Raw genomic sequence first — 121,896 nt, 5'->3', positions numbered from 1 at the left:
TGTCAGAACCACAGCTCATCCCAGTTTAAGTTGGCCTATGTAGAATTTGGACCACCAAACTGCTCAGTCATGATAGAAATGATGAGGTCATACTTTGTGAAGAGCACACTCGACACCACAGTGCCCCCACTGTTCTCCAGCTCTGACACTGATTTATGAGAGGATTCAAGATAAAAAAAAAAGAGAAAAGCCTTTGAATTTGCTCCCAGAAAACCAGAGTTGTTTTAATTTTTATAGACGTTTAGAATTAAAAGAATTAAACACACGTGAGAATATGTGAATACACGCATTCTTTCAGCTGCCACCTGATTAAAGTAAAACAGCAAACAAACGCAAGAATATAAATCTGTATTATTAATCTAAAATCCTCTGGTGGGCATAAATTAAGGTTCAAAGTGCTTTGGGCAGCCTGTGCCATGTCTGGGTTTGTTTAATCAAGTGAAAGTACACAGTGAGACTGAGTCCCTTTGTACGTGATTGATTTATTAGAAGTGGAGATGAGGAGCAGAAGGGAGGTTACAGACTTTCAGGTTGTGAGGAGGAAGTCGTCTGAGGTGTCTGCTCATGGTTATACAACCTTTTTCCTGTGGCTGTAGTAGTAGTAGTAGTAGTGGTAGTAGTAGCAGTAGTAGTAGTAGTGGTGGTGGTAGTAGTAGGAGGAGTGGTGGTAGTAGTAGTGGTAGTAGTAGCAGCAGTAGTAGGAGGAGGAGTGGTACTAGTAGTAGCAGTAGTAGTAGTAGTAATAGCAGCAGTAGTAGTAGTAGTAGTAGTAGGAGGAGGAGGAGTGGTAGTAGTAGTAGTAGCAGCAGTATTGGTAGTAGTAGTAGCAGTAGTAGTGGTGGTGGTGGTGGTGGTAGTAGTAGTAGTAGTAGTAGTAGTAGTAGTAGCAGCAGCAGCAGTAGTGGTAGTAGTAGGAGTGGTAGTAGTAGTAGCAGTATCAGTAGTAGCAGCAGCAGTAGTAGTAGGAGTGGTAGTAGTAGTAGCAGCAGCAGCAGTAGTGGTAGTAGCAGTAGTAGTAGAAGCAGCAGTAGTAGTAGTAGTAGTACCATTAGTAGTAGCAGTAGTAGTAGTAGTAGCAGTAGTAGTATAGTAGTAGCAGTAGTAGTATAGTAGTAGCAGTAGTATAGTAGTAGTAGTAGTAGTAGCAGTAGTATAGTAGTAGTAGCAGTAGTAGTGGCAGTAGTAGTAGTAGCAGCAGCAGTAGTAGTAGTAGCAGCAGTAGTAGTAATAGTAGCAGCAGTAGTAGTGGCAGTAGTAGTAGTAGCAGCAGCAGTAGTAGTAGTAGCAGCAGTAGTAGTAATAGTAGCAGCAGTAGTAGTAGCAGTAGTAGTAGTAGTAGTAGTAGTAGTCGACCAGGTGTCTTTGAGCAGTAGAATCTTCTGAATCTTTTCACGGGCACTTCTTTGTGTTTTCAGTCCAACTCCAACCTGTTTTCCCTTGTCTCGCTTTACTAGTGCACTGCAGCTGTTAGCTCCGTCTGTCTTGATATAAAACTTCCTGAGTGTCAATGTGTAAAACAAGATCTATACCACTACACTGAGAAACACACACACACACACACACACACTGTTTATATTTTAAAGTTGGGCACTAAAGTTTTTACAGAGATCAGTTCACACAAATAATCGGGATAAAAACACTTCATGTAAACACCACAATCTGAATACTCTGGTCTAATAATGGCCCACTCTCAAAGAAATGTTATTTATGTGGATTAAGTCAAATCTGTCCGATTTAAACGTGACATATTTCCGACTTGAAATGTAAAGAAACCAGGCAGGAGCAGGGGTAAATAACTGGTGTGAGACTGAGTCATTTAAATGGGCTTGGAATGATGAAAATGTCCCGCTGCTCTCATATAAAAGGCCTGGAAGCTTCATTACAGAAGAAACTCAAATATTGTATGAAGACCATGGAGTGGGTCCATTTTTGAAAAGACAAAACAAAACAAAAAACAGAAATGAAGGTCACTGACTCCAGAATAGAAGGAAATATATTCAGTGGTGCACAGCACGGAGAGAAAGATCTGAGGGTGAGAAGCAACGGTGGCATTTGTTTGTTTACAATTCTGCTGGAAATCAAGACTCCCTTTGTTGTTATTGTAAAAGCTAATGTGACATTAGTGTTTATTCACATTTGATAACATAAAAAAAAAAGAAGTAATCTCCGACCACGTGTGTGATCTGTGACCTGTGAAGGGTCAGTTACACAACATGCCATGTAATAGCCTACAGCATGCAACACCACAGATGATGTTAAGCACTAAAAGCTTTAGTGTTGCCCCTGGCAGTGGCATCAGAGGTGGGGTGGAAGCTGTTAACCCGCGGATCAGATGGCAAAGACACATCTCTGCGCACATTCTTCACACTCCACTAATTGATAATGGGCGAAGGCTGCTCCACCAAGTGGAAGTATTGGCGCCTTCACAGGCGTGCTGTTTATTTTACCCAGCGAGCCCAAACACAGCTCGTGAATATTCATGATAGTGTCTGTGAACGTCAGGACGCAGCGGCGGCTCTTCCTCCCTCTCACACAGGAGGAGGAGGAGGAGGAGGAGGAGAGAGAGAGAGCGCGTGCCAGAACCCGGTCACATCTTCTCTGTCGACACCGAGCATCGTTTGACAACATCTGAGGGAGAATCTGCTCCCAACAACTCGTCCCGCTCTGCACCACCGAGGAGGCGAGAAACAATGGACTGACAGACCTTGACAGAGCGAGAGAGACGGAGGGAGAGAGACACAGAGAGCGAACGAGAGAGAGGGAGAGAGAGAGGTAGAAAAAGAAAAACACCGCCTTGTTTTTGAAGCGTTTTAGTGAATGCATAAGCTCTTTAGACAGGATCGTATTTGTAGAACGGGACGGATGGAGTGACCACAGACGCCTGTGAGCAAAGCGATGCCCCAGCACAGTAGTGATAGCAGCAGCGGGAGGAGGAGGATGATGCTCCTCTACAGTCGGTTATTGCAGTGCATCCCCTGTGAGATGGACGAGGCTTATCGGGGTTAATAGGAAACTGGTGGCTCATCACGGTGCGGATTGGAGATGCTTTGCCATATGCTGTCGAAGAGGACGAAAGCTTCTCGTGCAGGCGCCGCTTCTCCACCGTAATATGTAGCTGGAATGAGCGCGGAGCGTGTGCAGCCGCCTCAGCCACAGACGAACATCGGTTGTACAGACTGGAGCCGAGCGCACTGGCCGTCAGCAACCTTTTCTCCACCTTGAACTTTGCTCATAAAGCGAGAAATCCCGGCGCGGCGCGAGAGCGCGGCCACCGGAGCTGTCCGCGGTGCTGAAGGTGATCGATCAAGGGGAATCAAGGCTCCTGCAACGCGCAGCAAGGTGACCAAGCAGGCCACCACGCATGGACAGCAGCTGGGCTTGACTGAGTCAGCCAGACAACATCGCCTTTCATGGCCGTGGCACGCAAAATCAAAACTTTGCTGACCGTCAACATCCTTGTGTTCGTGGGGATTATCCTGTTCTCGGTGTACTGCAGGATCCAGGACCGGTCTGAGGAGCTCATCCAGCTGGGGCGTATCTCTGACCAGAGGCTGCGAGCCAGGAATGGCAAAGTTTCCAACTTGGTGGACAGACAGTCTGTTCTGCAGCGACTGGAGAGGCTGGAGGACGTGGTCTACAACCAGTTAAATGGTGAGATACAGTCTGTGTAGATTCTTGTCACTGACACTTGAAAATGAAGCTGGACCAAATGGTCAAAAGTGTTATCATGTGAAAACATTTTCAAATCAGTCAATGTTGATAAATGTCAGCTGACTAACGACAAATGTTTGGTCTTGAGGGAAAGTTGAAGAAACTGCTAAACTGTGGTTGTAATAATGACGTTTGTGTCGACAGAAAACAACAGTCAAACAGAGTCAAACATTCAGAGTGATTGCATTTGTTACACCACAAAAGTGTATTTTTAGTGCTTAAACATTCTAACTTTGTTGTACCATGAAAAATATAGCTCAGCCTTAACCCCACTGCGTATACTCCGTGATGGCGTGATTACAAATGGTGTTTTAGAGAATGAGATTCAGTCACGTGAGTTTTCCTCTCGATGAGTAGTGCACATTTTCCCTGTCACCTTGTAGCCTCATTTGGTTTTTTTTTGTCTTTGGAAACACCAACTTCATTTTATGCATGAAGCAAAGTCAGACGTGCCGTTGAATACCTGCTGCCTCTTAAGCACCAACCTGCCTTTTAAGAAGCTAATGAAGCAGGGTGATGTATCGCTGTGCAATAGTTGCCACATGTGCCTCGATACCTTTTGTATGGACTGACTTTACAGGGCCGTTACTTTAACAGCCTCTCGGGCTGCAACACCGTTAACCCATAATTGACTTGGTGTAAACTTCACATAAAGTTATGCTTTAGGTATTGGTGTGTGTGTGTGTGGGCGCTCTGTCGAATCCCTGTCTCCATCTCTGCAGCAGCAGCTCCTGTCCTTTCGCCGACGGGACGACTGGCGAAACATCTCAGATTTAACAAGCTGTCTGAGTTTTGAAGGAGAGGCCTAATGTAACGGCTCCATCGCAGAATGACAGACTTGTATTTCATTACATGGCCATTAGTCTGTGAGGCAGATTTCTTCCTCGGCAGAGCAGCGATCTTTGAAATCAAGTTACATTCAGTATGACTCTGTGTTTTTTCATTTGCATAAATCCCCACAACTACAACTCCGGCCACAGATACAATAGAATATTTTATCAGCTGTAGAAGTAATTAAAAAAACAAACAAAAAAAACCCACTCCAGTGATGTAAACAAACCTTTTATGTCCCCAGAAATCATTAAAATTAGACTCCAACATTGTTATTGTCCCAGAAAGATATCAATCACCAATGGAAATAAGTATATTATTTAATATTACATTGTTTAAATCCTACAATCTGTGGGCTAGCAACAGTTCTACACTCTGTTCTGGAATAATCACATTAACAATTACTTGTTAAAAGTGCATTATTTACCTCCTTATAGCTCAAGTAATTGATTAATTTAGTTTCAACTCTGTATGAAGTCATTAAATAGCTCTTCGCCAAGATGTAGCACGTACAGTTTCTTTTAGATTTCTGCCTCTTACTGTGGGAGATGTAAAGGTTGAATAACATTGTCTTTCTCCTGTACGATCAAATTCTCAAAGAATTAATTTGAGTGTGAATATCTGAATCTAAGGTAATGGTTCCTGACAGAGAGAAAAATGGGCCGGCTCTCACTGACTCTCACCTGCGACGGGTCAATGCATTTATTTAAATGACAACATCACGAGGCTAAGTGGCATCACGGGTATCATTTTTTCCCCCACATCGCCGTTGATTGACTGCTTTGGTGACAAAAAGCGTTCTCCTCTCCTCGGTTCTCGTCAAGCTGAGTAATGAGAACTAACCAGCGCTGTTTCATTCACGCGTCACTGTAAAAACGTCACCTCTGAGCAAAGCGTTTGCTGACTGGTTTTTAATCTATCATGTGATGTCAGCTATTTACCCGCTTACTGTTCTCTCCTGGGAACTTTGTGACTTTGTCATTCCCGTAAATTGCAGGCGTCTGTAGCTCGGGATGAAGGCTGACTGTGAGCGATTGTGCTGTGCGGGAGGAGGTCATTGCTGCTGCTGCTGCTGCCGTTGTATTTCTTTGCTATAGAGGTCTTGACACTCCTTTGAGCGCAGCTTAAACAGATATGGAAAATAAATTCCAGACGTGAGGAGGATTATGCGCGACTGTATTGTTAGGAAGACCCCAATCCATTTGATATATATATATATCTAAAAAAGCAAAAATAGATCTATGACAACAAAAAACGAGTTTTTTCCCCTTGCATACTTTAGCCTGAGCACCAGCGGCTATTTGAGGGTCACTTTTAGCTATGCTCGGCATCTGGTATCCAGCCAGCGAGGCCTTTTTCCTCTCAAAAACGTACAATGCATCCTTTCAGCCTTTTAGCATTTATATAGAAACAATACAGTTGAGTCAGTCGGCCCCACGCAGTGTTACATGCTTTGGTACAGAAACACACTGTGTGTAAAAGTCGTGACAGACAAGGGAAAGGGTTATTCTCCTGCACATTTATGAGCTTCTACCAGCTGGACTTTTCAAGCTGGAACTGTATTTATGAAAAGAAAATGTTGCATTGAAGAAAAGCACATTTTTGTTTGGATAAACTCTCAATTATAGAAAATGATAATGGGCTAAAATTGGTATTGGCATCTCTCAATATCAATGAATGTTTAATTTTATCACCAAAAAGGGCTGAATGTTTTTTTTTTTTTGTGTGTGAACAAACTATCAAATATCCGATTTCCAGACTGTGCTGAGCCACTGAGGCCAAGTGGCCAGGACACAGTGTCCTGATTTGAGTCTCCACAAAGTTAATATAAAGTGGGAGCACTTTCCCGGTCTTCCAGTTACATCAGGGTACGAGAGAACAGAAGCTCACAGAAGAACATATTTTAAAGGGAAGATGTCAGACGGTGTTAGTGGCAGGTCATTTATAATCCAAAACAAAACGGGTGCCAAATTAAAGATATAATACGCAACATTTCCCCATTAAAATATCTAAAGTAGTGTTTTTATTTCATGTTCTCCATGACACGTGATCAAAAGTAGACCTATTTGTATTGTTTTGTTATTAAGACATGCCGTGTGCATACATTGGAAACATAAAAAGGGATTATTTGCAGTTACATAATGGCTCTTATCCCTGGGATTGAGTACCCAGACGTCCACATAGGCGAGGCCATACTTGCTGGCTGTCATCATCTCATGATGATTTGTCTTGAGCTTTTTAATGGGACATTTATTCACATCCTCACATCCCAGGTTACTGCCCCCTTTTCTAAGCCGTGCACAGACCACAAATTGTGTTCTATGGCCACTGGGAATCGCTCTGGTGAGGAGAGGACTCAGTGTGCCAATAACTATTACCATGTCCGGCAGTGATATGAAGTAATTGCCCATTTCTTCTGTTGTTTATTGCCTAGCAATGGTCTGCTATGGGACCTAAAGCAAGGTCCAATTAGATCGGAAGGACATAAACAGTTTGGGGAATTCGACTTTTACGGTCGACTGATGCACGGTCGCTGGACTCTCAGCGAGAGAACAACATTGAAGCTTTATTAGCATCTCGTTCAGTGCAGCAATGAGGAACGTGATGATGATGATCACATGAGGAGTTTGAAGCTTGTTTCCAAGATTATGTAGCAGTGTTCTGACCTCAGGTACTGCATTGGAACCAGAAAATACCCTGTCACCTTTGTTTAGGTTTGTTTACACCGCAAATCGGATTTTTAAGCATACCCAGATTATCTATCTTGATTTTTTTCGGCAGTTTGGACAGCTGAAATACCCATACCACATCAGGAGGTGGTTTCGAATGTGATCTTGACTGTATTTTTGCAGATCCACTTCAATCAAGTCACTCAGAACAACACTGACGTGCATCCGGAGACACGGATCTAGAAGTTAATTGGAGATGCGTTAGGCAATCTCTCACACATAACCCACATAGGCCCAGATTTAGTAGTTTACTCTTTAGTTACCTCTGCTTTGTCATTTCATTTTTAAATAGTCAACTGACCTCATTGTTTGGGCACATACTGGTGCTGAACCAACTGCAACAAACACTGCCCCTACAGGCGGTACTGTGTAAACACAGTTAAAGAAAACTCCTGATGTCCCTGGTTGTTGGCGGATGTCATTATTCCGTTCATTAAAAGGATTTGTGGGGCCTGATTTCTCACAGGTAGACGAGAGCTGTCTTTTTTATTTGTATACCCAGAAATGGCGACTGATGCTTTCATCTGAAAACAGATCCTGCTTCTTGCAAGCAAAAAGTGCGACTATTCAAGTTGCCGCTTGTCATTAGCCATGCACGTCACTCCTGCTCCTCCCCTGGTACATAGGTGCTGATGCGATGGCAGCCTCGCAGGCCCAGCTGCCGCACCAGATACGCTTCTTATCGCAAATGTCCAATTGTGGCAAAAGAAACCAATGCTGTTTATATGCTAAGCCTGCCGGGGCAAGAGCCTGATGAGAAACGAGAAATGTCACACTCTCTCTTTTGCACACATACTTGACGCTTTGACTGTATCTCAGTGATGGACGTCTCCGCGAGCCTCCGTACTGTGTCCCCCGCAGACGGCCCAATCACGGGAGATATTATTCTAATAATGAAATGCAGATTAGGCCGATGTGGTCGACGGAGCATTTTCAGAATTGGATCAAAATCAATGCAGCTCAGCCTTTCGGAATGATGATAATGAATTCAGCGGCTCACCTGACAATCAGCAGTCAGCCACAGATGAAGCCGGCCCTCTAATTCACATTGTTGGTCAAGAGTCATGCAGCGACTATATTATCATGACTTAATGATGACGCAGGGAGGAAAGGTCAGTTTTATCAAGCTGGACAATTTAAGATGCATTTTCATCTTCTCTCTGCCTCTGATTTATATTGATGTGTTAATTCTGACTGAATCAAGAGTTTTTGTTTTTTTTATATTTGCAAACCACTGAGAAATTAACAGATGGTTTTTGAAATGGTTACTTGTCTTTAGAAATGAAACAAAAGAGTGATTATTGTAGGTAAATTTAAGGATTTACATTTATGTGTAATAAAAATAGTGGTGGGGAAACAACAGTTGCAGTTAGGGGCCGTCTAAAAATGGCTGGTAAGCGGTAAAGGCAGCTTCAGGCAGCTTCAGGCACCGTTATCATCATTGTCACTTGTAAGTAGTTTCTTTAAAGCTAAGCCTCATGTTCAATAATTATGACAATGAATGAATGGATGATCAAGTGAAGAGCAGGAGTACAGTGAGGCAGAAAATAATCCTCAACACCTTTGTGAAAATAAGATCTAATGATGAAGTCTAATGAAAATAAAATTTCATTTTCATCAACTATTATAAGCACCCCTGAGCAAAAAGTACTCAAAATGTTCAAAATCGGTCTCAAAAAAAAGTCTCAATATGTGATCTATAAACACACGCCCCCAGGATGTCCATATACGGAGTTGGGTATTATTCCCATGGCAAATTACCACGGGTGCACCTGCGGCCCAGGAGTTAGTGCTTGTTTGTTGTCTTGACAACTATAAAATAATATAGATTTTTTTTATCCATGAATCTGCTTAACAGTGTGCGGTGTTTGTTTCATGACTCAACGATAATTTTAATAATGTAGATTGAAGATATAATGAGTATTGTGTGATAACTCTATTTGTTGACAATGACCTAAATGTTTGAAAAGGACAAATATTTAATTGTTTAGAGATCATTTCCAGGTTTCTTCTCCTCCTGACATGGCCGCTGCCGTTATGAGTGGCAGTGCTTGAATGAATGCAGCGCTCACTGTTTCACAGATTTGTTTTTGACCTTTGAAGGCTTTAAACCTCTCAAGCACGAGTTATTTTTCCTCCTCTTGAAGAGATTTCTCAATCCCCGATTCTCCCCTCACATCAATATTTAGAGCTCTGCTGTACCACTTTGGACACACATAAATCCACTCTGGCTCTTAAATCATTCATTAGTAAAGAGGGGGTCACCTTTGAATTTAGAACGCCGTGTTGTAAAGACTGGATTACACACATTGTGCAGGTTTACTGTATAATATACTGTATGGAACGCGTCATGTCCAGGGGATGTGGACAAATGAGTTGTGAGAAAGGAGCACGGAGAAAGACGTGGCCGACACGGACACAATGAGATTTGAATTGCTGCCTGACGTTGCAAGAATCCACTTCTGGCTGCGTCTGTGGATTAGAATGCAGCACGGCCCGAGTGGATGAAGCAGATGTTGTGCTGTAATTGCTTTGCAGTGCGATAAAGGTGTTTGGAGTGTGAACTTGCATCTCGAAACAGTACGCTGAAGAATAACACTGTCCCTAGATATGACTTTTTATAAAGTAGTAGATGATGAAATACTGCATTTTGTCTTTATATTGAGCGGCCTTTTGTTCATTGTCATCCTTTTTTAAACGGAATATAAAAGCTAACTCACTGAATGCTTTTATACAAAGTGCCTCACATTAGGTTCATGTCTACATACATTTTTAACTCACGCTGTCTGTATAGAAATAGAGCTTTTTTACCCATGTAGTATGAGTGCTATGTTTGTATCTACATAAGAACAGTGCATTTTTGATATTTCAGTGTGATGGAAGCATTTCTCATTTCTGCATGTGCACGCTCTTTAATGCTTTTTAACCCTTAGTGCTCACGTGGCACACATCTGTGCCACAGGTGCACCCATGGGAATAATACACAACTCCTTATATGGACATCCTGGGGGTGTGTGTTTATAGGTCAAATATTCAGGCTTTAAAAAATGCATTTTTTTCCATCTTCTTATGTTGTTGAGTCAAAGTGATGATTCATTTTATATATTATATATTATTATTTATTTGATCATGTTGGTTCATAAAAACAAACCAAGTTAACTTTAAATTGTGATGTAATTCCACATTTCACATATTCAATCCGATTTTTAACATTTTTAGTACTTTTTGCTCAGGTGAAATTATTATTATTTTTTATATCTGATTGTCTACAAGACACTCTATATTGCACATTCTTATACCCTCTGTTTATACTGTACACTTAAACATAGCAATGGAAAAAGGCAGCCGAAATGCTCTGTGTTCTAAGGGTTAACAAACAAATGGAGAAAACATAAAAGATGAAACCACGCCACAGAGACACAGTAATGAAACTCCTCAAATTGCCTTACAGATATAATCAAAATGTTTTATTTTTCAGCAGCATCATAATAGAACCTTGCAAAACAGCCCCCACGACCTGAGTTTGGAAAGAGCAGAAATGTGCTGCTGCACTGTTTTAATTTGCGAAATTAAATAATACGCACTCTTTATCATGAAACTCCTTGATTAGGATCTTTAAATTCATGTTGCGAAACAGCAGCGGCTCAGACCCTCAGGCCTTTTTCTCTGAGCATCCCACAATGGAATTTCAATCAGGTTGCAGGCAGAACTGAAGCAAAATAACACAGTGACCAGAACACAAAACCTGGCTGACTCATGCACAGACAGAGCGGCCCTCCAGATTTGAGTCGACGTGCCAGATGGAGAGTCCATGACGTGAACCCCACCCATATTTGTCAAAATGCCACAACAGTGGCTCCGCGTGGCGCTCGTCAAATCCCTCTCACGTGAGAGAGGCCAGTCTGGTATCGTTCAGCTCCAATTACAAATCTTCTGTGGCACTGAGAAGATTTGAGGCCATCCAAATATGGAGATTACGCCGCGGCTCCTGGAGGGGTTGAGGCTGAGAACGGAGCTGCTCATTGGTGGACGCGGTTTCCTCGCCGTCTCCGTGTCCATCTGCTGTTGTGGAAAAATGGCACAGTGGAAGTCGAACTCCGACATCACCCCATGGTCTCATGGTCATGTTCATCGTCAAACAACGGTGAAGGCTGGCAGAGACAAAACCTTTACAATGCTACGCTGTACAAATTCAAAATTTAGAGGACTGTGAAGAATACTCAGGTTTGAAAGTGTTATTTTTTCTCTATTTGCTGAAGAGTCTTTGAATGTAAAATATGAACAACAGCAACCTTCCCAATTCAAAACCTTGTAGAGTGTGGTTGTCAAAGACATGTCTGAGACATGGAAACACAGAGCTGCCATTAAACCTTGCTCACATACACTGTCACGGACCTCCTGGACTCTAGTTTCTGTGAAACCTTTTTGTTGACCATCTAGCTAAGGCTCTGTGAAAGGTTATGGTTGGACATCCTTTAGTCTCCTTTACCTCTTCAGTTTGGCTCTACACTGCATTGTCTGTAAGTTGTTTGTTGCAGTACTTTATTGACTATATATATATATATATATATGTATATATATATATATACATATACATATATATATAGATAGATATATTAAATATATTGAAATATGTATTATTTCCGCAGCATTTTAAAAATAGTAAGTATTTTGTTTGCTTGCTAGCATACTAGATATAGTAACCTAATTACGTTGTTAGCTTATCCAGCCATGTGTCAGAATGCTAGTCATGGTGTTAACTTACTTTTTTGGTGGTTATTACGCTAATTTCACTCAGGAAGGCGTCTTCATCACGTCTTTATCAATGCCTGTACATAGTTTCTCCTATTTTTGTCCTGTTTTTGGACATTGAGACAAAAACTCAAACAAATGTCATTTTAAATAAGTTTTATGCTGTTCAAATTTCAAATTTAACACGCAAAATCGGGTGTTCGTGTAAAACTGTGGTGTTTTTTCCTCAATAAAACTTTTTAGATTGTTAATATGCTATTTTAACTGACAGATATTGAAATTTCATCTGGAAAAATGGACAAAAGCACTTATTTTCTGGGTTAATTACTGATTTTGGTGATGGCTGTTGTCATCTATGGATATTTCCCATGTTTTTCACTTTAGCAGTATAGTTACCTTGTCCGTTCTTTATATCACCACTGCATTCAAAAGGAAACATTGTAATTATTAATTTAGTATAAACTGGAATGAGAGTAATGAAATCACACATTTGTGTTTAGCACCACTGTTCTAGCTCAAGCTCGTTCTCTGATTAAAAAATCTATTTACACATAAGACTGAAATTAGTGGCAATTGATGGTGTTAAATGTTTTATTTTAGTTAATATTAATAATCCCTGGAATGGACTCTCTTTTTTTGACAGTGCCCAGTTAATTTTCTTCTTGAAGGTTGTCTCTGACAAAGTCAGTGATGGACTGTTAATCACAACCATAAATCCATTTTTTTATCCGACCCATGTGTTTAATTTATGTTACATTAGACCACAGAGGACCGGTATGACCGGGCAGACCAAGGACCGGCTTTCATTCACCGCTAAGCACACAGTTTTTTCTTTGAGGGATAAAACAAACCCACAGACACTGTTTGAATGCAGTCGTCTCTCTGCTTCTATAATTAGACATACAGAGCCTTTAGGAGCTTAGAGTAACATCTGGTGGCTTCTTGTTGGACTAAATGTCTCTGTAAACATCAGTGACTTTAAAATCCGCTAAATAAAACCGACGTAGAACAACAGGCTTCTGAAGATCAAAACTGGTTAGATGTAGATCACATTTCAAGTGTTTATTCAGTTTCATGGCGATTCAAGGTTAGAAAATAACCGTGCGAGTGAGTGAAAGTATTTTGTGTGACAGAAATACGAGATTTCCAGATGATAAATAAATAAATAGTATGGACCAGAATGCATACATGTTAATGGAATCGCTGCAAGTGCTATTTAGAGTGAAAAATGTCACCTTACTAAAATCTGTTTTTATATGAAACTAGTTTTTATTGAGTTTTCGCTGGAACATAAAAGTACCGCACTTAAAAACTGCAGTATTTATCTTTTGCTTTTACTTGCTGCTGATATTATTCTGTCTCCTGGTCCTCCTGAAGATTAATGACCTATACTTCGTCCTTTTTTCTAAAAAAAAAATTGGCTCTGTTCAGCAATAGTATCAGACCTGGCCTTCATGGATTGTGCAGTGCACAAACTTGGTGTCTTCAGAGCCTTGCACCACTGGGTCACTAACACACCCACAACAAAGGAGAAACACATCAGGGAAGCAAATCTGAGTCTGAATCAGGGAAGAAAATGACAACGTTTTTGAAGAGAGAACCTTGTACACTTCAAAACCCTGCAGCATTTAACGAGAGAAACAGGACAATGTGGTTTATGCAGTGAAATGTAATGAGGGTAGAGTGTCCACAACCACTGCATGACCACATCTGGACAGGACTCAGCTGTCCACCTGCATCTGCAGGACATAGGACACTCTTGAGGATGAGAAAGTTCACATTCTGGCCGGGGGAAGATGGATTCGTTTGAAAGAAGAGTGCATGAAGCCGTCTATGTTAACCTGGAGAAACGCAATGTCTTCTCTGTCCCTTCCACGACCAGAGGTAGATGAATTAGAACAGTCTGATGGCCACAGGGAGTAAGGACCTTCCTCTGGCGTTCTGTGTTACACCGGGGGGGGAGAATGAGTCTGTTGCTGAAGGTGCTTCTGTGCACACATCATTCTCCTCTCAGACACTCAGAGTCTAGTTGGACCTCCAGGACGGAGCCAGCCTTCCTGAGGATCTTGCTGATCTTGTTGGTGCCCGCTGCCCTCAGCCTGCTGCCCCAGCACACAACACCAATACATGTGTATATAAATATATATATATATGTTTTACTTTTTATATTTTTGCACTTTGTATATACACTATAACATCATTATGTACAATATTATTTCTGTTTCCTTCCTTAACACCATTTTTGTTGCGTTACACCTCTCTTTAAATGTAGCCCTCCGTTGCTGTTTGAAGCCCAAAGCCAGCAAAAAAAAATACATTCTCAAAAAAACAGATTTAACCATAATTCTTCTCACCATGGATTTCCTTTCAGGCCTGATTACCCCTCTGACTGTTTCAGACCTGTGCTTGTGTATGTGACTCCCTGCTCTCTCTATTGTTGGCGCCTGTACCACTGCGTCTCCCAGCTCCTGTTCTGCTCTGCTTATCTGTGTGACGTCTGTGTCCGTGTGGGTGTTTTCACTGACAGACAGTGTAATGATGCCCCCTGGATGAGCCCTGCTGACTCTCTGAGCTGCCATACACCAGTCTCCTCACAATTCTACAGAATGTCAATCAGCCTTGCCTCTGCATGACTTCACTCTCCTCACCTGTCTCCGTCCATTTTCTGTGTGAGTGTGTTTGCCTCTATGTGAGGCCATGTACATCTGTTTGACCGTGTCTTTTTTTTGTGGCAGGTTTGGCGAAGCCCATGGGGCTGGTGGAGGGACCTGGAGGACTTGGCCAGGGGGGAGCTGCTGCCACTCTGGGAGAGGACAGCCGTGATGCCGAGGGGAAGTACGAGGAGTACGGCTACAACGCTCAGCTCAGTGACCGCATCTCCTTGGACAGGAGTATCCCCGACTACAGACCCAAAAAGTATGTCTGCATGTCTGCCTCAAGTTTATTCTCATTTTTTTCCCCCCCTGCGCTTCCAATTACACCCACTCTCTTCGATGTGTAACCGTACAATTTGGCAGTTTAGTCCCCGCAGCAGTTGATGCACTCAATTTCCATAAAGACACACAGTGTACAGCACGACATTTAGATGGGAAATTGGCATTTTCTTTTTGTTTTTTCACCCTCTTTATCTTCTTCTTCCAGTTTGTATTGATATTTTTGCGGGTCTTAGTTGCATTGCATGTTCATGTGTGCGTTATTCCCTCCAAACATCCATCTTCTACCGCTTTATCCTCCACACGAGGGTCGCGCTGGGTGCTATGCCAATCTCAGCTGACGTAGGGCGACAGATCACACCCTGGACAGGTTGCCAGTCCATCGCAGGGCCACATAGAGAGACAAACAACCATTCACTCTCACACCTACGGAGTAAGCCCCATATTGCATGATTTTGGACTGAGGGAGGAAGCCAGAGAACCCGGAGAAACCCACGCACACACGGGGAGAACATGCAAACACCAAGTAGAAAGAGTGCTAACCACTACACCGACCACGTGGCCCTTCCTCCAAACAGATTAGCACTTTTCTTGGGTTTTAATTGCCTTTAGGACAAATGTGTTGTAAATGGCTGTGATTCAGAAACAGCTGTTAGTGTGTTGTGCAGATGTCAGCGACAGGCTGGGTGGATGCGTCTCCGGATGCCAAAGCAGCGCTGTGACCAAACACGCTTTTATTTTAATTATTATTATATGTTTTTAATTTTTATGCATGTGCACTGTGGATTCTCACATAGACGGAAAGCTATGGTTCCTATATTGTAAATGTAATGGCTGCCAGTTGGGCACGTTCCTGTACACCTTGTGCTTTAAGACATTAATATTGTAATGGTCGCCCTCAGTTTCCCAGTGACACATGGCGTGGTAGTAAAGCTGCTCGAGAGAGCCGTCAGCCGTGAATGGCTTTACGCGGTGTGGGACACATTTGAAACGAGCCCATTCCACAGCGTGTTTAATGTGAATAACGTCAGAGTTTCCAGCCATTGGCTGGTGACTGAGGATAAACTGTTTGTGACCCGTCTGTGTTAAGTAGAGCGGCATTTGTTTGCCACCATTTCCATTCAAATGTGAAATATGCAAAGTTGTCATTTTATTTTTCTCCCTATTTTTCACACTCTGCTCCACTTATAAGTAGTCATGGGTGTTCCATTGGATATATATATATATATATATATATATATATATATATATATATATATATATATATGCTGGATCTGTTATGTTTTCAGTCAGGCTTCCAAAACGGTAGTTGCCCCGCAGGTGACGGTCCCTATAGTCCCTCTTTTTACAGTCACGTCCTCACTTCCTGCTTGATGCTTTACATTCTCTTCATCCGTAACTCCACGTAATCTCCCGTCAGCAGCCACGGGAGGTTTCTGAGGGCTTTACCAGGGACAACAAGTCATTTCATCCAATCTGCTTTGTTCTTGGGCTTTTTTTTTTGTCAGAATCATAAAAAATAGAAGGAAGTGTGGAGGAGGAGGAGGAGGAGGAGGAGGAGGGCAAGTAAAAAAAAGGAGCTTGCTAATTAATAAAGTCTGTGTAGAGAGTTTTTGGCTTTGAAGGGTTTTAGGAAATTCCTTTTTCTAATCAACATAATCAACACAAATGTGACCCTAGACAAAAGGAAAGTGACTGCAGGGTTTTTGTTGAAGTGATTATTGTTTGTGGTTTTTATTGGCACTTAGCGACATGGGCTGTTTGTCTTGTGCAGACGGGAAGGATTACTCCTTTGTCTTGATCTGTGTCTCTGGGTCTGGCTGTAAATCTATCACCTCACTTTTCCCAGAAACTGAATATTTCTTTTGTAACCACATAAAGTAGTACAAAGACGTCTTGTCAAACAAGGTAAGGCACGACTTTATGATGGATATCCAGTGTTTGCGCTGTCTGATTAAAAACTCAGAACACTTTGTCGTGATGCTCAGTGGAAATCAATACAACACAGCGCAAAATATTTTCCTTTGTATTTTTTTTTCTGTTTACGCCTCTGAAGCAGCGTTTTTTTTTTAAAAAAGACGGGAGAAACATCAAAGTACTGCTCTTCGCAAAGGACAGCATTGTCCACCGAGAGAAAATAGATATGTTTACAGGAGGCACAGCACAATCTCTTGGGAGCGTATATGTTATATCAGCAGGAATTTAATCAATTGTTTGGTTGCTATGGTGACACATCAAGAAGGTTTTTTGGCAGTTCCTCGTTAAACTGAACCAAAGAGAAATGATGGCAACAATCCCCCCCCCTCACATCACCTAAAGATATGTTATTAATATACTTTTTTAAGACACAAATTTACAATTATTTCCTGAGGTCTTTGCAATGTCCGAGAACATAAATGGAGTGAAGCATCTGTTCATGACTCATATCTGTGAGATAAACTCTAGTATAAGTATAGAAGTAAATAGGGATTGTAACATTTAAATAACGTAACTTACACGTTACAAAAAGGGAACATTAGCATATTCAAAATGATTCATGGACTACACGTGTGTGTGTTTGATATTAATTTATAAGATAATGAGAATGAGAAACACTATTTATGCGCGTGTACAGTTTAAGTTTGTGTAGAGGAGAAGAGAACAAGACAATCTTAATTTAAATTTAAAAAAAATACATACATCATTTGTCACATCATCACTGTGTTGATAGCTAATGGGAAAGCTTACTCACTCCATTGCCCACATGCTTTTTTTAAAAGTGTTTTAGTCTTTGACACACTTTCTTTTTTTCCTTTTTTAATGGAACCTGCGCACAAATGGAGTGGAACAGGTGGTTAATTGGCACTTTCAGGGGAACCGTCTGCGCACATGATGAAATCTCATAAACGTGCTCCTGCTCACAGCCTGAAATGAGGCGTTTGCATGAATTCAATATGATTTGTATTGCGCCGATTCACAACATACATTATCTTATAAGGCACTTTCCAGTCAAGACTTTACAGTTATGAGAACAGTCGGACACAACCAGACTCACAGAGTTTATGAACGTCTGCCTCCACCGGTTGGGGTGGAAGAGACGAGAGAGAGGAAGGGAAAGGGAAAAAGGGGTGGGCCAAAAGAAGAATGGAAAGGAGAGAAGAAGATAGAGGAGAGAATGACACCATGAGCATTAACAGAGAATAAAGAGGAAAGAAGGGGACGGAGGGAGAGAAAATGAAAGTTTCAAGCCTCACAGAGAAGTGCAAATAGTTTAAGATAAGCGACTCCTTATAATCTAATTTTATTTGTACAGCAAAAGGAAAGGAGAGATCATACGTACTGTATTATAGAAGGACGGAGGGGTTATTCATCAGGGGTTATTCGGGGGGAGAAAAAGAACAATGTTAGTGTCGTGTCATCATGTGATATGCTTAAAAAGACAGAGAGAGAGAGCAAGAGAGACGGAATGATTGGATCACCCTCCCTGAGACGAAAGCTTTGAGTCTGACTTTAAATACAGAGTGGGAGTCTGGATCCACTGGAGAGGAGCCTGGTAAGCGAGGGCTCTGCTGGGAGCACGATGTGGCCTGATCATCAAGATCGAGTGTTTTGCACTTGAGGAGGAGGATTTTAAATTAAATTAAACTCTGAACTGTACAGGAAGCCAGTGGAGAGAAGCTAATACCAGAGTGATATGGTCTTTGGTTCTCGTTCCTGCCAGAACTGGACTGAAAGGAAGAGTTGTAGTAGTCAAATCAATTTTTTTTTTTTTGCATCCTTTAGGGACAGAATGCTTTCTAATTTTTCACGTTTTTGCATGTTTTAGAAGACGACTTTTCTGGATATTTGTTTTCTATCCAAGTCAAATGACATGAAATGATCAAAAATAAACAAAAGACATGAAAAGGCCGTCCAAAAGTAGCAATAATATGGTCACATCATTGTTCTCTGAGATGTTTAAAGCCAAATACAATAACCCCAGGAGTTCCCCGGAGTTTTCCAATAACATCACATAACATTTCTTCAATTTCAACGGCCTAAATACAAGAACCAGACACCTTTTTTTTCCACCGGGTTCTTAATTGACCGGGACTCACTGAGCAGAGAAAAATTTGACTACATTTTTGCCACGAGTGAGTGAGTGATCTGCACATTCTACAGAAACCCTCACCTGCAGCAAACCAATTCTTAATGATCACCGCTGAAATTGTCCCCTGCACAAAAACCTATAATCCTCACTCACCGCCAGTCTGCGTTTTCTTTTCCCTGCTCTTTCACCTCCGAAAGTAGATTTCCTAACGGAGACACCGAGGGTCGTAGAACCTCATCGCGCTAGAGGGACAGAAACCATAGATACGGCGGAAAAGCTGGTGAGAATACAGATGCTCACAAGGTAAAAGGGAAATATTTTAAAACACAATTCAAGGCATCAAACCGACCTTTCACCCTCCAGCTCCCGCTCCTGTAAGAGGATTCTTATTCACTTACTCCTAATCTGACCTCCATCTCCAATGTTACCTTTGCGAAAGGTTTGATTTATATTTTGTCAAAAATTGTTGTTAAACCCGAAGACTACTGAATGCACTGTTTCCCCGAGAACCCTCGGTTGTGTGTTTGTCTGTGTGTGTGTGTGTGTGTGTGTGAGAGAGGGTGATTACCGGAAGAACCCGGCTTACCTCATCTCCTGAGAGTCTGATCCTGTAGAATGGGATCATAAAGTCTGAGGAGCTCTGGTTGCTCTTTCCCGTGCCGCAGAGTTTATCTGCTGAAGGGTCGGAGAAACGACGGGGCAAACAATTATCTCTGTGACAGGGCCGTGTGCTTGTGGACTGGAAATTTGCTTTGCTGTTGCCTGGCCCTCTGTGGATTACGGCAGGTTAATGTGAAATTTCACAGAAAATAAGAGTGGCAAGTGGAGGTGTGTGTGTGTGGGGGGGGAGTCAGCAGGAGCAGCTATAGGGCAGGAGGAGGAGAAAGAGGGAGGAGTGGTCGAAATACATCTTAATCCAGCACTCTGTTTCTGTCAATGCTTGTTCCAGGTCAAATTATGAGCACTGGCCAGTGAGCTGAGTCCCATTACAAACAGATGAGTCGATCGCTCATCCTGTTACGCTTTCACAAGGCCGCTCCCCGCTACCACAGACAGGTGCAAATTTAAGGGTGAGCGATGCCCTAAATTGGATCCGGTAACTAGAGCGATGGAACTACAATTTCACTTTACGATCCTGACACTGAAATACCGCCCTCCCGCCACATCTCAACGAGAAGTCATGAGGCCACCGTGTCCCCCCCCCCCCTGACATTTTCAAGATATTACTCGGGTTAGTATTCATTAGCCTCTCCGAGTGAAATCTATGCTGCCTTGTTTTGCGCGCAGCAGTGCCAAAATAAATAAATAAATAAATAAATAAAAATCTTCCCCTTAAACTCACTGCCAGATTCGTCATTGTATTTATAGACCTGGCAGCGCTGATTGAGAGAGGCAATAGAGAAAGCTGTGAGAGGGAACAAAGGAGTTGCTGAGGGAGAGCATAAATGCACCAGGAAGGCCTGGAATGATACAGGAGGGGTTATCAATCAACACACTTGTGCATTTACTCTTAAGAAAAGGGTACAAGATGTATGCAGCGCTCTCTCTCTCTCTCACTCTCGCTCTCATTGGTTTAGTTTTCCTTTCGTTACCTCGGCTGTCAAATGCATGTGGGCTGTGGTAATGGAAGAGACTGATTACAGTGCATGGAATTACGCACTCCCAGTCCAGAATAGCAATGCTGCACGGAGAGAGAGAGAGAGAGAGAGAGAGCAACGTCAGGCAGCAGACTGTCATTTTCATGCAGGAATAGTTGCCATTAAATAACTCTAGTGCTGACGTACCCGGGTCGCTCCTCACCGCGTAACCTGTAAGCCTGCACCTGGTGCCTGGAGCTCAACTCTAGGAAACTCTTGTGAAGCCAATGAATGACAAACAGCAAGAAATGCTAATTTAATTATTTTTGAGCCGGTGATGGTGAAAGCTTAAGAGTTATCTCTACATTGATTATGAATCACAGGATGATATAGCTTCACTTACTTGTTTCCCCTCAGAGCTCGTGTAAGCTCCCTTCAGGTCGTTGTTCCGGTCTCCTGGTTTTTACCTTTTCTGTTTTTCTTTTCACTCTAATAGACGGAGATAATGGAGACTGTGACTGCAGCAGGCGGCTGTTTACACCTTTGCAGCATTTAGCTGCTAAATGAGCCAGATCTGTGTGTGACCTTTATTTCAACATCACTTCAATCACTCCAACAGTCTTTGATAAGAATTAAATAAGAATAGCTTACTGTAGATGTGTATATATGAGTACTACTTTTTTTTACTGTATAGAAAATAAGCTGGTGCTTGGTCCTTATTGTCAAAGTCTGTTTGAAGACCACAACTACAGGCCTGTATTTAATTTATGTTATATTATCCTTTAATTGGCTTGGAAAAAAAGTCAAATTCAGATTCTCTGTATATTTTTAATGACGGTAACAGGGTTGGAAAACCTAGCTTTAAACAAAAAAGCTTGTCGCATTTTTTGTTGTTGTTTGCCCATAACTTGAGCACTTCTGTAGAATAGATATATTTATTTTTTTAATATTTTTTTAATATTTATATATTTTTAATATGAAATTTTAACCCTTTACCCTTTTAACGACACGTTTTGCGTTACCATAGTTACGTGACAGTTTGTGTTATCGCAAAAATTCCTTCGGTTTCTGAAAGCTGAGTTGAATTTTACTCGCGCTGTTGCAGGAAGCTGGCGATTCAGGGTCTTTGTCGCCAGAGAGGAGTGAGTTGGAAAGAACACCTGTACATAGTACATACATCGAGAGACTACGAAACATTGAAAGAAATGTTTTATACTTTTGAAATTTCAAATTTAACAAAAAAAATCAGTTTTTCTAAATAAATCTTTTTTTTTTCTTCATTTTAAATTGTTAAACGTGCAATACATTGGAAATAACTGTCAGATATTGGAAGTGATTTTGGAAAAATGGGCAAAAGCACTTAGTTACAGGACGTTCTCTTATAAAAAAAAACCTGGTACATACAGTGGTGGCTTCTTCTTCTTTGGATGGTGTGGGAGCATTTGTGGTCAAAGTTCAACAACCACATGAAGCGAACACAATTAATCTGTGTTAGTTTTGCTATATTAGATTAGCACATAACTTTAGACTAACTATTAATTATTTACAAGAAAACTGCTCACATTGTGAGGGATTCATTTACAGTTGATGTGACTCGTGGTATTTTGTTACGAGATGTGCGATGTAAAAAAAAAAAGTGAGGTAAAGCCTAACACGGGGAGTAGATTATGAATGTCTTATATTCACCGTGTTATTGATGCAAAGTATTAAGTATAAGTCAATACATTTCAATCTGTCGCGTCTCCAACAAAAGGCTCGCTCTCTCTCTTGCCAGTTCTCATTGTTGAAAGGTGAGAACCTGCGAACACATGCCCACCAGACACACACACACACACACACTCACACACACACTCACACCAGTAGCTGTGGCGTATGAAGAGGGTTTCCAGTGCGTGAAGAGAGGAGGATGTAACTTTAGCGCCACGCTGGGCTCCATCTGCTGCGCGGCCGTTCTCCCGCGGCCTGACCTCGTAGACGCTGATCGCTGATGCTGGCATCCCGGTTCACCGGAGTATCAGAGTACCAGCAGAGTTCAGATGGCTCACAGCGAGGGTGGAAAGAGTGCCTAACGTGCTGTGTTTGAACAAAACATGGTCACGTCGGTATTCCCCTTTCCGACATTTGAACATTTCATGACATCAGATTTATTTGGTAATCCCTCCTTGTGCGTTATAATCTGCGATTACTAATTCCTGTAGCAGCTCGAATGTGTGATTCAGGTTAATGAGGCTTTCAAATAATTTCATCTTCGTCGCCGTCATGTGGCATTAATACATAATGACAAATCAATATTATTCTCTCATTAAAGCATTAATGACATGAACTTGACAAATGTGCCATTTCAGTGTCGTTAACTTTGCTCCATACCTTTTTATTTTTTCCCGACTTGAGGAGGATTCGCTGATGAGACACAACTTATAGATTTGTTTACTCTACAGATGATTTATGTGGATTTGGGGTGCTCATACAGGCCACTATTACAAGTGTTTCATCACAGTCAAAATCTGTGGTAAATAATTCAACCACAACGGTTATCCTAAGCACCTCATTATCCCCGTTGCATTCCGACTCAGCACTGATGAATAAGATATGCGAAGACACGGGGAAACAAAGGCACAAGGAAAATGTGTTTGTCAACCGCTGCATTCACATCCTAATTGCAGCAGTGTGTCACAGTTGCCATAGGAATTGGCCAAGTTCCCCCTGCTCAGTCAACAGTTATTTCCGACTTCAAAGCCACAGTGCGTCTGTGGAAAAATACTGCATTTCACTGGAAGTGACAACTTCAACAGACGTGAAATTATCAGCTGCAGCGTCGCGCGATTCGGGAAACTGTGTAATTGTTTTTAACATTCAAATCACACACACACACTCACAGAACAGGTTACCATGGAGTCCGTGTTGGATGAGAGTGAGAGATGGAGGCAGACAGAAACAGGTGGTGGCGAGTGCAGTGTCTGAAGGAAGAGATGGAGACATCCTTGGTTGTGAGCCGTGAGACGAGGAGCAGGGATCGTATTCACATCCCCGTATATCATTCTAATATTATCATGGCTTCTATGTCGGCAAAGGCGTGTATGGATTGGGTTTCTCCCACCTACTGCCATCTGTAATTTTATGCACAGACAGGTTTCAGATACAGGCCAAACGATTCGTCGTTATGGTTGACTTATCGGCTCCAATAGGGCATTTTACAACTTATCAGTATCTGCAGACTCTGGCTGTGATGGCGCCGGATGGGTGCCCTGCCCCCCTCCACTTGTCATGTGGACACACAGAGTAAATTACAAGTCACTGGCTATTATTTGCTATCATTGAAAGGCAACTTATGCTGAAAAGGCATGCATGTGTTGTTTTTTTTGTCCTGATGATTAAATAACAAAACGACTATTAAAACACATGCATGAGAGATACAGGGTCTGTAGCATCCGAATAGTCCCTCGTTTGTGTGTGTCTCGTGTAAAACAAAGTCACGGCAGTTTCATGCAGCCGTGCAGCGATGACTCCGCCCACGTTGAGTCGGTACTATTTTCTAGTGGAAAACCAACCTAAACCACGCCGTGCCGAGGCGAGGCGAGGCGAGGCGAGCTGGGACCATAGGTGGAAAAGGGGCTTTGAATGTCACTTAGCGATGATTTATAGACTGTTTCCTTTTCATTGGAGCCTGAATTGGAACTGTTATTTTAACGTAAGCTGACGACGCATGCTGTGCACACAGCAGACAAAGATCACAGACCTGGATAAAGTGTTCAGAGACCACACAGAATCCAGATTTCTGTAAGATTACATGAGGCAGATAGCATTTCATTTTCTCACTAGCATGAAAAGATCATATCTACATTTCAGATCCCAAGGAATGCAGGACTGTTGACAAATAAGAGAAGATATTCTAATGTATACCCTTGATACAAAGGTTTTTTTTAAAGTTAATTTCCTCCCGTTCCCTGTTATTAGGTTTGTGTTATTTCTTTAAGTGCTGATAATAAAATGAGTGCTACTATAGGTCCATATGACTTGGTCTTTAACCCTTTGGAGGAATGTACTATTTGCCCTCTATGGTACAATGTCTGAATCTATATTCATTCCTGTAGAACAGGCAGGTCTGACAGCTGCAGCTCCACAATTAAACAGAATCAGGGCCATCAAAAGGAAACTTATCAGAAGAAAACTATGCTGAACCTTTCTAGGATGAATAATCAGACCTTCAGAAGCTCAGTGATCATGTCTCCATCGTTTTTGTTGCAGGCAGTTCTCAGACAGAGCTGTCGTCATGAATGGAGGGCAACACAGACATCCTCAAGGATATATACAATTTCTGGCTCCATTAAGGGATTCCATGGTTAAAGGGGTTTCATTAAACAACTTCAGGCCGTTCTTAAGGGGAACAAAGTGGAACGCATCTGCCCGTCGCTATTTGTCATACTGTTTGTGCTGTTACACTCTGTACGTTTGCTTGACCTCACTTTTGTCACTTTCATTCCTAACCTGTGTTTGGCTGCTGCTTGTAATACTGAAATCAATACAAGCAGTATTTTTGTAAAGGGGGTTTGGCTCTACATCTTGGAGGGTGGTGGTGGTGGTGTGGGGGGGGGGATTATTTGCTCCTTGCAGAGAGTTATATAAGAGGATCAATAACATTTTCTCCTTTCTGCAGGATAAATAAGAAGGTACAACCAGGGGAAGGAGAGGGAGGCGAGCCAGTTTCTATTGTTTTTCCATTGTATATATGTATATATATATACAGTATATACAGTATATATATATATATATATATATATATATGTATGTGTAATCTGTTCTGTACATACAGAAACTGCTCAAATGTATCACAGCATTTTCCTAACCGGGTGATGTACTGTTACCGCGGCGTAATAATCGGACGTGTCGTGTACGTTGACAGGTGTAAGCTGCTGACATACACCGAGGACCTCCCTCAGATCTCCGTGGTCTTCATCTTCGTGAACGAAGCCCTCTCGGTGATCCTGCGCTCCGTCCACAGCGTCGTCAACCACACACCGGCGCACCTGCTCAAAGAGATCATCCTGGTGGACGACAACAGCGACAGCGGTGAGACGCACTCACACTGAAGTCTAATATAATAATAAGACTCAGACCCACGGTGTTAATAAGTGCTACCTTCTTCTACCACATTCATCAGTTTCTCTGACTCATCCTCTCTAAATCATAAAAACCTGTAGCGCCTGCAGGTTCTCATTGTCTAATCCTGTAGGTTTGCTTATGCAGTTGAGACAGTTCCCCTATTTATCATATTTCATCATTGTCTTCCCTGGCAGAAGGTGAACTAAAGATTCATGCGAAGATGATTTAGTGTGATGTTTTTGGACTCCTGCCAAAGTAGTCCATCTTACTAAGTTATCTTGTGTGTGTGTGTGTGTTAGGCTTATAAAAGGATTATGGACCTCGGAGGCCTGGACTCTTGAAGATCGGGCTTTATATTAGATTAAGAAAACAGAGAAGAGAAGGGAGGTGTTTTTTTTTTGTTGTTTCATTTGAATTGCTGTGTGTACTACAGTCTCCATGGTGATGTGGGCACAGGCTTAATATGCCTCCACACTAAGACACCCACGGCAGCTGATGATGCTCTCCGCATCCCAAAAGCTTCCCCGTTTGCAGGAGGAGGGACAGTGAACTAGATTCCAGACGACACTTGGCCCTCCTTTACTTGGCACGGAATAATAGGCCTGCCTCCCTCAGGCTGGCAGAGGCACCGGGTGCATAAATAACATACTGAAAAAAGGCCGGGAAGGAGTCACCACTGGCACACGTTCCCTGCTGAGACTCTAACTGCATACTACGAAACAGGGACCTGTTACAAACCAGCGAACAGACAAAAGGGGAAGACGCCTCCTCCTCCTCATCATGTCATTATGTCACACATGTTTACTAGTGTTGTCCTGAAATAGATTTCTCAAGTACAGCTGTATTGTCACTACATACGCTACAATAGAGCTCCGGATGTCACGACTGACGCCGGCGTAAGCAAACACGACTCACTTTGCTTCCAGGAAAAAAATTCTGAGAAATGGCTGTAAAGGTGATTTCAAGCCTTAAGAGTTCACTGTGAACTTTAGATCCAGATTCCAGAGAAACCAGGCAAACTGGATATTTCTGATCATACAACATCGTCAACTCTCTGATAGACTTTCCCTCCTTTTACTCTAGAGGATGCTTCCACTTCACACAAAAAGCTATTTTATTTCATCAGATATTGTATCAATGCAAACAATGGGGAAATTAAACTTTAAATTAAAACGACCGGGCTCCTAATTTTGTCAAATAGAAGAAAGGTTTTGTAATGCTTTCACACAAGTTACATACTTTACTTTAGTTCTAAGTTATGTTTCCCTTAAGTTTCCCTTTAACTGCCAACTAGGAAGCCGCAAATCTAGAGCGTCGTGTCTTCAGCGCGGCGATTCAGCACCTGAAATGAAGCGATCGCTCTACAGACGGAATTGCGATGCCTGTGTGTTCCCATCACTCGCTCGCTTTGAGCGTGTTTTATAGCGGTGATCTGTGATCCACCTCTGCTGTCTTATAAAACACCCGCCTGCCCCCCCAGGATCCTGGCCCACAACAGCTATTCACATCTTCACTTTTTATGAAAACAGCCAGTGAAGAGACCAGTTGCCTGACATATTTCCCGGTTATACTGTATATGCTGCTGGTTATAAATGTCATTTCCTGTCAAAATGGCATTGTTTGGGCCCATAAAATGTTGTTGTGAGAGTTTACAACCTCTAAAACACGGAACTCTCATGTGGAGCAACTTCAGGTAGGTGCAACAATAAATATAGTACATTAACAAATAAATGCAATAAATGCACACAAAGTAACCCATCTGGCTCAGCACAATATGGTAACATTAATTAGTTCGTTTTTTCCAGTGCAGTTTTCTATTGGCCCACAGTTTAATATATTTTCCTTCACTCTTGTACTTTTTCATCAGAGTTTTTTCCCCGCAGACAAGGTCAGCGACCACAGTTGGTAAAAACAGAGCCGGGAATTTAGCAGAAACCAAAGCACGAGTGAAAGAGGAATAAATATTACACTTAAATTTGATTGCCGCTCTGAAAACACTGTAAGCTAATGATGAGAGTCTGAACAGGCAGATTTATTTTATCTAAGTTGCTAAAAAGCAAACAAAAGGCAAAATCCAGCATTTATTAAATAATAATATTAATGATAAATGAATTAATTACAAGCCTGACCGAAAGAAAATCTGACAACACATTTTCATTTGTATGCACCTCTTGAGCGAGTGAGTGAGTGAGTGATGAGAAACCATCTCAATCAACAGACATCATGAATATCTGAAATCCTGACATTTAAATCACAAAGTTGCCAGCCTGTTAATGAAACCCAGGAGAGTCACCCAATTTGCCACAAAGCGTCGGGGGGGGGAGGTGAATGAAAAAAAAAAAGTGACACACTGAAAGTGATGTAGAGGACGTTTTTTTCTAAGCTAAATATAAACGTGAATTCCCGTCACTGCTGCTGTAGCGTCTGTCGTAACCTTTCATGTGAAGACAGTCGGCGTCAGTGTGCCGCGCGCACTCCACTGACATCACCGTACATGACGGCGGCGCGTTGCTGTTATCCGTGTCCGCTCGCATCGCCGCTCTTTAATGAAAAGGTCAGTTTCAGGTCACGATCCGCAAACCGACGCGCCTGTCGGCGAGTCTCTCTCTGCGTTTAACGGGAACGTGATGATAATTTGCGCCTATGTGTGAGCTCTTCCTCAGGAGTCGCTCGGCTTCCGACATCAGACAATTAACATGCGCGCCGGGCTGTGTGACCTTTTCCGGATGGCACTGTCTGTCCCGCCTCGCTGGTGCGGCCGCGCTCACTCCTGGCATAATGAATAACCCACAGAAAGCATGTTTGCCTCGCTGCCGCAACACATTTCCTTCGCTGATACAGCCACCGACATCATTCGGTGACAGGGAGGTTTATTCACAGCCACTGGTTCCAGCAGTCTGAGCAAAAATCACATTCCCGTTGATGAGCTTTAGGCTGTGCGACGACTCCGGCTCACAGTTGTTTGCCGTGTTGGTGGCAACGAAGGAATTAATGAGCCCTAAAGGATTGAATTCCAGCAAAAACCACCACCAAATTGATCACTTAATGATTCATGTAATGAAAACAGGATATAAACTAAGGACCAGCTCAGTGGAACTTGTAATATTAATTTTTGGCAGCGCTGAATCACTTTAAACATTGCATATATCAAATCAGATTAAATCAGACACGTTACACTTTCTCTGGATTTTCTTTTCATCGACTGTGTTAGTTTTTTTTTTTGTATAATGTAAAAAAGATGTGGAAACTCTCTCACTCTCAACATAACAGAATCCAGTTTGGGTAGAGTAAAATGTATGTAAACCTTTTCAAGTCGTGACCTTCATTTAAAAATGTAAACCTTACTATGTGCCTAATATCTGCTTTAATTTCTGTTTTAAATATGCTCAAAAAGTGAAATATGACTGAAAACACAAAGAAGTTTCAGAGGTGAAAACCTGGTCATTCAGTAGTTTGAGGGTTTAAACACTTACTTACTTTCACAGCATACAAATAATGCTACATCTTTTATGTTCACGGAGACCAAACAGAGGCAGAATGACAGCATCGACAACAAGAAAAATAGTTACACAATACAGCTTTATGTTACATTAAATGAGAGACTGACTCTTCAGTTAAAGGCCTGATCTACACAGAAATGGGACGCTCCATAACAGCAATCTTTTATTTGTCATTTTTAAAAGGTTTTCTGTAAACACAGCATTGTTTTCAATATGAATGTCTTCATCCACACACAAATGCCCTCAATGCCATGCCTGTGCAGATAGACCAAAACAATCTCCAAACATGACTATGACATCATTTTGATTTGGTCATAAACATGAAAACGCCATGGAGGCATTTTGAGATTGTCCCACTCTGGGATTCCAAAAAGTAGTGTTTCAGTGCTCTTTAAACACCTTTTCCATGTGGATAGTAAGCTGAAATAACCCAAAAAAAGTCCAGTTTCCAGTTGAGACGGTCACTTTATCATCTTGTCAAACTTAACACACGACATTGAATGCATTAAAAACAACCTAAATGTTCCACGGGAAGGCGGAGAGCAGAGAAAAATGGGGTCCAATTTAGGTTGGTGAGTTTATCTCTTTAATTGTGTTGGTAATTTATCAGGCAGCGTGTGTTGCCAGGGCATTTAACTGTGTTAAGAGTTGAGGGTTAAAGGTCGAGGAGCTAATTTACCATTGTGCCATTTCCAATAAATGCGTGAGAAGTGGGTAGCCTCCATATTGCTGACCTGCCACTGTACAGATTACATCCGTGATGATTATTTTCTACTGACAAACCCTTTTTTCCACTTACAGCTAATGGCTTGCTATTCGGTACATGGCATATCAATTTACTGTAGGTGGGTCTTCTTCCTTTTTTTCTTAAATATAAACATTACTTGCGTCGAGCCACTTTACCAGTTAGATTACTTCTCTAGTCTGCTTGTGATTGATCAAAGCAACCAATTCAGACCTGCTCCTGTGGCGTCTGACTGACTCAGGTCTATAAATCCACCACAAGAAAACACAGCTGATCGATTGGAACAGGTGAACCGTTAATAAGTCTATTAATAACAACGTAGACTTAATAGGGATGGGCTTTTTAAGGAAAAGTACTCTTCCAATATTCAACAAGATTATGTGTTAAATATTCATTAGTGTTCAAATAAGCTTTGCTCCAGCCACAGAGGCCATTCTAGAGTCTCTTGGGGCCCTAGGCAAAAATTCACAGGGGGCCCCTCCAACCAGTGTTCACCCTTATATGATAGATAATCTAACACTCACACAAAATGTGAAATGAAAACATTTTTTGATTTTAAAGGTGCACATTAGTATCTTCTCGAAAAATAAGAATGTAAACATTTATAATGTGCAATTGAAAAATAGAATTCTAAAGAGCAATACAAACAATAAATTGTGTTGCTTTCTTCCTCTTTTTTCTTCTTTCTTTATCCGGACATTATTTGCAAACTCTCCACATTGTCAATGCTGTAGGGATTCAAAGTTGGTCAGCACTCAGGGGCCCCCTTCTGGCCTGGGGCCCCAAGCATTTGCCTGCAAGCAGCGATCTCTGTTCAGCCACACCTATGAAACCCTTTAAACTGCGTTAGGTAATTTTGTCAACTACCAATGCAAGCACATGAGAGCTAGTGAAAGTAATGTGGGGTTAACAGTATGTTGAGTGTAGAGGAGTGGCTATGAGATGCATTCAAGGAACTTTTCATCACATCTGCAAACACATGTAGTTGACTAACTAAACTTGCTGCTGCTGCCAACATGTGGAAATAGATGCAATCGTTGATTTAAAAAAATATATATAATAAGTTTTCTAAATGGTCACATAAACTATTCCATTTTTTATAGTCAAACCCATACTCAAAGATTCATGCCCATTCCTCAGATTTAATAAGCACAAAGGATGCTTTATGTGCTAGAGCGTCATTCAAGCTTTGCAGCATGTAAATGAATTCCCAGGCTTTACTGGAGTTTAATTAAAAGCAGGTTCAATCACTCTTCTACCATCTCACTCCACCACAACAGCTCCCGTAATCTCCCATGTCACCAGAGGATTTCATGGTGCTCCTTGTGTAGTCTATTACTTATTCATGGTAGTTGTTTATCTTGCGTTGCACCGCCAGTCCCTCGAAAATGTAACCCCTCCTCCTTCATTCTCCTTCCATGGATTTAGTCCAACAGTTTACTTGTTCGAATTAGAGAGGCCCATAACTTTTCTACCTCCTAGGAAAGCCTTGTAATTATTACACTCTTAATAGCTTTCATCATATTGTCGCTGCAGGGAGGGCTGATGATGGAATCCCTTTTGCTCTAGTTTTATAAGTGCAAATAGAGCAAGGCTCCACAGGTCTTTATCCCTCATAGTGGCAGAATGCAGTCTTCAACAGTCTGATCCACATTGAAATTCAATAAAAAGCTTAGCTCATGATTTCTTAAATCAGTTTGCATGACACTAGCGCTAAATGTTAACAGCTTGCTCATTTTGTACCCACAATTCTGAGACACTTAAACCAAAAGGACCAAAAAGGGAATATTTCACTTAACCCCATCTCTCTGTGTGCAGAGTTAAGCGCTTGGCCCTGCGATCGACTGACAGTTGGATATGGCATTTTGTAATAGTGTCGAACAGAAATAGAAAAAGAACACATCCACAGACCGAAAAAGACAAATAACCAAGTTCCCATGACTCAGTGGCTTCTTTTATTTGATGTCAAAGGCTAACGTCAGTGTACATAGAGGGTCACTGCTTCCCAAACTCATCCACTTTCCCGGCTGCAGTCACCGCTCAATATTGAGACCTGAAGCATGAAAACCCTGACAAAGACAGTATATTCTTTCAGTCGCTTGATTTATGTTGTGCGCCAATATCAGATGCCGGGTGAAGCTGGTGTTCACTGTGCCACTAGCATATTTATTATGTCTCCTTCAGAAAGTTGAACTATCAGCAGGAGACGCTCAGAGAGCATCCTGTTGGAAATGAAATAAACTTTGTCTCCAGTTCTTGTCACTTGTGTTGGGCACAGACGAGTGTGATAATAACAATGCATACATCTTTTCCGTTGGCTGGGGAATTTGATGTCAGCTTCGTCGACGTGGTGTGAGCTCATGTGACCACAGGCCCAACAGGACTGTACTATACCACATTCAGATGTTATTTAAACTATAGTGTGTAGTGAATAGAACAGAACTTTCCTGTTCCAAGCAAAACAACACATAAATCATATTATGGGTCTCCTGTCCCCGTCTCCGAAGAGGCAGTGTGCTGTGTATGGAACACAAATAGTGTTCCATACACCTACAAAAATGACCGCTTTAATGTCTCATACGGGATTTGTTATATACCCAAGACTGGCTCAAAACTTAAAACTGTGCGTAATATTTAAATATAAATAAAAGACCTTTACATTCAAACAGCTTTTCAGTTCATCAGCTTCACACGGCTCTCTGTATATCTTAGTGTGGCGGTGTTTAGATCTTGTGTTTCCTCGCTACACACAGGAAGTGAAGCATGACTGGAAACACAAAGAAGTGGCCACAAATAAACAAACACATTTCATAAGTTAAATCTTTTATGGAAATATTTGTTCATACAATGGTTTCAGTCAGCTTAATTATCAAGGACAGTGTTCTAATTTCCCAAGGATAACTTTTACATTCGTGTTTCAAGATGTCTAAATTCAGAAACCTCAAATTCATGTTTGTTTTCAGAAGTCCCTGACCCGGAGCTGCCACCGTGCACTTGCTCCCTCTGTCGGGTCTGATGGTTCTGCTTGAGAGAGCCTGTTTTTCGGGTTACAGGAAGCAGCATCCAAATAATGTGACATCATTTCTGTTCATGAAGATCAAACTGAGGTAGAATAATAACATCACCAAATGTTCTGCACTGCTGCTCTAAGTGTGCACTTCTTAAAAAAATAAAACTAATTTTTATCACAGTCCTGCAAAAACCAAAGCCATCCAACATTAGTCCTGGGTTATCTTGGAAACACTTCCTTACTACATTTGCCTGGTTACAGGATCTCCAGCAGACATTTGGACGTTATTGACGGAAGGATTGTCTCTAATCTGCCCTCTTTCAGTGGAGTTGAAATTCAACTTGGACCAGTATGTGAACAAACGCTACCCAGGCCTGGTGAAGATCGTGAGGAACAGCAAGCGGGAGGGACTGATCCGAGCCAGAATACACGGCTGGAACGCGGCCACGGCTCCCGCCGTCGGATTCTTTGATGCCCACGTCGAGTTCAACAATGGCTGGTAAGAGAAGGTCATGTTTAACACGAGGAGGTCTCAGCTGTCTCTCTCTCTCTGTCTTTCTTCTCTCACCTTTGCCTTTGTGCTTTGCTTTACATGTTTTCAGTACAAAGGCACGTCATGTAATATTACCATCAGTGACACTTGTATTTTAGTCCGCCCTAAGCATTTTGATTTTCTGCCAGGCCCGCTCTACCTGAAATAGCACTTTTCAGCAATAGGACGCTCATTATTTTTTAGGATTAGTTTGTTTTATTTTTTTCCCCCCACGTTTTCTCTCCTTAGTAATGTTTTTGTTTGAGCCAAATAAAAAGAAACCCTAATTAAATGACACTGCTTGCCTGGCCCGTACACGCTCGTGACAAAAGACGAGAGAGTGTAATTAAAAGAGGTCGCTCAGATGTCGAGTATTTGAACGTCATTTACTCGCAGGGTTATTGTTTGATACGAAATGACTTCTCTGCCTTCCTGATGCTCAAGTTCACCAATAAACAAGACATTGAAATGCAAGTAATTGGCAGCTAATTTGAGCCCGGCGTACCGTCATTGTTTTGAAGATGAGGTGTAGCTCCGGTTCCCTGGGAAACTGCCAGAAGGAGAACAAAGAGGGATGGGTGGAGTAGAGAGGGGATGGGGGAGGAGATAAGAGGGAATCATTGGTTATAAAATGTGAAATGCAATTCAGCCTTTGTGGCCAACTATAGACTTGAGTTGTAAACATCTATACGACAGTGTAGCGCTACTATAAACAATAACACTAGATATGTGGGGTGTAAATGGATATCAATACACCTGGCTAACACAATTTGCCACAACACATCTCTCTGGGTTATATTCTATAAGAACTTCCTGTCCATATTGTTGTCCCTTTTTACTTCATTTACATACATGATGCAGATACAGTCCTTACCAGTTATTCTCTGACTATGACACTTGTACTTGTTACTAATCTCTTAATGCACATATAAGGAGTAAAAATGACTCCTCTCACACCTCCCTGTAAAGGCCTGAATATAAATACAATACCAACACAATTAATGTGTGCAATAAACAGGTATACTGACGTTTAGCACGTTATAAGAAGATGACTATGTCTTTTCTTGGTTTATCAGAACTCTAGTGCATACTGTACTGTTACTCTGTTAGTGTCGCCGTGTTTAGATCTGCACCCAGGAAGTGCCTTGTTTTATGTCTAGACAGACGCAAGCAACGGCAACAGCAAACAGATTAGAGTACGAATGAAAAAACAATGAAAAGTGTTTCTGAAAAGCTTCAGAAGTTAATTACGCTTTTTAAAAAAAATGCTCTGTCCCTCTGTCATGTAATGGTACATACAAAACAGAAAAACACAGTGAAAACAAAGAAAATACAGGCGATGAAAATAGAGTTCCGGGGGGGGGGGGGGGGGGGGCAGCGTGGCTGAAAGCCCTGGACTCCATGGTGACGAGACGGGCAGAGGGTGTAGTGAGTTGGAGGGCAGCTGAAGATCTGAGGGAACGAGAGGTGTGGGGATGGAGGAGGTCAGAAAGCTAGGCGGGGGACAGATTGTGGAGAGGAGGATCTTATATTGGATTCGGTCTCTATTATGAACTGCAGCTTCTGATAATATGACATAAATTGACAAAAAGTCATTGTGTGTGTTCGACCTAGTGACATGATTTCATGTATCTTGCACCAACAAGGGTCACTGCCCAGATGCATTAATGACGAGCGCTGATTCCCTGTGTGATTTTCCTCCCGTTTCCCCACTTATTTTAAAACACAAAGTTGCCTTTCAAGCCCCCACATAACCCATATGCATCTCGGCACTTCCTCATTCCATATGCCCCTCACCCAGCTCTGCCATTGAACGCGCGGCAGCTGTGCCAGCGAATATTCTTTGAGTTAGATCTCCCGCTGCTGTTGTACAACCTGTCTTTTCTCTTCCCACACAAGTCCCCGCTTCCATCACCCTTTGATAACCTGCTCCCTTCGTAGATATGCTCTTGTACAAGGTTTTATTTACAGGAGTGGATAAAAAAGGTAGAGCCTGTGATTTCTCTTCAAGCAGATGCTTGGTTAGGGCACGCAGAGATAGAGAAGATGACAGGCATCTTCAAGACGCGTGCTCATGTTGCTTGGATTTCTTCACGAGTGCGTATGAATTTTTTAGCGACTGCACGTGGAATCATTCCGTGCTGCACCTTTTATTCAGATAGATGCACTCGTGGTATCTACACTATCTGTTTGCTGGCGTGGATGCAGCGCCCTATCTATCATAATATGATTATTCACCGTGCCACATACAGTGATAAGTGAGATGGATGGTTCCTGTTGATGGTGTGGTGGTGAGTCTCCCTCAATGACCTTGCACACTCTTGCCTGTGCATACTGAAGCAGAGACAATGCTGCCAAGCTCTCAGCTGCAGCGGCGCTGCGATTCATTGGCACGGTGTTCCCCACAGGGTTGCCGTGCATGCGCAGCTGAAATGCATTGCTGGCTGGCATTGCCGCTAAAGCATACATAATTGTATCACACTGTATAGTGCACCTGACAGCTGTTCTTCATCCCCCTCGCACCGCGAGGAGTTAAGAGGATCAGTTTCTCACCAGAGGAGTGGTGGAATCTGATTTGCATGGCTGTGCTCTCTGCTTTGATGTGCGGGTGTGACATTGTTGCCTGTCATTAACACACCATTGCATTGGCTTAATCTTTACAATCCACTCCTCTAACTCTTTATATCCATCAATCACAGAGACCGACGATGTCCATTTAGCTCAGACCTGTTTCCTTCTACATGCCCTGTAAATAAACAGGATTAATGGCAGGAAATTGTAATTAGGACTCTGTGTGTATGCCTCACTTGAGCCACCGTGTTGCAGAAGGGAGGCGCAGGAAAATTGATATTTATTTTGTTGTTGAAGGCCCTACACATTCGCAATCTCAGGTTATAATAACGATTAATGAACAGCAGCCCACGGCAGCCTCTCTCTGCTGAGTGTGAGCTGGAGATAAGATTGTCGTGGCGGGGAGGCTGTAATGAAATACATGCCTCAGAAAGCAACACTTTGATTAATGTGGGATGTCATGTGACCTGGCCGGTTTTATCTGAGAACAAGACAATCTGGTGGAATCTATAAAAACACATGAAAACTCAGAAAATCAAGTGTAGCCCTTTGCCATGATGAAATATGGGCTATTTTTCTACATTCATATTTGATGTCATTTCCTCTGTTGATATCACGCAGCTATGTCTGTGTTCATTATACAACACGGGTCAGCGGTATTTGATTAAAAAGTAAAAGTTAATCATTTCTTGTATCACTGTGTTTGGCAGAAGCTGTGGCTGCAGAAACACTGAGTGCACGTCTGTCGCATCTCAACCACATCCTGAGTAATGGATTTAGGAATAGTGGAGAATCTATCGCCGCACCGTAAGAACCATCTCCAGTTCAGGCTCCTGCATTTAATTAGCTTTATTTACATCGGAGTAAAACAAGAGGGAGATTAAGAGGGCTGGGATATGCCGATCGCCGTAGGGATCAGTGTTCGATCCGATCATGTCGTCCTGATCCACGTAAATGATGTGTTTCTGTTTTTGTTACCACTTTATTTCAGTTCCAAAAAGGAATAATGAACTGAAATGAAAGTTACATGAGGAAAATGAGATGGATAGTGGACAGAGAGAATGTAACTAATGTAACAGAGCCACTGTCCTCTGAATCATCCTAATTCCTTATGGGAGGAAGGAGACATAGTCGCTATTAGTTGGTCTTGATTTTCATGTTTGAGCTACGGTTCATTTACCTATTTTATAGGTATTGGAGTACTACTGCATACTTTTGTGGAACTTTATTGTTTTAATCCTTTTATAGGATCACAAGTGATGTCAGACAGCGAGTCTGAAAATGAATATTATCTGGAGGTGGAGATAGATGAGCAGTGTTGGCTCCACATCACTACTCAACGCTAACAGCTCAATGATTCATTTGCATCCCTGGGCACAACAAACTCAAATCTTCACCTGAACTGCAGGCACCATCTTATAACCAGGCATGAGTCAATATAATATTTAGCATTGGTGTTGGTCCAATACTGGCTAAAGTCATTTTTATTATTATCATTATTATTAAATTTTTGGTCTATATAGATATATGTCCACACATAACAGTATGTATTGTGGTCTGTGTCTCAAAATCCTGAGGAGAACGATTGTATTGTAGCCAAATTATATATAGAGCAGCCTCTGACAGGTCTATACCCAACTCCTCCTTCCTAATTATATCCATGGTAACCACATTACAGCCATCAAATAAATGTACAAAGGCAGAGTTGAAATGTCTAGAGTCCTTAGATTTTGGAAGTTAGGGGTTTTTGATCTAACATAGTCGAAAATGAGACGAACCGTAGTTGCTAAATTTTCACGACTAGGTAAATGACTCTATTGGACTGGTATTTGTATCGGTAGAAATTCAAGCACAGAGAAATGGTATTGAACCACTGTGATGCAAGAAACAACTGTGAGGTGTGAGAAAGATATCACTGGTTCTGTCAGTTGAAGTGTTCCCTCTCCTCCTTGCGCTGTCTCTCACAGAGGATGGACCATCCATCAGTATATTTGTATTCTTCCCTACATGCGGCGACGTCACATATTCTACTGCGTTACGTCCAATGCCGAATTCAGGGCCCTGCTGCCTTCAGGGCACAAGTCTGAAAGCAGTTTGAGCCCATTATCTGATAGCTCCCTGCTCCAGATTATTTCTCTATTTTAAATAAAGAATGAAATCTCAAATACAAGAGCTTTGGGGGTTTTCTATCAGCACAGGACAAAGATGAAGACAAATCCACTGATGTAAACTGAGATTTTAGAGTGATTTTTGTGCTTATTAGTGATTCTGCCTGATGTGATCACTGTGCTGGTTGTTACGGAGGACGTTGAGTGAAGCGTAAAGAGTTATTCAATCAAATGAGCACCTGCTTCAGTGTGAAACGCTACAGGAAATGGCTTGGCGAATCCAGCAGCAATGAAGGTTTATTAGCATAATGCTCACAATACTGGATGAGTCATCCAATATTGGTGCTGGGTAGGATTTGCAATGATGTGGATGAATAACTCTCCCACTGTCGGTGGAGACGAAGTGGCAGAAAAAGAAGACGAATGACTCAAGCCTGTTTGTCAAAAAAACAGATGTGCCCTCATTTCTGGGGTGTCTCTACAGTCACCCGACTTATATAGTAGATCCCGACATGCAGGAGCGGCTGACTGCCTCTGTGGAAGTACTGAGATCCTTAGAATGCAGGGAAATGAATAGAATACGGGCAGGGTGGTGGCTGGAGTGGGGGTCACAGGGAAACCTAAAGTTATCTGTGTAGGGGGAGATTTAGGGACGGCACAATGTGAAAAATCCTCTGTAAGGTTAAAGTAAAATCTTATTGCAGCACAGAAACACTGGATATTTTGGATATTTAACTGACTGTGACCTTTCACAAAATAATACCACATCTTTGTGTTTTATTGTGAACTTACCGTAGGTGTAAGAACTACAGAGGTAGTCGTGAAATAACTGTAGTGTGTGATTTTTTGTGTGCAGTTAAATACAGTATTTACACAGGTAAATGCTGCTCAATCACAGTAGTATGTTGTATGGTATTACTCGTGAAATACAGTATTTATACTGGAAAATAATTCACAGTAGCATTAGAAGTTACAGTAAACAGTCATTTTTCTATAAAATGATACATGGACCCACTGTGAAAGCACAGTATCTGGGACACATTCATTATATTATGACACAAATAAATACATGAGGAATAAGAAGGAATGTGAAAATACACAGAACAAGTTACACGTGGAGGGGGGGAAAAAAGGGGGAAATGCTCGTTGTGTTGTGTGAAGTGTGAAAGCAAGTGTGACACTGAATGAATTCATTGATATGTTCAACCTCTCGAATGGTCTTCAACTTCTCACATAATGAGGTCAGTGTTTCCAACAAAGGTCGTTGGAATCTGATCGACAATTTAGGAATCAATCTATCTATCTATCTATCTATCTATCTATCTATCCATCTATCCATCCATCCATCCATCCATCCATACATCTATCTATGTGATGGGCTCAATCTGCAATGTGTGAACTCATTTGAATGAGCCATATGAAGTTGGCTGCTGGTGCTTTGCTGGCTGCAGTCACTCACAATCCTCGGGATGAGAGGACTGCAAAGGAGAAGAGCCACTAAAAAAAAAAAACATCCTGGAGGCAGCAGAAAAGGCCTCGTGGTGGCTGTCCATGTGGAGGGGGCTTCAAGAGGCTTAGGCACAACTATGGGTGGCTGATCACCTCCGGGTGAAAGTGCCTGCTGATGTGTTCAAGCAGCACCTAAAGGTGTGTTCTAGAACAACAGCTTTAAATCAAATCATCTAAAAATGGAGCTTGTTCAAATAAGGATTTGGGGAATAAGTAAAGTTAGCAGTAGGCGTGAGTCAGTATGAGATTCTGATGGTGTGATACCCTGGAGCAAAATATGATGCCATTGAAAACACAAGTTACTGCTCAGAGAGGGAGAAGGGTCATGTTAGTCAACACTGTACACAACCTGACTGATTCCTAAAAACAACTAAAACGTTACAGAACATTTTAACAGTTTGGATTCTGTGACTTTGTACCTTAACGATAGTAAGTGGCCCTTGTCTACTAAACAGCATTTATCTACCAAAACCATAATTGGCATATACCAAATACGATTGTGGAAAAACACAAAACATTGACAACAATGGTAACAATATCGATAGCAGAATGGTTTAATGAGTAATAAAAGCTGCATGATCACTGCATTAACTAATAATAGTAAATAAGAGAAGGACACCAGGGAGGAAAAGCACGAGTTACAGTGAGAGCAAAGACAGAATAGTGAGTCAAGGATTTCTCAATGTATCATCACTAGTAAGCCTGTGTTTTGAGAATGAATTGATCTATTCGGGATGATACTGTATGTGGGCTCCATAAGTCAAACTGGAACTCTGTCATGAGGACAATTATTTTAAGCTCTCGTCCAGGTTTTACAGGAAGCCAATGAAGAGAGGAGAAATGGGATTCTTTTTTTTTTTCAAGTTCCTGTTGCACTTTTGGGTTATTGGGACATCCTGACAATAAAGAATTACTGCGCTCCTGTCAAGCGGCTACAACTGCATGGGCTAGATTTTCAGCGTCCTGTTGAGACGAAGCAGGTGGCCGTCCTGGTGGACGTGTCCTAGTGGACATGTCCCGGTTGTCACTGCCAGTAAATACATGAAGGCTGAAATCACCCTCTATAATTATGTGACCTGAAAGGCATCATTACTCAGTATGGTTTAAAATCACCCTCTATAGTGTTTGCCTTTAATAATTGCCACAGACTAATTATAACATTTCTGACAGTAGAATTTCAGAAATATCCAAACATATCTAATTATCCTTTTATATTTAAAAACCACTTCACAGTAATGCTAATGTTTTTACATCTGGCTTCAGCGCAGAGTTGCGTTGATTGATAGAAATGTTTACATGGACCTCACTGGAGGTTATACCATAGCTTTCATCGCCATATCCATAAATAACACAGGGAAGCTTTCAAAAGTGTTTCTGTAGCCGTTAAGGGGCCTGATTTAAACGATCTTTAGTGCACTGTCTAAAGTGTGTGGCTCAAGTGCATTAGGAAGTGTCCAACCCCAGTTGAGCTGTTTACACGGTGCGTAATCTCGGCGGAAAGTCGGGCGCGCGGTGCAAAGGGGTCGTGTTTAGCGTCTCAGTTATTCATCGTTGTGTTTTGGGCATAACATCAAGTATGCCCATCAGAAATGTTTGCTTCTCATTCCCTTTAAAGTGTGCGTGTGCCTGATGTGAATGCAGGAGTGAGCGATTTCTTGCTGACGAGACAGTGCAGCACCACGGGCAGCAGATATGTGTCCTGTAACCTTGCTGTTGAGATCTGAAAGATGTGCCAGTGTCCATGTTTGCATGGTCCTTGGCCCGTCGGCCTCCAATCCTCTGTCCAATTAACAACTCCATTAGACTGCACTGGGTAAGGAATTGCCCCAAATATTCAACCTGTATAAAAGTGATGAGGAAGGGGAGGAGGAGTGTTGACAACTGCATTGTTACTACGACAGTTCTCTTAGGGCCAGGTTTAAGATAGAGCTGGATAAGGGGACATAGCTTAATGTCCGAAAACAGAGATCAATCATTACCAAATTTCGCATGAACATCTCTAATAATGTCCACTTTCACCTCTCCAAAAATCAAAACGGAAACCCCAATATTATGGATGCCTTTTCCTCTCCATAGGCACTCGTTATGGAGAAAAAGCTTAACGTACCTTAATGTCCGAGTGCGTCTATATCAGTGGCGATTGCTTTAAGACGGCAAGGGAAGCTTAGCTTCCTCTAAAATGTCGTCAAATATGTACTGTGTTGTATTTTCAATACTAAATGTGCACTACAACACAATTAGGTTCGTCTATCACGGATGACGGGTCGTCCTACGGGATTTTCGTATTCCCGTAGCAGCCTCAACATTAAAACCACTTGAAGCTTCAACTCTTCTCTATGGGACGGCAAAGAATAGGTTTTTTTCACCGCGGTGAGCTCGGCGGTGATTGGACGAATGCGGCAAAAACGTCACTTCCAGGGAAGCTCAGCTTCCATGACAGTGGTTTGGGGAACTGCCTGAGTAACAGTAAAAACACTGTTATCACATAATTGTAGTTGTTGTGACCAGCAAACACAACCGTTCTGGAAGAAACAAAAATCCACGGATACTTCACGTAGACAGCATTCATAATATTGGGGTTGTTGGAGAGGTGAACGTGGACATGACTATGAAATGACCTAAGGTGTCCATGAGAAACTTAGTGACTGATTTTCGGACATTAAGCTACGTTTAATCTTTTTCGCGTTAAGCGTTTTAGAATGGCTTCAGAGAAGTACCATCTGTCTGCCTCTCAGAACTGCGACTGCAGCACTTTTACCGTCCCATCCCACGTTATTAATTGATGCTTTTTTTGAAAGTACTGCCTAATTTTTTTTAGTGACATCATCTCATAGTCGTTCAATTTGGATCAGTTTCCTCTGCACATTTGTTGCCCCCACGCACCTTCATGTGATAAGTAGTAGTTTTGCTTTTGGAAGATAAATGGTTTTCCCTTTTTGAAGTGCAGTAGATGAGGAGAGGAAATGAGATTAACAGGAGAGAGAGACATCAATCAGAATGAAGACGGAGAGAGAGAGAGAGTCAGTGGTTTAAAAGATAGAAGGAAAAGCGTGGGAGTATAGAGAGATACGTTCATAATTTCATAATTGCAGCCTCCTCTTTTAAATTTAGAAGTATATCAAATAAGGAATTGGGAGTGTGAAGGTTTGCTTTGAAGATGGGGTGGAGATCATCTCTCAGCATGAGGAAGATTATCCAAATGCAGCCACTGCCAGCAGTGCTGCTGCTTCATCCTCCACTCTGTAGATCTCAACACCATGTTCCCCAGGCTTTAAATAGCACAGGGAGCTTTCTGCGAACGGCATCGCCACAAAACAGACCCGTAGTGACTTGTCTTACCGTCAAAGTCGTCCCTCCTGGCACCTAAACAGAAACCTGCTGGGAGCAGTGGTTACTGTGAGAAATCAAAGCTGTGGTCATAACTTTTAAATATTAATAAAGGTTTGTTCCATTCAAATTGTTGTCAAACTTTGAGTTAAGAGTAGTACTGCCTTTTTTTGGACGTCACGTCTTATGACTGGTTTGGTTTGTGTCAGTGTAGTTATTAATGGAAATTGCAGTCCGGTTACGGTTGTTTTTTTGACTGATATATGACTAATCTGACATTTAAAAAAAAAAAAAAAGGTATACTGTACCACTCTGTTATCTAGACAAATACAAGTATTGGATCTGGACTCGGCAGAATCGGGGCCAAATAAGCTGATCGTGATGTCACCACTTCATAGTTAACAGTGATAGAAACTAAACTTTCTATAAAGGCAAAAAATAGCTGATTTTACATTAATGTATGTTTATGGCTTAAATAATATATAGAACTCACTGGTTATGTGAAAGAAATCAGTGTTGACTATTAAAAGATGACTGGAAATAGACTACATTATCAATGTAATCATCGACCTGTGATGACCCCAATGCCGTCAATACACTGTGCCCTCATGGCTGTCGTGCTGCACACTGTACAGTATGTGTCTTTGAAACAGGACTTTATACAGTTATTTTCATAAGGTTAATACTGAGTCACATCAGTTGAGCTCCACTTGCCACTTTCAGGTGCTGGTGCTAAAAGGTTCCACATCCTCAGGGCCAAAAAAAAATGTTTTACTGAAGTGTGAATGTAGGACAGGCGAGCCCATAATTCTGATGAGGTTCTCCTAAACAGAGCAGGCCTGTTTATAGCCTCTCTTAGCGTTTTACGACGTTTCGTGAAAATGTCTTCTGCTCTCCATTTTGATCTATAAGAATATGTGCAGCCCAACTGAGAAGTAGCCGTGAGATAAAGACTGTGCAGGAAAAAGGCTGTTTTTCAGAAACATGCAACCTTTTTAACACGCAGCGCAGGGGGGGGGGGGGAGAAAAAAGATTGGATATTCAGTTGCTTCCCCAGTACAGCAGCCTCCCTTCTCACCTGATGTGTTATCAAGTCTCACTGCTGGGGAAAAGTGTCACATTTTGACATTTTCATTTTCACGAGAAGGAGCGATAAAATATGATATGGCATCATTTGCCGTCGCGCTGAACATTTATTTGGGCAAAAGGGAGCCAATCCTCGCTGTCATCGGGTACATGCAGATTTGACACACCGCATCAGTAGTGACAAGCCCATGTAAATGTTACACGAGGATGAAAGAGAGAGAGCAGTCATTGAGAGCTGCTGCTGCTGCTACTGCTGCTGCTGCAAATGTAGACCTACAGTAAATATCAATTCTCAAAATCAATTATATTTTAAAATACTTGCATTGATTTCACATTCTGTGAGCTGTCACTTTACATTCACATTGCTGCAGTTCACAAATTCACCGCATAAAACATCTTTATGCACCCTCTGCATCTGTGCCGTGAAGCATCCGCACGTTCACGTTTTCAAAGTCGTAACTTCTCTCTCTCCTTTCAAACGTTTCAAAGGGCGGAGCCGATCCTCTCCCGGATTAAGGAGGACCACACCCGCATCATCCTGCCCGCGATTGACAACATCAAGTTCAACACGTTTGAGGTGCAGCAGTATGCCAACGCCGCGCACGGCTACAACTGGGGCTTGTGGTGCATGTACATCATTCCTCCGCAGGAGTGGTTGGACAAGGGGGACGAGACGGCCCCAATCAGGTGAGGCCCTGGCTGGGTGAGCAGTGTTTTCATTATAGATGAGGATGTTTGATGAAATATGAATAACCTCAGGATATGACTTATTGATGCAGGGGGGGGGGGGGTCCAGCGTGCCACCCAAACACACGCAAATAAAGCCTCCTCCGTAGAAAGCTGCCTAATTACCATGGCGATGATGACTATCTCCATTTTGATGCAGGATCACAAGGCAACAGCCATGTGCTGCCTTGTATCGCGTTCCCGTATAATCACTGAATTGGATATCTGTGTCCTTGGTGAAATCACATTAGATTTGAATAGTATTTTGTCCATGTATGGAAAGTGTTATCTTTGATAGTTAAACTCTTTGTCCTCTTATCAATTCTCCCGGGACTGAGGCAAAAACACAACAGCGTGCAATGAACTTGGACTTGCTTATTATAGATGTCTGCTATTGATAAAACAGTGGCCCATAACTTGAACAGTTATTTTAATCAAAAATACTTTTAATGACCGCTGTTAAACTATTGCCTACATGATTTTTCATATCAAATGGCTGCCAGATAAATGTGAAATATACTATATGTAAAGAAAGAGTTGAGTTCTGTGTGCTCATAATCATTGATCATGGATTTTTATTGACAACAGATTGACTGTAGACTGAAGCCACAGCAGCTAATTGAATAAAATAAAACAGGCTGTAAGAAAATCTTCATCTTATTAAACTATGATTAGGGCAGTTTATGAAAACATAAAAAGTATGAATAAAACCTTGTTATTTTATGTGACTTGGAAAAGAGCATGTGAGTATTTCAGTGAGTAAAAATGATTTTATAGTCTCATCAACACTTCTTGAGTCCATAAAGTGAGTGGATGGAAGTAAGCCTCGTTTATAGTCGCGTACGGTAACGTAGTGGGAACTTCTGCAGAGAGCACGCAGCCTGTCCAACAGCCACAGAGGCGTTTATGCTCCTCTGGTGCTCGGAAGTGCAAGGCAGCGTACGAAGAAGCTAAGTCTTTGGATAAGCAGGAAGCAAAATTCTGTTTGCTTCAGAAGCAACTACTGTATATTATAGTGGTTACAAATAGAATAAAGTTACAGATGTGCTTATAAATTAGCCAGCTAATTGAAAGGTGCTGTCATGGTATATCATCTAAAAAAAATTAATGGTGTTGGAATTTTATTTAAAGCTGCTTCAGAAAGAAAGTGAAATTTGTCTTCCAAACATTGGACCCTCTTTTTTTTCTTTTTTTAAACACAGTTTTTTTTTACTTGTTTTGAGTTGAAACTGTGTTGGATAGTTTCTGTCATGAAGACCGAAAAGCAAAGATTCAGACACAGATTCACGATTGGGGACTCCGGATTCAGCCGGTCCGAGTTTGTTTTCACACTCTCACACTTTAGTGAAACAAACCAAACCTTTTGAATAATGTATTCCCCTCCTCGCCTGAGGCGGCACTGCATCAAGAAGTACTGACGGAGAAGACGAGACAACAAGAAAACTTGCTCATCTGTTGGTTAATGCAGGACAACTTCTGTTTCCTTCACATAAGAGCAAAACATGGAGCGTTTAATGTGAAAATACGACACATACACTGCAACAATGGGCTTTGACATTTCTCCTGGCTATCGTTCTACACACACGTGTGTTTTGGTTGTGTTTACCCACAATGCCGTGCGTTGCCCTGCATTTGGTTCACTTGAAACGAAACAAAGCAGACTTTCTAAGAAAACGAATTAGAAGGGCTGGTGTGAATGAATTTGTTTTCCCAAAAAAAAGTTTTTCTTGTTTTGAGCTGAAACTGTGTTTGATAGTTTGCATTTGACCACTTCCTGTGCAAGAATTCTGTCACGAAGACCAAAGTTAGGAACTAAAAACAGTTTCATAGACAGATTCAGAGTTGAAATGTAAAAAAAAACTAATAAAATGCCCATTGTCACGAGACTGGACTGCCGGGAAGGTATGGAGTTTATTTCCAATCCATCAATAGTCACAAAATCTGAAAATTCAAGATATTGAATATTGATAAGAAATAACCTCCATAGGAAGGCAAATTTGAGGGTGAGTGAGGTCGTAACCTCATGAGATAAACACTGATACAAGACAGAGCCGGTGTGTCAATGCCACACGCAGGACGGAACAACCTGGTGAAGAATGGAGTGTTGAACCCAGGTTGAAGAAGCAGCAGCAGCAGCAGCAGGAGGAGGAGGAGACCAAGAAGCCAGACCCATATAGACAAAAGCAGAGAAAGAGAGGACAGGACAAAAACACAGGCAAAGACGCTGCCAAAGCCATGACAAATGCAGCACCATGTGAACCTCTCTATGGTCTTGTAGAGCTGCTTGTAAATGCAAATGTGCTCTGTCAGTGCTCCCTCAGATACATTCATTGCGCGCACAGCGAAAGCATATTAACAGAGGTGGACAACAAGTGCCCGCGAATAGCGACGGTGTCATTTCTGGCACGTGCACATCTCAGCATCGCCGATGCTAGAGCCAGTATAATCCAGGTTTAAAGGTATCTATTAATCAGACGTGCATACCACCACCAAAATGTGTCACCTCTTCCAGAACATTAAGAAATTCTTTTTAGATTACCCTGACTTTGTTGCCACGGCAGCAGTGACTGATCTTGCATGAACATAAAGGTGAGACACGGACGGGGGGAGGGGAGACAGCAGTAAGTGTAAGAAGTGTTAAAACCAGCACGAGAGGTGTAGCTGTAAAAATTGATGCGCTCTCTTTTATTCATATTCCTCCCGCTTTCACTATATCTTTGCCCTGGCTCCAGTCTAGAATAAATTTCAGCAAAATGTGAGGGGGAAGTATGCACATAGCAAATGTGGTCACTGGCAATACACCAATTAAAATGTCCTCTAGTAAAACGTGGTAACGGCGTACTCTGACTGTCCCTGAGCTCTGATCGTCCCTCTGATGAGATGCAGACATTCATCCGTCTCAGTGCAAGGAAACGTATGGCATGACTGTGGTTACAATGGTTAGTAAAAGTAAATGCAGCAACTGAATAGCTATTATTATAGCTCCTTTCTCTCCTGCTTTTCTCTCTAAAAGCTAAAGTCAGTGCAGGAGCCAAGAGCACGAGGTCAAGCCAAAGACAGCTCAGTTATCATTTTCATCTTTTCTATATTCACGGCACTGCTACAGGTAACAAATGCTGTGAGCTCCGTGTTTTTCCACTGCCGTCCACTGCTATCCCAGTTTAAATCAAACCATGAAATATAACACATGGCGGAAACAGTTCTTGAAGTCACTCTTTTGAAATCAGTTTCACAGTGAATATTGAACTAAAGCTCCATTTAGAAAATTCGATCTAAAAATGGAAGTTGCAATATTTTCTTTTTAGCATTTTTTTTTAGTAAATAAAAAATCCATTCAGACCCAAAGATGGAAAAAAACTAAAATCAGGCATATGAAAGGTTTCATTTTAGATTGAAAAAAAACAAAAGAAAAACGTTCTTATTGTGTGATAGAGGAGATGAACAGGGTTTCGGTCCTTGAAAGTTTGAAAAGCAACAAAGATATTGCTTCAGTTACATTACATTTACATTAATAGTTCTTCTTAAAAGGGGCTGGGACGTCAAAGGGAAAACTCTCAATCACTCACGTAGTTAAAGAGAAGCAGTTTTGAGATGTCAGTGTCGGCGAAAGGTGCCTTAATTGCGAGGAAAAAGATTTGAAAGCGCTTTATTAACCCTCTGACTCTCACATATTTCAACTCCAGAGCAATTAAAAATGTCACATTGAGATCATTACAATTCAAACCACAAGCTCGGGGACACTCATAAAAGAGAAAAGCAAAATCAAAGAAGTACAAAGCAATCACATACAGTAAGCGCTCTGCTCTACTCAGAGTTCTTGAGCCTTTAGCAAGGTCAGTGTTCACAGTTTTGTGTGAATGGAACAGGGTTTACTGTTCCATTCATACAAATGAGCCCTTCAATCAATGTCACATTCCATTTGAACAGGTTTTTTACCCTCATTTGTGCTCCCTTTATTCTGTGTTGTACATATGTCGGTACCCGTGGACTTCATATGTCCTCAAGCAAGTTTCCATGGTTACTGTCGTCCTCATCGGCCCCTTAAAAAAAAAAATGGGAACACCACCAATTAGACTGGATTGTGTTTTCCAGGGAAGATGCGCGTAGAGTCAAAGTGGAAGTGTGCACAGATTTGTCCGTGTAGGACAGGGGAGTCAAACATTGGGCCAACGGGCCAGAGGCGGCCCACAAGAGGGTCCAATCCGGCCCACGGGACAAATTTTTCAGTTCCAGATACTTGTGACTACATGTTTTGTGATTTTTTTCTATGCATCTGTGATCTGTAAGTTGTAATGCACGCGTGTCAATGGTAAACCTAAGCATAATGTTTGTTGAAATTGCATTTATTTTTCTCAAGAAATTTCACGTTATTCGTAATATGTTTTGTAAAAAGATTAAATTGAGCCTTATGTGGCCCCTGAATTAAAATGAGTTTGGTGTAGGGTCTACACAAACCAACGTGGAATTGGATGGTTGACAAAATTTACAGCTCGCAGACCCTAGCAGACCTCTGCACACTTAAGGATGCAGAAAGCATGAGCCCCTAAGATGGGGCTCTAAGGGCTCTGAGTCTGATTCATGGCCTGTGGCTGCACAATGGATGATGAGTATTCAAAGGGCAGATGTAATTCAGAGTTCAATCTTTGGAAAACAATAGGTAGCAACTCCAATTGCAAATTGAACCGTTGGTGCGGTCAGATTGAAGTATAGATTTGTTGATTTGTATCACTCAGCTAAGGCGCTGTAAGCAGCACAGGAATAATGTGGCGACAGTCCTGAATTCTGCATGTTTTTTTTTTCAAAAGCTACTGGAAAAATTCATGAATTATTGATCGCCAACAGCCAGACTTGAGATGTAGAATGATAAGAGAACAGCCTCAGTCACCGCGCAGCCGTTTTATGTTCCTATTGACAGTTTGCTGCAAATGGACAGATCGCCTGAAGGGCCGGCTGAAGTGTGTTGACTGTGTGGATTGCTACTGGAAATCATTCTCCCACTTCCTCAAGGTTTCTGCCTATCATCCACAGAAGCTCTGTGGCCATCCGGTGCTCTGTCTCTCCAAGCCTTTTCTGAGTATTTGAACATAATTCTGCAACAACAGATTGATAAGGGAACACAAGGGCACACAAATACCACATTCTGACAGCAGGGAGCCTTGCAACAATCTTTGAATCGATGTAACCACAGCGACCATTGAAAGGACAGAGTTGGAGTTCTAAAAATCTCCAACCGATGTGATATTATTTTGATCAATATGGCAATATTTGTTTGTCATCAGGGGTTACTGATAGATACTAAAAGAAAATATGGTCATATCTGTGATTATAGTCAATTTAAATATAAGCGTGTAGACTGGATACTGGATATGGATAGTTATTTTTTTTTTTGGATATTATTTGCTTGTGTATTTAAATACATTTCAACTGGAGAATTAAATTCTATTCTAGCATAGAGCCTTCAAAAAAGCCTTTTTATTACATGAACTACAACATTAATCACCAAAAGAGAGTGCACACTTTTTTAACCTGACAGCAGTGATTGGCACAGGGAGAGCGTTAATTCCATGTTGTGTCATGATTGGATGTAAATGAGCCGGTGGAGTTTAGAGATAGTGGGAATTGTCCTTGTTACTTCCCGTCTTCCGGTCTGAACTTTGCCATTTCAGCTTCCGCCTCAGTTGCCTAATACGCTCAGGAAACAGATTTCTTTCTGTATCCTTGCGTACGTAATGTGTGTAATTGATCACTGCTGCAAGTGCAAGTCGTGAATTGACTCGTTATTATTTCGTCTTTAATCTTAAAGCAGAACGTTTTACTGAAGGAACATCTGGCTGCTATTATTAATCTAATTGGCCTCAGTTAATTGGCTTCAGTGGGTAATTACTTTTTCATTCCTTCATGGTTTAATTGACTTTTCTCCCACCAAACATTACCCAAACATAACTCAACTAACTATTACAGCCACCACCCTGACGATATAACTTTTGCGGCGTTATATCATTGATCCACTGCACCGTAATGAATGAGGTCAGACAGAGGTTTTAGCTTCATCATCACATGCATCTGACTCGAGGCACCGAGTCTGTACTTCAGCACAGAAACGGTCTGTTTCTCTGCTTTTTGAGAAATATTGGAGGCAAGAAAGATAGGTCACTTGTCAGGCAAGAAGAAAGGATGGGGTGAAAAGGGGGCTGAGCGTGTGCTGCGTCCGTCTTTTTATCTTCACAGCCGGTGCAAAAAATGGCACGTGAAATCATTTAAACAAGACAGTTTGATGCTACGTCAGGCAAAAAGAGGTTTATGTAAGCAAGCGAGCAAGTGCGGGTAAATAAAATAGTTTTCAATGTGGAACAGAGTCATTCACACCAGCTCCTTCTTAATCCAACCCTAGTTTGTTTGCCTGGAAAGTCCAGTTTGTGCAACCGAACTCTGATCCGCACCAAAGAAGCGAACGGTCGCTTCAAGTGAACCAAATGCAGGAAGTGGACTACAACGCAGAGCATTGTGGGTAAACACAACCAGAGCAAACGCGTGTATAGAACGACAGCCGGGAGAAGTGGCTGAGCCAAATGGATTGATCCATGTTTTGCTCTGATGTTGGAGGAAACAGAAGTTGTCCTGCTTTAACCAACGGATGAGCCAGATTTCTTGTTCATTGTTGTCTCGTCTTCTGCTTCAGTAACTCTAAATGCAGCGCCGCCTCAGGTGAGGAGGGGAATACGTTTCACTAAAGTGCAAAAGTGTGAAATTGACAACCCCAAATTGAACAGAATTCCCAATCGAGAAGAACCGGGTCCAGCGTAGATTATTAGGTGTGAAAACGACCTTAATCACAGCCTGCAGACTACGAATTGTAAGATTTCATTCAGTCTCTGCTTCAATTTCATTTTGAAATCAGGTTTTTTTTGATCGTCCAGACAGTGTTTTCTTGTTGCCTCATACTTTTTTCACAATGCCGCGCCCACAAAAAAACTGAACTCAAACTGGAGTAGCAAACACACTTTTACCTCCTCTATTTTTGTGTGTGTCCTTATAGAAAGAAGGATAAAGCCACTCAAAAAGAGCTCAATACTGTGTATGAATGTAATGCCTTTTGAGAGCCTTTGTCCCAAAGCACTTAGGACCTGACAGATAATAGCACTGAAAAGCAGCCCTGGGGGTGGGGGGGTGGGTACAGAAGCTAAAGTGGGACAATTTCTTTTACTAAAGGTGGAGAGATACATAGATAGATAGATAAATAACCATTGCTGTTGCTTGTTTTCGAGGTTTTTAAGTATTTTTTTGCTGAGTGCTAAAAACACTATTCTGGATGGGTGGGGGATGTATTTTTGAATGCTTTTGTATTAATTTTGTTCGTTTTAGTGTTTTCTACAGTATCTAAATATCAGTATTATAGTAAAAAATAAAAGTCCAACTCATAGTCGTGAGATTATTGAGAACTTCTTCACCAGATAAAGGTTAGGTTCTGTTAATCTGCATGTTTTTCCCTCTCCCTTCTCCCTTCTTCTTGTCTATTTCCCATGGGCCACTCACTGAAATGTTTGTGTCATTTAATTAATCTCCTGTTATCAATGTCAGTTTTGCCAAGCTGTACAGCATCCTATACCACGTCCATGCATCCTCGGTCAATAAAAGGATCATTATAGAGGGTCAGTTAACAGATAGATCCCCGTTAAGTATGCATTTGTCTTAGCAGGGTATTGGGTGGTTATGTGCTACTTAATAGCTTCACTGGAACTTCTGAAATGGCAACAGGAGATTGAGAAATGAATCCAACGCCCCCCCCCCCCCCCCCCCCATTTCTCCATTCATTGTGTTTGGATAAAGAACAGTTCTGTCTCAATTACAGCGGCTGCATTTTAAATTAAGCTGAGCTGAAGATAAAGTCAGATTGTTTTCATTATTCATCCCTGTAAAAATGTTCACATTGACACAAAGTGCAGCTCAACGTTTCTCTGTATTTCCACCGGAATTTCTGCACGGAAACCCTGCGCTGTAAGACTGTGCAGTCCCTTTTAAAAGTGACTGACAGAGACGAGACATTATGCATTCACTGCTGTTTTAACTCCAGGGATTGAGTTTTCCCATTCATGGTGGTTAAATTATTGGTGTAAAAAGAAACCCTTGCAGGTTTCTAAGGGTTTTATAGATAATGAAAACTAACAATATAAAGGAAACTAAAATTGAAAAAAAATAAATACATTTTGGTTAACTGAAATAAAAATAGAAACTACAGTTTAAAAAAAACGAATTGTATGTATATAAAACGAACTAGAATTGTAGCGAAAATGTGCTAAAAAATCTTATTTGAGACACCATTTTCATTCATAATAAACAGTTTGTCTTTGTTTACAATGTGGGACACAAGGCTGTGGGTTAGGGTCAATCCAATTTTGGGGGTCCAAAATTAAAAACTGCGTCCAAGTCGAGGGTCAGATGAACAAAAAGTTCAGAACAAATTATTTTCCTTTATCCATTTCCATCTTGCTTGATTTCCTCTGCAGTGGAACAACACGTCCAGGCCTGTAGTCACATGCATCTTAGCCAATAATGTACTGCACTCAATAGTTTTTACTAGATGTAAACCCCGCCCCCCTTTCAAAGTCCACATTTCGTTTGTTTATTTATTTTTATTTAACTTGATAGGTGTGGTACAAAATCAGTGAGCCAATGGAAACAAAAAAGCAGGAAAGACATAACATAATATTATCTCGCAGGGGCCGAATACAAGTGCATGGTGGGCCAGATGTGACCCGCAGGCCTTGAGTTTGACACCTGTGATCGAAGTGAATCAAACCTCTAGTCTAGAGGTTTATTAGTTTCATGATTTATGTTATGTTCATGTGTAACTTTTGACTTTAACCTGGCACACTAACTGCCTGGCAACATGATGGCATCTTTTGTTGGGTTTTTATGACACAATACTTATTATGACCTTTTTGAATCTTGCACCTGGCAAATACTCTGCATGACAAAAATAAATAAAACTAAAACTTAGAAAAACCTGCTTTAAAAACAAACAAAAAGTCAGAACTATATAAAAACTATTAAACTATTATCTATAATCCATTAATTTTTATCTGATGAAATGCATTCTCTGTGTTTTTGTATATGTTTAGTATCTAAATTGTAATATAACGCTGTTGTTCCTCTGCGCGTCCAGAACTCCGGCTATGATCGGCTGCTCCTTTGTGGTGGACCGGGAATACTTTGGTGAGATCGGTCTCCTTGATCCCGGCATGGAGGTCTACGGAGGGGAAAACATCGAGCTGGGCATGCGGGTAAGGACCACGGATTATTATCCATGCTGCTGATAAAAGACGATGAAGAAGAAAATTTAATTAGAGTTTTTTTTTTATCGTTATTACTTATTTAAACACAATTAAAAGTCACTGTGATAAGCAGGAGAAGAAACTGCTTTTAGTCGAGGCTCGGGAGTCGTGTGTAGGTGAACACCAGAGAGGCCATGTTTGAAAATCTCATATTTAAGTAATATTCAAATGGAACATTTATGCCTAATGTTTTCCAGCTGCATGGATACAGCTTAAGAGACAAAACCCAGGCCGTAAAACAGAGGCTGTGATTAAACTTTGCTAAGTTTCATACACGGTAGTGGGGGAAGAAAAAAAAAAATCCCCTTAATGTAAAACCTTCTGCTAACCCAAAGGCTCCACAGCCTCTATATGGAAAGTGTAAATCTCTTTTGCTGCTGCTTTGAGTTGAATTTAACGCTTCATGTGAGCGAAGGGCTTGCTGAAGAACTGGTTAGCGTTTAAATTCAGAAAATGTTTCTCTCCAGCCGAGTGGAACCGCTCTGAATCCAAACGCACTCCTTGGGCTTATTGGAATGAGAAATGCTTGACAGATCCCGCTCCTTCATTTAATGACGTCCCTACTTCCATTTCACAATCTCAAAATGGCTTCATCTCAAGTGTCGGTCGCCTTTGAAAAGGCACTTGAACAAAAGCCAGAGAAATTGATCTTATTTTACAGATCGCTGCGGTGTCGTATTAAACCCAGAGAACATTTGTAGCTGTTGATGAACATTTCACAACGCCCCCATTACACCACGTAGATTGTTTTTCCCTAAACCAATTGCCTATTTCTGTCTTTCGCTGTCGATAAAAAGGACACTTTTAGTTTTAGTATTGTTTTGCTATTAACAACGAGTGATAAATCAGCAGTCTGTATTTTGTTTCAGCTGCCAATGGCCTCGCCCAAGGTTACACGGTGCTTTCTCATTCTGTTGAGTTGCCTCCATGTATCTAACAAGCCATGCAGCTGAGTTAGACGGTGGTTTGTAGTGGAGATCAATCCGGCTACGGCAGCTAAATGAAGTTACAACAACTCTATTGAACTGAAATGCGTGATAAAGCATAACCGTCCTCATCGCCGCTGTCTCTCGTGAATATTTACTGTATCTTCTTGATTGATGAAGTGAGGAGAATCCACCTCGCTGAGACGCTGCCTGCGAACATAAACGCAATTACCTCTCTCTGTGTTTGGCTGTCTGTGTGAAAATGAAACAAATACCTCAGAATAAGGGCTATTCAGAACATGTACGAGCTTGAGTGGGTCTGCAGTCAACAACCGGCTGCAACTGTTCATATTGCACAGCTGCTAATGGAATGGATGGATGACAATTACTCCTCTCAGGCTACTGTGGCTCAGGCAGCTCATTGTACTGCTGGCGAAAGAGTTGCCATTTGGAATAAGCTTGACTGACAAGAACATGTTAAACAATTAGCCAGAGCGGCTGAGCCTGTCCTGGACCATCTGACTACAGGAGGCTGATGAAAGACAGGGTTCACACAGAAAGGTTATGGCATATTATTCATAATTCACAGAGTTCTATTTCTTTCTGTTGTTAGAAGGGCTGCCAGGATCCACAGAAAGTAGACGCTGATGTGCATGACTGATTATTTGGTACATACAGTATCTCTGTGTGTGGTGTTGTTTCTAGGAGGAAAAAAAAAAGAAGAAGCACAGAATGAAACCAAGGGAAGGAAAAATAAATCACAGATATCCTCGCTGTCTGTTCAGGTGTGAAATAATTTACAAGGCTGGGCTTGCAAATGAAAAGAAATGAACAGAGAGGGAATAAAAGTGCACAGACGGAGACAATGGATATGTAAACGATGCTCCCAATGTGATGGAGTGAAGGGTAGATACATCACCTGCAGGCATAAAATGACACACAGGCCCCTAGTTTGACATCTGAATTGAGTGTGAGCTTGAAATGTTGTTACTTTTACTGCATCTGCTTATAGCAAGGCGATAATGACTGTGAGTGCATTATCCGAGCAGGAACACTCCGCTTACCACGAGGTTAGCAAATATAGAAAAATGGTTAGAGACAGGACTGATGAGTTCTGCCAGACGTATCAATACGCGTTTACCTTTTAATGTGTCTCCCACTCCTCTCAGGAGACCAAGACATTACCTTTCATTTACAGTTTGCAGTGGGCACATATTCACTGGGACTCTCTGTGATTAAATATCGTGTTTTGCTCAGTATTTATATGTTTATCATTTTCCAGGTGTTACATTTTTCCAGTAAGTTAAGAAGAAATCCACCAAATCTCATTTGTACTTCGCATCGCAGCTATAGTGGAACATAAGGAATGAACCTGCAGAGGTATTCAAGTCAATGATTTATTCTGACACCCTCTATAAGTAGATAGGACAGAGAAGTCAACTCCAACTAGGGCTGTAAACTCCTAGTTCCTAGATCAATATGTTCTGGGTCGACCGAAATTCTGATTGGTCGATTTTTTTTTATGAAATTGTTAATTTCATACAGTCTATTGTTAATTTCATCAGGAGGAAAGTAGGGTGTTCTCAGAGCACACCTGTTTCAAAGGTATCAGTGTGTCTTCAGAGAACCCCCCCCTTTGTTTTCAATATTTTGGATTAGCCCAACCCATGAGAGACAGTTTACGTTCTTCAACATCCGGTGGGTTTAATTAATGTTGAGCTTTTTATTTTGGGCTATACAGTCAAGTCAGTCCTCCTCTGACATCCATGTCAAAGACATGCAAAGTTTGCATGTCTGTTTTGAGTATATGAACATATCAGAATTGGCATATTTCAATGTTTTAGCCTAATAATTTGTTTTAGAACTGCAATAACTATTTAATTAGTTGATTTTTAGTCAGGGCTTTAGTTTATTTCAGGGCTTCAGTCGACCAAGAATTTCTTTGGTTGATTACAACCAACTGAGCTATCTGTTACCCCACAGACTGTAAACAAATTACATCATGTACTCAGTACGTTCACAGGACCTTGATCAACAATTGAATTTTTTTGTCAGTGTGACTAAAAGTGTGTGAAGCATCATCATCATCACATGATGATGCTTCACAGTTCTCAACCTGGGCTTGACTCTGAAGTAACTGAAGTAGCCAGTGCACAGAGGATGACAGTGGTGAGAAAAACATGTCAAAATCCCTGATGGGTACATTTTTGGACTGGTTCAGAAAATGAGTTGATGCTCTGCCAGCTCAAATAATGTCCTATTTTCAGCGACTTGGAATGGCACTTGACATGTTAACACAGTGGAAACTGCCTCATAGTAACACGCTGAAATGTAAGCAAAGGTGGACTCACTTCATTCAATAAATCAATTTCCCCCCCTCGTGCTTGTATACTAGGACGAGGACAGTAGTCCAATTCAACAGTGTTGTCGAGCTACAAGCGTAACTCAACTTAACTGTGCATGGAAACGTACTGACAGCAGGTTTGTACCACTGAATGGTTCCAGCTGCAGTAAACCCCAAAGGAAAAACTTGCATCAGTCAGTAAGCAAGCGCTGTTTGGAGTTAAAAGGTTTCCATTCTGAGGAGGACAACCATGAGAGCTTCTATCTGTGCCAACGTGGAAGGCTATGTTGATTCCCCACTAACAGTATGGGTACCACTGAAGACCTGGTACAGAATGTACTCAAAAAAAGTTAAAATGGAAACAAAACAAAAAACTTGGCACTCTGCAGCAACTGATTTTTAATATTTTATTCTAACCCCACAGCCATAAAAAAAACAAACTAATATCCTTCAGTTGATAAACACAGATAACACAGCGTGACTACACACATTTGTGCCTTTAATCCTAAAGTTTTGCGCTTGTTTTGGCAAGCCTTCCCTACGGTGCACTGATTCAGGGTAAGAAACATTTCTGCCAGCCAAAATATGATGGTAGTTGATCCCAGTCATAATCTGCCAATGTGCTTGATTTGGCATCCGCTGCTATATGAAAGCTGTCTTGTTTCCAGTTCAATCACTCAGTCCAAGAAAGTGGAGCGTGATCTCGGAGGGTGGTCATCTTGTCTTATTGACATTTATTCCACTCACTATAGGAACTCCCTTCAGAGGCAATGAACCCAACAGAAATATGACTTTTTGTTTCTTTGAAGTCCTGTCTCACTAACCACCTGGGAAGGGCCCTGGGGCTTCTGGTCATCATCTCTCTGCAGCAAAGAGAATTGAGCTAATGAAATTCAAGCAGTGCAGCAGCGAGACAGGAGTGGGACATAATTACACTTCACTTGGTCCCGTTTGTGTCCCACGCAGGGTTATTACGATGTAGTGACACTTTTAAAAACATGTCACTGCTCATATTTTATTCATGATTCCTTACTTTTCATATTAACCCTTTAACACCTAACCCTGAAAATGTCGGTCTGTTTTTTTTTTTTTGCTTATTTTAACCATAAAAGGGCCAGAAAATGTCCTGTGATTAAAATGCAAAGTGCTTTTGCCCATTTTTCCTCAAATAACTTTCAATATCTGGCAGTTATTTACAATCTACTGCATGTTAAAATACTGTTTTAACTATTTATTGAGAAAAGACACTGTAGTTGCACATGAACACATGAAATTTGAATAGAATAAAACCCATATTTAAAGTAACATTTGTTTGAGGAAACTATGCACAGGTGTTTTTCCAACTCTCTCCTCTCTGGTGAAAAAGACGCTGATTCTCTGGCTTCATGTACAGCGATAGTAAAATTACCGTAATAACCAAACGCTGGCTTTGACATGCTACTTCCAGAAACCGCTGGAATTTGTTTTTACCATTGATTATTAACTGATGAACTAAATTGTATGTATACAGAAACAGTTATTGTAGTTGTTATCAGATAGAGTCAAAGATACAAGCTATAGAAGGTGCAATTCAACTCAGTTAAGACACTTTAAATTGCTTGTGTCACAGTTACACTTTAGTTGAAAAATGTTGCTCAGTCTCAAACTTATTTTATGTGTATAGCCCAGAGCTAAAGTTATTAGTATATCCCATTATTGACAGCCCATCAGAGGCTTAACAAAGTCTAACAAACTTTCTCTGTCCTTAACCCTTGTCAAAGAAGAGGAAAGTGAGTGTGATCAGATGTCTTTTGGCAAACAAATCTATTGCTGAAAGATCACAGACAAATCATGTGTTATGCAACTGCAAAACCAGCCTATGACTCATCAGGTTTTTCTCAGTCAGCATCAAAGAAATCCTGCGATATTTGTCCGTTTATCCCCCTGCAAACAGAAATTGATAATAAACTCATTTGGATTGTTGAGCACAAGTTGTGGCCGACAGCCAACTCACTCGCATGGCAACAATACGCATATATAAATCAATCATAACGTCATTTGGTGACCAATAAACATTTATTCACTGTCAAATATTGCAGATCATTTTCTACAAAAACCTTTGTTTTGACTAAGATTCGTCAGTTACTAGTCGTAAGCAGACAACAGAGCAATTACACAGCATATTTTACCACCCACTCTTCTTCATTCAGAGACTGTTCTTTTTTTTCCAGATGGTGACAGAGGAGCTTGAGTCAAGTGGATAAGAATTTTTTTTTTTTTCCATGCAGGACAACAATAACAGGTGCTGTTTCTTTAGTTGTTTGCTCTGACAACATCTGCCACAAACCGTCTGCATGTGTAGATACAAATAGATTCAAAGGGAGCTGACACACTCGAGATGATTCAGTTTGTTAAACATATCAATGCAATACATTCTATTATCATCACATTAACACCACGCGATATGAGCGTGTGTGTTTACGGCAAAGTTCAGGGTATGTATGCCGTCATGATGCGTGCACCTGACTGCTCACGCCTGTGAATGTGAGGCTGTCACTCATGGTAGCAGCTACTAGAGGTCAACCATAATGGGTTTTTCTATGGCCAATAATTAATAACTGATATCAATGATAACAATTAACCCTTTAACACCGAGTGGATCACAATATGCAGTATTTTCAATATATTTTATATTAAATGTAAAAACAGCTCATCAAAGAACAAACAAAAAAGTTTTAGGGATTGTTGCTTCTTCGACGGAGACCACACCCCTCTGTTATACAGTTGAGCTCATAGGACTTGATGTTAAAATCCCTAAGAATTGGCACTGGTGTCAGTAAGGGTTAAGTGGGGTAGGGGGTAAATCACTTCATTGGGTTCATCAGGTGGGCACCCTCTTCCTTAGTTCCTTATCCTCTGCTTTCCCCCCTCAAATCTGACATCTCAGTTGGAGTCCTTCTATTTAATCGGGAGTCATTTGCCACTGCCTTCCTTCCTCAGCCTCTGACAGTGACCTGACAGCTTGTCAGAATGCCTGTCCTGGAACACCCGTTCTCTTGAGGAGCCTAGTTTTTGAGGTGTTTTTAAATCCTCTGCACCCAGCGTCTACAGGCAGCACCTGAGTATGCCAGCCACGTTGTTCCGTCTCGGTGACTCGGTGTGTCTATGCGTTTCAGACGTTTGCATTAATGAGTTTCACCTACCGCAGCCTCCCATTGTACCGTTAACTCAGGGACGTGTAGGATCTGCTCTGATGGTGACCACATGATTAGATCCGGCCTGAGATTAGTTCTAATTTGAATCTCTGATGGGAGATTCTGATCAAAATCAACTCGCATTTTCCAGCCAAGAGCAATGTCTAGGAGAGTGGCTTGCACTGTTAGTGGTGATTTCATCAGATGCTGTCCTTCTCTCACAAATGGGATGTTGTTTGTTAACTATAGGCTGTGTCTGTGCAGCTGGGGGCCCGTGGGGAGAGACAGATCTGGGATTTATAATTTATGCTGTGTTCCACCCTTCTATAAGAATGCATGGGTGCACAGTGAGTGAGAGATTGGGGGCACCTGTCAATCAAAATTGAACTCCATGAGTCCTCTCAGTTACACGTTGCAGCCAGGGTGGTGTTTGAACAGTGGAAACTCCAGCTAACCTTTTTGGAGACAAATGCTGGAGCACATGGGAGTGAATGTGACACTAACACTGGCTACTTACTGGCAACCTACAGTATCCTTTCAGGGACACAGGAAACAGTGGAAACTTTCAATTAACGAGCTCCTGGAAAGTTGTGACCCTATGCTGCAAGAGCCGGTCCAGGCGGCGGGTTAAAACCAAGCGCCATTTTTTTCTCAGAGATTATGGATTATGGCGGTGGGCTGCCGTGCCGTGTGTGACATGTTACAGTCGCAGCAGAGCTCATATTTCATTGTCGCGTGTTGTTAAAGCGAGTTGATTCTGTGTGTATGACCTATATATACAGTATATATGGCAAAAATAAAGCTGTTCTCTGCAGTAAAATCATCATTTGGTACGTTTTATCGGATCAGTTTTTTTTTATTATTATTGCTGCTTGCATCAGTCTCATCACTTCCTATTAATATACGATTGCTTGTCTGTTTATCAAGTTGGAGTGCACTTGTGTTGTTATTTTGGTCATGTGTGTACATGGGCCCATTGTTACTATGTTAAGCCACTGGGACAGGCATAGGAGGAGGGAGTGGAATAAAGAGCAGGGTCATATGACTTGAAAAGGTTGATCTTAACATGCTCAGAAACACATGTGGAGCTATTGATGTCGCATTGTGGTTTATCAATTATTAAGCTAGCTCAATTATGGCGACTGAGTCTGTGAATTGGTTACACCAAGGAACTTTAATATTAATTAGTATTCATTTAATATCAATTGTAGTATTATTATTCATTTTTGATAGCCAAAAGTACTGTCCCAACATGACTTTGATAATATAATGTATATATATTTATTTATATTTTTTAAATTCATACACTGGACCAGCCAGTTATTTGGTCTACCTTTAGTACCCAGACAAACAAAATTAAACAACAACACTACATGCTAACATTTAAATTCAGACGACACAGGGGCGATGGACCGGGATTCCCCCCAAAAAAGCCAAAACCTGAGACACGTAAGACCTCAATTTCACTGAGTCTGTGTGTAGATGTAGATATTTACAACATTGTTCCCATTACTACGATTTTTCGACCAGAACATTTATTAGGACAGCTATTGTAGTCAAATGTCAAACATATCAAATGTGATATTTCAGGTTTGGAAGCATTTTTCACTTTCAAAGATAAATATTGTATGTTGAAACAATGATTCAGTAATGAACCATCCATACCTCTAAAATTGTCAGTTTATCTGTTCATACAGAAGAACAATGTGCTTTGTGGTTAATTCTGTGAAAGAATGCAGTAACATGACAGTAATGCAGAGTCCATCATTAGCGGAGGACCGGTACGGGGTCTGTCCGACATTTTTAACATTCAAGAACAGTGAGATACCTCAAGGTTTTTGAAACATACAACCATTTCTGACATGTGAGCAAGCAGTGTCCCGGACACCTCCTCTTCCTCCTCCTTCCCTCCTCCTACAGTGACAGCAGTTCACCTTGAAAGGAAGGACAGATACATCATTATGAGGCAGCATTAAGCCCCGGCCATCTGTGGACACCAGCCATTCTGCCAGCTTTGAAATCAGCAGCATGCCCATGTCCATCAAGCAGCATTGGACATTGGGTTGCTCACCATATGCGAGTCCTCTCCAACAACCTGACTCATTCTGAAGACGAGGACGAATCTTAGCACTCAGAGGAGCTCTCATAGGCGCTTTCACGTTACACTTTAGTAAATGGAAACAGATAAAGAGGGAGAATTATCGACTAAATGCCACAATGAGGAATGCTGTAGCAGTGTACGGACCATGTGCATAACCAAACAACAGCACAATACACTATCATTTATTGGATTGTGTCTCTTACAGAGCTGCAGTACTTTAGAGGTCCCTGCAAGTATGTTTTGATCATTCTCACTGTTGTTTTCTTTCTTAACTGAGTTTGTTCAAGTGAGAGTTGCGTAGGTAGCCTTAACAGCTTAGCTCTGTGTGCTCCACCCATCCCTGGTACATGACTTATTCATCCTCTCACAGCACTGTCAGGCTATAACATTAGTGGAGCCATCTTCTCTCCATCACTAAAGCAAAGCAAAGGCAACAATAGCACTGGCTATTGGGCATTTGTCTTCTCAAACGCCTGCATTATTTAGTGCCTGAATCAATCGGATAGGACTTAATGGACTCAGGTTTACTTACTCCATGGTTCATTACTGTATATTCCTGCCTGCATCTGTCTCAGGGAGGAGAGAAGCAGCTGTGGATATTCTGTGTGCAAGACTGAGGTATTGAAGATTTAGGATTTACTGCCAACATATGCACATACTCCAATCAGCTCACATGATAAAACACGTCCATGGTTTGCATTTATGCATCAGTGCGTTCTCTTCATATATAATGCAACGCGAGGTGTTACCGCGGGTCCTGTTGATCAAGGCTATATCTGAATTTTATTCCTCAACAGATGTGTGTGTTTTTCGAAAGCGCACATCTGTTTATATACACTGTTTAATGATGACATGTAACATATGCCGCCTGAAGTGGGTGTGGAAAGATTACACGAGTGCTCGTGTGTCCATATATCTGAGAGAGTTGAATGTTCAGGGCCAGAGGGTCCAGTAATGAGACCACGTCAGCGTGCCTATTATTCTTGTGAATCATAAACTTCTTGAAGGTTTCGAGTGACTGCAGATACTCCCACCTCAGTTGGAGAGTATTTGACAAGGTAATTAAGATCTTTTCCGATACAGACAAATTCATTTTAAGGATTGCATCGAAAGCTCTGTTTGTGGGCAGGAAACACAGTAGCAAGCACAATCCCCAGATCAAACATATTCATCATCTTTATCATCATTATTAATCTTTTCAATCATTGCATCTGCCTAATGTCTCAGACAATGGTTGAAAACTTGATTTGAATAATACAAGCACGCGCCAGCAAATCAGCAGACATATCAAAGGTGAAGGGCAGCAAGTGGATGGAATTCACTTTTGTCAAGCACACTGAGAAGGCCCTCTGCATCTCTGTCTATCTCTCCATCAGCATCCTCCATTCTAAGGATGTCTGACGCAGGGGGAAGATATAAAATTAAGTGATGGGCCACGGAGAGCGCACATATCCAGTCTCTCCATGGAGGTGGGAGTCTTCAGATCCCAAACACTTTGAATCCTCACCCATCATCAAGCAGGACTTGAGTGTCAGGGAAAAGGTGGGAGAAGAACATGGCAAGTTTAATCGAATGGATAAAATATAGCCACTGTTTTTTAAATGCACACGTTTGCAGTAAGTAGTTTGATGGAAACTCAAGTGTGTGTTTGTGCATTAATTCACTTTATTGTTTATACTTGTTATTACTCTGCCTCGGTTTGGTCTTCATGAGCAGAAACGAAATGTAACATTATGTCTACTCTGTGTCCTTCATCTGAAAACAGGCTCTGTCAAGCAATACTATCAGACCTGACTGATTCAATTCAATTCAATGAATTTAACTAATTTTTTTTTAACAATGTAGTATAAATAAGTGCTGATGTAAAATGTATTGGACAAATCAAGCCGATTTTCTCTGTTCCTAGTCCTGAGGAGAGATTTGTCGGTGCAGGGGACGGAGCTGTCCATGAATTGTGTCTGAAATCTTCAAAAAAAACATCATTCATAGAATAGATAAATATGTAATCGATTAATTATTGATTGTATCTGAGCATAGCCCCACCTCAAGTACAAACATACATTGACTTAATCACAAATAAAACTGAATCTTGGACTAATGTTATGATTTTATTATAACATTATACTTCAAAATAACTTCTTTGATATAGCACATTTTTAGTGTCCACATCAACATGCTACTACATACTACATTACATAAGCATACTTCATACCATCACCCCAGCATAGAAAATACAAAATACCATTTCCACAGAGTGCTTTATCTGTTAAAAGTATTAAATGGGGCCAAAAGAAGTACTTAAAAAAGACGTCATAGTGTAGGATGTGAGTCTGGTCGATGTTGGCACAAAACTTGACATGGGTCTTTCAGTCCTGAAATTGAGTGATCTGTATCTTTGACCTCACTGTGGACGGTGTCTGAAGCGATCTGAGAGAGCGTGCATGTGTATGTGTACGGAGCAGCAGTGCGGCGGTGCAGCCACCTCATTGAACATGCTTTTAATTTATCTTGATATGAATTTAATCACTTCCACCGTAATACTGATAAGCAGAGAGCTGTGTGGCGCTAATGTGAGGCTAATGGGCTTCATCGACATTGTGTGAATGCATTTAATAATGGTTTGAATGTAAACGACAACTGTTCATATAAATGTTGGATTCTACGGCTTTAAATAAATAGAGTCTGTACTGTAAATATATGGATGCACAAGCAGCATGTTTAGCTTAGTGTAATGACTGAATCTTGCCCACACTGAAAGACATCCAACAACAGCCTAAAAGATGAAACTCAGCCCTTTCTTCAGTTCTTTTCACTGCGAGATGAACTCTATACACACCTCATATCTTAGGACTCTACTGCTGCTACGAGTGCAATTACTGAGCAATAACCTTAAGACACTATGTGGAGTATTTTTAGATTTACTTTGTACATTATGTATCGATGTTCTTGGAAGTAAAGTACAATTTTAATTACAGTATATAAGCACAAAGTGCATTGCATTAAAAACAATCACACAAATTAAAAGGATTGCAAAACCAAGTGCAAGGATTAAAAACAAGTGTCAATAAAAATAATGAATACATAAATAATACCACCATAATAAAATTGGATCAGCTAAATGGAATAAAAAATGTTTTTAGTTGTTTTGAGAAAGTGCTGATGCTCTTTTACTAGTGTGTGGTGTTTTTGAGGGAAAATGTTGTGCAATTTGGTGCAACGACAATAATAAAGCTTTCAGCTGAATTAAATCCAATAAACACGACACAGTGTAGAATTCCTGTATCATTATCTTAAACAAGTAAAGCTACTATCTGATGGTACATATTAGAAATGTATACAAGCTTCAGCACATCAGTCCAATATCCAACGCATTAATGAAGAGTTTGGGGTTAAGCTCTGCCAATTAACACATGACTCTGTGACTTAGAGCCCACCATGCTCCTCCAACACACACTGTTTAAAATAAGCATTTACAGTACATGCATATGTTATTTAACACTCGCATGAAGCAAAGATGTCGACTTATTGATGCTCCGTCCTAATTAGCTTGCCTGTCTTTGCTTTTTGTAAAATGCCTATTTATTATTCTTGTTAATTAAAGACCACGCGACAGAAACCTGTCAATGTTGCGCGTCCTCTTTCGCTGATGGAGGTAAATAACCAGTCATAAATGAAGTGTTGCACATTTTAAGTCTTCATATACCAACGTGGAGGAGAGTCATATTGCTTTACCACAGGAAAATGTCTTAGAATGAGGATTTTATTTGAAACAAAAATCTAATGGCTTCTGATATGACAAAGGCAGCCATTGCAACATCACTTCCACCCTCTTTTGTCTCTGTTTAATGACAGTTTTGCCAGCAGAGGATCTTCAGCACATATTTGAAATAGTCTTTCTTGCCATAAAATTAAAAAGGGTAAGAGAGGACATAAACATGCATGATGGTTAGCCTGCCCTGCCTGTACCCATAATCAGCATTTACTGTAATGTCTTTGAAATGTGTTAGACTTTTGGGGATATTATCCGGCAGAGCGACGTCCCTCGGGTGTAGAAATTGCAGAGAGGAGAGCATTTCAATTAAAAACATGGACATGTACAAGTCCCTAATGGAACCATGCTCACACAGCTCATTATCTCAAGTGGATACAGCAACGTCTGGGGATGGCTGTCTTCCAAATCTGCATGATGTCCTGTGTCACAGGTTTTGCATTTGAAACAAGCCGACTTTCCTGAGAATACAAGGGATATTGTGTAGAGCAGAGTTTCTCAATCCTGGTCCTGGAGACCACCACTGCTTGACATGTTTTAGATGTTCTGTAGACCCAACATACCTGATTTAAAAACATGTGTCAGGGTTAGGTTTTACCAGGTTTTTGCAGAGCTTGGTGACAATCAGGTGTTTTGGAGCAGGAAAACATGCCCAAGAATTGCAGACTCAGTGTGTCCAGGCTTGCTGATGTAAATCTAAAATTTAAATCTTAACATCTATTGAGAATCACTTGGAAGTGATGTTAAACAACAGTTAGTGAGGCATTTTAAATTCTAATTATATTGGTAACAATAATGATGGACGATGTTTTATTTATTTTAATTTTTTTGTTTATTCATGAGTAACAAAGATCTCCCGTTTAAAGGCTCACCATAAAATATTTAGTCTACAAAGTGCATTTTCCCAGTTAATTGGTTGTATTGCGTTGCCTTAATCATGGGAACCTGTTTACTGCTGTTAATAGCTTTTATGTCTTTTTATGGCTAATGTTTGTCTGGAGCTGCTCACACAAAACGGTCCACCTGCAATTAACTAACATGTACACAATTAAAGTGAATTGGCAATTACATCACCACTCGATCAGAGTGCTCCGTGTTAAGTGTCGCCTCTTCATGGTGTGGTCGCAATTTTATGACGGGTCGAAAGCAGCCCTGAGTTCCAGTTCCAGATAGAAAATAGAACATATTTAATGTATCTTGTTTGGTCTTTAGATTTATTCGTGTCGCCATAACCCTCAGATATTTAAAGGCACAGCCTAAAACAAAGGTTTGACCTAAATAAATTGTCATGATACTGAGGGAAAAAAAACACATCTCTGCCAGTCTGACTTACTCCATCCTGGCATGGTCTGGAAATAGTTTGAAGGCAGACAGGGCAGCTCTCCAGAGGGTCATTCATATCATTGACTCCCCCTGAAAGACATCTACAGGTCACGCTGTCACAGCAAGGCCTGCAGAATTATTAGTGACAATACTCACTCTTTCCATTCCGTGTTTAAATTGCTACCCTTTGGAAGGCCCAACAGGGCCCTGAAGTGACGCACCATGGAACTGAGGAACAGCTTCTGTCCCTCAGCTGTCCAAGAACTAGATTCTCTGCCCGCTATCCCACTGCTTCCATTGAAATAGCCCTTGACTTTTAATATCTTATGCACTAAATTGTAGTTTTTATATTATTTATTTTGTTTGTGTGAGCGATGGAAGTACCTCTGAGAGAGCTGTTTTAAATGTTTAAATTCAAAGACATGCTATTCTATTCTATTCTAATTTTGGAAGTGGTGTCTGAGCAAACTTCACGCATAATGTCAACTTGTGGCAGATAAAGCACGGCTTGCTTTGCAGATAAAGTAGGACTTCCTGGTGTTTTTGTCTCTGGCATGCTCACTTGCACATTGCACAAAAGCACATAATCAGTCACACTACGCTGGCCAGATTGTGGCATACAAGGTAAACGGCCTGAGATGAACACATGCGGTTTGCTTTCAGACTGAGAGATTGTTGTGCTCTGCTCCCACAGGTAAAAAAAACAAACAACACAACTTAGAATGTATGAAAGAAGCCACAGGAGCTCGGTTCAATCAGCCATGCTATCTTTTAACAGCACTTTACCACTCTAACTATATGTCTCTTTTCTCTTTTCTCACAGTCAACACCTGCAGTAGAAACTAAAGCAATCAGTCATTGTTGGAAACAGCCCTCAAGAGTTTCTTGCGCACAACTCAGAATAAAACACACTGTATTTGTGACATATGATCATACAAAATCATGCCCTTTGAGAAGACTGCAGCTTCCTCACCCATTACTGTTGTTCCAGTGGCACAGATGTGCAATTGTCACTGCTATAATGTGAAATCCAATGATAACTGCGTGATAGAAGTCTGTCGAATATGATGTGTACAGGTCAGGGCAATATTTTTTTATCTAAAATGGTCCTTTGACACTAATATTGCAGTAGGCCATCAAATTTAATTTGGTTTTTGTTATAGTTGACTCTTTGTGACAGCGCGTGGTGTACACTGGTCAGCCACAACATTGAAACAGGTAATTGGTTTTGATGTCGTTGATGGGGAGAAATGAGAAATAAAATGTGTCGTTCTGTTATTACCCATAACAGACATGTGTCGCTTTTATTTAGCGACGCCTCACAAAGCCTAATGTAAAAGAAACTGCAGCCTGTTTCACACAAAGCTTATTCAGCCACTATGTTTCCTGACCTTCTGGAAATGGTGGTTTTAGAAAATATTGATCTTCAATTTGCTTTTAGTGCCCGGGCAAACTGCTAACTTCAATTACACACGTTCCCATTTTCAATTATCCATGAGCTGTGCTGTGTGCAGATATCCACAGGCACTTAACACACTAATGCACACACACACACACAGGTTCCCTCAGTTATCCTTTTAAGGATGTGTATTGACCTCCATTCATTTGGACAGCCTCATTCCTGACCTTGATCATAACCACTTAATGCCTAACCCTCGCCTTAAACTAACCACAATTCAAACACTTAGCCCTTAACTTAATGATAACGGGTAACGAATTCAAGTACACACACGCACCATAGATTTGAATCAAGAACCTGAATGAAGAAACTAAAGAATAGCTGCATTATAAAGGTGTTGAAATTGGAGCTAAAGAATTACTGTTAGCGCTGCACTTACACCTTCATAAGTGCCCCAACCACGGTTTCTCTTGAGGAAAAGCACATTCAGCAACAAAGCTCGTAAAATCTTCTTTACCTGCCTCCCCCCCCTCCCTCCGCCTTCTCTCCCTGGAGTGTGTGTGCTGCACGGTTTGTCTTGGATAATGCCATAATATACTTTTAAATACTCCTCTGTACTCAACCGACTGCCAGGATCTTCATGACGCTGTGTGCATCTCTTTTTGCTGAAATATTTAACGATAAAAGCCTAATTGAAAGACATGAATGGATTCAGGGAAGTGAAACAGTAGAGTGCTCTTACTGTTACTCGCGTTGTGTTTGTGTTTGTGGCGTATGCGAAAGATTTCAATGTCAAAACTGTGATGAAAGATCATTTTCTCTGTTTGTATTGATGGGAAACGCAAGTGGTTTTTGGTCAAAAAATAGACAAGAGCTCTATTCTCATGCTGACAATGAAATGTTTCAGCGATGCAGACATCCACTACGGCCCTAATTCAATGATATGATTGGCTGAGTGTGGTTATGTGGTCATTTACAGCACACACACATCGTTCTACATGCCCTGATCTCCCTTGTGCTGTAAGGGGTTGTGCCAGTTAAAATGCAATTTTTAGGACCCAAACGATTGGGTCCTAAATACGGTATGTGGAGCTTGACCAAAGCCTTATCCCACACTGAGTGCTCAGTTGTGGTGTCAGTAGTTTAACTGGTAAACTACTCCACCTCTGACACAGAAGAGACATCACGGTGTTTCACGGAAACATATCCCTCAAGTGCCTTTATTGCCGTTCAATTAAAGACCTGTGAGCATTAGAGAAATATGCAACTCCTGCAATTATGATAAATTGGACTTGAGCAAACAGTGGAATCGTGTCTCCTTCCATGAATAATCCACACTTGGCTACATAGCCCAAGGTGTGCTGATTCAGCCCGTCTCGTCTGCCCACAGGACCACGGGTTTATGCAGCGTACACGAGTGATTTCATTCGGCTTTTCTCACCAAATGCTGGGCTTTAGCCTGACGCACACAGCACATAGCAAAACTGAAATGAAACCAAGTTATGTTTCCACTGTTATTGTGTAAAGACTTAGTTATTAGTTATCAGATTAGATATATAATGGGGTATCATGTGTGTATCCACAGTTTGTGTGTGCTGCAGAGCTCATTGGGATCCAAAAATGATTCAGCACACATAAACAATCTTTCCCTGTTCCTTCATTACGATCATCATGGGCACAGTCGTCTAATTTTAGGCAGGGCAATCCCACATATGCCTCCCTGCACCAGGAAGTTCACAAGTTTTAAAGTAATGTTTTTATTGAGTTTAATCTTTCAATCTCATTGTCTACCAATCTATTGGAGTGTTGGGATGCAAGCCGGTAGCCTTGTTGTGAGGCGACAGTGACAGAAGTTGTTTTTAAATATGCTATAGAAATTAAATTTACCTTACCTTAACTGTTTTGTTGGCATCTTACCTTAACCTTACCATGTTAAGTACCTTGAGATAATGTATGTTTTGAATTGGCGCTATACAAATAAAATTGAATTGAGTAGTTGAGAGTCAGAAAGCAATTTTTGTATGTTTTTTGATTTATCATCCCACAAAGATTGATACTTTAAGTTCTCTATTAATCTTCAGAGCATTTCAATCAAAGTTCTGTCATTGCTTGTTTAACATGCAGGTGAATAAAGGACACAGAATATGTCATAATCATTTTGTTACTATAGTAGAAGTCGGACTAATTCAACAGACATTTAACGGACACATTTGTAAGTAAAGTGACTGTTCCTAGATCCTAGATGTGTTCTTGCTGTTTGGTACAGGAGTCTGGTTCAGTTTACATCGTAAGCCAAAAAAAGATTCGGACGAACAAACGAGACAGAAAAAGATCCATGCTGTTTTTGGATAGTTATTACATAACTACAAAAATGGAATAGGAGATCCATATGTTCACAATGTGTTCATGTAATCAGGCGAAGTGAACAAAACTACAGGAGGATCGTTTCAAACCAGAAACTGGTTTTCTAAACATGGTCAACTTCAAATAGTCTTCACCCCGCCTCTGCCACGATAGAGAAAACAGATTTAAAGCAGACTTGTCTTTTAACACCATGCAGGGGGTTGCCAGTTTTGGTTCAGTGAAAATGTAATGGATCGGAACATCTGTTACGCACTGTGGTGATCATCATTACGAGACTGTGGGTGGTGGAGGCTCTGCAGTTTGTACGTCTGGAAGAGCATTACCATATGCTGCGTGGCATTCTGATGGCAGTGCACAAGTGTCTAACTGCTGGGCCACTTTCTCCCAATTTTTAAAATACTAATGTCTTGCTGTACTCCAAAAAAGAACAGTTTTAGTACCAAGTGACTGCCTGCCATTTTGTTTTATTTGAGTATATTTGTTGGGTGTCACACCGTCCCTCAGCTGACAATCAGTCAAGGTGCCGTGCTTCTCAAGAGGACATATATTCAGTCCTTGGCTTTATATATCATCCCTTATGCCGTACACACACAGCACAATATCATCAGAGATTTCTGGTTGTCATAGGCAATTCTCTGAGGTCTTTTTATTTATGGTTCATCGGTTTACAGAGCAATTTATCACACTCGCTTGCCTCAGCACAAAACAATGAACTGTAACAACCTACTTTGTAGCATGGAGTCAGGAGCCATGTCAAGGAAAGACTAGCTGAAAGGAGAAGTTTGGGGAAAAGAGCTGGTGATTTTGCATGCTGAACTTATCAGATATGACTGGCTGTTGTAACATGTAACTGGTCTGTATATCCCGGACCTCTAAAGATTAGAAAAGCTGATACAAAATACAAAAACATTGTCAACACATGGCAGTTTCCATTAGTTTATGGAAAAGGGTCCAGGTCCCAATAGGATGGTGTCTGGGTCCAAATATCTCATAATTGTAAGCTGTAAGGTATTAAGAACTATACGATTACCATTTAAAGAGTAAGAAAAGGGGTGGTGCAGTGGCTAGAATAGCTGCCTCACAGTAAAACAGTCACTGGTTCAGAATCCGGTTCAACCGAGGGCCCTGTTCTCCCCGTCAGCGGGTAATCCAGCATCTTCTCACAGGTCAAAGAAAATGGGAAGAAACAACTGCTAACTCAAAGTTCTCATGTCCCAAGAGGAACTTAATATCACAATTAGAGATTGGTGAGGTACACTGTGGCTCATTAGTGGTACAAAGATGCTTCAGCGATGGGCAGCCATCGGCACAAGGTCAGCTGAACCAAGAGATATGATCGTAACAAAGTTGAAATCCTGGAGGAACACGGACTCCTCTCACCTGCCTTAGCACAACACGGAAGCTCCTATCAGGCGTCATTTGCCGCTAGGATGAGTAGCACATGGTTCACATGAGCAGAGCCCAGAAAGGAATTGGCAGTAACACCAGCATTCACTTCTGGTTCACGGGGCAGTCCCAAAGGACTGTGAGACCAGGAAACACCAACCGGTGCACGGCATGACTCAGTGCCTCACATCTGGATACTAAAAATGCTTAGAGCTGTATGATGCATCAACAGGATGCTAAGGGCCCTCATTAACAACTTGGTGGGCCTATGGAAGATGAGGCCAACTCAAAGCCCATTGCACAAGTGAGCATTAAATAAGGAATAGTGAACGCCTCAGGCAAACATGGAAAGACAGGTCAGGGCCTCTGCTCCTCTCTCTCTCTCCTTCCTCCTTCCTTCTGTGTGTGATTGCAGAAGTAGAGTCAGGTGTGCAGGAGTCAGGTCACCAGCTGCCATGCATCCTCATTAAGCTCTGCCTACAAATATCTGGTTGTCCCTTCAACACTCTGCCAGGGCGTAGAGTCTGGTTGCACATTCCCAAACTGTCCTCTGTCATCACTCACACCTGCGTCATCTCTGCACCCAGACGGCACAGCTTTGAAACTCCCCTCCAGGACTTCATTTCCCTCTCGACTCTCCCTCGGCGCCGTTCTCTGGACACAGTGCTCAGACGAAGCTTCAACCTCTTACCTAGACCAACACTATTTACCTGTTAAACTATTATCACTAATTATCTGTGTTCTTTTTGGGTTCCACCATCAAAATCAGACATTGGAAATGAACCATACATTCTTCTAGCATTCATTTATCTGTCAACTAGTTCACATTTGATTGAATTTCCCTGCTCTCTAGGTGTGGCAGTGTGGAGGAAGTATGGAAGTCCTTCCCTGTGCCAGAGTGGCCCACATCGAACGCACCAAGAAGCCCTACAACAACGACATAGATTACTACGCTAAGCGTAATGCCCTGCGTGCTGCTGAGGTGTGGATGGATGAATACAAATCCCACGTCTACATGGCCTGGAATATCCCCATGAATGTAAGTTTTTTTTCAGCCTTCAGTTTTCAGGTTATGCCCTGAGCTCTCTTTGACCCCACCGCCTCTTCCCTGCTCCATTCTCATTCAGACACGTAGCTCAGTACTGCACAGACGCTGGTCAATAGAAATTGAGAATTCCGATTTCATCTCACTTGACCTTCGTACCGGCAGCAGAGCAAAGGCAAAGTGAGGAAGCGGTGCCGTCTCACTCCCAACAGATAAGAGAGGTACATCAAGTGAAGGAGAGGAGTCTTGTGTCTAATTAGTTTAATTCTGTACACATCAGTTGAGCTTAATTGCTTTCAAGGGTCTTTTGAGATGAGTTGCAAAATAATAGAGCTACTTTTGTTAATTAAGAGTTTAATGTTGAATCCTAATTGCCTCTTCAGCCAAGGGGAATGATTGACTGTCAGAGAAGGACGTCACAAGAGACAGCAAACGTCCAAAAGAACACACAGAGATTCTCACCAAAATGATGTTGCCATGTTGTCACACCTCGTTTAATGAATGTTCTACAGGAAGTGCAAGTCAGAGATGCCTACTGGGGAAAGGCTGAAACCAGCGTGTGTGTGTGTGTGTTTGACAAACTAGCCAGTCGGACCACATCCCTTCTCTGGTGTAATTACAAACACAGCAGCGCGGCCCATTATTGCCCCAGCTGTCTGACAGTGGAGAGTTATTTTGTGTACAGTGCAAAGATCTAACGCAACGATTATTCCATCTACCCCCCATCCCCAATCTGCTCATACACACAATCACAGATTCTTGTTATTGAAGTTCCCCGCAGAGCGAACAATTACGTCGGTGAGCGAAGACTTCATGGCGCTCCACAGCGTCTGGGCCCCGCATCCAATTCTAAACAGCATCTCAGTGAAATTAAAATCCCAACACACACACACCAACACCACCGTCCCAAAAATGTCTTTTAAATCGACAATTACAGCAAGTTCGACAGCTGGCTTTAAATTCCAATAGAGAGAAAAAACTGACTACAAAGCTTTGCTTGTAAACTTGCATCTCTTTCTCTCTGTCACTTTGTGTGTGTGTGTTAGTATATGTATATATATATATATATATATATGTATGTATGTGTATATATATATGTGTATGTGTATATATGTATATATATATATATATATATATATATATATATACATATATACATATATGTATGTATATGTAGTAATCGTGGCAGCTATAAAAAATTCCTTCATTCCTTCCAAACAATCAGAGAAGCCACCACCATAAAGCATACAGGACTGTGAGGGCTCATAATTAGAATTTACCTCAGCACCAATCATCTCTCATCTATCTAATGCTTGTTGCATCCTTTAACCCTTGGTGCTCACGTGGCACAGATCTATGCTGCAGGTGCACCCATGATAAAAACACCGTGGGAATAATACACAACTCCTTATATGGACATCCTGCAGGTGTGTGTTTATAGGTCAGGCTTTAAATAAATGCTTTGTGTCAAAGTTATGATTCATTTTATATAATTTTTTTTTAGTTGTGCTATAAATTAGCAATAATTGTGCAGAAGTCACAAAGTAGATGTTTTGTTTTTGTTTTTTCTCTCATTTTGGTTCATAAAAACGAGCCAAGCGAACTTTGGACTAAAGATTTCGAGTACTTTTTGCTCAGGTGTGTTCATATACTTGGTGAAAATATATATTTTTTTTATCAGATTGTCTAGGTTGTGCTGAAAAAAACGATATAAGACACTCCATATATTGCACATTCTTACGGCCTCTGTATGTTTAAACCTAGTAATGGAAAAAAAGCAGCCAAAATGCTCTGTGTTCTCAGGGTTAAGTACCTCAAAGCTGGTGTGTTTTCCAATTCTCCTGCAGCTGTATGCATCCCTGTTGGCTCTCAAGTAAAACTCCCACTGGTTAAGGGTTTTTACTTTGTCTTTGTTTGCTAACAGAACCCAGGAGTTGATTTCGGGGACGTCTCGGAGCGCTTGGCCTTGAGGAAGAAGCTGCAGTGTCGGAGTTTCCGCTGGTACCTTGATCACGTCTACCCGGAGATGCGGATCTATAACAACACTATTACATACGGCGAGGTGAGAAAGACCGTCGCTTTACAGGATCCCTTGAAATACCTTTGTATGTTAATTTGGCTTATGTTCTCGTCTACAATTCAATTACAGAGCGAAGATGTGTTAATGTGATACCGTTTACCGTTAGTGAAATCCTATTAATTTATGAATTGTGCATTGTGTCTGTAACTTGACACAGGAAGTAAGTTTAGTATCTTATTGTTTTAACAACGCAGCGTCACCACACAGCATCCTCAAAGTGAGTTTTAATTATAAACACTTGTTAGTTTTCTTTCCCATCTCATTTGTTTCGGGGCTTGGAACAGTGGGAGAAGATAATGTAAAGGATTATGACAGACTGAATGCTCTTTTCTTTTTTTTTGTTCTTTTTTTTCTCTTTTTCTTTGTACAATTGAAAACATAAAACACATAGGAAATAAACAACCACGCGTTAAGCCACCTGTTTAACTATTTCCAATCTGCTGACAAACTGGGTGAACGTTACGACAGTAGAAGTGAGTCTCATCCGTCAGTGCTGACCAGGTCAGCCATGTGGAACCTCCCGCTGACAACAACACATGACAGATGTGTCACAACCTGGAAATGAAGCCATAAGCATTGACATCCCACAGAGCTGGAGCTCACGCTCAGTGCACACCTCCATCTGGAGGCCTGGAGGAACGGAAGAGGCAGAACTGAGACTGGCCACTGCCTTATAATATTATTCATAATAAGTCATTTTAAGGTCTAACCGTTCCTCTGAGACGATAGAAGGCTTCTCTTTATGAACGGGACAGGAGGCAGTGAAACATGCACACAGGGATAAAATGAGGAAAGCTTATTTAGCTTATCTCTAGGTACAAACTTGTACTTAGGGGATAGAACCTTCAATTGCCGAGTTGAAGCAAATTAGAGTTAAACTACAGGATGTAACTTGGGCTGAATGTTGGTGTGGCTTTTTATATCCCAGTGTTATTACCCCCCCCCCCCCCCCCACACACACACACACACACACACACAGACAAAACCATCACAGACTGCTCCGCTGATTATTATTCCCCGCTCCAGTCTATTCTCAGCCCACTACAATGAAATTGCTCACTGCTCCCTTGGTAATCCGTGGTAATCAAAGCTGCAGTGTGTAACCTTTGGTGGTTTTGTTTTGTTCTCCTGCCTCCGTCTGTTGTTTATGAAGAGACCCAGACTACGTCTGTCGAGCAAAACTATCAGACCTGACCGAGGGAGTGTTTGTGTGTATACAGACGCAAGTATTTGTTGAACTATCGGGTTTTTGAACAGTAGAATGTTATTTTTGTGTTATTGACATACAATGAATCCCTTCCTGTGTTCAGCATGGGCTAAATCAGTGTTAAATGTGTGATCTTTGAATGTAAGAGACGTTTGTTTACTGTATATTTAATCGTTAAGCACTACAGTTCCCTTTACATACAGTAATCTGCCTTTAAGTCCAAATAGCCATGCTCCTGGTCTCTCTCTCTCTCAGATGTAGTACCAGTGTCTCTGTGCTGTCTTTCAGGTGAGGAACAGCAAAGCCAGTGGATACTGCCTGGACCAGGGCTCTGAGGACGATGATAAAGCCATCCTTTACCCGTGCCACGGCATGTCCTCTCAGGTCAGAGCAGGACACAGCCTGGTGTCCTGTTTTTGCATCATTATTGCGCTTAAATGCGCCACCTTTTCTGCACGTGTTAATACTGAGTGATTGCCATTATCTGTTGCATGAAGCAGTGTTATTACAAGGACACAGAAAGATCGCCGGCCCTCTCCTCTAGTGTAAGCCTTTGATATAATTTAAAGCTTCACTGACTCCTATAATCCTGCACTCCAGGGAGAATAAACAAATGGAGATGAATTTTCTGTCTTTGTATTATTAGATTACAGTGATGACCGATATAACCGCCAGCAGGCCAAATTCAATTTAACGGCACACTGTGATTTTTGCATTCCTTTTTACCACTGCTCCTTTTACTTATTGAAAAAGTATAATTGGTCTGAATAAATCTTCATTGTGCCTCTGAAGAATGAGGTTTTCTCTCCGCCAGCAGTGGACGCGGAAGTCAGTCATGGCTAATGCCGCCTCACCTTTGTCCGACAGTGTAATGTAGGAGTTAGAAACTATTACATGTACACACACACTGAGCAGAAGTGCATTAAAGTAAATGTTGCATTTTCTTTGTTGGTTAATGAATGTGCAGCGCTGTAAAAGGGTGGCTGAAGGTGAATATACTATAAATAGGCCACTCAGGCTTAGACAGACTTGCACTATTTTCTTTTTTGGCTCCACTCCCAGTGCCCAGTGTGGTGCATTCAGGTGCACATGGTGTTGTTGTGCAGACTCTGATAACAGACTTATTAATATGTTACTAATAGGAGATAGTATATTAATATTAATATTTAATAGTTATTTCCCATTAGAATATCTTAACACTATAACGTTTCACAATCCACCATTTTAATCCAAGTTAATGTCACTTTTAATTGGTTGTAAATAGCACGTTGGGTTTAGGAATTTTGGTTGTTTGCCAGAAATAGTCAAACACTGCCTTACCTCAACATTTGAACCATAAAAGAGCCAAAAAATGTCCTGTGAGCAAGTGCTTTTGCCCAGTTTTACAGAATAACTTCCATTATCTGGCAGTTATTTACAATTTACTGCATGTTAAACTAGTGTATTGACAATTTAAAACTAAGAAAAACAAAATTTTGCATGTTAAATCTGAATTTTGAACAGTATATATTTAAAGTTCACTTTTTAGATCCTGTCCATTTTAACTTTATAATTAAATTGGATGAAGTTTTCAGAAAAGCAAGTTGAACATTTGTTCGTGTCGGCTCAGCCCCCCGTGTTCACCACCACAGATTTTCGGACTTAATAACTATTGGGTTTTGGGGACTTCTGCGGATAATTTGGCACAAGCTAAAATCCCTGTGATACTGTAGGTTGTTAGAGAATCTAGCAGTAGCTCAGTTTGCAGTCTCTGTCCAAGATGATGAGGAATATGAGACAACTTTTTTAATGGCCTGATGCATTTGTTCTGCAGAGGAGAGGAGGGGAGAGGACCGCAGTTGATAATTTGGCACCTGGTTTAAACCTCCTGAATGATTCATACTGTGCTAGGAACAACACCAGGAGCAGCAGTGATGCTCTGACACACGAAGGAGCGACAGAAATGAATGCATTCAATTAAGATTATTTAAGTTATTATTGAGCAATAAAGAGAAAGAAATCACCTGCAAACACGTAGCAGACTCTGAGATGCCAAGGCAGAATAAATGATGAGTTTATTTGTAATAATCTTATTTTCACTATGATGGCTGAAAAATGTGCCTGATGTTATTGTTTTGATTGGAATACCTCAACAAAACAGTCTCCCATAGATACTGTAACATTGCAAAGGTTGGAACCCCAGTAGAGTATAAAAAACCACAACTTGTCACAACAGCATTGCACCATGGACGAGCTCATTAACACACTTGCGAGTAGCTTGACCTCCAAAGTGGATTTAACAAACTTTTACAATGGCAGGAAACTAATGGAGTGCCTAATGTCTCTGCATGAGGCTCAGGTTAATTGGCTTGGCAGAATGATTTTTCGTGGCTTTAATTATTTGTTGTAGTACCACTTTTTTTTTATGTATTAGCATATAAAGAGCTGCCTGACTGAGCTGGAACCAGGTATTATTGAGAATGATAAGGTCCTTCCTTTAGACTTCTAGCACACGATCACCACATTGTGTGTTTGGGAATTAGAAAAATGTGACACACAAAGTGTTCCAAGTGGAACACTTTCCAAAAAAAAAAAAAAACGAATTATAAACTCCAGGCTCTCTCTCTCTTTTTGTTTTTCCCCCTTGAAAACCCTCCCTTCCTCACAAAGTTATAAATATCCATCACAGGCGCTTGAACGCTGATTATAAATAAATCAGTATAACACAATAACCAGTTTGTGTACATGACAATTACAAAGGGCCTGCTTTTATAATGGGCTAAAAGACATTTTCTGCATGTGCTGTTCTAAGGAAAACAATATGGCATATTTTCACATCAATAAAGCTGTAGAAGATGCATTGTTCACAACGAGTCTGGGTACAAAGGCACTGTGTTACATTGATTACTGCGTGTGCGTGTGTGTGTGTGTTGCTCCCCCTCAGAGCTGGAGATGGACCGCTCCGTCTCACGTCTCGTTTTTCATAGCCTCTAATCCGTCTGATTAATATTAAATGTTGTGCCCTTACGTAATAGATACGTATCATCGCAGGGCCTTTTTATGTGCTGGGTTAAACAGCGAGGGATCAAGTTTTAGCGTTGGAGAAAATGCTGTGACGTTGACGAGCAGGGCACTGAAGATACTCTACCCGGCAACAATGTAATGAGAAACTCAGAAACGTCTAAATAAATGAGAAAATGTAGACGTTTTTAGTCAATTCTGACTTGTGCTTTATCATAGAAGAAATGTGGAGGACACTATTTACAGCACACACACCTACAGTGGATTCACAGATGCAGAAACAATACATTGGCCTTTATCTAACCCTTTAAAATAATAATAATTATGATGGACCAGCTCTGCTAAACCTGTTAGTTTCTGTGATCTTTAAATTTTAGTGACTAAGTAATTAAAATGGTCTTTGAAGCTGACACGACACGTTTCCCTCGTCTGTCGATAGATAAAAAGAAAAATGAACTAATTGAATCTAGATGAGTTAGAGTTAGGCGATTAAAAGTTTGCTTTTCTTTTAATGACCACGTTAACGAGTAATCACACAGTTAGCATTTCAGACTCGGCTGTTTAATTGTATCTTTCTTTTTAAACACAGGAATACACATAGAATTATGTGGTTTCAAAGAGACTCACGTGCCGACCAGGTCATCTTAAAATAAATGACTGCCATCATGTATGCAACAAGGACATGTGTTAACATCCCAACCAAAACAAATCCACACAGTCACACAGGGTAGGTGTCCAGATGGAAGTCTTTTATCGACGCTTCTTAAAATCAATCCCTCACCTCGCTCCATCTTTAGCTACTACCACGGTCTCTCTACTACACTGTAGCACGTTTAAAAGGTTGTGCTTTCTTTGTGAAGGCTGATGTGCATTAGTTGTCTCTGTGTTGCAGCTCGCCCGCTACTCTACCGAGGGGCTTCTCCAGCTGGGACCTCTGGGGTCGACCACCTTCTTGCCCGACACGAAATGCCTCATCGATGACGGCAGGGGACGCACTCCCAGTCTGAAAAAATGTGACGCGATTTCACGGGGGTCCCAGAGGCTATGGGACTTCACACAGGTAAAAATGAATTTAAATGCCACTAATGCGCCAAAACTAAAACAGGTCGAAGGAAAAGAAAACAACCCCCCAATTTTCGACCAGAAATCATTTCTTTTGCACCAGAAATTGCAGAAAAATAAGCTGACAAAGAAGGAGAAATGAATTCCCCTGGGTCCTACTGATGTCATAGCAACAGGCATTCCGTTTTTCTGTGAATGACTTGACCATCTGTTTCTTTTAAAGGTTATTTTGCAAACGACTTAATATTCACGCGCGTTTCTTTGGCAGAACGGTCCGATCATCAGCAGGGACACCGGTCGATGCTTGGAGGTAGAAATGTCCAAAGATGCCAACTTTGGCCTTCGCCTGGTGGTCCAGAGATGCTCCGGCCAAAAGTGGATGATACGAAATTGGATTAAGCATCCCAGACACTGAAGCCGGAGAACAGTTTGGGCACTGTTTGAAGTTCCATTTGGAGCTCAAACTGTGGGGACTTCAGAGAGGAGCAAGGACTGGTGTTGCTGGTGTTGTGGTATTTCCCACCACAGACTTTCACCGCACGCTGTGCTTTCTCAGGCCACAGATCTTCAAACAGTGCTGAAGACGAGCAGGAAGAACCTTACGTTGAGATGGCACTTGTATAGAATAGAGTAAGGAAACACCTGAGTGCAGCGTGTAAAGGTGGTTCTTTTGTTTATACTGTAAAACTAGACATGTGGATAAAAAAATGGGAGAGTGTGTGTGTGAATTTTGTTTCTTTGTTGTTGTTTTTTTTATTTCTTTTTTTTTCTGAGTGCGTCTAAGCAAATCAAAAGATGTAATTGCTGTCAAATGCCACATCAAACTGATTTACTTGGGGCTGTGATTTGGAAAATTGCTTTTTGGACATATTGTGCTGCCCTGGCAAGTCATGGAACAGGCTTCAAAGGAGCTGCCCGTCATCGGTCAGAAGATATTTCACCCACAATCACACACACACACACACACACACGTCAACTTTGTTTCTTTGGACTGAATTGCTTACTGTGGACAGGAGCAATCATGTGCCTTTTTTTTCCTCTTTTCTGACCAGGCATCGTCAGTCCCAAAAAGCATGTACACATTTATTTGGAAGTTAATTATATATAAAACAAAAGTATAAAACAGTGAAATGACAGTAATATATTGTAAAAAGTGAAAATTGATAGCTGTCCTCTGATAACAATTAGGATAATAAACCGGTTGTTTTTTTTTTCCGATGAAGTGCCTCTTCTATTTTTACTTCATAAATTAAACTTGTATGTGTGTGTGTGTGTGTGTATGTGTAACACACGTGTTTACTGTTGTGAAGTCAGTACAATTGTTTCTGACCGCCCACCAGATAGAGAGAGAAACTTTTTATTTGCTTAGTTTTTCTCATGTTAAGGGAAAAAAAAGAAAAGTGTCCGTTTTAGAAGACTAACTTGTGTTAAGGTGTCTTTTGACAAGCTTTTAAATGACTGATTTGAATTCACCCTACAGCAGACCACATCCGGCCCTATGGCCCCGCGTGAGGTTAATTAGAAATTAGAAAGTAAGCGTAAATAACGGTGCCACCAACGTCATATTTTCAATAGAGAAATAATTGATCCAATAAAGTGTGTCTTGCCATTAATTGTGCGCTATATACACCAAAACAATACAATTTACTGATTATTATAAAGAGATGAAATTAATATTGAGCAGAATTTGGTGCAGCCCATTGGTTTGGCCCTCAACATTATTGTCTCTTCTCTCCCTGCCCTACAGTATATTACATAATCAGTGGTGCAACCTGGGATCGTTTGGTGTCTCTGGGTTTTGTTCAGTCCCCAACTGAACAAGAACCATATTTCTTGGCGGGCCCTGATTGCCCGCCAACCTCGACGGGGTTCCTCGATACAAGTTCCTTGTATTTGACCTTCTTTCTCTCAAATGCCTCTCTCATCACAAGGGCACAGTCAATTCCAGCAGGACTACCTGCCTTGATGGGTCTGTGACATAAGAACCTAGTGTGGTTGCGATGATGTCAGGGGATTTGAGCTGTCTCCTTAGGTTGACCTTCAGCTGCCCCACCCCCTGGTTGGTTCCATGCATTGTTTTGGCTTCTCTCTAGCTTTGATGAAACCTGGTTCTGCTGCAACTGTGCCCACCATCACACTCTGCCGCAGTTGCACCTCTACTTCTGTACCTGTGCCGGAAACCATCAACTCTGCTGACAGGCTACTAAAGAAGAGCTCTAATTTGGTCGTATTCCTGTACGAGGCAATGCTGCTAAGGCTCTGGGGTAGACCCAGCCATCTGCATAGAAATTGGCTGATCATCCTCCCGTAGAACCTCGATGATGGTCAATTGGACTTACACCTCCAGTGCCTAGAGGAGTCGTACTAATATTCTATGCTGGTAAATCCACATCTTACATTTTCCTGGAAGCCGCAAGCCAGGTTATTAACACCGTGCACGTTTCTTGGATTTTGACCATTTCTCCAGTGTGGCTTTGAAGACCTTTTAATTGGCTTCTCGGTTATTGATTGGATTTGGACTCCTCCCGGGTAGAAACAGTATTTTTTTTCGTCTGTTACTCTCCTTTTCCTCACAACTAGTAAATGGGATGTTCAAAGGCCTTCGAGGATCCATCTGCAGCCTGCCACTGATGCTGTGGTAATTGTCAGATTGTCCGTAAATACCCTGACGGCAGGTTGGTGAGTGGACCCCTGGATTTCTCATCTGCTGACTTCACAAACGTCGTTCATGGCCAAGGAGAACAATATCATCCATTAAAACGGGGCAGCCCTTCTCCAGCTGACGAAATGAGGACGTTACTGTTCAATCAAAAGGAAGCGACTGTAATAGACCAAAATGAGGTCCCTGATCTTGTCTGGTCCAGTGTAATCCTGGTCCAAAGCCTGGATAAATGGGAGAGTTACATCAGGAAGGGCATCCAGAGGATGTGGGAGAAAGAATAAAAAAAAAGAAAAGTATATTATATCATGCATTTTATTATATTATTATATAATGATATTGTATTTATTATATAAGTAATAAAACGATCATGATATGTCCCCAGAAATTAAGGATGGAAGCCAAAAAGTGTTGTATACCCTTGAATCTCTACTGTTCCACCATCCAGCAGTACATATATACTGTACATGTCGGGATGCTAATAAATGTGAAAAGTGCTTTTTTTTACTGGGGTTAACAATGTTGTCAAAGCAGCCTGTTCCAAAGGCTCAGTTTAATTTGATATCCAGCCGGTTTACCCTGAGAGATTACCTGCTCCTGCTGTCGTACGCCATGCCTCGTTGTCTCTCATCATGTCCTCTAAACAAAGAGCACTCTCAAAATAATGACGAGGTACAGGAGCCTATGTCTTAGCATTTCAAACCAGAAGTTACAAAGTGACCTGTTCAGGCTTTGACGGCGGCGCCAGTTACTCTGTTGTCGGTTGACGTATCGTCATTTTGGGGTGGATGATCATTTTTAAGGTAGAGTCATGATACATGTCAGCATTCCTCTTAAGGTCATGTTTTTTTGTTTCTTTATTTCATGCTTCCTGTTTTATTGTGAAACGTACATCTTCTCTCGTTTCGGGCCGCTTCACTTCCTGCCCCTGTGTGTTTTCCCTCCAGTTTTGATTGTCTGCCCAGCCCTCATTAGATTCACCTGTGTCTCGTTGTCTCCCTCCACCTCCACCTAAGCTGTGTTTGTCTTTGTACCTCAGTGTATAGTGTTCCGAGTTATTCGTGTTTTTTGGGAATATTGCCTGTTTGCTGGCTTCCACCTTTGCCTTGCCCTTTTGGATTTGTTTGCCTGGACTGACTGATCATTGTGCACCTGCACCGAAGTAAGGTGAGTTTTGTTTGAAATCTGAACTGTTTTTAGAGTCGTGCTTTTTGTGGAATACCAGTCTTAACAGTCACTTAATAAAGATAAGGTTTGCAAAAATATCTGCAATATCAAAGGAAAACATTAACATTATCTTTTAGTTGTTAGTACGGAAGAGGATTTGGACCACACAGGAAAAAATATTTGAGTTCTGACTTTAAATGCAGAATCCTGACTTTAATCTCAGAATTCTGACTTTAAATTCAGAATTCTGACTTCATTCTCAAAGTTTGTGACTTTATTCACAGAAATACTGACTTTATTGTCAGACTTTCTGACTTTATTTTCAGAATTTCTGACTTTATTCACAGAAATACTGACTTTATTCTCAGATTTCTGACTTTAAACTCAGATTTCTGACTTTATTTTCAGAATTTCTGACTTTATTCTCAGAATTTCTGACTTTATTCACAGAATTTCTGACTTTATTCACAGAATTCCTGACTATTCTCAGAATTTCTGACTTTATTCACAGAATTTCTAACTTTATTCTCAGAATTTCTGACTTTATTCTCAGAATTTCTGAATTTATTCACAGAATTCTGACTTTATTCTCAGAGTTTCTGTCTTTATTCTGAGAATGTCTGACTTTATTTTCAGAATTTCTGACTTTATTCACAGAATTTCTGACTTTAAACTCAGGATTTCTGACTTTATTCTCAAAATTCTTTAAGTCAGAATTCTGAGAATAAAGTAAGCACTCCATATATTTTTTTCATGTGTGGCCCTAATCCTCTTTGTAAATTAGCCCTGAGGGATAAAACATGGTCTAAAATGAAAAAGCATAGTGAGGGGACAGCAGCCCTCTGTGCACCTCCACTAAATTGTGTAATTCATCGCTAAATACTCTTGGTAACATCTTCTTCTTCTTTGGCCTGGCTTATTGGAAACCAGGTGACGCTGCATATCTTCAATTACAAAAGCAACTGAGGTCATTGCATGAGGTGGAACGGATGTTAGCCAGCGTTGAGTGAGCATAGAGTGGTGGTAAGGCGTGTGTCACAGAGGGAGGCCGTGAGTGACATTAGGGACTAGGGGACTGAAAGTACAAGGACACTGCAGCTGTCTCTCAAGCGGGTACACTCTTTCCTTTCTCATTGTGATGCTGATAACACTCTTTTTATGCCTGGGCTGCAGCCAAGCGGAAGGGGTGACTTCATCGTAGAGACAGCTGCGAGGGGAGGTGGAGGAGTTAGCATGGGACGCAGGTGCTGCTGGGTTTTGAAATGGCAAAATGGCGGCTGTTCGCACGTAGCATTCATAAAGAAGGTTTATTTATCTGCAGAGAAAGTGTTTGGGAAACACAGATCTGAACAAATAAGTGAGAAAGTCTAATTACTAGTATATTATTATACTACACTGTACCTTTCTGTATTGTAACAGTACCACTGAAATTCTTCCTCAAACCTCTCTTATGTCTCCAATACCTCGGCTACAAGCACCATAGATGTTATGGATCAGGACTACGATCATCTATTGGTTTTTATGACGTATGGCTTGGAGGCGGTGTTGTATTGATTTGTGATTTCTTCTTGACATTTAAAAGTTCCCATGAAACAAACAAAAAAAAAAAGATCGGACACAAAATAATTTGAAAATAAAGTTTTAATGTTAATCACACACTTGATTTGATTATAAGAATCCCAACAAAAGAAAACACACTCATTTACTAACGATATGTAAAACATTAGTGCCCCCTACTATTGCAAAGTTGTGAACACAAACACACATTACTGATTTTTGGATGGATATGACTGGAAACACAAATAAATGAACCTTGAACCTCACAAAAACAATCACCGTCTTTGGTCATCTCAGATCAGAACTTTGGCCACCAGGAAACTGATGAGCAGGGTCAACAATGGGGCCACCTGGCCTGGGCTGTGGTTTTCAAGCCTGATGACTCGGGCTGGAACAGAAGAACCACAGGTTAGAAAAAGATGAACTGATAAAGCTCAGTCTCATCTATAACATGATGACAGTTAAGCGCCAGTTAAGTTACCTTCCCTGGTTGCCCTCGTGTGTAGTGGTCCGACTGAGATGCTTGTCATATCTTCAGAGGACACATCCCTCTCAACACGTCTGTGGTGACCCGGGTAGCAGTGCTGCAGGATAACAACAGTGGAGGTTACTAAAAATGCACTGTGCCGTTAAAAGTCTTTCCTTCTTCATGCAACAAACACACTTGATACGTACAGCTGTGCAGTTGTTGTGTCTCAGAAGACAAAGTTGGACGTTACAGTGCAGGTAGATGGACGAGAAGTTGGTGAAAGTGAACATGTCGAAGGAGAAGCGGGACACGGTGGAGACGCCATTCTGATGCAGCTGTACTGTGCCATCTGCTGGATTAGGACACCTGGAAGACACGGATGGTGGAACAAGTTAAACCAATCAAGAGTAGGAACTCGGCATGATTCAATGTGGAGTTGCTACACTTCATTACTTACTCGTCCTGAAGGAGATCCCACTTCACAGGGTAGTTGGCCGAGTTTACTGGTGTGGCCCAACAGTTTTCCAGAATGCTAGAAATCTGACGCTCGTCGACGCCTTCTGTTCGCACCTCAATGTACAACCTTTGGTCGATTTCCATTTCAATGTTGCTGCTACTGCTGAGCGGGAAGCGGAAGGCGGAATCTCGGTAGGGGATCATTCTGACTCGATAGCGGCCGGCGCCGGCTGGAAGCTTCTTGCTCACGATGCTGTGGAGAAACAACATTCAGGTAAATGGGATTTACATTTAAGAAGAAACGCTACATGAACATGTAAAATTCTTGATGAGAATGCAATATTATTTCGTTAGAACTTTTGGAAACTAAATGTATTTTTTTATTTAAATGTAATGAAGGTGTTATTATATTATATTATATTATATTATAGGTTAAGTTAGCAGTTACCATCATCATCCAAAAGCATGACTGCTGTAGAAATGAATTGTACATCATTGTGAAATGTACAAATGGAGAAATTCCACTATTATTATTATTATTATTACTCATGCTTCATATGAAAGTTGTGAAATTGTTATATTCAAGGAGATGGTATTGTCACCTTTCTACAGGGTTGATGCCCACATCCATAGACAGGGCCTGATACAGAGGGTATACACAGCAGAAACGGAGATGGATATTCCTTTCGCGGCTGATCAGACCATCGTGAGGATCTACGTCACCCTGGATGACATTCTCATACATGAAATGGCTTCCGTTGCTCTTTAAATTGAAAAGACAAAGTGATATAAGTTGATGGGAACAGCTGCATTATACTTTTATACTGATAACATACAGTAATCGTGCGGAGACTGTACCTTGAGAACCGTCCCGCACAGCTCGGCATCATTGTTATATTGGAACACCAGTCGACCGTCCTCGATGGTACCTTGACAGGAGTGGTCTTGGAGATGGAGTGCGCTGGAGTGGAAGCCAGCCTCAAACAGCTGGCAGCGGGACACAGACATGATGCCTGTGCTACTGGCACAAGTGATTGAAGAGTCTATGAAGTGGAGAAATAAAGCAGCAATTCATATTGGGCCAATGCCTGGTGTTTGTGTGTTTCAAAAGTGTTGTTTATAATGCCAAACGCAGAGCAAGTACAGTTGTGAGTGTAATGATGCATCAGAAAATGGGTCAAGGACAATCACCTCAGCTTATGGCCGTGATAAAATTGATTCAACATCGTTTTTTACAGAGCTACATTATCTATATATGATGTTTAACTGCTTGTCCAACTTTTAGCTCTGTTATCAAACGCAGCCTGTTTTAATTTTTCCCACGTAATGCAAGTGCTACACTATTTGGAAAGCTCGCTGAAATGCCAGCAGTTCAAAGTAGATAATAGCGTCTAAGTTAAAGTCACAAGAAATGAATGTAGATGAAAGATGAAATAAACAAGTGACTATCGAAGAGAAAAGTATTTGTTTCAACATATGTTACTCGAAACCTTACACCCCAGTATTTTCCTATATTTACTTTGTAACATTGTTTGTCCAGATCTGGTGCTTTTTGTTGTCTTGCAGCAAAAAAGACCCTTGTTCTTAGTTCCTTAGTTTGTCTTGTTTTCTCTCCATTGACCATTGTCTGTCCAATAATAATTGTGCAAAATTGCAACAAGGAAATGCTATAATAGTGTTTTTATTTACAGTGTATAATATGTACTAACGCTGGGAAAGGGCTATAACGCCGAGAAAATAACACAAACAGCTGCTGTTTGTTTCTAGACCTCACTCGCAAACTCTACATTGGGAGTGAGACAGGACAGTTTTTTAGATAAGGTGTCACTATCAGTAACCACTGTATTACTCATCCTAATTATAATAACTGAAGAAGCCTAATGGATGAGAGTTGAAGGCAAGCTATCAACTTACTTCAACCAAGTCTAATTGCCTACAGCTAACTCCTTAAGTCATAATCAATATGATCATCTGGAAAACAGAGCTTAAGTGGATATGGCCTCACCATAGCTCTCATTGTTGGCTCGATGATGGTTTTCGTCACAGAAGCAGCCGTACACGCCGTCCTGCTCGCCACACCACTCATACTCTGTGCAGTTCAAGTTTTCACAGGGGTCTGACTCAGCTGTGGAAATAGCAGAATATCTGTAAGAAAACGTATCTTTCCCCTCGACGTTGGACAAATGATCACGTTTATTCATTTGTTTCCTATCATGTTTTTCGATTAGCCAAGTACAAACATACCACAGTGCAAAGCCGGGCGCCACTCAGGGATGTCCAAACCCAACACTGAGCATGTTCTCTCATAGGCTGAGATGGCACTACACAGCATGCCATTGGCCGGAGTGTAGAGGCAGAGATCATAGACACAGGAAGTGAAAAACGGTTGTGGGTCAGAGTGCAGGTGGCAGGCGCTGAACGGGCCTGTTGTGTTTGTAATGACACTGCAGAGTGCAGTGTATTCTTCCCTGTAGATGCAGTTGTTCAGTCGATTATCATCCCGTTGATCAGTCAGTCCGCATCTGGAAAAGACATTATACACGCGTCACTCGATGTCTTTGTTAACTTTGCCACAGCATACGTTCCTGTTATTTTGTACTGTTGTCATTGTGCCTTTGGGCATGGCTGATTGTTTTCGAGTAAATTGGATATTTACTCGATGGAGGGACAAGTTTTCAACTGACAATGACATTATAATGGTGGATTATCATACACCATTTGCTTTCATAACAGCTCACCGTGGTTGGCTTGTGGGTGCCTTCCAGCTGTGCCCAAACTCATAGTCATTTCGTGCCAGAGTCCCATTTGGCAAGACTTTGTCATCTGCAGGATTATTGTTGAAATTTCCACACATCCCCGAGACTCTGTTTCGATGAATTTGGCTAACTCTGACCAGTAGTGTACTTCTGCCATCAAATTGGACGACCATGTCATTGGCATCGACCACTACGTAGCTTCCCTGCCTTGAAACTCTTGCAAAGTTTGCTACGTTTATGGGAAGAGATACTTCACTTCCATTTACCTGGAGGAATGAGATAATAGAGACAGAAAAAAATCACAAAAGGAAAGAGGAATTTCTACCAATGTTTACAAAATGAATTTCATTTATTCTTGGAATTAATTTGGGACTTACTGTCACAATTTTGTTGGATCCAATCCTTACATATACATTGTCTGTTTGATTTAACAGATGTATATCTACCGCTGATACAAACGACACATGGTTGTTGCCGCGGTGCTTGTTGGTGGCTGCAACCTTAAACTGGTTGCTACTAGTGCTGTGGCTCTCACTGATGATGTAAGAGCATGTGCCCTGGAAATGAGCCAGTGCTCCATCATAGGTGACATAGTGTGGGTCCCCCCATACAGTGCAAGTAGTCATTGCATCAAAGCAGCCCAGATTGCCCTCTCTGATGGTGCACTCTTGTGCAGGCGTGCAAGATGCGGCGGAGCAGCGCAGGTCATTGGGGGCGTGACATTCACATCGCTCAGAGCAACCCTCTGTCCAAAAGGATTCACCAGCCTGCAACACGTGGGAAATTGAACATCAGATACAAATACAATGAAAATTGCTGTTTAGAGGAAGTGAAGGGGTAAAAAGGTCTTGGCTAAGGGTCAATCACCATATGTGCAAAATTCATCACTATCCAGACAATTTCACAAAACAGTGATATGACTTACATTGTAGTAGAAGCCATCATATTGGCAGCCACAGTCTTCCACAGGGACACACGTTGTTCCACTCCTGAGGAAGCCCTCATCACAGAAGCAACCCTCAGAGCAAACCTGCTCACAGGTGGCATCAACACTGCTGGCACAGGTGTGGCCACAGTCGGTACCACACAGCTCATAATGACTGTTGGCTGGACAGCTCAGGCCTTAATAAAACAGAAAGGAAAGTGCCATACCATTAAGATTGAAGTAAGCAGCCCTTCAAGGGAATTGGTAGATTTCTGTTATTACTTTTCACCGATGCATTGCCTAGTTGACTTACCGCACGTGGTGTTCTGTCTCCAAGGGTAGATTCGAACATTGGCTGATTGACAGGCACTGACATATGCTTGAATGGACCTGCACAGAATATCGTTGCCCCGATTTCCCCCCGACACACAAATGTCAAACACACAGTCGTCGAAATATGGTGTCGGTTCCACCTCGTCGTGGCAGAAGCTGAAGGGGCCGTTGGTAGCTTTGATCACTTCACACTGAATTCTAGCAGGGAGATCGTCGGTGCACCGAGGGCATGAAGAACCACAGCCGTCACTACAGGTGTAGTTACCTGCTACCTTCCAAGCTGTTCCAAATTCATCTGGAGTGGTGACAATTGAGCCAGATGGGGTGCGGAAGTCATCATTCACGTTCCCATTGAAGTTCCCACACAGTCCACATGTGTGTCCTCTATAATAAAAATAATTATCAATGAAAAAATAATGAATTTATATATTACTCAGCAAACAAATAAATTAATGAACAATTCAATAAATTATGATTTATTTAAATTACTTCTTTTCAAAATTAGTAATACACAACATGTTGTTGCAGTGCAACATGTTAACCTCAAATATACACTAAAAACATAACTATGGGTCGTATTCAGGGGTTGGCCAAAACAACCCATAGTTGCGTTTCAGTTGGAGGACAAGTTGGTTAACTCAGTATAAAGTCCATGAATTCCAATATAAAACTAGTAGTAGAAATCCTTCTCAGGTTTCTCCTTCTAGTCATCAGAGCTTAGATAAGCAGATTTCTTGAGTGATTTGAGCTGTACATACCTGTAATTTGGTGGCACTGAGATGGACACTGTACTCCATCCATCGTATGTGACACTGAGGCCAAAATCAGCATTTATAAATGTGCGAGATCCACTTGCAAAGACAGACACATTTCCACTCAGGAGAACTGGCAGATTTGCAGTTATTCCATTTATCTAAAACATTAGAAACACAAAATTGGAATAAGAATACATTTTCAACATAATAATAACTCTACTCTAGATCACAAAGGTTTAAGCATGGGTTTAACTCACCTCAACCACACCTCTCCTGTCTCTAGACATGTGCATTTGGTAGCCCAACACATTGACAAAAACCTCAGATGTAACTGAAACTGTCAATCCACTCCATGGCTCGTTCTTGGCTTCCACTGAAAATTGTTGGAGTCTGCCTGTGTCATTACAGAGGGTTGCTAGAACATAGCGGCAGGTTCCTTGGAAGTCATAGGCCTTATGATCAAATGTAAGGTAGTGGGGGTCTCCAGAAGCAGAGCAGGTACCATGAGGATTGGAATGGCAACCAAAGTCACCCCCCACCACACGGCAAGACTCTTGGGGCCCACAGGAACTTGCAGTGCAATGCACTATTCCAGTTGTCCCATTACAGCTACATGACCTCTGACATTCCTCACCGTCCCAGAACTGTTCACCACTTTGACGATAGCGTCCATTGTAATTGCATCCACAAGATGTTGGCGGCACACACTGGTTGCCATTGAGGATGAAACCACTATCACACTGGCATCCCTCCTGGCACACAGTGTCACAGGTGAAGGGGAAAGAGAGGCTGGGGCAGGTGGAGGGACAAGGACTTTCACAAAGTGCATAGTGGCTGTTTAGAGGGCAAGCTTGTGCTGGAAAAAACAGGTAAATACAAAAAAGGTTAACACATATTTTGCAATGTCCAGAGGTTATTTAACAGAGGAAAGAGTGCTTACCACAGCCAGTTACATTCCTCCAGTGCTCCAAGGTTACACCCTTCTGTTGACACATTAGTACATAGTCTCGTAGGACCTCACATCTGGCTGACGCTGGATCTCTAGTGGCTATAAGGGTCTCGGTGCACACCTCCATGTACTGCTGTGGGTCTACCATGGGCCAACACTGGGTAAACGGCCCATCTCGTGAGCCAATAACTCCACAGTACTCATGAGAGGTGAAATTTGTCCTGGAATTATCATGTACACGTTCTACACAGTGTGCAGAAAGGGAACCATCTCGCCAGCTGTCTCCAAAGGCCTGAGAGCTGTTGACCAGAACGCCATTGGGTGTGCGGAAGTCATCATATGAGTGACCATTGTAGTTACCACAGAGTCCCCCCAGTGAACCATTGTAGACACCAGGTGCAGTGATGCGCACAAAGTGAGGCCAGACTGTCTGCACAGTCACACCAAAGGAGGTGCGGATGATGATGCTGTAGGTGCTGGTATGGTAGATTTGGATGCGGTTTGATGCTGAGTTGAAAGGTAGTTTGATCAGCTGACCGTCAACCTATGGGGTCATTTTAAAATCAAGACTCAGATAATCAACCATTTTTGGGCAAAAAAAAACATATCCCTGATCATTGTGTCACATTAATTGTTGTTTCTTACCTGAACTGTGCTTTGGTTTGCCATCTCAATGGAGACATGTGTTCCCTCTGCCTCAAATTTGAGTAACCTGGCAAAACTTTGGTGGCCTCTGGGCACTTTTTCTGCCGTTACCATAAAGTGAGGGTGACTTAACAAGCCCATTGCCTTGGCAAGAGTCAGGCGACATGCTCCAGGATACTGGTATGTCAGTTCATCAAATGTATGATATGACCCTGGGCCCCTTATCCAGCACGTTGCATAGCTGTTAGGTCTGCATCCTCTTTCTCCTTCCTCCACCCTACATGATTCAAGTGGACCACAACTATGCGAGTGACAGGTCATGGTGCCTACCCGGCAGCTGCAACGTCTCCCACAGTCATCACCTAGGATCACAGTTTCTCCAGAGCTGTAGTATTGACCCTCAAAGTTGCAGCCACAATCGGCATTAGGGACACAGACCCCAGCACTAAGGATGTAGCCTGAATTGCAGATGCAGCTCTCCTGGGCAGGGAGAGGGCAATTGTTGGTGGAATTGGGATTGACACAAGTAGCTGGACATCCTGTTCCTTGGGGCTCAAAATGGCTGTTGGCTGGGCAGGGGATTTCTAGACAAAAAATAATGATAAAATAAGATTGACCTCATGGAATTATTAAAGATGTATTTTGAAATGATGTTGAATGATTGACAAACATACCACAGAAGCCCTGTCTCCTCCAGCTTGGCAACTGGATGCCATTCCGCTGACACTGACTTGCATAAACGTGAAGGGCTTGACATAGAAGGGGCTGGTACCCTCCTCCAACACACAGATCATACACACAACTCTCGACAGCATGCTCTGGTGAAATGGTTCGATTGCAAGCAGCAAATGGCCCAGAGGGGTCTCGCAGGATACCGCAATGATCTGCGTTGCTGTATAAAGCTGTCTGCTGTGCAGAACAGGAAGCACAGTCTGAACCTCTGCATTGGACCTCACAGCCAACCTCAGTGTCTCCTGGTGCTCGCCAGCTGTTGCCAAAAACCACATCAGAGGTCACAATTTCTCCACTGCGAGTTCTGAAATCATCGCTCGGGTCGTTGGTGAAGGTTCCACAAAGGCCACAGGTACCATTCTGGTAAGTGTAGGGCACACTGATTCTGACATAATGATATGCATCATAAGACACCTCCAAGCCAAAGTCTGCACTGATGACCACACCAAATCCTGACTGATAAACCTGGACAGTGCCATTGCTTAGAGAGAATGGAGTGGATTGAAAGTTTCCATTGACCTGTCAACACAGACACAAACAAAGAAATCAGCGTAACAAAGATCCAGACAAAAATACTGCAACAAGAAGATAGTCATATGCTAACCTTAGCCCTCCCACGGTGTCCTTTGACGAGCTCAATAGTTTGATTGTAGACGACCACTCGAACCAGTTTTGTCCAAGAGACTCGCGTGCTTCCCCGGTGCTCATTTTTGCCCTCCACTCGATAGTAGGGCAACTCACGACCACATTGTTCTGAGAGAACATACATGCATGTCCCCTGAAAATGAAACACGCCCCCATCAAAGGGGTAGTAATGAGGATCACCACTGACGACGCAGGTGCGTCTCTGCACTGTCCTGCAGGCAAACTGAAATGTAGTTGGTCGGCAGATTTGGGAAAAGCCGCAGGGTTGTCTGGAACACTGCAGGCCAGCTGAGGTACAGGTGCACTTCTGTGCACAGGTGCTGTCACTCCAGAATGAGTCTCCGACCTGCAAAGGTTCACCTTTAAAGAAAATTAAAAATATATATATATTATATTATATTATATTATATTATAATGAGAATGAAGAAGGATGAGACAAAATAAATGTGATAAATGATATATGCAGTATTGCACTTTTGGTTGTACAGCATGACAGAAATAATAACAAAATAATAATAATGATTAGAAGATGAATAATAATAATAGTAATAATAACAGTAGTGATAATAATATTAACAATAATAATAATAATTATTATTATAATTACTACTATGGGCAGCATTGCTATTCTTCTTCTGATTTGCATTGTCCCTCATCAAATAAAGTATTTTTCTTCTTCTATGGGTTTAACTGCGGCTTGAGTCCATGATGTTGCATTACTGCCATCTTCTGGAATTAGAAAACTCCTGCAGTACCCAGTTCATGACATTCTTTCTCCTCTCATCTCATCAGTCTCATCCTCTCATCTCATCAGTCTCATCCAAAGAGTAAAGTGGTGACAAAAGGAGGATGTCCTAACCATTTGATATTAAGTAACTTTTGCCTACTAACATATACCAATATAAATCAATTAGCGTTAAGAGGCTAGAGTAAACATCTGCGTTGAGATGTTTCTGACTCTTTAGATGGCGTGGTTATGTTTTGTTTAGACAATTTATGGCAAAACAATAATTACAGCAAATAATAGTGATCACCTTGTGGCTTTGACCATACCTTCATAAGTGCATCCTCTTGAACCATGGTCTGTTTGGAAGGCCCAGCGTCCAGGTACATTTACATTGCTTTGCGTGCGGAAAAGCGAATTAGTGCCTGTTGCACTTGAAGTGAATGATCCATTGATGGTTAAATGGTGTGAAGAATGTATTGTGTCATATCCAGCCTGGAAATAGAGAGATTTGATGAAATGTACCTCTTCTTCTTGTACATTACCAATTAAAGCATTCCGATCTTACAGCAATGTGACATTATTTTTTAGGCTCTAACCTGGATATTGTGTCTTGTGTCAGCTATCGGCCCATAGTTCATCAACACAAATGAGTGCCTGCCACCGGAGATGAGGACTGCTTGGGCTGTTGATTGCTTAAAGAAATGGTTCAAATTGAAATTGCTGAAATACACTTACCCAGTAGTATTATGTATTAACGTGTTTAAAACAAGTTGACTTACTGTGCCACTTCTCGAGTAATAGGCCACTTGATACCATGTTGCAACGAAGACCCACTGGGCAGTAAAGCTCAGTCTTGGAAAGTAGGTGTTAATGTCTCGCGTAGCTTGTTGGAGGACGCTGCCGGAAGTGTATTGAATGTAGTAGATGTGACCGTTACCCCTGTTGTCCAAATCTGTCCACATGGGAGCAATGATGTCTCTGCTTCCACGAATTGGAAACCGTTGCGGTACGTATTGGCCGAATGAACTATTAAAGGTCAGGTGTCCGTTATGGTTCACCTACGAAACACACAGTATTGACATACAATCAAAGTGCATATTGCCAAACTACAGCCTTATTGTATGTCATCAGATATCAATATTTATTGCAAAATTACTTAAAGGAGACATATTGGTAGAGCAGACGGATCTATTACACTCTCAAAATGTATATTTATATCAAGTAACACCCACCAGAAACACCACTATCACCGTTAAAGTTTGTAGTGGCGTAAAGAGGCCGAGCAAAGTCAGCCGTGAACTTTTCTGGTATAACGAAATTAGATTAAGACAGAGCAGGAGATAAGGTGACTCTAAATATCATTATTTCATTTTCTATTCTATTACTATTTCTATTACGCTGGTCAAAATTCCTCAGCTCCACTCCCATCACATACCCTGGTATATACTGTGCAGTAGAATAGTATTTCAAGTACCAGCAGAGGAAGTTGGTGTACCACTGGTGGTACACAAACCACCAGTTTGAGAACCATGACATTACAACCTACTATGGGGGCACTTGCTCTTGTCTATGAGTTTGTCACATCTGTGAATGTAAAAACAACTAACTGCCCACAACAAACCAAAATACTGCTTAAATATCAGTAACATTTAATCAAGGTTATACATTTCAAAAGGCCTTCGAAATAAAGAATGTTTACGTACATAAATCTGATTATACGACCGTCCGAAGTAGGGAAAGGTTCGCTGCAGGGCAATCCGAGGTGAACTTCCATCGTCTGATCGAGAGCTTTGTGTACCAGTGACTGTGTAGAGGGGCCCTAGGAGAACCAAAACAAAAGGCACATTAAAAAATATACATATATATATGTATATATATATGTATATATATATATATATATATGTATATATATATATATATATATATATGTGTAGAATTACCACAATGGCCCTATTATGACATTTGAATTTCAAAATCGAATCATTAATATCCATGTGTTTTTGTGGACTCAAGTAAGCTGCCAATACAATAGATCCTGACACTCTCTCATTCAAAGCCAAAAAAAACCATTCCTACTGTCAAACAGGAAAAACAATGGGATTAGTTGTAATTCTGTGGTTATGGGTAAACGCCTGCTGTTAAATGTGCTTTGAGCGTCTGATCTTTCACCTCATTTTGTGATTGGTTTGTAAATTTATATAAATATATAAATAGAAGCTTCAACTTACCCGAAGCTTGAGGTGTCACCGTACCTATTAAAACAAATTGACATCAAAAGAGAGGTCAGTTAATGAGTCTATATGCGTTCAAATAAATGAAAGATGATTTAAATCAAACACTTACTTATCATCACCAAAAGCAGCAGCGGCAACAGCATTTGATTTGCCATTTTGTAAAGCTCAAATTTCAAACCTGCAGTTCAGATTCAGATATTGTCATTTTTATTGACCACACATGCGTTCACATGCGTCACAAAACACAACAATAGTGCATCAGATAAAATCACTTCAAATATCACAGGTACATCGCATATGTAAGAAAAGTGATAACATTTTTGCAATATAGGACTGAATGTTAATTTCATGTTGTAGTATTAAATGTGAAAAATGCAGAGGATTAAGACACGGTGATTTTATTTATATAAGTGCAATGATTTCAATATCTTTTATTGATATAAAAAAAAAAACATTTTAAAATATCCAGATCAACATTTAATCTCTGCACCATTGCAGCATGTACAGTGGATAAGGTTTTTTTTTTTTTTTAACTAAACTCAATCTTTTCCTGTATAAAGATAATTAAATTAAAATGAAAAGTCACCAATAAAAGTTTAAAATTCTATTTAAAAATGTAAAACTCTCACTAAAATAAAAATACAGTGGGAATTTTAAAGCAAAAAGTAATGATTTACAAATTGAGTGAATTACCTGCTCCAAACACTGCTGTGCCCTCCAATAGAAGACTGCAGTGCAGGACCAGGGCTTTATACATTGAAAGCTGGCACAGCTCCATCCACCTGTGGCAAGACCAGTTTATAGGTATTTTAAATGGGGAAAAAAATCTCATTGCTTCCTCATAACAAGTGTTCTCATTATAAGCGTGGAGGACAATAGTGAATAACAGGGGAAACAAAAGGGTGGGTGGGGGCAGTGCTTAATAAATAACAGCAACATAGACATTTAGAAAAACAACACCGCAGACAGAACTGGAAGAACGCAGAAGAAATGGCCAAAATGAATGAGTAAAAAGAAAAGATTAAAAGAAAAATGTCAGTGTGAGATACAGCACACAAACTAGAACCCTAGTTCTACAGCTTTAGATATATCCATTTTTACATCAGATCTATTTGAACATATCTGATATTTAGGGTGTTTTGGCCGATTAGAACTGTGTGTTTCCGGATTTTTAACTGTGGAGGGCGGCATTTATCCTCTCGGTGTGCTGACTGCAGCCGGAATTTATTAGGAAACGAAGAAGGGGAACCTGTGAGTTGTGTGGGTTAGACCTTCAAACACACATTTATTTGTCGGTGTTTATAGGTCACATATTCAGGTTTTTGTTGAGTCAAAGTTATGATTCATTTTATCATAACATTTTTTTTTATCGCATTTTTAGTAGCAATAATTGGACAGAAGTCACAACATTTCACCATTTTTTTCTTTTTTTAACCATTTAATGCAGATTTTAGTTTGGAGCTAATTCTCTCTCATACTGCACAGTCTTTCCATATAAACTTATTTTTGACTTACTATTCATGCCATTATTTATGAGAGAGCGACTTCGGGTTTGAAGTTAGATGATGTCAAAGTGGTCGTCATGTGTGCAGTCAGGGTTTGATGTAACAGCGAGAGGCCGCGATAGGACGGGGGGACGTTTTTGATCAGCGGCCACAAATGAGAAGGGAAACGTGGATGTGCAATCATCTCCAAAACCTTTTTTCCTCCTGCGAAGGAATAAGGAAACGCGCTGTGGCTTAAAGCCTTGAATTTGAATAAGCCACCAAAAGCATCCCTGTGTTTCACTTAAACTCAAAGATTATCCGGAACCAGAGACGTGTTTACACTATTAAATGTCAGTAAAACCTCCGAGGTGACATCAGCGGCTGCCGGTAAAACCGCAGCTAATTATGGGTTATGTTAGTGTCTGAGTTATATCAACTATATATATGTAGTTGTGTCATTAAACCGGGTTATTATATATTGACAACCTTTTTGTTATCTCTTTATTTGCATATGCATTTAATTTCATTTGACCGTGGATTTCATTTAACCTCGTACGTTTTTATGAGGCCACTTCCTCATGTCGTCCTGCCACTCCGTAATATTACTTGTAGCCTACATGTAACTGCACAGATAAACCGCATTCTCACTTAGATTTCTTAACAGACTTTTTCTTTCTCTTTCTCTCTGAGCAGCTAAAACACAGATTTTATCTACGGGTCATTGGTCGGGGACAGTAAGAGATCCAAACAGTGACAAACACTTGTCTCTTGCTGGGAAAGGCGGCCTAACTTCAAGATAACTCATATCACAGCCATGTGTTCGCTGAGGTTGCTTGCCGGTCTATAGGTGCAGGGGTTTGCAGCTAGATGCAGAGACGCTCACTGTGTTAGTTCTGCGTACAACCACACTGACCAAAAATATCACTTTAAAAGCAGGCTGTGGTTGAATTGTTTTCAAATAATAAAGGCGAGTTCGATTTAATTTGAAGATAAAAGAGATAATACGAAAGTAAGACTCTTAAGTGTTCCGTGTCACGCCCCAACTTGTTTTGCTTTTACAAAGAAGTTCATTTTGTTTCGTTTCATGGTCTCTGGCAAAAACCAAAAGAGCAAAGTCAAGTTAATCCCAACCACAATAACAACAGCAAATTTCCTTTTCTGTCGTGCAGGTGCAGCTCCACAAGGTAAAACATGGCCTTTCACAGCCAACGCAGCACCTGTACCATGTTGCCAGAGGTTAGTGGTTCAGATTCTTCTTGTTTAGCATTCACAGTTGTTGTGGTTAAGGATAAGGTTGCAACAGTTAAAACATAATAAGGATTGTAGTAATTAACAACTAAAGCAATTGCCAGCTACTTTTCTAATGGATTAAACATTGATTATTGGTTTGTGGTTTTATATAAATATATTAAAAAAAATAAAAAAAATAATATATATATATGTGTATATATATATATATATATATATAAGTGTGTGTGTGTATACATAGGAATTCTGTGATTTCAGCTTTGGTTTGTTTTAGGATTGTTGTTTTTTGTTTTTTACAGTAAACTATTGTCGATTTGTAGATAAAACATTTAAGGACATTGTCATTTTAAAGTTTGGGGAAACAGAGATTGATACATTTAATGACGTTTTGCCGTTTTCGAGCATTCTATGGATCAAGCAACTAGTCAATGAATTGAGAAAATAACGAACAGATTATTCGGTAATAAAAGAAACTTGTGAGTTGCGGCCCCCGCGCGCTCTGTTGCATGTGAACCTGTGCACTGCACTGCACTGCACGCAATCAGCTTATGATATGGACATTTCTCATTTACTGGGTGTTGAAGGATGTCGCGAAGAAAATACTTTTGAAATTATTTCCCGAAACAACTCGTGCAGCTACGCCAAAGAATGGAATGAGCCCTGGCAGGAATGAGCATTTTCCGCTAAACTGCTCTGCCAACGGGAAACACAGTAGCACATGTTTAACAAACAGTAACACGCGGGTGATTCTTCTATGTCAACAGTTTGCAATTATCAGATGTATTTGTGTTACAGTTTAATTTGTACAAAAGGCTTTCTTTTTTGCGGGTCTGTTTATTTATTTTGCTTATTCTATTTTGCCTGACCGCATAAGGTGCTAGCGTATGTAAATGGTTCCATGTGACATGTTGACGTAACTAGGGATGTATACCGAGGACCGGTACTTTTTGGTATCGGTTCCTATTTGGGTCGGTACCAGAGTACCGTTAAGATTCTGCACAAACGGTACAGTTATCGGTACTTTTTTTCAGCACCAGACACTTAGAGCGCGCTCATAGTATGAAGCTAAAGGAGTGCGGCGTGTTTGATTGCTGTAACAAAGTTCATTGTGAAGCCGTTTGCTACAGTTGAATCCAAGTGGTTTAGGTAAGTAGGCAGTAGTTAGTCCACTTGAAGTCAGTGTGAGTTAATTTTGTGTTGCCTTTTCCATGAAAGTAAATATGTTGCTTTTCTTTAACAAAAACTGTTGGGGCCAAATGTGGCAGGAGAAGCGCCTCCTCTGCACGGTTCTGTTTTGAAGTATGAAGTTTTGATTTCTTCTGAGAAGCTTTTGTAATTGCATAGCTTCCGTTCTGTTGAAGCTTTGATATTACCTTGTGGTAATAAAAAAAAGTGGAATCTTTTAACATCTTATAACATCTTTATTTTTTACACAAAATTACATGTTGTTGTATCGATAAGAGTATCCATAAGTATCGGTAAGGAGTAATGGTATCAGTATTGATAAAATCCTAACGATATACATCCTTAGACATAACTATACTTTCTACTGTAGGTTCGCTTCAATCGGCTAAATTACCCAAAATAACATTTATATTTAAAGGCGACATCGAATGCTTGTATCACACATATATGTTAGTTATGGAGGTCTACTTACATATATTAACTTGTTTTCATGATTAAAAACCTCCTAATCGCTGCAAACGAGCCGATCAAAATATCTCCTCACTGACGCTCTCGTCAGCCGCGCTGTTTCAGACCAAACAGTTGCTGTGATTGGCCAGCCAACGAGAGCTTTCCTACTGTCCTGTGATTGGCCAGGTACCTGGAAGTGACGTAATAGATAGGCCAGCTCTCAGATACACAGCTCCCCCTCTGGCACGGTGGATGCTCTGCATCTCAGCAGCTACAACGAGACTAGTTCTTCTTCTTCTTCTGCGGTTGAATGTACGCAACCGGATGTGCCCGGACTAGTGCCCGCACCGGGAGGTGCTACGGTGGTGAGGATTTCTGATGACGACATCAAATTAAGGAAGTGTCGATCCGCTTCGCAGAGCCCAGGAAAACAATACAACACTAATTTCTCAGCAGTGGCTGAACTGTTTGTTCTGAAACTTTAGGGTTTCATAAACGAGGTAATGACGCAGATACACACACAAACGCAGCGTTAATTGGAGCTTCCGGTCTATGTAACCTTTAAGCATTTAGCAGACACTTTTATCCAAAGCGATAAAAGAGGAATAAGCTACATATAACTCCACTAGATAGGAACAGTGGACTGATACAGGGTGAGGGTGCCGAGGTGGATTCAAGTGTAGAAGGAGGGGGTAGGGTAAGTGCTAGGACAGATCTTGGGTTTCAAGATCTTCTTGAAGACAGACAGGGACGCCCCCCTGTTCTGGTACCGCTTGGTGGGTCATTCACCAGCGTGGAAACGACACATGAAAAGGGTCTGGATTGTCTTGTGCGGGGTGTTGGCCCCCGCCATACCACAATCCTTCGATGAACGGAGTATTCTAGGGGTAACATAAGCCTTCAGGAGAGCATTTACGGAGGTGGGAGGTGGGAGGTGGGAATAGGCGCGCACTATTCAATTCACTTTTATTTGTATAGCGCCAAATCATAACATACATTATCTCAAGGCACTGTACATAGACAACATCAAGGAGAGCAGAGAACCCCAACAGTTCTCACAAAGAGCAAGCACTAGGCATCAGTGGAGAGAAAAAACTCCCTCTTAACAGGAAGAAATCTCTGACAGAACCAGGCTCAGAGGTGAAAGGGGTGAAAGGAAAATGGAGGAGAGGTGGGGGAGAGAAAGGACAAGAGGGAGATGAGGTAGAGACAGAAGAGAGAGAGACCAGGAGCAGAAACACAACAACTGTATCGAGTTACAAGTTTATACAGTCAATGATTACATGTTTAAAGCAATACAATACAAGTGGCAGCAGAGAGTGTTGCTAAAAATTATACTGATATCGACTTTTAATTATAGCATAATAATAATGGTGATGATATGTATGATAGCAATAACCTCGAAGACTGGATCTGGATCCTGCAACCTGCAAGATGAGGATACAGGGAGAGAGAGAGCACAATTGCTTTATTTCATCTTCGAGGTTGCTGTGTTAGTTTTTTCTTGTTTAATTTTGTATCTTTTTTACTCAAGGTCTGCACACTAAGCATGTGCATGTCCAGGCACTATGACACTTCTGATTTGCACTATGGCTTATTATTTGCGCTTTGGCTTATTTTCTATTTCTGTTCTGCTCGGCCTTTTTAGTTGTTTTAAATAAAGATATTTTTGGGGTTTGTATGATTGTTGTTTGTTTTTATTACCATATTGTAATAAAGTAATTTTCTCCTTAGGTGGTCTCCTTGTTAGATAATTTCGTTTCCAGCTACAGCTATCACTTAAAATTTTACTTAAATAAATCATTTATTTAATTGGAAAATGCGTCTCTGCTTGGTCAGTATGTCATATATTTTCTGGGGTAAAATTACCCAAGTATCGTTGTCGATCCCTTTTTATTTCCCGTATAAGATCTGTGGTATGCGGTCAACAGTAATAAAGACAATCAGCGTAAGCTGTTTTTATTTCCTTTGTTGTACCGGTGTTCCTGCTCGAGCTTTGACAACTGCGTCTAATTAAATTTTTGTCATAGTTTGTCTCGTCAGACAGAACAGTGACTGGTCTTACTGTGGGTACTTTTTGTGGAATCTAATTTCACGTTTAATTAAAAACTGAACCCTGTCATTTTATTATATTTTGTAACTCCCTGCCGTAGCATGTCATGTCTGTTACCATGCTTATATTCTTAATAAAACCTGGAGTTCATCAGTGCATGGCTGTAAAATGCAGGCAGAATTACATAACATGGAGAGATTTCATATTGGGAAAACTGGACTGTTCCACCGCATTGTCGACTTGCAGAAGCAAGCAAACAATAGCATGTACTGATGAAAGGCAAATCATTTTAGTTGTCAAAATAGCTTGAGGCTCCTGTACAGCTAATTGCAAAACTGCAATCTTCTTGGCAAATCAACAGCAGTCTTTACTTTTCCTTCCAGGTTGAGCAGGCAACAAAAATTCCCTGAGGCCCACGCCCCAATTTTGGTTTGTTTGTTTCCTGATGAGGGCCAAGTTAGTGAAGCATGAAGACACGGGTGCGCAACAAAAACTGTGTGAGAGTGGATGCTTGTTTGTCCTGTCTAGGGTTTCGATATATCACCAGCGCTCCCGTGACCCTCATGTGGAGGATGAAGCGGTAGAAGATGAGTGAACTTACTTAACCCTCATTGTTCAGGTGGTACTGTATGGGGAAATCATTATGCTGCCATGACATAGCCACATGAGTACCATGGAAAAGCCTTGTCTCTTAACCCAGCCCACTGCCCAACCCAAGACCTAAATCCTTTTAGGCATGCAGAACTGTTGCAGGGCCCAAAGTCATCTGAGATAGACAAGAACGACAGTGGAAACTAGGGCTAGGCGATTATTCGATCTCGATTCGGGATCGCGATAAATTTTTGTTCGATTTCGATAATAAGCTCGGGACATATTATTCGATATTACATGCCCACTTCCCATTGTGAGCAGCGTCGCTAAAGTTCCAACCAGAGAAAGAGCAGGAAAGAAGTTGAAGAAATGAGGAAAAAATGAGCGAAGACAGCGAAAATAATCCCGAACACAGCGAAGACATTGTAAAAAAAAAGAAAGGGCAACACGACGTCAATTGTGTGGACGTGGTTTGGATACTGCAAAAGCGACCAGGACCAATAAACCTATAATGGGGTAAATGATAGAATAACTGAGTGGTTTACTACATATTGTGCAATTTTGGCTCAGATTTCGTTCTACGTCCAGCCAAAGCAATTTGATGTGATAGTTGTCATAGCTGTTAGTTTATATACAATATTTCAATAAGTAAAAGCTTGTATTATTGTGTAATGGGAGATGACTCATGTTTACATTACAAAAGATGTGCACAACCTTTTATTTTTGCACTTTTCAATACCTCCAAAAAACTAATATTTGTATTATAGTGGTTTAGTTTTGACATTTATTTTGTCTTTGTTTAGCACTTGAATGTGTCAGAGGGTGTGACCCACATGTTTACTTAGTTTGGTTTGGTGCTGCCTCTATAAATATTTGAGATTATTATTATTTAATAATTGTTTTTTAAGATGTTGAAATAAGTTGTTTTTTATGTTATTAAACTTTATTATAAAGTTTCCGTGAATCTCTTATTTCTTCAAGCTTCAGGATGTCCCTCACACTGGCAGCATCTGCAAAAACTACATATCGTGATAAGAATCGAGATCGATCAATATGGAAAAACATATCGTGATAACATTTTTTTCCATATCGCCCAGCCCTAGTGGAAACAGTGTGTGGTCAAATGAGTCCAAGTTGCAGCTCTAGATGTCAGCTTTTACATTCAAAAGTTACATTCAAGTTATTCTACATAACCTTATTCTACCTCTATTAAGACATTTTTCCTGATTAAGGTGTCAATACGTGCTTAATAATTACTAATAAAGGGCTGGTATGCTACTTGTACGCATGTTAGGAGTTAATGGTGAATATGTGTCCCCTAATCTAAAGTGTTACCCATTTTTTTCTTGACAAAAAAACAACGAGTAGGGGAGTGGATGGTGGGAGTATTACCAATCTTTTTGGAAGTGATAGCCTCGAGTTGATTTTGGGAAGTTTTTGCCATCAAGGTTTCGGAGAATAGAGACGAAGGTCCTGGAGTCTGAGTTGAGTTGTAAGGTATTTATTAGAATATCCTTGGCCAAAAAGCACAGGGGCAACATCAGGATTGCCATGTACACGGCCTGACACCACCTGTATGTGTCGTCTTGAGGACAGACCTCATCAGACCGTACAATCATCTGTCTAATGATCTGACGATATGAACATGTTTCTTGAGAATCAGGATGACATGAACTTTCTGAGAAATGTTCCTGATCTATGTTTTGAGTTGGCGCTGATGCTTCTTACTTGGCAAGGAAATTGGCAAGGCTGTTAAATTAGAGGATCTTAACTCATTTCTCATTAATAATGTTAACTGCATTTAGAATCATGTCGACTTTGTCAGTTATTGTTTTTTGCGGTACTGAGGTGTCACGTTGCACATGTCGCAAAAAAAAGGCGTTTCTGTTTATCTTCATCACTCTGACAGCGCCACGCCCTGCAAGGATAACATCAACACTTGTCTAAATTGCTCCAACAGGAAATGAACTCAATAACCACAGAGCAGTGATGCGTGTATGTAGCTACAGATTCTGCAAGAGAGGAGCCGTGGTGGTGATAAGGGTGGCAATAGAAGAAAGAGACAGAGACCCGGGTCTGATTCATACCAGCTGAGATGTAAGATCAGTTAATGATGATAATCATAATACCTACAATAATGACAACAATCAATATCAAACACAAAAATACACCCCCTTTTTCACCAACTCCTATTACCAGGAACTTATTAACCTGGGGAAAATATTTGCCGATAATCTGTGTGGTATGCGTTTCAGTCACAATCAGTGCATTGTTGATGACGCACGGTCAGCGGTTTCACAACGAAATGCACCAAGGTTTTTTTTTTTTAATCCCCAAAAACGGGTTACACTTTAGTGATAATCAAGTCTTTTTCAAAACAGTGCTTTCAAAGTGTCTAGATTCAATATGAAATTGAGTTGGACAATCCGGCTTCCTCCCACAGTGCAGGGCAGGAGCATCAAACTCCTTTTAGTTCAAGGGCCACATACAACACAATTTGATCTCAAGGACCAGTAAAATAATAGCATAATAACCTATAAACAACAAGAACTCTGAATCTGTTTTCCCTTGTTTTACTTTTAATGAAGTATCTTATTCTTGATGCCTAAGTTGACCATTTACACATGTGCATTACAACCTGACAGATCAGTGTGACATTTAGTCACCGGTATCTGGAAGTGAAAAATATAATATTTCACGCTATGATTAGATAGTGTGAAATAGTGTGAACATTTGATCAAATTCATCCTGCGGGCCGGATTGGACCCTCTGGTGGGCCGGTTCTGGCCCGCGGGCCTTATGCTTGACACCCCTGGTCCATGGTGACCCCGCCTATCGCCCTATGTCAACTTAGATAGGCACAGCTCCCCCCACGACCCTCACGTGGAGGATAAAGCGATAGAAAAAAGGATGGATAGATGGATAAAATAAGCTGTCAAAACTAAATAGAACATGGGGTTGTAAAATGAATCATTTTATAACCTACTAGTTTCTATCATACCTCATGTGAACGATCAATTGAAATATTATATTATGTTCATGAGGAAGCAACTCATCGTGAACTGGCAACAACATGCCACTCAGATTTAATCAGAAAACACAGCGAGGTTAATCGAAAGAGTCAGCAGGAAAGTGTAGACTGGTATCGAGTGACATTTGATAATTTTTTACCCTTGTTCCTTTTCGTAAACCAGGGCTTAGAAATCGAATCCAAGTGAAAAAACAAAACCCGCAACGTGATCTGAGCCGTGAGCAAAAGGATGGGAGAGGCTTACGATTGTCCAGGTGCTTGGTTATCCTCCAAAAATACGCAGCACTTGAATTAATTCAATTACTTCTGCTGGAATTATTTCTCACCTTTTCCGGTAAAAAGAAAAATAAATAAAAATGGGAAAAGGAAAGAAGTTTGTTATTTTGTTTGTCTTGAGTTTGTGTTTATTCACCACAGAAACCTCTGGAAAAACAAATCACACCCCTCCAGACTGTAATGGTCTGGAGCAGGATCATAAAAAAAGGTGACATTTGTGCACACCAACCCCCATGTCTGCTGTCACATAGACAACACTTTGAGAGGACTTTAAAACACACATCGCTGTCATGGCTTGAATCCAACATACTAAATAGAAATCCCCTACTGACAGCTCACGGCAAGATCAAACACTTGCTGCGCAGTTTACCTCTTTGTCTCTACGCGTCTCTCTTTAGGTGCACGGTGCATTTTCCTAATCAACAATAATTGCTTTATTCTGTCATTGCTGTAGACGAGCGATGAAGATTTTATACAGTTACGCCGTACAAGCTGAGGGGATGAGGGAGCAAAAGGGGAAGCATACGTGCCTGAACAGCTTGTGGATCTTATAATGAGATCTCCAGAGATAAGCAGCACAGTAGCTCCAAGACACAATTAGGCCCAGCTTTACTGTGCCTCCAAGATATAAGTGTATAGGCAGCCCGCAGATGTGTGTGTGTGTATGTGTGGTTTATTTTTCTGGCATAAACATTGACCTTGTCAGGACCAGTAGTTCTCAGGGAGCCCAAATCTGGTCTCAATAATCCATCCATCCATTTTCTACCGCTTTATCCTCCACACGAGGGTGGCAGGGGGGAGCTGTGCCAATCTCAGCTAACATAGTTCACCAGTCCATCGCAAACAACCATTCACTCAATTTAGAGTGTCCAATTTACCTTCAATCCCCATATTGCATGTTTTTGGACTGTGGAAGGAAGACGGAGAACCCGGAGAGAACCCAAGCACACACAGGGAGAACATGCACACTCCATGCAGAAAGACCCTTGTTCTAACCGGGGCTCAAACACAGGTCTTCTTGCTGCAAAGGCAAGCGTGCTAACCACTACACCAACCGTGAGGCCCGGTCCCAATAATGATTTGAATTCTGTTTTGGTTAGTGCTGTCAAGCTATTAAAAAAACTGAGAGATTAATTCATTATGATCTGTAATTAATGAATCTCTTTGTTAATCTCACCTAAAAATTGCAGAGAAAAGCCCTTAACTTGATGTTTTTTCATTTAAATTCATTATATATAACAAAAAGTGGCTTTATAAAGTCAAAACATCAGGTCCATACAGACCCTTTCATTGTATACAAACATTGCAAGCCTAGTAGCCTGTCGACTAGTTCCACTTCTACTTGTACTATCTTGTACTAGTACTACTACTTCTACTAGTACTCCAAACTGCGCCCGCACATTTCTGTGACGTAGCTCTCGAAAGGGTCTGCAAAGTAACCTGTCGGTCACTGACTTGCTCATACGCGGGGTGTTCTCCTCGCGGGCATAAAGTTAGAGATTAAAAATGAGATTAACGCGATTGAAAAACATAACGCACTAAATATGACGCAATAATTTGACACCCCTAGTTTTGGTTAGCGAGAGAGAGCACTTACCACTTACTACACTTATCACAATGTCTTCTGAAGGACCAGTGTGACAAGTCATTTCTCTCTTATTTTTTGCACTGATCTGTAGCTGATCAGATTACACTCTCTCTTCAGATAATGTACCAGGAAGTTTTGAAAAACTAAGGAGGGACCTGTGTCAAACAAGCCTTACTCAGAATCATCTACTTCAAAAAAAGAAAATGAAGGATATGTTGTGAAAATGCCTCCAGACCATTAATTTGGCAAGTAAACCAGAAAAGTGTGTTTGACCTGTATCATAAGTAGACTTATAATCAGAAGAAAAGTTATCTGCAGTGGAAGCTGATGAGCAGGAAAGAGGAGGAATCTCGTGCCTCAAATGACACAATAATGCAGAATGTTTCCGCCTTTGGTGGGATCATGAAAAAAAGCATTAAGTTGCACTCACAGGCAGCAGATCCCACATAATAATCGCATCAACTTTAGTGTTTAAGACCAGAAGAATCCACATTGCAGGGCTTGTTTTCTGTTGTACAGGCCACTGTCATGCAAGTCTAATGAGGGTTTGTTCTATTCAACCCTGAATAGATAGTGAAGCATCTCATCAATTATATATACGCCTCAAATATAGTGATCTCTCGTCATCGGTTCTAATGTTTAATACATATCCACCGTGGCGTTAGGCACTGTGATATGTATCCTCTTGTCCTTATAGAGTCAAGACAAATGTATTTCTAGAGCATGTGTAAAAACAACCAATGTTGACATAAAATCTATAAAAACATGAAGGTAAAACAGTAAAATAGTAACATAATAAAATAGTAAAATTTGAGAAAGAAGTGTCCGCGTTGACTATTTTTATCCTGAAGTGAAGGCCATAGGAGGTGGCTCTCATTTTAAAGGCAGATTTAATTTCCATGGGTCCAAAATTTAGGGGCAGTTACAGAAAAGGCACAATCGCCCTGAGTGTTTAGTCTGGACTTTTGGCAACCTGAGAGCTCAGGATGGGGTGTGAAGAAGAAGAAGTTCAGAGAGGTAAGCTGGTGCCAAACCATTTAGAGCTTTAAAATCATTTTAAAATCAATCCTAAAATGCATAGGAAGCCAGTGGAGGGAGCACAACAGGGGTGTGATGTGGCCTCGCTTCTTTTCTTCTGTCAAAAGGCGAGCGGGAGTGTTCTGGACCAGCTGGAGTCACTGGACAGATGACTGATCTAAGCCAACAAACAGAGAATTACAGTAATCCAGCCCAAACAAGGGTGACTTTTTGGAATTCAGTGAGCACCCTCACGTGGTTTGATACCCAGGCTAAAGAAATGGGTTGTGACAGAAATTCAACCCAACAAGCTCCTTGGTTAAAATACCTCTGTCTTCTTCCAAGTGTTGGTGCCAAGAATACATCATGAGGAAATCCTGTTCATAAAAAGGCTCAAGAACTCTTCAATAGAAAGGCAACACTTGTTCTCTTTTGTAAATCATAAAATGTCACTCTGCCCAGCTTCAGAAACCAGGCATGTGTTATGAAAGATGAGCTCTTAAGCTACATAATTAGCTTATTAGCTTATGTGTAGTTATGTAAACGTAACTCGTTTTTGTTTTTTTTTACACTTATTATGTTAGATTACAGCAATTGTATGTTGTGCAATCAGTTACCTCACCGCGCAGAGTTGTTGCTACAGTCACCAGTGAACATGACACCAGTGTAGCCTAATCCTCCTTTTATTCTTTGGGTTTTTATAACACTAGGATACGGGAAACAGACTACATTTACTCATACACGCAACCGCCCTGTGCGGGGCTCAGAAATCTGCTTTATGCTCGGTCAAGGTCAGCCAGTCTTTTGACTTAAATTGTGCTATTTCCCAAAACAGCACAATGACTTGCGGGAGAATGCATTACCTCGCAGCAGCTTTTGAGGTGATTTGCCACAGCAAGGTTCCCTCAGCCCCTGAACTGTTTTTGCAGCTTCATCCCACCACAGACTGGCCACAGGAGGTTTCCTGCTCTGGTTTCTGACATCTTTTACACTTTAACACGGCATTGCATGAATGGCAAATGGTGCATTAACATCCCATCAATGAGCGGCGTCACAAAAATAGCTAATGGACCTGTTTCAAATCACACAATCGGAGAAAGTGAGTTGATGCTTTTCCACTGCGGGTTCCCCTCAGCTGAAGAGTGAATAAAGACGAAATGCTGTATTTCAAGCAACATCTGGACGTTTCAAATAAGTCAGATCTCTTTGAACCGCAAACTAATGTGGGAGGAGAAGCAGACTTCAGTGCTGAGGAATACTGGTAATGGAGTTAATGGCACTTGCCTAAAACCTTGTCAAAGCCACATGGTGTGAGGCAGTGAGTGGTGTGCTACTTCTGTGCTTTTACTCGTGAACACATCTAAAGGCTTATTTCATGCTGAGGGACTTGTCCATTTTAACCTTGATATAATTCCCTCAAGTGGAAAAGAGTGAAAGTCAGCACGTCAGCTTTTAGTATCAACACATTTCAGGCAGCCGTGTCATCTATAGGAGACCTGCCGCTGGACCGATCCCCCTCATGGAAAACATCCTCTGCCATTCACTTGTTTGACTCTTTGCCAAATATCATTACGGTGCAACAATAGCTCCTGCCAAGCTCATTTTACGCTGCCGTATCAACGCACGTTAGTTCCACACTTCAAGCACCTTCTCTTCCTTTTTGGTTACCCTTGTGCGTCAGATCCAGTCCCACTCGCTGTGCCGCTGTGATGTGGTTATTGAATTGGACAGGAATCAGCCAAAAAAATGCCATGTGTGGTTTTATAATAAACAGTGTGATGAAAGGAATAGTCTTTTCGAGCTGATCGTGTGAATCATCCGCATCTTCTCTAATCACGGGTTCACATAGCAGTTAATGTTCAAACACACCTTCACTCTTTTTTTCACTTCTGTCTGAGACACTGTTGGTTCTTCGCTTGCCTCCCATGAAAACCACTCTGCTCTGATTGGTTAGCTAATGTGAATTATCTACCAATTACAGCACGTGTAAAGAGCCTCACCCCCTCTGTATTCACAGTAACAATGGTATCAGTACTGCTTTACTAATTCAAACAAAATGGACAGTGTGTGTTACATGTAGATCATGTAAAACATGGATGTATCCAATCCGACTTTATTTATAAAGCACTTTAAAAAACAACGACAGCTGAAACAAAGTGCTGTACATCAGAGATAAATAAATAAAACAAATAAAATATAGAAAATGACCTAATAATAATAATAATGATAATAAATCTCTGACAGAACCAGACTCAAAGATGTGCCATCTGCCTCGACAGGTTGGGGTGAAAGGAAAAATGGGCGACAGAGGAGTGGTGGGGGACAGATGGGGGGGAGAGAAAGGACAAGAGGGAGATCAGGTAGAGACAGAAAATAGAAAATAATAGCCTCGAAAACTGGATCTGGATCCTGCAACCTGCAAGATGAGGACACACAGAGAGAGAGAGGGAGAGGGGAAAGGAAGGAAAGATACAAACTAGGGCGAGAAAGAACAAGGTTAATGACATATAGTTAGTACAGAGTACTTTATAACAACCTCAGTGAACCTAAGTGCTGTACAGAAGAATAAATAAAAGGCATTATAATGCACCTAAAACACAAGACATGAGAAGACATAAAAACGTAATAAAAACAGATCAAATAAAATAAGTAAAACCAAAAACAGACTAAAATGGAAACAACATCAACAACTTAAATAGTGTCAGTTTTAAAAAGAGATTTAAAAACAGGCAGGGAAGAGGCCGAGGTGACGCCAATGTGGACGTTTCTGGTACCCAGTTTCTAGTTTCATTCTTTCTATTAGCACTTTATAGCACTAATTCATCCATCCACCCATCCATTATCTACCGCTTCATCCTCCACAGGAGGGTCGCTGGGGGTGCTGTGCCAATCCCAGCTGACATAGTGCGATAGGTGGGGTCACACCCTGGACAGTAGCACTAATTCATTTTATTTCAATCGTTGCAGTAGTATGGCAATTTCTGTATAATTCAATGATGGTTTCTGTAGTTCTCTTCCGAAACTCCTGTAAGCTATCAAGCAAGAACAACTATATGCATCACTGTCATTGTTTTATTGTTTTGAGGGTTTTTTTCTAATGGCAGTTCAATAATAGCACAGTAACAGTTTGCAAACAGTTACTTATATTTTGCAATCGCAGAAAAATTAAACACATTTTTGTGTTTTATGTGCATTGGTAAAGGAAGGTCGGTCGACAGGAAGCCATGATCGTCTTTACGGTAAACGGCTGAAAAGAGCCACTCACTCATTTTGTAACTCACAAATCCACATATCAAATTGCAGGTTGTGAGAGAAGAGCCGCAGCTGCAAGGAAAATGATTATATCCACTGATAGCACACCAGCCAATTTCAGAGAGAATAGAGGTGAAAGATGTCATTTGAATGTGATTTTGGGTATTGTGAAATTGAACCGCTGCTGATTTCCTTCAGCTATTATACTGAACCTCGTCTCTCAGCTGCAAAAAGCAAGAAAAGCTCCCTCTTCCCAGCTCCTTAACCTGGAATCCTTTCAGCCAATCAGCATGTTGCTTGCATTCACCGCGCAGGCCAAGGATGATACCACTTTACATAGGTTGATCGTCAGCAAAAACTGCAGGTCATGTGGAGGTGGTGCAGCTAATTGAATTGTCACCATAGCTCTGCTGTGCAATACTGTACCGCCTCTTCGCTGGCCACCCTCCAGGCCTCTAATAACATGGATGAATAGAATCAATCTCACAGCACAGTGTAGTGGTAATGGCACATTCAGACACTCTTGCATCTGGGTGTGAAATAGGCTGAGTTAAAATACAGGCCAATCGAGCGCTCGCAAGTGATCAGGTGATCTGTCAGATAATGCACTCTCTCTCTCGGAGCCATCAAGTTAGCACATCAGCCCACGCAGACAGAGGTAGAGCTGTTGTGTGGTGGACCGCTCTTGTATCAGGCTTACAAGCTTCTCGCAGCCCTCTTTACTCGGTTCAGCTCAGGGTTATTCCTCCTCCACCTCCTCCGCATGCTCTCTGGTGACTGTGGTGTTGTGGGATGGCCAATATTCCCATTATCATTGATATTGTTGACGTGCGGTGTTTTCTGTGACTCATCAAAACTGGGGCCTGGTGCACGACAGTAGAATTAGGATAATCCAAGAAAGCGAGTCTTGACCCCTGGTACTGAGTTCATCCCGGCTTTGTCCGTTGCACGAACGTTAAGCTTGGATGAGAAGGCGCGGCTTGGTCAAGTCAGGCGTAGTTTATCTAAGTGCGGGTTAAGTGCGGGTTCACGTCTCTTTGAAGTCGACCGCGGGGTCAATCCCTGATTTACTGATGCAGAAATGGAGAAGACGTGTGTCACCAAGCGAAAAACAACTTGTGAGGACTTCTGTTTGAACTTCCTTGCCAACTATTCCATTATTATTAATCATATTGAATATTTTTTATATATGTATGTATTCCTTCATGTTAAAATACATGTTGTGCAGGTGGGCGTGGTTGTAGGTGAGCGAGACGACAGAGCCGGTTCAGCAGGAGCAACATCAGGTGAGTTGATAAGCTCTGCTGGGTTGAGTTGACTAATCAACCTCTCTTTGTCTCAGCAGAAGTGGCTGAACCTGTCTGTTGTGGTATCTGCTGGGAAAATGTATCTTGTTTTACATCACATTTTTCTCAATCCCGGAGGTGTGTTGCACAACAGTAGAATTAAGATATCCACGATTTCTGAAAAAGCGAGTCTTGACCTTTATGCTACTATGCTTAGTCCGTTGCACGGACGTCAAACCAGGATGAGAAGGCGTGGCGTTGTCGAGTCAGGCGTAGTTTATCCTGGTAAGTGCGCTGTTTGCGGCTCTTTGAAGTCAACCGCGGGGTCAATTACTGATTTACTGATGCAGAGATGGAGAAGACGTGTGTCACCAAGCGAAAAACACCTTGCGATGGTTACCTCGCCTCCCAGTTTAATTAAAACAGAAAACTGGTTTGTGTGAAATCTATTTCATGTTTGTCCTGGAGGACGTTTGATGTGGATCTGTGTTCAGTCACGTGACCAATCACACGGCAGAAAACTGTAACGCAACATGAGTTTCTCTACTGCGACTGTAAGAGAACGTAATTTTTTGAATTTACCCGATTCATGCTCTTATAGTGACATTTGTGTTACAGCAGTTTATGGCCAGTAGGCGGTGCTATAGGGTGTTCTGCATACAGTTACTGAAGAGACGTTTCCTGCATTAAAACCAGCTGAATGGGAGATAAAGTTTCATGTATTGATATGCAGAGAAATCAGATCATCTGTGCTGTGTGATGATTAATTTGGATAGTTAATCAATAATCTCATGCAGGTACTTGTCCCGAAACACTGCGTCCTGTCAGAAAGTTTGAGCGTCATCATCTAAAACATCGTTGTGACACAAACACAGATGTATGAATGAGTATTTTATACATTTGCTCTCGTCACTGACTTGAATGAAACCACCTTTACAACTCCAGCTGTTTCTAATCATCTCAACATCTGCCAAATATATCACGATACAAATGTTTTTAGTCAAATCAGTCTTCATGAAATCATTCAAGACTAATCCGAATAACATTGAACTACATGTAATCACTGTAATATTTTAATGCAGGTTAATAAAACTCCAAAAAGATCATGAATAACGTGTAAAACATGTTTATTTCTGATCAGATTAAAAGCTGACGGAACCGATTGAGCACCAGGATTAACCTAATAAGTTCTACCTGTGACACATTAACCCCTTTAAAACTGATATTTGTTCACTTTTTCACTTTTTTAAAAACAGTAACATGTTAAATTACTCATTATATTGCTATATTTTTGTAAATACAATCTTCTGAGACATATAGAGACTCTGTCCAAGGTTGTTGTCCCATTCTCTATGTAAGCTGAACAGGTTTGATCCTCTATTGTTTACATTTATATTCTGTACAAACACGGACAGCGTCATTAACGGCATTAACCCATTTTAACGGCGTCAATTTTTTAATCGCGAAATTAACGCTCTTTTTGGCCGAGCAAACTTTGTAGTTTTTTTTTTTCCACATGCCGATGCAACAACTAGTAACGTTAGAAAAAATACAACGCCACACCGAATCTAGCTAGACCGGAAACAAAACAACAGGCGCGCGAGCCGGCCAGAGAGTACTAGGCTAACGCTACGTTTTGAGCGGCTGGCGAGCGCCGCGCGCTTCTCCGTCTCCAAACGGGCTCTCCGTATCCAACGCAGCCTGGGTAATTTCTCGACGCACTCCCCACATCCAAGTAATGATGTATGGAGTGTTACCAACCGAGCTGGCAGACCCCCGGACCGTAGCAAGGAGACATCCGAAGACCGCTAGCTCCTTTAGCTTGGATTAGCTTATTACGGCAACAACACGTTAAACCGCGGGATTCCGTCTGCGTTGGAAGAACGGCACTTTGGGTGATACACAGCCTCTCTTATTATTGTGCGGCTCTCACAATAAGAGGAATAACTCACAATATGCAGGGGGACAGAGATATTGTCTTAATAAAAAATAAATAAAAACATTTGCACAAAGCAAGCCAATCTTTTCTATGTTGATAAGAGCATGAAAATGAGAAAAAAATAATGGGACAAAAAGAAATCAAGGGACATTTAGAATAGATAAAAAGGCGCGATTAATTGCGAGTTAACTATGACATTAATCACGATTAAATATTTGAATCATGTCTGTGTGTGTTTGCGTCCTCCAGTGGACACACCCCCAGCATTTCAGAGCAGAGAATGCTGCTGTTCACTTACTTTTTTAAACACTTTCGTTTTTACGTTCTTAATCATTCAAATTCGGCAGGGTGGTTAGTAACAAATGTTCCTGTGGACTGACAGTCAGACATGTTTATTTATCATCTCTTTACACGCACACTCCTGCCTCATTTTCTGTTCTAAATGTTGCTCCAGCTGCCAAATGCCACTCAACCTGTCACACACCACACCTCATAAATAACCACAGTTGCCATTGTTGTGTGATGTCTGAACCACACCTGATGGCATGCAACCTTGTCTCACTAAAAGACAAGGTTACGTGCCATCAGGTGTGGGCGTGAAGCTCACATATGCTCTGCGGCTGGCGCGCTCGTTTTCATTTGTATGGTGTGGTTGGTACAGCCCTAGGCACAAGATTCTCAACACAACCTCTCTGCACCTCTGTCAACACTTAGTGTTCATGCCCTCGCGACAAAAATAAATGTCATATACTGGTGATTGCAAGAGGCCTGGGGGGGGGAATAGTTGTTAAAAATGTTAATATGAAGACGTTAATAAACCAGTTTCCGTTTACGGCAACAGCTGGTTTGTGCTTACTAAAGCAACGTTGCTGCAACAGCTCGATCTTGCAGATACATGTTGCACAACATCAGAAGGATACGGCCTCTTCTAACCCAGAAGGCGGCACAGGTTCTGGTCCAGGCTCTTGTCATCTCACGCTTGGATTACTGCAACTCCCTCCTGGCTGGTCTCCCTGCGTGTGCCATACGACCTCTGCAACTCATCCAGAATGCAGCAGCTCGACTGGTCTTCAACTTACCAAAATTCTCCCACACTACACCGCTCTTCCGCTCCCTTCACTGGCTTCCTGTAGCGGCTCGCATCCACTTCAAGACTCTAGTGCTTGCGTTCCATGCTACAAACGGATCCGGTCCAGCCTACATCCAGGACAAAAAAGAGACAAAATGTAAGCGTGATACACCAGACGCCTCTGTTAAATGATGAGATTTTAGACGATGGCGATTAACCCTCGTTTTCAGGATTGTTAAGTCTTTTTTTTTTATTGTGCCTCATCAGTGCACGGCAGACACGGATTTCCACGGCACAGCCTACACTGAGCCTACACACAGTCTACCATGCTCATTCACCACAGACCTCTGATTGTTAGTCACATGTATTGACAGCTTTTAGATTGCTCTCCATGCTTGATTGATGAGGAGCTGAAACAAGCACTCTCTATCCATTTCCTTAGCAGGCTCTATCGCTTGTGTAATCTTGCATAATTTATTCCGGTTGCTCTAAAGATACTGCGCTCTTCTCTAAGTTGCCAAGACTTTAAATAGCCGCAGTACTGTCGCTGCTGCATGAGTCTTATTGTGCAGGTTTCCAGTTTGAAGATCAAGTAACTAAGAGTGCAGCTCTATGGATTATGCAACCGTGACCTGCTGTTACCTCAACAACAAAGATATACAGTAAATTGTCAAAGTGGTTATCCCGTCAGAATGATATGTTAAGCGATGTTATTTAAATATAGGTTTCTCTGTAACACTCAGTCATCCGTTTGAAACCCAACACTTTGCTCGAGGCCATCTTATTTATCCTCTCTGTCATTCTTACCGCACATGTCATTTGTTCTGCGTTGTTCTGGTTCCCCGTTGATTCATCGACACGGTTTCACGTTGCGTCACTTCAGACGGCTGTAAATATGTAGCGACATGAAATATCTTGTTCTCTAACAAGCCTCGCAAAGCACTCAATGCTCCTAATGTGTGGTCTGCAAGTAGGACACGTTCATAAATATCCTGCGATGCAAGTAAGACAAGGAACTGCTGAGTGAACACACTGGCTCTTAAAGGCAACGCAAAGTGCATTTTGTTCCCCTCTTCCTCGCTGGTGAAACATCACATTCTGCTCCTCATCTCGTGACGAGATATCTCTTGACAGCCCTGTGCTGTGCGTTTGATCTGTGGCCTCCATGAGGGGAAGAACCAGGGGCCCCAGGGTTGACAAAAGCAGCGCCGCACAGCCCAAGAGACGGAGCATCGGCAGCCGCTCGCCGATGTGAACTAGGAATTTTCTCCTCCTAACATCGGCTAAACATTCCCCAGACCTCAAAGCACCAACAAACACAATGCACAGAGCTGTGTTCTCTGTCGGGGAGGAACAACATCACTTCACTGCTCTTTCCCGCGTGGCCCTGCTTCACTCTAACCATGCCAGACAAGGCCAAGGCACTCAGGCTCTGTTGTGTTGCTTATTATGCAGTTATTTCAGTGGAAATGGAGATTTGCTCTCAAGTTTGATTTCATTACTCTGTGTCCTCTTTGTCGGTGGTTCGGTACAAGCGTTCATTCTTCCCAGATGATGTGTCTCGCTGACTTTGTTTCCTACTATGTGACCTTTGAAAACACAGCGTTCCTAATATCACCGCGTCCGCTTGGCTCAGGCCTTGTTTGCCGTCCTTCTGCTTCCGTCCAGATTCCGTTCTGCTCCACCACCGATGTCAAATCAAATCGGACTTTTCCCTGAGAGACCTTTTAATGCCCCAGAAATCACTGGCAATACTTCCACCAACTTGCTTCACTGCAGTAATATTATTACAGCAAAAAACGAACCGTTTAAACTTCCAAGGGCCGGGTCACACTTTTTTCGGAATTGCCCGGTTCCCAGAGAGCTGGAAAAACCAGCTCAATAGGTTCTTGTGATTGCAGAAATGCTAGCGAATGTCAAAATTAAAGTCAGACGAACCCTTACGAACACACGTGTGGACCGAGCCCGAGGCCTGTAGCTTTTCTGCCGCTACAGCGCTAAAGCATTGGGCTGTTAAGTGTATTCCAGATGCCTAAAAGGTTGTTTCAATGTTTTGGTCTTCTATTTTTTATTTATTTTTTGTTCCCAGATGTGAAAACATTTCCCTTCCATATGGCACTCCTGAATAATTAATGGGGGCCGTTTGCAGTGCAGTAGTCATTTGCAAAAATGCAGCTGTAACAGAAAAGATAAGAATAATAATTAATAATCACAAAATAAAAAAGTAAAGCGGCTTTTTGGCCTCCACAGACAAAGCAGCGCTCATTAAAGTGCATTTTATCCTCCCTCATAGAGTCACAGGTCAAATACAGTTAGCGTGATATAAGCCTCTTTAGTGCCACAGGATGAAAACGCTGGTGTTTAATTAGTACGTCCAACATGAGTTGATCGGGTTCACTTTGTGGAGGTGGACAACTGCAAAGAACGGGATTTTAGGTATTATTTAAGTAGTATTCTTCTTTCTGTTCATTAATGTGGGTCGTTCAATAGCAATTACTCACAGAATGGGATTGGATGGTAGAATAGTTACAAGTGGCAGCTGTCCCTTAGTGATTTAAATGTAAATGAAACATTAGTGGTCTGCATATTTCTTGTGCAGGTACAACTATTTGCAGCTATTATACGTATGTACCAGTCAATGAAGAGTATTCACATGTCTTTTTTTTGCAGTGACAAAATTCAATTTGCCAGTTAGTGTTGGAAAGCAGGAATAAAAAATGGAGGGATTTTCAGCAGCAATCAAAGGCAGGGACAAGCCTGGAAGATAAAACTATTAAAAAAAAGAAGAAGAAGAAGAAGAAGAAGAAGGCAGAGCTTTGAACATTTTAAATCTAGGCCACTTTTTTATTGGACTGTTCTCCAACCTTAACCAACTGCTGCAGAAAAGTACATAATCTTGTTTCTCATTTTGGGAGCCAGAGGCAACGTAATAGAAGGAGTTGAACAAAGATAATGGAAAAGTCAGTGTCATCACTTGTTATGTACAGTTGCTAGAGAAACACGTTTGATAAAGTTTGAGGAAGTTTCTCCCATCTTAAAACGATATGATGCTAATACCAAGAGCCATATGCTCTTGGAAAAACAGGCA

The 121,896-nt window shown here is 41.3% G+C and overlaps 2 protein-coding genes across 3 annotated transcripts; one reads left to right on the top strand and one right to left on the bottom strand.

Moving 5' to 3' along the window:
* Positions 1 to 2,538: 2,538 nt before the first annotated feature.
* On the top strand, positions 2,539 to 82,547 carry galnt9 (polypeptide N-acetylgalactosaminyltransferase 9). 2 transcript variants are annotated; one of them, XM_058637076.1, is made up of 11 exons: positions 2,539 to 3,651; positions 14,759 to 14,939; positions 25,503 to 25,669; positions 33,282 to 33,456; positions 44,580 to 44,777; positions 53,980 to 54,097; positions 73,787 to 73,972; positions 75,903 to 76,040; positions 77,554 to 77,649; positions 81,158 to 81,325; positions 81,596 to 82,547. In XM_058637076.1, the coding sequence occupies exons 1-11, from the start codon at positions 3,411 to 3,413 to the stop codon at positions 81,740 to 81,742; spliced, it is 1,815 nt and encodes a 604-aa protein (XP_058493059.1). In that variant the 5' UTR covers positions 2,539 to 3,410; the 3' UTR covers positions 81,743 to 82,547. The 2 variants fall into 2 exon arrangements, with proteins under 2 accessions (XP_058493059.1, XP_058493060.1); XM_058637077.1 differs by lacking the exon at positions 2,539 to 3,651 and adding an exon at positions 11,706 to 11,791.
* Positions 82,548 to 86,776: 4,229 nt separating this feature from the next.
* Positions 86,777 to 98,513, bottom strand: LOC131464355 (alpha-tectorin-like). The gene is made up of 24 exons (XM_058636791.1): positions 98,446 to 98,513; positions 98,331 to 98,354; positions 97,806 to 97,921; positions 96,882 to 97,160; positions 96,699 to 96,794; positions 96,429 to 96,594; positions 95,335 to 95,735; positions 94,673 to 95,249; positions 93,999 to 94,582; positions 93,345 to 93,897; positions 92,662 to 93,260; positions 92,408 to 92,562; positions 91,630 to 92,033; positions 91,317 to 91,513; positions 90,769 to 91,158; positions 90,374 to 90,657; positions 89,880 to 90,157; positions 89,641 to 89,760; positions 88,494 to 88,678; positions 88,238 to 88,398; positions 87,637 to 87,888; positions 87,386 to 87,545; positions 87,192 to 87,294; positions 86,777 to 87,098 (listed from the first exon to the last, which is right to left on the bottom strand). Exons 1-24 carry the CDS (start codon positions 98,489 to 98,491, stop codon positions 87,004 to 87,006), a joined length of 6,225 nt encoding a protein of 2,074 aa, XP_058492774.1. The 5' UTR covers positions 98,492 to 98,513; the 3' UTR covers positions 86,777 to 87,003.
* Positions 98,514 to 121,896: the final 23,383 nt, after the last annotated feature.

Source organism: Solea solea, chromosome 8 (genome assembly GCF_958295425.1).
Source record: "Solea solea chromosome 8, fSolSol10.1, whole genome shotgun sequence".
Lineage (NCBI taxonomy): Eukaryota > Metazoa > Chordata > Actinopteri > Pleuronectiformes > Soleidae > Solea > Solea solea.
This window is presented reverse-complemented; position numbering and strand designations above follow the sequence as displayed.

What these genes read in the sequence shown, in the direction of transcription:
- galnt9 (XM_058637076.1), top strand. Translation starts at nt 3,411, where the DNA reads ATGGCCGTGGCACGCAAAATCAAAACTTTGCTGACCGTCAACATCCTT. An exon ending in GTCGAGTTCAACAATGGCTG is followed by an intron (nt 33,457 to 44,579) that starts GTAAGAGAAGGT and finishes AACGTTTCAAAG; the next exon opens with GGCGGAGCCGATCCTCTCCC. An exon ending in CCTGGAATATCCCCATGAAT is followed by an intron (nt 73,973 to 75,902) that starts GTAAGTTTTTTT and finishes GTTTGCTAACAG; the next exon opens with AACCCAGGAGTTGATTTCGG.
- LOC131464355 (XM_058636791.1), bottom strand. Translation starts at nt 98,491, where the DNA reads ATGGCAAATCAAATGCTGTTGCCGCTGCTGCTTTTGGTGATGATAA. An exon ending in ATTACTCGAGAAGTGGCACA is followed by an intron (nt 96,795 to 96,881) that starts GTAAGTCAACTT and finishes CATTTCTTTAAG; the next exon opens with CAATCAACAGCCCAAGCAGT. An exon ending in GACACAACAACTGCACAGCT is followed by an intron (nt 87,295 to 87,385) that starts GTACGTATCAAG and finishes GTTATCCTGCAG; the next exon opens with CACTGCTACCCGGGTCACCA.